The 144179-nt window shown below is 35.4% G+C and overlaps 1 pseudogene; it reads right to left on the reverse strand.

Annotated features, from left to right (window-relative positions):
• LOC143388398 (testis-expressed protein 9-like) overlaps window positions 1-6937 on the reverse strand; it is a 23131-nt pseudogene extending 16194 nt beyond the window's left edge.
• Window positions 6938-144179: the final 137242 nt, after the last annotated feature.

Below are 144179 nucleotides of genomic sequence, written 5' to 3' on the forward strand. Positions count from 1 at the left end.
TGGACAGAGCTTTCTGGAGAGAATTAAAAAAAAAGAGAGAGAGAGAGAGAAAATAATGTATAAAGTGCATCGAAATTTAAAACTGCTGTCTTTGGAAACATACTGTTAGGAAAATTCAAGTCAAGTCAGACTAGGACATTTTATTCACAATACATACACTTCTATCCAAGGGATTATATATAAAGAGGCATAAGGAACTCCTACAACCCAGAGTTTTTCAAAAAGGAAAAACGGTTTCAACAGATACATAACAAGAAAAATATGAATAACCAATAAGCATATGAAAAGATGTTAAACATTAACAGAAAGGAAATAAAAAACTGCAATGACAAAGTACTTCACCTTTAGTAGAGCTAAAATTATTAAGACTGAAAATATCAAGTGTTGATGAGGAGACAGAGGAACTGAATTCTCATACTGTTAGTGGGAATGCAAAATTCAATTATCACTTTGGAAAACTATTTGACAGTTTCTTTAAAAATTTAATATGTAATTTCTATAAGACTCAGAACATTTATCCAACATTCTGATGCTGGATATGAATTCACAAAATATGAATCTACACAAAATACTTGCATATGGAAATCCAATGGCTTTATTTTTAATAAACTGGAAAAAAATTTAATGCCCACATAAACTAGTGAACATATAAACAAAATATGGCATATCTTCAAATAAATACTACTCAGCAACACAAAGAAATGAACCACAAAACATGTTATAATACTGATGTATTTAAAAAACATTAAGAACAAAAATAGCCAGATACAAAAATTGCATATTTATGATTCCATCTATATGAAATTTTAGAACAGGGAAAACAAAACTGTAGTGAAAGAATGCAGATCTTTGGTTGCCTGGGCCCTGGTTAGAAATTGGAAGTTTCTATGGGGAAGCTTTACAAAGGACATTTGAAGGAGAGTGACAAATTTTCTCTATCTTGATTGTGATGGTTACAAGGATATGTTAATTCATCAAAATTCATTGACCAGGTGCACTGGCCCTTTCCTGGGAGGCTGAGGCAAAAGGATTACAAGTTTGGGGCCAGTCTCAACAACTTAGCAAGACTCTATTTCAAAATAAAAAATAAAATAAAAGAACTGGGGATGTAGCTCACTGGTAAAGTGCCCCCTAGGTTCAATTCCCAGTGCAAAGAATAAAATAACTTCATTGAACTATATTTTTAAAAGTCTTATTGTATTTAATTCATTCCCCAATAAAGTTAATTTTTTAAAAAGATCAATAACAGAAAAAGTCTAATGCTTTTTGTTTTTATAATTTAGAAAATAATCCATCTGTCACTATCAGCTGCTAAAATAACTTAATACACAATTTAAAAAATAGTTGATCTCATTTGTGGGGAGAATATAGACTTTGGAATCAAACAAAACAGTTTGAATTCTGTTTGCTTAACCACTCGGACTCAGTTCCCCTACTATGTAACATTAAAAAAAAATTGTTCCCCTTTTTCCTCAAAGGAAAGGGTATAAGCAATGCTGCCTTTAAGAATATTTATTTGATAGAGTCCAGGATATAATGGATGACAAAGAGAGAATGGAAATAAAATGACCTATTAAGAGGTTCAAAAATAGTGTAGTAATTGATTGAACCAAGTGGTGACAAGAAACTGAAAAAGATGCATGAAGACATTTAGAAGAAATAATGCATAGGATAGGATATGAGAGCAAAGAAAAAATATGTAACCAAAGTTTCAATATTATTTGAGACTAAAATACTGATAAGGCTAGTACTTGGGTGTGTGGTGACAAATGATAAATGGCAAATTAAAACACAGAATAGCTGGGCACAGTGTCACATGCTTGTAATCCCAGTAACAGGAGGCTAAGGCAGGAGGATCATAAGTTTGAGGCCAGCCTGGGCAACTTAGTGACCCTTTCTAAAAAGGGTTGGAGATGTAGCTCATTGTAAAGTGCCTCTGGGTTCCATTCCCAGTACTGAAAAATAAATAAAAAGATAGATTAAGAAATGGCTCAGGGTATGTCTTGGTGGTAGAGTACTTGCCTAGCACACATAAGGCCCTGGGTTCAATGTCCTATACTATCAAAAAAAACAAGTTGATCTCTCAGTCACAGCTTTTTTTTTTAAATTAATCATCTGTATTTCTTAAACTGACAGAAGTAAAATATGAACTTTACATTTTCTAATAACTACTTTGAGGAGGTTAAAAAGAAAAGGCAAAATTAATTTTAATAATGTATTTCACTTAACCACGTATATCTAAAGTATTATTTCAACATGTGACCAATATAAAAAAAAAAAGATTGACTACATTCTACTATCATGTGTAACTAATAATAAAAAAAGATTGAGATATTTTAAATTATTCATTCTTCTTTTATAATGTCTTTAAAATCTGATGTTTATTTTATACTATAGCACACCACAATTTAGACTAGCTATGAATATTAAATGGCTGTCTTTTTTAATATTTATTTTTTAGTTGTACTTGAACATAATACTTTTATTTTATGTATTTATTTTTATGTGGTGCTGAGGATTGAACCCAGGGCCTTGCACATGCTAGGCGAGCACTCTACCACTAAGCCACAACCCCAGCCCATAAATGGTTATCTTTTTGGACAGTACAGACTTAAACTATTAGATACTATAATCAATTTTCATTACTAAATATGTGGGTAAACTGTGGTACATCCATTCACCATTTACACTACTTAGCAATGAAAGGAATGGGCAACATGGATAAATTTCAAATGCTTTATGGTAAGTGAAAAAAATAAGACTCAAAGGATATAGTTTGTGTGATTCTACTTACATAATATATACTGGAAAAGGCCAAACTATCAGTGATTTTCCAGGGCTGGGATTAGGGGAAGGACTCAACTAAATTCACAAGGAATTTTGGGGGTAATGGAATTGGTCTATGTCATTGATTATGGTAATGATTAAACAACTGTGTGCATTTATCAAAACTCACAAAACTGTATACTAAAAAACAAATTTACTGTATATAAACTATGCCTAAATAAATCTGATACTAAAATTATTACCAAAGATAATGTCAATTATACCAAAATAAAATGCCTAAAAATAGCCTCTCATACAAATATACTAAAGAGAATCATAATAATGTAGTAATGAAGTAGGCATATTTTCTTACTAAAATCTCAGTACATGTTATATTATTATTTTTATCATCATTAAGTTTTACAAAATAATCCTATATATAGTATTGTTGAATTTTTATTAACACAATGGTAAATTAATAGAAAAAAAATAAGTAGGAGTTCATTTAAAATATATTCTTTCCTTAGATATGACACTATAAGTTTAAACAACCAAAATGTTAGATAAAATTTCATGCTTTAAAGAATACCTTAAGGAATGCAAAAGACAACCACAGGGGCTGGGGGCTTTAGCTCAGTGGTAAAGCGCTTGCCTCACATGTGTGAGGAACTGAATTTGATCCTCAGCACCACATGAAAATAAATAAAGATACTGTGTGTTCATCTACAACTGAATAAATATTTTAAAAAATACATAGAGAGTAGTAGCAACATTATTTAAAAAAAAGACAACCCACATACTTAGAGAAATATGTGCCTATTATATATCTGATAAGGGACATACTGCTCTATATAGACTTACAGCTATATATATCCTATTAAAGAACTGTTATTACCAATAATAAAAAACCCAGTTCTAAAAATGGGCAAACAATGTGAACAGCCATTTCTCCCAAAGAAGAGATACAAAGAGAAAATAAGCACATAAAAAGATGTTCAACATCATCATTTATTAGCGAAATGCAAAAACATAATAAGGTAACTACTTCACACCAGAAGAATAGTTACAATAAAAAACATACTGTAACAGGTTTTGGCGAGAATGTGAAGAAACTGCACCCCTCCTTCCACCTGTTCGTGGGATATAAAATTGTGTAGCCAGTTTAGGAAACTGAATAGTTCCTCAAAACATTAAACATAATGTCACTAGATAACTCAGCAATTTCACTACTAGGTATATAGCCAAAAGAAGTGAAAACATATCATCACATAAACCTTGTATGTGAATGTTCATAGCAGCATTATTCAAAATAATCCAAATGTCTAAATGATGAGCGAGTTACGGCTATATGATGGGAATATTACTGGCCAACAAAAAGGAATACTGATTAATGTTACAACATGGATCAACCTTAAAATCAAGTCAGTATTAAAAAGCACATATTATATAAGTCCAAGTATATGAAATTTCTAGAATAGACAAATCTATTGAGACAGATAATAAATTAGTGGTTGCCTAGGGCTCAAAGCATTTGGGGAAAGAGAGGTCAGGTATGGTAACCAAAGGGTACAAAAGTATTTTTTTTTAGGTTATGAAAATGGCCTAAATTGACTGTGGTTGGAGTTGTGTAATTCTATAAATATACTAAGCTACTGAATTATGTTCTTTACAGGGCTGGAGTTGTAGCCTTGCAAGTGTGAGGCACTGAGTTCAATCCTAGCATCACATAAAAACAAAGGCATTGAGTCAATCTCCAACTAAAAAAAATTAAATGGATGAAATATATAGTATTTAGGTTGTTTTTGGTAAATACTAAAAACTGAATAACCAAAAGTGGTGTTTATACAAATGTTACTTTAGTAGTTTTAATGTACCTTTGGCATTAAGTTAGGAAAAATAGCAAAATCATTACCCTTTCTATTAAAGTCAACTGTTGTTCTAATCCATCACATTTTTTATTTGCTTCTTCAAAAAGATTTTTATATTTTTCTATTTGGGAATGTTGCATATTAATTGTTCATTGCTGTCTCACACAATCTTCTTCAAGGTTTTTTACTTGAGACTTTAAATCCTGCAATTCATCTTCCTAGTTACAAAATTAGAGATAGGGTGATAAAATGCACATGAGTTCATATCCAAACAAAGCAGAAACCAAAAGAGAAACTTCAGAATATGATCTTTGATGAGATATTTATAGTCATTTAATGAAGAAAAAAGTATATTCCATTTTCATCTTATAAAATGCAAGTCAGATAGCTTATTTGTGTTTAACAGCTTACCTTGTAAGTCTGAAAAAGAATTCTTATTAGTACACTTTTAAAACTTCTTTTGCTTTGTGATAATTCAACATCTGGAATAAAGTTCTGTATTTATATATAATTTTTAATTCAAAATGTAACTGAATAATTGCTAAAAATAAAGCCATTAAAATATAATTGAAACTGCCCCCAAATGTCTTTGAATGTTAGAGCATTTCTTTTAAGAAGTTTTAAAATCTTACCTTTTTTATTGCATTCACATACAACATTATCCAATTCCTCCTGCATAACATGGAGTTTGCCTTTTAGAAATCTGATCTGTGCCTCTGTGGATTTAAATGATTGCACTTACTGTCTTTTGTTGAATTAATATATCAGCAGTTTTAAGACATACTGCTACTTTAAGAGGGAAAAAATGCCCAAAATAGCTCAAAACAGGTAGATCCCTGTTAAGGGATACTAAAGTCATTAAATACTCCGAAGGCAAAGATGAATGAGATAAATCCCTCTCAACAGAAAGGAATGACAGGGAACTATTCACATCTCATTAGAACTGAGTTTAGAAGGAGGAAGAAAAATCTCTCCAGAGGATCTAACCTGCTCCTAGACTCTCATAAGTTTGCAGACTGAATTTATACTCAGTAAGGTGGTCCACAATAAACAGAATTTACAGGGGTCTCAGGACAGTAATGTCTTAAAGTGACTGACATAAACAAACACAAATCCTCTCTAGCAAAAGTCAGCTTTAAATCTTTTAAAGTAGCCTGTGCTCCCAAATTACCTTTTAATCTTTTACTTCAATACATAACCCAGCCATTCTAAGCAATCATCTAGAGTAAGGGAAAATTCTTCCACTTAGGTCAAAGATACTAAAAAAGGAAGATACTGAGAGTGGCAGGATAATTCAGCAATAAGAAAAAAGTGGCATTTAAGATAAAGGTCATTTGTCCTAGTTCTCTGTTTATGGGAGCAGGAACATGTGGGCATGGGCGGCTGTCTGCCCATGGTCTGGGCATCACTTTCTCGAAAGCATCTTAAGAGAGACTGATGTCATGTATAACTAAAAAGAAATTAAAAAATAAATTTGTGGTTAAAAAAAAAAGAGACAGAGAGACTGAAGGGCAACTGACTTATGATTTCACTTACCTTCCCTACCACAATTACCCCTGAAAAGTTTGATTAGACCAATAAATTTAATAATTGGACCAATAAATTTAATAAATTTAATAAATAAATAAATTTAATAAATATCTCCACTATGACTGACCAGTTTGCAATTCAATATCATTACACATACAAACTTGTAATTTTCCAAAGAATCAAGACAATATTAGGATTATATAACAAAACTGCTAAATTTCAAATGACAGGAGGGCTAAGTGTGTGCCTGAAGTCAGGACTAATTGTGCTTATTATAGTTCAGCATTAACTGTTCATACATACTCATTTGTCTTATTTATTGTTTCAATAACATAGCTGGCTCCCCTTATGTTATTTAACAACTTTAGAGCCGCTCCAACACCTGGAGACTAAACAATATGCTACTGAATGAACAATGGGTTGCAGAAGACATAAAGGAGGAGATTAAAAAATTCTTAGAGGTAAATGAGAACATAGACATAACATATGGAAATCTCTGGGACACCATAAAGCAGTACGAAGAGGAAAGTTCATTGCACAGAGTTCATTCCTTAAAAAAGAAAAAGTCAACAAATAAATGACCTCACATTACATCTCAAAGCCTTAGAAAAAGAAGAAAACATCAACAACAAAAGCAGTAAAAGGCAAGAAATAATTAAAATTAGAGATGAAATTAAAACAAAAGAAACAATTGAAAAAATTGACAAAACAAAAAGTTGGTTCTTTGAAAAAATAAATAAAATTGACAGACCCTTACCTACGCTAATGAAGAGAGAAAACTCAAATTACCAGCATACGTGATGAAAAAGGTAATATCACAACAGACACTACAGAAAAACAGAGGATAATTAGAAACTATTTTGAAAACTTATACTCCAATAAAATAGAAGATATTGAAGGCATCAACAAATTTCTTAAGTCATAGGATGTGCCCGGATTGAACCAAGAAGATATATATAATTTAAACAGACCATTACTGGTATTATAATGCTTTTAGATGATCTAAACATAGTATTATTCTTACAGTGGTATTCAAAGGATTAATTAATAAAGAAAATTATATTAGAAAACTGATTATTGTACCTGATGATACATCGCTAATTCATTTATCCTCTGCATATATTGATTTAACAAGCAATAAATTAACTATAACAATAAATGAAAAGCAGGGAAACTTTCTTAATGTTTTAGTCATGAGCTATGCAACACTTTCAGTTGAAAAGTGCTCAATAAACCCAAAACAACACTATAGTCAGTTTTACTTTTCATAATAGAAAATATTGAACATATACAGAAGTAGAAATATAAGTTCATAAAATTATTACAAATGTCAACCCATCTTCAACATTTATGGACTCACACTCAATGTTATTTCATCTATAATTCCACTCATTCCTCCCATCACCACATCCCATTAGATTGTCCTGAAACAAATCCAAGGCATCACAATAAATAGTTTAAATGCACGAAATGTTCCCCCAAATCATGTTTTGTTTTTTTCATACTAGGGATTGAACCCAGGATGCTTCAACACTGGGCCACATCCCCAACCCTTGTTTATTTTTTTTATTTTGAAACAGGGTCCTAATTGTTTAGGGCCTTACTAAGTTGCTAAGGCTGGCTTTAAAACTTGCAATCCCCCTAAACTACTAGAATTACAGACATAGGCCACTGCACCTGGCCCAAATCATTTTTTTTCTAAGTAACTGTGATATGAAGAAAAAAAAATGACAAAAGAAAATCTACCTGTTCCAATGTCTTTACTCACACCTGAGAAAATGTCATCATCTTCAGGTAAGCCCTCTTCCTCCAGTTGCCCTTCAATTTTGCTAATGGTTTTCGAAAGAGAAAAGTCTGAGAAATCCTCTGGAATGGCAACATCATCAGCAATTTGTATATCCGAGTATTTCAATTTAACACTAAAATATAAAAAATATATATGTATGCATGTAGATAAAATGTGCATGTGTGTGTGTGTGTGGGATGTGTGGAGGTGTGTGTATATAAAGATAGAAATGCAGAAAGGAGATATGGTCTTGCCCAAATAACAGATCAAAATTATTACAAATGTCAAATTCATGATGCAATCTATGATTGAGACTTTCAAGGACTATATAGGACTTTTGATCTTTATCAAGCACACAAGCTAAGAGATGGCTTTAAAAAGATAGTTGGTCTAGACGTTGCCTCCAAACAAATGAACATAAAAACTAAGTACTGAATTTGGCCACCTATATCAAATTCAGCCTGTGGCTTTTAATTTTACATGCTGCTGGAGAAGTAGTATAAAAATTGACATTGCCTGGCTATAATTCTACCAGCAAAGAATAATACCTCTTGAGAAAAAATTATAGAATGAACAGTATTGGCTTGATCATCTCAACTTTTTTTCTCCCACCTACAGAATCACATTGTAACCAGAATCCAAGTTGATCAAAAAGCTGGATTTTTTTTTATTTCATGAAGTTGAAGAATAACTATGAAATAAATGGCCTTTACAAAGGCACTGAGTCAGGGGCAAGGCCTAACACACAAACACATCATCAAGTCCATGGTTCCAAAAGGCATTGGAATTCTGCCTAGAAAAATAATCCTTTCTTTAAAAAAAAAGTATATGTAAAATCTAAAAACAAGTTATCCTTTTCCAGTGATATAACATATGCTGGATATGTTCTTTTCTTCAGTATTTTTGTATCTCTCTTCTCATCCCTTTCACTTTAATTTTTCTCTCCTTTTAATAAAACTGAAAAAGTCATTTAAGCAATTAAAAGACAATAATCAAAGAGTTTGCCCGAGTTCTAATATGATTGTCAGTTTGGGTAACAGATATATAAATATCATAACTTGCTAAAAATTAGATTGGTTGTTACAATTTAACCTCTTCCTTTTCTACAAAGTTTCCTATCCTAGACAGCCTTTGGGGTGCCTTTTTATGCTCCTAAGGATCATCTTGCATTCATTTCACCAAAACCAACAGAAGGTAAATTATAACGTACTACAGTCTTAGAGAATGCCAAGTCATTCTTATCTAAACATACATAATAATGTATGGCATTCTGTTAAACACTCAAAAAATGTTTCTCTTCAGATCATATAAATATTTTCCCTTTTACAAAGTATTCATTAATTGCCACAAAACATTTGTGTAGAAAATGTTTTCAAATTACCAAATATGAATAAGATACATGTAGCTGTAACTTTATATATTTTGGGTATATTTTCTATAAAACTAATAAAGAATGTAATACTTTTAAAATTGCACTATACCTTAAATTTGTCTTAATTCCTTTATTTGCAGAGTGCAGTTTGTTTTGAACCTTGTTTACAGAATCAATATTTTTGGTCTTTGGCTAAATGAAAAGAATTGAAATTATTGATTAGTCTAATCATTTGCCAGGGAAAGCAATTTTTAACATATTGAATTGATATTTTGCTACAAAAACATGCTAGCTATTTTCATGAAATTAATTCAATTGTATTTTCAAGAATCCCACAATTATGTACCTGGAAAAGACCTCTATATTATCTGGATCAAAGATTCAGCAATAAAATGAGTCCCAAAGATTCAATGATATTTAGCATAGTTAGTGGAATATTATATTTGGATGCTTTGTCTCAAGAAACCTAGTTTTCACTAATGAATGATTCTTTACATAGGCCTTCATTGGCCTTCAAGTAAGTATGCAGTTCCCTTGGCCCCGATATTCATGGTAGGGAACTTGTAGATCCCATGATACCCAGTACCTGGAAGAGTGATCTCTACACTGCAGATATTTAAATAAATGAATAAACCATTAAAATCACCTTCTTTGTATACGAGTATCTTTCGCTTTCAGGTTTTCTATTAGATTATGCTTCAGAGAGAAAACTGAAAAGCCTCAGGTTACAAACTCATTCCACTTGGAATTTCCACTGTCCTCCAAATTGTTCAATGAAATTATGAGGCAAAATGATTTGTTTCATAAGCAACACTTCATGAATGCATCCCTTCTGAGTATCAAGATTTATACCCTACCTCCTCCAAGTTATACCCCATTTCTGTATGTTTAGGTATGTTAAGTATATTCTATTTCTATCAAGTTTTAGCCCTTATCTGTATGTTTAAAAATCTAAATTCTACGGAATGTAATTGCATTCACAGAAAGTTTGATTTCATACCTTACTTTCTGAATGCAGATGAACTATTTCTTCAGACGATAATAGACCTCTACACAAAAGCAAATATTACACATTAATAATAGATGATACTAATCTGAGACAATGAAATTCAACATAAATTATATTTGAATACACAATTTTTGCTATAATTCTAGTTATCTACATGTTAATTTATTTTTAACAAATTATATAAAATTATAAATTTCTATAATTGATTTTATTTATTATATCTTTAGAACTATGTTCTGCTTTAATTCTAGTTATACACATATTAATTTATTTTGAATGAGTATCATTAGAAAAAAAGTGCTTTTTTGCTCCATCATATAGGTGCTGGCACCAACTTCCTTAACAACAGCCCCAAAGTGAAAGAAATAAAACCAAGGATCAATAGGTGAGATGCCATTAAACTAAAAATGTTTTGTTCAGCCAAGGAAATGATTAATAGCATGAAGAGAGAACCTACAGAATGGGAGTAAATCTTGACTAGCTACCCCTCCAATTAATAGGGGATTAATTTCCAGAATTTACAAACAATTCAAAAAACTTAAACCTAAATAAATAAATAACCCAATCAATAAATGGGCAAGACAACCAAACAGAAATTTCTCAATAGAAGCAGCACAAAAGGCCAATAAATAAGTGAAAAAAAAATGTTCAACATCTCTAGCAATCAGGGAAATGCAAATTAAAACTATACTAAGATTTCTTCTCACTCCCATCATAAAGTCAAAGAGCAAGAATGTGAACAACAATGAATGCTGATGAGGTTGTTGGGGGGGAAATGAACACTTGCGCATTTTTGGTGGGACTGCAGACTAGTACAACCACTCCAAAAAGCAGTAGAGAGATTCCTCAAACAACAATAGGGATGGAACCAACATAAGGCCCTGCTATCCCACTCCTGGGTATTTTACCAAAAGATCTAAAATTGGCATACTACAGCAACACAGCCACATCAGTATTTATAGTAGCACAGTTCACAATGGCTAAATTATGGAGTCAACCCAGATGTCTATCGATAGATGAAGAGATAAGAAACTGTGGTGTATATATGTGATGAAGTTCTACCCAGCCATTAAAAAGAATGAAATTATTTGCTGGTTAAGGGATGGAAATGGAGAATATCATGCTAGATGAGATTAGTCAAACTCAGAAATTCAAAGTTGAATTTGAATTTGCAGAAGCTAGAGTAAAATAAAGGAAAGGGGAGGGAAGGATGAGATTACATAAATAACCAATCAAATACGAATTACCAGAAGAGTGAAAGAAGTCTAATAGAGGAAGGAGAAAGGGAGAGGAGAGGGAGATCAGCAAGGAAAAGTGGAGGATGGTGAATCAAAACTGATATGCATGTGTGAGTTTGTTGGGATGAACCCAACTACTACATATAACCATAAAGCTCTACTTTATTTAAAAAAGGAAGAAGGAGAAGGAGAATGAGAAGAAGAAGAAGGTGCTTTGGTTACATAATTCACCTTTGAGAAGATACATTATAATACCAATATTTGTATAGATAAAGGTAGCCCAAATTTTAAAGGATAGAAATTATAATCACAGAGGGATTATTCATTTTACAAAATGATACATACACACAGAGCTCCCCCTGACCCCCAAACCCAGTATTGGGTACTAAACCTAGAGGCACTCTGCCACTGAGCTATATCCCCAGATCTTCTGGGAGACAAGGTCTTGCTAAATTGCAGTGGCTGGACTTGAACTTGTGATCCTCCTGCCTCAGCCTCCCAAGTCACTGGGATTCAGGAGTGTGCCCTCACAGTGGGCACCACAGGATTTTTTGGTTTTTTTTTTTGTTGAGTACATTCTATGTTATTCTTCTAATGCATTTAAATATTGATCAGTGTCTTTTTACTTATTACACTGTGAGAGAGCAGGAATCACATCTCCCTTTTTTTTTAGAGGGGGTACCAGGGATTGAACTCCTAGGCACTTAAGTACTGAGCCACATCCCCAGCCCTATTTTATATTTTATTAGATTCAGGATCTCACTGAGTTGCTTAGAACCTTGCTTTTGCTGAGGCCGGCTTTGAACTCATGATCCTCCTGCCTCAGCCTCCCACGCCGCTGGGATTACAGCCATGTGCCACAATGCCCGGGCGAGATCTCCCTTTTCCACTACTCAATGACTAGTACTTGGCACAGTAACTCACTTATAAGTTCTTATATTGGCACTAAAATATATTTTGAATGAATTAATAGATTCAAAATGTAATTCATTTTTATGCACATTTTACTTTGGGTTTTAAACTATGTTTATGGTTTAAAACAAAGTGTTTATGGTGGACCACAAACTACAATCTACAGGCTGAAATAATCCATACCCATTCATTACATGTTGTCTATGCCATCTGCATTGTACAATAGCAAAATTGAATAGTTCAACAGAGACTGTATGACTCACAAATCCAGAAATATTTACTATTTAGCCTATTATAGAGAAAGTTCACCTACCCTTCAATTTTCTAGAGCATCCACACTAATACCTCTGAAAATATACAACAACAGTATCTATTATTGCTATGAAATAAATTCCATCATATTACCTTAGAACTCCTTGCCATAAAAAGACACAGAAAATTACTTTCCATCAGAGGCCACTACTGAGCTGGTCATGCATAGATTTTTTTTCAATATTAAACACAAAATATATTTAGATAATATTGACCTTTTAACTACTTACTAAAAATACCTTAGGGGAAAAAGTTTACAAAATGTCTTAAAATTACAGAGAATAAAGATTCCCACATATGACATAAAAATACTTTCAATTACACAAATTTTGACTGTCCTCTTTAATCACTCTAATTTGGAATTGCTTACAATTTCTTCAGTACTTTTTCTGCACCTTCCATTCCACCCTAACCCCTCCCGGCTGCCCCAAACACATACACATACCTATTGGCCAAATGATATTTAATATTAATAGTTTTATGTTTCCCTCAGGATTTAGTGATATTACTTTGTTTGTGTATTTCATGGAAAATGAACTACAATAGTATTCTGCTTACTTTTGTACATTTTTCCATAAAAGGTTTCTTCATAATGTGATTGAAATTATTTGTGTTGTAAATTTTACTTCCAGCAAACTGGTGGATATGTATATTTACTTTAGGAAAAATTAAATCCTGATTTCCTACCTTATTTTCTGCAAGAGTAATCCTAGGTATTGAAGAACTGTTATACATTGTTTGATTATAATTTTTAGGTGGGTTATTATTGTTTTGACATGAAAATGGATGGTCTCTTTATTTATCTCCCATTTTTCAATGATTCCCAACTAATCAAGTGCCATTTTTTACATGGTAAAAGTCATCTGTTCAAACAGTAGTATTAAGGAAAAAAATCCATCTGGTAAACAGGCATTTTCATCACTTTGCACTTAAGGAAAATCTTGGTAAAAGAAAAATCAACAGATTCATTTTCATGCTTATGCAGTCTTTCACTTCCTTCAACAGAAACTAGGAAGTCATCTGTTGTTACCATCATTTCAATCCTTTAGTGGATAAAGGCCAAATTTGTAACCCAAATTTTGGAATTTTAAAAACTTTAAATATGTTTTTTCATAAGATATCACAGATCATTACATATAAGAATAAATGATTTCAAATTACATATACATACATATATATAAAATATATTCATTGATTTACCAAAAAAAAAATTACAAAAGCAACACATAAGATATTAAATTCTTGGGAACCAGGTCAGTTCTGTTTTTTCACTACTGTACTACTGGTATCCAGATATGACACTAACAGTGTTCAAACATTTTTTTTCAGATGGAGATACAATTTACACATGATAAAATATATCCATCTTGGGTATACAGTTCAATAGACTTTAACCAACCTACATAGTTACATAACCATCACAGCCACAAAGATGGAGAATATTTCCATCATCCCAAAAAGGTCCCATGTGCCCCTTGGTAGTTAGTCTCATTAAGCCCCAGAAAATCACTAATCTGTTTTATATCCCTATAGTTTTGCCTTTTCCAGAATACCAAATATAGTCATGATCCCTTTTATAGTTTAGATGTGACATGTCTCCTAAAAGCTCATATGTAAGACAATGAAAGAATATTTAAGGTGAAATGATTGTTAAGACAAATTTTAACCTAATCAGTACATTAATCCCCTGATTGGGATTAACTGAGTGGTTACTGTAGGTAGATAGGGCATGGCTGGAGGAGGTAGGCATTGCAGGCATGCCTTTGGGGTATATATTTGAGATCTGGGGAGTGGAATATCTCTGCTTTCTGGTCATCATATGAGCCACTTTCCACCATAATGTTCTGCCTCATCTCCAATATGGAGGAATGGGACTAGGGACTAAGCCGTCTAGGGACTAAGCCCCAAATAAACTTTTCCTCCTCTAAAATTGTTCTTACCAGATCTTTTAGTCAGAGCAGTGGAAAAAGATGACTAAAGCAAACCCCTTCAGGATGTTTTGGTCAATAATGGACTGAAAACACAATGGCATTCCCACAGGATTATAATGAAGTTGAAAAATTCCTATTGCCTATTAAAGTCATACTCTGAGATTTTACAGTAATGAAATTACCTCTGCATTCCTGCCATTAAATAATGTATGACTATAAATGGAAACAGATTCTATATGTTTTTGAGTCTGGTATCTTTTCACTTAACAACCATATCATTGTATCAGTAGTTCATTTCTGTTTATAGTTAAGTAGCATTCTAGCACATGGATGTACCAAATTTGTTTATCCATTCACCACGTGATGGATATTTGTTTCATTTTGGGCAATTATGAATAAAGCTTCTCTTAAGATTTGCATGCAGGTTTTTTCTTGGATTTATGTATTCTGTTCTCTAGAGTAAATATTTAGAAGACAAGTGCTGGGTATTGTACCTAGGGCCTTCTACCACTGAGCTGTATCCTCAGCCCTTTAAAAAACAATTACATTTTCAGACAAGGGCTCCTTAAGTTGGCCAGGCTGCACTCAAACTTGCAATCCTCCTGCCTCAACCTCCAAACAGCTGAGATCATAGAAGTAGATCACAATGCTCTGCTTATCTTATACTTTTCCTGTTAAATTTAGTCATAAATATTTTATAGTTCTCTTAATTTCGTGGCACATAAAAAGTTCATATGAAATTCAAGAGAAAAATTTTGATATATATTATCTTTACTAATTTATTTTTTATCTCATCTTCATGTGCAATTTTAAAAGAAAAAGGTAGTATACAGTATGTGAGAACAGGTTTAGAAATATCAACTGTAGTTCCGTTCTCAGGGAAAGGATTTACTTTCTCTGTGTCACTGGACAAGCTGCTGAACGTCTCTAAAATGAATATTTTTAAATGAGAACAATAGTATCTATTTGCAAATAATACTTCAAGAGTTACATGACAGGGCTGGGGCTATAGCTCAGTTGACAAGGTGCTTGCTTTGCATGCACAAGGCCCTGGGTTCAATCCCCAGCACCACCAAAAGAAAAAAAGAAGAAGACTTACATGACAAAGTAGGTAAAGTGCTTGCCTTTTATCTGACTAGCTAAGCCCATAATTATTATTTTACGTATTATTCTTCAAATTATAAACTTTCAATATTTGCACGCAAAAAGATTTTATATAATAAAAGATTCACATAGATCCCTAAATTTGAAAATCAATCAATGGCATTTGAGAATTTGAGTCACTTACCTTGTATTAAAATCACCTTTCTCTTCATATGATTTATTTTGTGTTGAAAAAGACCTGGCTCGTACCTCTTGCTGATCTCTCTGGTTAAATGAGTAAAGATGTGTCACAGGTTATAATAAAAATTCCAACAAACTAGGATATATTCAAATGCCTCTCTGAACATTAATCATTTCAGAGCTATTCATGTTTTTTTAGGATACCAAAGTATGGAATTTAACATGCTATGGTATGAAAATAGAGTCCGTTATATTATGGCTTCACTTTTCATTTATTCTTCAGTAAAACAGTCAATCTAAACAGAAAACTACAAATGGCAAGGCCCCTATATGTGCAATTCTTGTTTCCCCTCAACTACATTAGAGTCTTCCATCTTAAGTAGCATGCAATGGAAATTAGAGATACAAGAAATGAAAAAAAAAATCCATTTAACAGGTAGAAAACTTGTCGCAAATCAGGTAATACTTTCATATTGAGATGACCATGAAAATGCTAAAAATGAAGTATCAGGAATAAAAGACTTTGGCAAATATATATCAAGAAACAAAAGTTGAGTAAACAATTTAGTATGGCAAAAGTTATATTTGGTAAGTTTCTGTGGTGGGGGTGTGTGAAAGTGTCCCTTTTTATTTCCCAAAATTTCTTCAGTATTTCTTCCCTGCTCCTTTTTGGGGAAAAAAAGTTCTTTTTAGAGAACTCTGAAAAGAAAGCAATCCTTCTGTACAAGTATGCCCCTGCTCTTCATATGCTGGCAAAACTAAAAAAGAAAAATATTTTTAGTGAAATATTTAATTACAAATGCAAATGGCAAATCTGTAACCATTATCTATTACTTCAAATGTTATAATACATTTGTTATTCCTAAACTAATAAATAATGGATTTGTATAGGGCATTAAAATATTGCTAGATTTCTTTCCCTTCCTCCATCAACTCCATTTTTGAAGCCAGGGAGAAGGGGATTAAAGGAAGAATAATACTTAAATTTGGGTAAGAAGTGGTAAGTCTGAAAGCAGCTACTTTGCTCCTCTAAGGAGGGCTACTCCATCCTATCAATTAAAAATAGGAATGCTGATGCTTAAGGAGGAAGGTTTAAAGTAGGAATATCCAATCTGGTACCAGAATGATGAATAATATGCTTAGATATAACCTCACAGCATTTTTCCTATATATAAATGCAATTCAAATCTAAATTCAATGGCAGAATTTAAGAAACAAATTCTCAACTGAATATTTGTAATAATGGTTACAACTTTACTCTAGAGATCACTTATTTCTATCCTTACTGAATTATTAGTGTTAATTCTACATAGCTACTCTCAAATACTAATTTTTTGGAACTAGAAAAGATTGTTAAATATTAGTGTTCTTGCTAAGGTCTGGAGCATCTAAATGGAAAACACTCTTACGACTTTTAGAAAATGTATGATTACCCAAATACATGTACACATACCTATTCTTGTGCAAATATATTCACATTCAGTTTGTGATCATTCATTGAGTTGAATATAATCCTTTGGCTACTTTTTTGAGCATATGCTATACATCATATTAAAAAGTTAAATGAGCACTTACCTGAAATTATTAATAAATATATATCTACTTACTATTACTTCCTCAGCTTGTCGAACCAGGTCAGCTGTTTTTGCCTCCAATTTTGCATTTAAACGCCTAAAAAGAGAAAATAAGTCAATAACTGGGTTATATTGAAATTCTAATGAAATTTTAAAAATTTAACTTCAGCAATTACACTTTAGAAAATGACCTAATCAACAAATGTTAGAACATATACATGACATGTATACCCTAAAATGATCACAGCAATTGGAACTTATCCCCAACCCTCTGTGATTCTCCCTCCTTTGTGGTAGAAACTTAAACACACTAAGTACTGGCCTTTCTGTAGCTCTTACTCCAGGTGAAATAATATATCTAATAAATTCAGGAAGAATAAAGTGGAAAAACTAACAGAGTTTAACTAGTCATCCTCTTGGGCATAGCCTATCTTTAAAGAATACTAATTACAAACTTGCTGCTTTAGAGATCCGCCCTGCTCCATCTGAGGATGGGTGTGGACCAGGTAGAGAAGGCTGGCTCTGGTCTGAAGTGCTGCTGTGATTGGGGAGATAAATCTCGGGGTTAGTGAGCAGACTAAACATGGCTTACAACTCAGCCACATACTGCAATATCAACTTCATCAGAAAAAAAGGAATTAATAAAGGACCTCCCCTTGCAACTCCTTTTTCCCATCAGTCTATTAGAAGTCTAGCAAAGAACAGAAAGACTATTTACTTGGTCCAATCAATACCACAAGAATGACAATATCATTGAAGAAAATTGTTTTTAAAGGAAAAAAAATGTCATAATCCTACTACCACCATCATCCAGTTTTAATATTCCTTTCCAATTTTCATCTATGGTATACATACAATTTTGTATGTATACCATACCACTGAGCCACAACCCTAGCCCAATAGTGTGGTATTTTAAGAAAGGTGTTTTAAGCCACAACCCTAGCCCAATACTGTGCTGTTTTCCCACGGCAAGACAGAGGGAATATGTTTATCTCTACATAAGTTTTAGCATTGAAATGGCTCACAATATTCCAATGAATTTCAGTTAGCATATGCTAAATTCTGCTCAATGAGTTCAAGTCCCTTTTTTACTATTACATATAAACACCATAATAAACACCTTGAAAACCACATGACCTTTTTCTCCTTTTGAAAAGGGCATAGTTCTAGACCTGTAGGCTCTTTTTAAACTATATGAGGGAGATATGTGGAGGAATTTTTCTTATTTATGTCAATCAGAAGTAACAACCACTTATAACCATAGCTCTCAGGAAATAGGAGGGGGTAGTACAATATTCTTTCTTAAAACAGTTTGATTTTTAAAATGGATACAATACCTTTATTTTATTTGTTTATTTTTATGAGGTGCTAGGATCAAACCCAGCACCTCACATGTACTACGCAAGTGCTCTACCACTGAGCCACAATCCTACCCCAATTGTGTGGTGTTTTAAGAAATACTTTTATATCTTGAGATTACATGGTCAAAAGAAAAAAATATCTAAGACATCAAGTTGCATTTAAGGTGCCATTATCTGATTTTTCCAATTTTCCTAATCAGAATCAGAAGGACTTAAATAGAAGCTTCAACCAATATAACTGATAAAGATGACTGAGACTACACTTCTATTCCAATCTATGAAAATGCCAGATAACATGTAATGAAGGAACTATTGCAAAGCTCAAACTCAGAAAGGGAATATGCCCACATACTAAGAATAAGGCAGCAATTCAAAGTGAGAGCAGTAAAAAGGAATAGAAGCCCAAAGAGCTGAGCATGAGTCATGAAGGGCTACACCTGTAAACACATGCTACAGAAACTCCACTCATAACCTTACGTGAGTAGAGATGAAGGTAGAGGCATGGAGGAAAAAGATTACCATGTGAATAAGTGGAACACACATAAATGGAGTCATCTTATACAGGTGGTTCAGGCACACTCTGTCAATATTGTAATACAGAAGAAAGCTGCCCTGGAATGAAAGAAAACTCTTAGCTAGCAAAAGTAAATTCAAGACCACACTATAGGGATATTTTCTCATCTAGAATACATGGAACAGAACTCGCTCAGAAAGCAAACCCTGCTAAAGATGACTTCAAAAAGAAAAAAAAATCACATAAACAAGCCTCCAAAGAGATGCAAAAATTAAAAGGAAAATCTTGTACCATAAGAACAAGAGATAATGAACAATCTAAAAAAGGACTTTAATTAGAATTTTAATTTAAGGGGTGGGGAAGAAAGAATAGAAATCATTGAGGAAGACCGAGAAAATATTACAAAAGAATACTGAATTTGGGAAAGAAATAAATAGAAATTAAAAGATAGAATGGACATTACACAATAACAAAAGGAATTAAAACTTAAACAGGTAATAAAGTATACTAAACAAAAATGGCGACGATTCTAAGTTTTTTTAAAACTATAATCATTTTAACATACCTCTAACAGAAACCAAGAAAGCTAGTACAAAATATGGTGATGATGAAAACTAAACTAAAATGAATAGTAAATAAAATTTCTAACTGTCCTTCCAAGAACACAAGGCACATTTACAAAAAGTGAACATGTATATGGCCACAAGTCTCAAAACAGTTTTAAAAATCAGTATCAAAAGCATTCTTTGACCATAGTGCCACTTATAATAAACTTCAGTTAAAAAAAAGTAAACAAACAACCGTACATAAATTAAAACAACACTCCTAAATAATTACTACAAAAATAATAAAATATTTAAAAATAACCACAAAAGAAATTATACAGGTGTGTGTGTGTGTATTCATATGTGTATAAGCATATATATAATTATATATGTATATGTGTGTATATATACAAAAAATAGGTTCTGGAATAGTTAAGCTGTAGTGAAACAAAATTTACAAAATCAAATATATTTATTAAAGAACAAAATAAATGAGCTCAACAAGTAAATTCACCACAATAAGAATAATTTATATTTCTATAAGGACAAATATAAAAACAGATGAGTAAGAAAATTATAGCTAGTTCTCTGAAAATACCAATAAAATACATAAATCTCTTGGCAAGATGGATAGAAAAGGAGAAGATAAAAAATAAACACTAAAAAAAGCTCCAAAAGTAGATGTATATATGGTCATAGATATAGTCAAGATTTACTAGTATACAATAAACTTGTGCCAATATATTTTAAAGCATATATGAACACTTTTCTAGAAAACTATCAAGTGAAATTTATTTTAGAAGCAACAGTACATCTAAATAGATGCATAATCATTGAGGAAACTAAATTCATAATCAAAAATATTTTTTTAATTGGGCTTCTCAAAATTAATAGCCAGAATAAGGAAGCTTTTTCTATTCTATACTACATTGCCCTAAACACAGAGGAGGTAAAAGACAATATATGAGAAATTATAAAAGGGACAAAACTATCTTAATTTGCATATGACCATCTTCATCAAAACTTCATAGGACTCTATAGAATGAAAAAGTTCAGCAGGGGAAGATCTCTGTCTACTCTAGATATAATACAACATGCAAAAATATAAGCCACTAGAAAAATGTCATTTTAAAAAAATCAAAACAACCAAAATTGTTAGGCACCCTGAAATTGTATGCTAGATTTGTATGTAGTAAAGTGATAAATTATTAAATGAACCTAAAAACTATGTAAATGGAGATGTATCATTTTCATAAAAGATTCAATACATAACAATGTTAATTCCCTGAAAATACATAAATCCTATGTAATTGGGATTTAGAAGGTGGAGGGCTTGTTCTATCAGCTATCATATAATCTTGTTTTGTTCTCTGGTTTTATAATAGAGGCATGAAGTTTGGAGAATCTACCAACTGGAGTGATTAGCATGTTCCTTGGTCTAGCCTTTCCAATAGAGATTGTTTCCTCCAACTATGTGACAGGAGCTTAAATGTAGCAGATTCTGGATTGAGGTCACCGGGAAAAGCTGTGTTTTGCTAATTGAATATATATACCAATATGCTTAATACCAAGACAACAGGTGTCAAAATACTGTTATAAACTTGCCTATAAGGATTGCCAAACATTTTACATTTATGCATGGCCCAGAAATGCTCTAGAAGTTTTAGGCAGAACCAGGGAGTTGCTCCCTTCACATGCCTCAGATTTGCATACCTTGAAGAATAGATAACAGAACAAGCAACTGGCCACTTTTACTATTAAACAACTCCTACTAAAACACAATATTTCCTATAGATTTCTGACTTTAATGAGGACTATATATCCTTAATGACACACCAGAGCCAGCTGTAAAAACATTCTCAAATAACTAAAACAAATTAACCTTATCAAAGTAGGTATTTAATACTATCTAGTGAATGGCAATGAAAATAACCATTTTGATTCCAGCACCAGCTGATAACTGTATATGGACAACATACTCAGCTGTTTAAGTACACTCTTGTTGAACTAAGACAACAAGGCACTTTTTAACAGGAAGAGAAGGATTGATCTTTCTACCTGCTGTACAAGTTGCCTTGTGTCTACTTCACCTAAAAACTATACACTCCAGTTTTGACTTTTTTTTATAGTTTTTTGGTTATACATGATTGGTAACTGTTTAAAACTCTGAAGACATGCCAGATTGTTTTTAATTTTTTAATTATTTTAAACTGAAAAGTTGTTAAAATATACTTTTTTTGTAAGGATATATATGATGGCAAATAAAATGGACATAAATTTCTGCTTCAGTGGAATTTTCAGTCCAGTGAAGTAGAAATTTTATAAAAGTAAACAAGTGAATTCACTGTAACATTAGAATTGGGAAGAAAATCAATAATACAATAAATAAAGAACAATAGGGTGGTCTGTATAGCATGGTTAGAAAGGTATTTTGGGCATTATAGGTGGAAGGCATGTAAGACTGCCTGTAAGGAAAAGAAAAAAATTGAGGAAATAAAGGCCAGTGAAACTGGAGAGTTTTAGGCCAAAAGAGACACTGACATACAGACAAGAGGTAGCTGGAGATAAAGAGAGGTAGAGGAAGGGACATCAAACAAAAGGATAGGAAGGACCAGATATGGCAAAGCTTTTGAGTGCAAAAGGAAACCGCCGAGGAGCTTACAGCAATGGAACGACATGATGAAAATAAAAGATTATACCCTACCTGGTGGGTGAAAACTGAGGCATGGTGAGAGGAATGGGACAGGACCAATGAGTAGCAATGACACTGAAAACAGATAAGGGAAATCCTCCACTCACTCCACCAAATGTAGGTAAGAACATAATTCTTGTTGCCCTGAGAAATATGCTTTCAATTTAGAAAATGAGCCTAAAAGAAATTTACACAACTGTTAACTCTAGGAACTCGAAGTCAAGCGAAACACCCTACACTAGAAACAACGTGGCAACTCCCGCTATCCTAACCACTTTCAACAACTCCCTCCCACCAACTAATGCCTTTACTGGGGCTCAATCTCCGCCCACTTCAGTAAGACACTGGTGGGTTACTCAGGTGGAGGACCAGAGAGGGGGCAGGTGAGCGAGTTGATGGGAAGGGAATGCTGGACGGGGTGGTCCCGAAAGTTCTCCCTTCAACAGTAAAAAATACTCGTCAGCAGCCTCATTTCAATCAAAGAAGAAAACTCCACCGCCGAATTTCTTACTTATATTCTTCCTCCCTGGCGAGGAGATCCTGTCGAGGTGTGGCAGGTTTCTGCCAACGGGGCGGCAGCGGAGTTTCCGGAACTACGGTCTCTGTAAAAGAGGCAGAGACTTTCAGACCCCAAGTTCACAGAGAATGGACGTCCTCATTCCCGCAGCCCATTCACCAGCCAGAGGTCTAGAAATAAACTGACCCGGAGACCAAGACTTCCACCCGCTATCTTTCAAGCGACCGCGACACCATTACCGAAGCGATGACACATCTTCCCGAGAGAGTTTACCAAAGCCCGGAGCCTCCCGCGAGCGCCCACCCCTCCCTACTCCACCGCTCTAAGGTTACCCGGGTGCCACGCTCGGGCCGTGGGCGGGGCCGGCGCTCTGCACCTAAGCGGTTACCTACCAGAGAGCCGGCTCTGCCCTGGGAACCCAGAAACAGACTCGGTGCTTTGATCGACAGCAAGCGAAAGTTCTCAATTTGTAGGGTGGAAGGTCCATTTCTGATACAGCCAGCAACTAAAGCCTGTTGTGTTTTACTGCCAGTCCCACTCCCCCTACCTTTGGTTAAAAGACACTTTTCAGTAGAATTCTGAAGTCCAGATTTCTAGCTTTTACTTACCGTGGTTAAGCGCTCAGGCTCTCAAATCAGTCAGCCCAGGTTTACATCCTGGTTCGGCCACTTACTAGTTGACTTACTAGTTGTATGGCCTTTGATAAATCACTCTGTATCTCAGGTACTCATTGATAAATGGGAGTAAGAACAGTGCTCACCTCATAGAGGTATAAAGAGCAAATTAACTCATTTAATGTAAGATTATGTATAGAGCAGTTTTTAATAATTCCAGTTAAAATTGAGAGTCCAGAAGCCCTTCACATTTACCGTCGACTGATTTGCAAGGACGCCAAGACCCTTCATTGTGAATACTAGTCAAAAAACGGAGGACAACTGGATATCCACATGCAAAAAAAAGAATGAAACTGGGCCTGTAACTCATATATGTACAAAAATTAACTCGAAATGGCTAACAGATCTAAACTTCAGAGCAAAATATAAAGTTATTCAAAGAAATCATAGGTATAAATAACCTTTATGAGCTTAAATTACTTATGGATTCATTGATATTATGTCAAAAGTAAAAACAATAAATGAAAATAGATTAACTGAACATCATCAAAATTAAGAACTTTTTGTTTCAAAAGATAGCATAGAGTAAAAACACAAACCACAGAAAGGAAGGAAATTTTGCAAATATATATCTGATAAGAGACGTGTCTAGAGCGGCCACCATCTTGGAGAGCTGACATCACCATCCTTGTTTTCGACTGATTGCAGCTCTTTCAGCTATAGAACAGGTAATTTCAGGCTGACAATTGTCTGCGTCTCGCAGACAAATTGCTCAGACTTAGTGCTAAATAACCCGCGGAAACTGCTTCTTGGAGCCTGCTCCTATCAGAACACGCACCGAGCCCGGAGTGGCGGAGTTCCGGCTCCCGGAGCTGCTCTGGCCCAGGGCTATAGAACCCGCGGAAACTGCTTCTTGGAGCCTGCTCCTGTCGGAGCATGCACCAAGTCCTGAGAGGCCGAATTCTGGCCCCCGGAACTGCTCTGGCCCAGGGATAAAGAACCCGCGGAAACTGTTTCTCGGTCCGGGTCCTGCTGAATACTGTGGAGGCCAGAGGGGCGGAGCAGAGCCACCGCCGGAGCCCGGAACAGGCCCAGCGACCCGCCGGCGTGGTGTTGCGTCGCCCCGGCTAGAGCGGGGGCCAAACAGAGCCGCCGCTCACGCCCGGAACAGTTCCAGCGACCTGCCGGCTTGGTAGTCAAGAAACCCCGGAGGCAGCGATGGCCCAAGAGCCGGCGGGAGCCGCGCGGCGCGGGACTCCCAGCTACCGCTCCCACCAGTGCTGACAACTGAGGTCTCTTGCACCAGATACGGGGGCGTGGCTACCAGAAGGTAAGCAAATTGGCTGGGGGTTCTCAGTCCCAAGCTCTACAAACTTAGGGCCTGAGGGAGGCAAACAAGGAGAGTGTGCCCAGGCACTAATGAAACAGCTGCTCCACGCGTGTGCAAGGTAGGCGGAACTGTGAACACCGACAAAACAGGCCCAGTGGACCGCCAGACACATCGCTCCGGTTGGGGGAGGGGCAGAGCCGCCGGGCGCCTGCAAGGTAGGCGGACCCACTACCCACCAGCAGAACAGGCACAGCAATCCACAGAGCGGCAGAGCCACCCCCCGAGCCTACAAAGTAGGCAGACCTGCGACCTACCTGCAGGTCAGGTCCAAAAACCTGCGGAGGGGCACAGCTGCCCCACGTGCCTGCTAGGTAGGCAGAACCCTGACCACCGACAGAACAGGCCTAGCGGTGGGCCAGACACATCGCCCCGCCCCGGTTGGGGGAGGGGCAGAGCCACTGGGTGCCTGCAAGTTAGGCAGACCTGCGAATCACCAGCAGATCAGGCCCAGCAACCGCGGAGCGGCAGAGCCACCCCCGGGCCTGCAAGGTAGGCACACTTGCCACCCACCAGCAGGTCAGTCCCAACAAACTGCGGAGGGGCACAGCTGCCCCATGAGCCTGCTAGGTAGGCAGAACCCTGACCACCGACAGAACAGGCCCAGAGGCTGGCCTGACACATCGCCCTGCACCGGTTGGGGGAGGGGCAGAGCCGCCGGGTGCCTGCAAGGTAGGCAGACCTGCGACTCACCAGCAGATCAGGCCCAGCAACTGCGGAGCAGCAAAGCCACCCCCGGGCCTGCAAGGTAGGTGTACTTGCCACCCACCGGCAGGTCAGGCCCAAAAAACTACGGAGGGGCACAGCTGCCCCACGAGCCTGCTAGGTAGGCAGAACCCTGACCACCAACAGAACAGGCTCAGAGGCCGGCCAGACATATTGCCCCACCCCGGTTGGGGGAGGGGCAGAGCCGCCGGGCGCCTGCAAGGTAGGCAGACCTGCGACTCACCAGCATATCAGGCCCAGCAACCCACGGAGCGGCAGAGCCATCCCCAGGCCTGCAAGTTAGGCGCACTTGCCACCCACCCACAGGTCAGGCCCAGCAACTCTCGGAGGGACACAGCTGCTCCACGCGCATGCAAGGTAGGCGGAACCGTGACCACCAACAAAAGAGGCCCAGTGGACCGCCAGACACATAGCTCCGGTTGGGGGAGGGGCAGAGCCGCCGGGTGCCTGCAAGGTAGGCGGACCCGCAACCCACCAGCAGAACAGGCACAGCAATCCACAGAGCGGCAGAGCCAACCCCGAGCCTACAAGGTAGGCAGACCTGCGACCCACCTGCAGGTCAGGCCCAAAAACCTGCGGAGGGACACAGCTGCCCCACGTGCCTGCTACGTAGGCTGAACCGTGACCACCAACAGAACAGGCCCAGCGGCCGGCCAGACACATTGCCCCGCCCTGGTTGGGGGAGGGGCAGAGCCGTCGGGCACCTGCAAGTTAGGCAGACCTGCGACTCACCAGCAGATCAGGCCCAGTGACCCACGGAGCGGCAGAGCCACCTCTGCGCCTGCAAGGTAGGCGCACTTGACACCCACCGGCAGGTCAGGCCCAGCAACTCTCGGAGGGACACAGCTGCTCCACGCGCGTGCAAGGTAGGCGGAACTGTGACCACCGACAAAACAGGCCCAGTGGCCCGCCAGATACATCACCCCGGTTGGGGGAGGGGCAGAGCCGCCACCAGCGCCTTTTAGGTAGACAGACCTGCAACCGACAGACAGAACAGGCCTAGTGGCCAGTGGAGGGGCAAAGCCGCTGCTCACGCCTGCAAGGTAGGCGGACCTGTGACCACCGAAAGAACAGGCCCATCGAAAGTACAGGCACAGCGGCCTCCCGGCGTGGTAGGCACATTGCCTCAATTGAAGGAGGGGCAGAACCAGTGCCAAAGCCAGCAAGGGAGACGTTGCAGCTATACAAGAGCAATATAATATATAGGGGGAAAAATCAATAACACAACAGTTTCACCAAGCAGAAAGAAACGCGATCAGTATAAAAAGACAAGGAAAGAAAGGACCACAAGCAATGCAGGTCAATTCAACTTTAGAAGAGGTAATATCTGCAGCAGATGGAATGTCAGATAAAGAATTCAGGATATACATGCTTCAGATGATCTGGAGTCTCAAGGAAGACATTAGACAGCAAAATCAGACAATGAAAGAGCACTTCGACCACTTCAACAATGAATTACATAAACAAATCCAAGAAGCAAAAGATCAATTATACAGGGAGATAGAGGTTATAAAAAACAAACAAACAGAAATCCTGGAAATGCAGGAAACAATAAACCAACTTAAACACTCAATTGAGAATACTACCAGCAGAGTAGAACACTTAGAAGATAGAACATCAGACAATGAAGACAAAGTATTTCAACTGGAGAAGAACATAGACAGCTCAGCAAAGCTGTTAAGAAACCATGAGCAGAACATTCAAGAAACATGGGATAACATAAGAGACCAAACATAAGAGTCATTGGGATACAGGAAGGTATTGAGGTCCAAACCAAAGGAATGAGCAATCTATTCAACGAAATAATACGAGAAAACTTCCCAGACTTGAAGAATGAGACAGAATCCCAAATCCTAGAAGCCTCCAGGACGCCGAATGTGCAAAATCATAAGAGATCCACACCTAGACACATTATAATGAAGATGCCCAACATACAGAATAAGGAGAGAATTTTAAAAGCTACAAGAGAAAGGAAGCAGATTACATTTAGGGGTAAACCAATCAGGATAACAGCTGATCTTTCAACACAGACTCTGAAAGCTAGAAGATCCTGGAATAACATATTTCATACACTGAAAGAAAATGGGTTCCAACCAAGAATTGTGTATCCCGTGAAATTAAGCTTCAGGATGGAAGATGAAATTAAAACCTTCCATGATAAACAAAAGTTAAAAGAATTTGCAGCTAGAAAACCATCTCTTCAAAACATCCTCGGCAAAATATTACAGGAAGAGGAAATGGAAAATATCAATGAAAACCAACAGCGGGAGGTAGTACAGTAAAGGGGGGGGGGATAATCAAACAGGAAAACAAACCATGTTTAGTAATATAAATAAACAAATATGGCTGGAAGAACAACCCATATCTCAATAATAACCCTAAATGTTAATGGCTTAAACTCACCAATTAAGAGACACAGGCTAGTAGAATGGATCACAAAACAAGACCCAACAATATGCTGCCTTCAGGAGACGCATTTGATAGGAAAAGACATACATAGACTGAAGGTGAAAGGTTGGGAAAAATCATATCACTCATATGGACTTCGGAAACAAGCAGGAGTGTCCATACTCATATCAAATAAAATAGATTTCAAGCCAAAGTTAATCAAAAGGGATGAAGAGAGACACTACATACTTCTCAAGGGAACCATACACCAACAAGGCATAAAAATCATAAATATATATGCCCCAAACAATGGTGCAGCTATGTTCATCAAACAAACTCTTCTTAAGTTCAAGAGTCTAATAGACCACCATACAATAATCATGGGAGACTTCAACACACCTCTCTCACCACTGGACAGATCTTCCAAACAAAAGTTGAATAAGGAAACTATAGAGCTCAATAACACAATTAATAACCTAGACTTAATTGACATATATAGAATATACCACCCAACATCAAGCAGTTACACTTTTTTCTCAGCAGCACATGGATCCTTCTCAAAAATAGATCATATATTATGTCACAGGGCAACTCTTAGACAATATAAAGGAGTTGAGATAATACCATGCATCTTATCTGATCATAATGGAATGAAATTGAAAATTAACGATAAAAGAAGTAAGGAAAAATCATGCATCACTTGGAGAATGAACAATAGATTACTGAATGATCAATGGGTTATAGAAGACATCAAGGAGGAAATTAAAAAATTCGTAGAGATAAATGAAAACACAGACACAACATATCAGAATCTTTGGGACACATTGAAAGCAGTTCTCAGAGGAAAATTTATTGCTTGGAGTTCATTCCTTAAAAAAAGAAAAAAACAACAAATAAATGATCTAATACTTCATCTCAAAATCCTAGAAAAAGAAGAGCAAAACAACAGCAAAAGAAGTAGAAGACAAGAAATAATTAAAATCAGAGCTGAAATTAATGAAATCGAAACGAAAGAAACAATAGAAAAAATTGACAAAACTAAAAGTTGGTTCTTTGAAAAAATAAATAGAATCAACAGACCCTTAGCCACGCTAACGAAGAGAAGAAGAGAGAGAACTCAAATTACCAGCATACGGGATGAAAAAGGCAATATCACAACAGACACTTCAGAAATACAGAAGATTATCAGAAATTATTTTGAATCCTTATACTCCAACAAAATAGAAGATAGTGAAGGCATCGATAAATTTCTTAAGTCATATGATTTGCCCAGATTGAGTCAGGAGGATATTGACAACCTAAACAGACCAATATCAATTGAGGAAATAGAAGATACCATCAAAAGACTACCAACTAAGAAAAGCTCAGGACCGGATGGCTATACAGCAGAGTTTTACAAAACCTTTAAAGAGGAACTAATACCAATACTTTTCAAGCTATTTCAGGAAATAGAAAAAGAGGGAGAGCTTCAAAATTCATTCTATGAGGCCAACATCACCCTGATTTCTAAACCAGACAGAGACACTTCAAAGAAAGAAAACTACAGACCAATATCTCTAATGAACCTAGATGCAAAAATCCTCAATAAACTTCTGGCGAACCGGATACAAAAACATATCAAAAAAATTGTGCACCAAGATAAGGTAGGATTTATCCCTGGGATGCAAGGTTGGTTAAATATACAGAAATCAATAAATGCTATTCACCACATCAATAGGCTTAAAAATAAGAACCATATGATCATCTCGATAGATGCGGAAAAAGCATTCGACAAAGTACAGCATCCCTTTATGTTCAAAACTCTAGAAAAACTAGGGATAACAGGAACATACCTCAATATTGTAAAAGCAATCTATGCTAAGCCTCAGGCTAGCATCATTCTGAATGGAGAAAAACTGAAGGCATTCCCTCTAAAATCTGGAACAAGACAGGGATGCCCTCTCTCACCACTTCTGTTCAACATAGATCTCGAATCACTGGCCAGAGCAATTAGACAGACGAAAGAAATTAAAGGCATAAAAATAGGAAAAGAAAAACTCAAATTATCACTATTTGCAGATGACATGATTCTATACCTAGCAGACCCAATAGGGTCTACAAAGAAACTATTAGAGCTAATAAATGAATTCAGCAAAGTGGCAGGATATAAAATCAACACGCATAAATCAAAGGCATTCCTGTATATCAGCGACAAATCCTCTGAAATGGAAATGAGGACAACCACCCCATTCAAAATATCCTCAAAAAAAATAAAATACTTGGGAATCAACCTAACAAAAGAGGTGAAAGACTTATACAATGAAAACTACAGAACCCTAAAGAAAGAAATAGAAGAAGATCTTAGAAGATGGAAAAATATACCCTGTTCATGGATAGGTAGAAGTAACATCATCAAAATGGGGATATTACCAAAAGTTCTCTATAGGTTTAATGCAATGCCAATCAAAATCCCAACGGCATTTCTTGTAGAAATAGAGAAAGCAATCATGAAATTCATATGGAAAAATAAAAGACCCAGAATAGCAAAACAATGCTAAGCAGGAAGTGTGAATCAGGCGGTATAGCTATACCAGACTTCAAACTATACTACAGAGCAATAGTAACAAAAACAGCATGGTACTGGTAACAAAACAGGTGGGTGGACCAATGGTACAGAATAGAGGACACAGAAACCAATCCACAAAACTACAACTATCTTATATTCGATAAAGGGGCTAAAAGCATGCAATGGAAGAAGGATAGCATCTTCAACAAATGGTGTTGGGAAAACTGGAAATCCATTTGCAACAAAATGAAACTGAATCCCTTTCTCTCGCCATGCACAAAAGTTAACTCAAAGTGGATCAAGGAACTTGATATCAAATCAGAGACATGGCATTTGATAGAAGAAAAAGTTGGCTATGATCTACATACTGTGGGGTCGGGCTCCAAATTCCTCAATAGGACACCCATAGCACAACAGGTAATAACTAGAATCAACAAATGGGACTTACTCAAACTAAAAAGTTTTTTCTCAGCAAAAGAAACAATAAGAGAGGTAAATAGGGAGCCTACGTCCTGGGAACAAATCTTTACTCCTCACACTTCAGACAGAGCCCTAATATCCAGAATATACAAAGAACTAAAAAAATTAGACAATGAGATAACGAATAACCCCATCAACAAATGGGCCAAGGACCTGAACAGAAATTTCTCAGAGGAGGACATACTATCAATCAACAAGTATATGAAAAAATGCTCACCATCTCTAGCAGTCAGAGAAATGCAAATCAAAACCACCCTAAGATACCATCTCACTCCAGTAAGATTGACATCCATTAGGAAGTCAAACAGCAACAAGTGCTGGAGAGGATGTGGGGAAAAGTGTACTCTTGTACATTGCTGATGGGACTGCAAATTGGTGCGTCCAATTTGGAAAGCAGTATGGAGATTTCTTGGAAAGCTCGGAATGGAACCACCATTTGATCCAGCTATTCCCCTACTCGGTCTATTCCCTAAAGACCGAAAAAGAGCACACTATAGGGACACTGCTACATCCATGTTCATAGCAGCACAATTCACAATAGCAAGACTGTGGAACCAAACTAGATGCCCTTCAATAGACGAATGGATAAAAAAAATGTGGCATTTATACACAATGGAGTATTACTCTGCATTAAGAAATGACAAAATCATAGAATTTGGAGGGAAATGGATGGCATTAGAGCAGATTATGCTAAGTGAAGCTAGCCAATCCCTTAAAAACAAATGCCAAATGTCTTCTTTGATATAAGGAGAGTAACTAAGAACAGAGAAGGGACGAAGAGCATGAGAAGAAGATTAACATTAAACAGGGATGAGAGGTGGGAGGGAAAGAGAGAGAGAAGGGAAATTGCATGTAAATGGAAGGAGACCCTCAGGGGTATACAAAATTACATACAAGAGGAAGTGAGGAAAAAGGAGGAAAAATATAAGGGGGAGAAATGAACTACAGTAGAGGGGGTAGAGAGAGAAGAGGGGAGGGGAGGGGGGAGGGGGGATAGTAGAGGATAGGAAAGGCAGCAGAATAGAACAGACACCAGAATGGCAATATGTGAATCAATGGTTCTGCAACTGATGTGATTCTGCAATCTGTATATGGGGTAAAATGGGAGCTCATATCCCACTTGAATCAAAGTGTGAAATATGATATATCAAGAATTATGTAATGTTTTGAACAATCTACAATAAAAATTAATTAAAAAAAGAGACTTGTCTAGAATATATAACAATCTGTTAAAATAATAAAACTAAAAAGATGAAACAAAAGTAAAACAAAAAATAAAGAAGACATACAAATAACTAAAAATCACATTAAAAGAGGCTTGCTATTATAAACCTCTAAAAGTACTAATAAAGAAAAAAGAAAATTCACAAATTACAACTTTTCTGTATTCTTCCATGTGATGGTCACTCAAGAGGACACATAGGAGAAATCACGAAAACAAAGTATTATATTCAAAGACCTAAAAGTGAGGCATGTCATGCCACACAGGGGTATATGGGGAAACCTCAGGTGGTGAAGAGGAAGAAAACATGATTGAGGGGAAGACCTAAATTATAGCCTTTATTGGAGTTTCCACAGGAAAGGCAAGGCAAGGAAGCATAAATAGATGCAGTTTGAATAATTTTAGAAAGCTTTGTGGTATAGTCATATTTGCCTAGACTTGGCCCTAGGATGGTTAAAGCAAAAGAATTAAGTCCTCCTAGATACAGGAGCCAGGTGTCTAGATTGCTTAGCTTTTTGGTCAGAGGCATGCTTCTGGCTAAGCCCTTTGTTGTCTTTAAGAATTGACTTCCCCTAGGGTGGGTATCTCTCCCCAGTTAGAGAAGATTTTTAAGATATCAAAAATTAAAATATACAGAAAATTTAAAAATATTACTATAATGCCAACATTATGAATGGGATAGGGTCAATCATCTCATGAACATTAAAAGGATAATAAAGGAATATTGTGATCAACTCTATAACCCAAATTCAGTAAATTTAAAAAAAATGCATCAATTTCTTGATACAAACTACCAAAACTCATACGGGAGAAATAATCTGAGTAGGCAAGTAAGTTAGTAAACTTTCAGAAAAGCAGTAGGCCTAGAGATGTTTACTTTAGTTTTACCAAATACTTAAGGAAGAAATTATAACAATTCTGCCAATCTCTTCCAGAAAACAGAAGCAGAAGCAACCTCTACCTCAGAAGGGAACTTTTAACCCATCTTATGAGTACCAAAAGCTGTTAAAGACATTGGAAGAGGAGAAAATAAAGAACTGACATCTTTCATAAACATAAATGCAAAAAATTTTCAACAAAATATTAGCAATTAGAATCCAACAATGTATTTTTTAAGAAAGAATTACAACATGACATAGTGGGACTTGATTTCAAGTATGGAAGGATGTTCAGTATTCTAGAATCAATAATTATAATTCAGCAATGTAAAACATCAAGAGGATAAAGAAGAAAAAAAATCATATGTTCATATAAATGGGTGCTGAAAAAGACTTTGACAGACTACTGGAACTACTGAGGTAGAAAATCTCAGCAAACTCGAAATAGAGGGGAATGTCCTCAACTCAATAAAGAACATTGTTATGGTTCTAATGCGAGGTGTTCCTCAAAAGCTCAAGTGTGAGACCATGCAATTCAGAGAAGAAATGATTGGGTTAAGAAACTCTTAACTCAACCAGTGAAATTAATCACCTGATGGAATTAATTGGATGGTAAGGAAAGGCAGGTGGGGTGTGACTGAAGGAGATGGAATATTGGGGGCATGGCTTTGGGTTATATGTTTGTATCTGGTGAGTGGAGTTGCTCTGCTTTCTGATCATCATGTGAGCTGTTTCGCTCTGCCACACTCATCTGTCATGATGTTCTGCTATACCTCGAGCCCAGAGGAATGAAGTCAGCTATCCACAGATTGAAACCTCTGAAACCATGAGCACCCAAATAAACCTTTCCTCCTCTACAGTTGTTCTGGTCAGTCCTTTTAGTCACAGCAGTGAAAAAGCTAACTAAAACAAACATCTAAAAAAAAAAAAACCCTACAGCTAATGTCAGACTTATTGGTAAGAAACTAATCACTTTCCTCTAAGATCAAGAATAACACAAGGATGTCTGCTCTCACCATTCTTATTTAAGATAATACCTGAAGTCCTAGATAATGTAAAATGTCAAGAAAAGGAAATAAAAAGTATACAGAATAAAAGGTAAAAAAATAAACTATTTTCCCCGGTAACATGAGTATCTATGAAAAAAAGAATCAAGCACAACAACAAAACTAACAAACAAACCCTGCTGGAACTAATAAGTAAAATTGATAAATGAAATTTGATACATACACATATGTATATACACACATATACACACACACAATGGACTATTATTTGCCTTAAAAAGGAATGAAGGCATGATACAAGCCACAATATAGAGTTATGCAAAGTGAAATAAGCCAGATACAAAAAGACAAATATTATATGTGTCCTTTTATATCAGGTACCTAGATCTGGCAAACTTATATATAGAGAAAATGGAATAAAGTTTATTGAAGATAGGGGATAACAAAATGGAAAGTACAGAACTTCGCTGAGGACAGTGAAAAAGTTCTGGAAATGGATAGTGATGGATCATTGCACAACACTGTGAATGTATCTAACGCCACCAAGTTTTACATTTTAAAATGGCTCTAATGCTAAAAAGTTTTTACCACAAAATATTCCAATAGAGGGGAATCATACAAAATAACACATTATTACTCCTCACTTATCAAGGTCATTCAAGACAAAGAAAGGTCATTCAAGTCTGAGAAACTCTAAAAACCCAGAGGAGCCCACAGAGCATAAAATTATATTCCTGAAAGAGTCCTAAAACAAAAAAAGAAATTAGATAAAAACAAAGAAAATCTGAATAAAATATATACTTTTGTTAATAATAATATATTAAAAGTGGTTCATTAATTGCAACAAATGTAACTATATTAAGGTAAGATGTTAATAACAGGGGAAACTGGGTTTAGGGTATATGGGCACTCACTAGCAAATTCTCAATTTTTCTGTAAATGAAAATACTTCTAAAAAGAAAGCCTACTTTAAAAATGAATTAAAAGTGTTTCTGCTGTAACAGAATTATAATCTAGATGATTTGGGGCACCTTCTTATTGTAAAATAACTATATTTTACATTTATCACATACACACACACACACACACACACACACACACACACACAAACACTGCTAAACTTGAAGGAAAACATCCATGTGTCGTACTGACTTCTCCTCCAGATCTCCACCCACCCTCCCCTGCAATAAATGAAACTAATCTTTGGAGTAGGAAACTAAGAATAAAAGAAATAATGTAAATAAATGTCCATAGAAAAACTGTGTTCATAAGCAAGGCTATGTCAACAGTAATATAAACAAGCTAAGCCAGGTACAGTGATGCACATCTGTAATCCCAGTGGCTCAGTAGAATGAGAGTTCAAAGCCAGCCTCAGCAAAAGCAAGGTGTTAAGCAACTCAGTGAGACCCTATCTCTAAATAAAATACAAAATAGTTATGGGGATGTGGCTCAGTGGTTGAGTGTCCCTGGGTTCAATCCCTGGTACCAAACAAAAGAAAAAAAAAAGCTGAATCTGAAACCTTGATCTAAGCTGTAAACTGCAATTTTCCAAAATTTAGGAAAGTAACAAATGCATAAATTCAAGCAGTATACTGTGTCACAAGGAGGATAACTTTAAAAGTCTATTCCTAGATCTAGGATAAATTCCAAAACACAAAAAGAAATATGTGATTTTTAAAGCATCTGGAGAGATAAGAAGACAGACACTATCTATTGGAATACAAAAAGAAGGAGGAGGAGGAGGAAGAAAGGGAGGAGGAGGAGAAATAGAAGAGGAAAAGAAGGAGGAGAAATTTAGACCAAAACCATATGGTTTAATAGTAATGGAATTCAGAAAGACAATAAAATAATGAGTGAAATCCCACAATAATAATAAGAATTTGGATCAAGTATTATAGGTGATTAACTATCCATTAATCAGAAATGATTGGCTGCCTTCTATCTAGTTTCATAGATGGAGATAAACTTTACCTTCTTGGTAGATAGGGTAGGAGCTATTCATAAAAGGGATAAGCCTGGGTAAGAGAAAGGAAGCAACCTACTTCAGGAAACAGGGAACAGAGGGTGAATATTGCTATGCATTTAACAAAAGGGTGATATCTAAAGTAATAACAATAAAAAACACCTAAGCCACATGATTTAAAAATAGGAGGTGATCTAAATAGATATTTCTCAGAATAAGACGTACAAATGGCCAACAGTTATATGAAAAAATACTCAACATTAGAGAAATGCAAATTCAAACCACAATGAGATATCACCTCGAATATGAATGGCTTTTATGAAAAAGACTGAAGATTACAAGTGCTGGTGAGGATGTGAAGAAAAGGGAACACTTGCACGCTATTGGTGGGAATGTAAATTAGTATAGCTTATGGAAAACAAGGTTCCTCAAAAAAAATAAAAATAGAGCTACCATATCTAGTAATCACACTGCTTGGTATATAACCAAAAGAAATGAAATCAGAATGTTGAGGAAACATCTGCACTCCCACACTATTTGCAGCACTATTTACAATAGACAAAAAATGGAAACAACCTAAGGCCCATAAACTGATGAACGAATAAAGGAAATGTGGTATATATACTATTCAGCTCTAAAAAATGAAATCCTGCCATTTGTGGCAACATGGATGAAACAGGTGATCACTGTGTTAAGTGAAATAAGCCAAGCCCAGAAAGACAAGTAGTGTATGATCGTACTCACATGTGGAATCCAAAAATGTTGATCTCATAGAAGTTGAGAGTAGAATAGTGGTTACCAGATGCTGGGGAAAGTAGAGGGAAGGATTAAGAAAGGTTAATCGATGAATGATAAGTTATAGTTAGGTGGAAATTCTGGTGTGCTGGTGGCATGGTAGGGTGACTGTGGAGAACAATGATAATACATTTCAAAAGCTAGAAAAAAGGATTTGGGAAGTTTTCACCACAAAGAAATGACAAATGTTGGAGGAGATGGACTTGTCAAAACTGATCTTAAAATTATGCAATATATACATGTAATGAACATTACGTGGTACCCCACTAATGTGTATGATTTTGTTTTATATGTCAGTTAAAATAAATTTAAAAGAAAAGAAAATTTAGATAATAAAAAGAATGTTCCATTATTCGCTGTTTTCCCTAGAATTTTCTTTCACATCTCTAACATCTAACACCCTTTCTGCATTTTTTTTTAGTTTTTGTTTGTTTGTAGTACTGGGGGTTGAGCCCAGGGATACTCTACCACTGAGCTATATTGCCAGCCCTTTTTATTTTGAAACAGAATCTCACTAAATTTGCATGGAGCATCTGAGACTCCTGCCTCAGCCTCCTCAATAGCTGGGACTACAGGTTCACACCACCATTTCCACCTACAATATCTTCCTTTATGCAGCCATAATCACATTACTTCTGCTGCTTGTCTAAATGTTAGTGTAAGATGACTTCCACCTTCAAATATATTAAAATTTGGAAAAAAATGTATCTTGGAATTTAAATATAGAAGAAACAAATAAGATTTAAATTCTAGTCAATGAACCTTTTACTGTTATGTAATAATCTATCTCCAATAAAGCTTTTTTGGTTGGCCTATTGTATCTGTTAGAAATATACTAACTTAGCATCTTTTTGATTATTGATTTTCCTGGTATATGCGTCATTTTACTTCTAAGATCATCCCTGCTTTGAAAATTCAAGGGCTCTAGAGAGCCAGTGCTGGTGTTCAGAGAGTCCACAATGCTGGTAGCAAATTAGCAGAACAGTCACAGTTTCTGAAACATAAGACTCCTTTTTAAATACACAAGAAATGCCACTAGCGGTCCCCAGAAATGCTGGAGGAATGCTGCAAAAGTGGCTTATGTCCTATGGAAGCAGGTGGAACAAAAGCCAGTGAAATCTAAATATTAATGGAAGAATCATTCTTTGACCTAAGGAGATAATTCAGGCTACATACACACAGTGTATACAGATGTTTTAACAATTCCACTAAAATTTTAGCCTCAGTTATCACAAATCTTATACTTCAATACAAGAACACATTAATTTTGTAATATAGACTCTCATTGACTTAGTATGACGTTATATTCTAATAAATCCATCTTAAGTTGAAAATATTGTTAAGCTGAAAATGTATTGAATATCCCTAACCTATCAAATATCATATTTAGCTTAGCCTACCTTAAATATACTCAGACCACTTATATTAGCCTGAAGTTGAAGAAAATCATCTAACACAAAGCCTATTTTATAACAGAGTGTTAAATACTTCATGTAGTATTTTGAAGTCTGTACTTAAAGTGAAAACTGGAATGGTTATATGGGTGCACTTTAGCATCATCATAAAGTTGAAAAGTTGTTAATTTGAACAGTCTAGTTGGGGACTCTCTGGATTTATAACACTAAAAATAAAAGGAAACAAATATGAGGTTATCCATCTAAAATACAATGGAAAAACTGGGCAACAGGTAGAGAGAAATAAGGCCTCTGGGTCTTGCAAGAAAAAGTTCCTTACTAGCCTCAAGTAGGATATTCAAGGTAAAGTCAAATAACTAGAGGCCATGTTATAGGGAGATGGTAGAAGGCAATCACTGTGCCAAATATGGTTAAGCATTTCTTTTGAATCAGTCCATATTCCAAAACTTCAGGCCTGATTAACTAAATTGCCTCAAGCTAATCTTTTTACATATGTCACTTTAAATTTTTATTGTATCAGCTCATTTAGTTGAATTTTTAAATTTTTGTTAAATTTTTATAATAAATAACTTTAAATCATATTTTAATCATAACTAAAAATTTCTTTTAGTATTTTCTTCCTTATAAAATAATATTATCTTAAATGTCTTCAAAGAAAATAACCAAAATCAAACAACATGTACATGAGTTTAATTATGCCAAGTTTATATTTTTAAAGTTTTATATTTCTCAGTTGAGGATGAACTAATAAATCAAATATACATCAAAACACATAAATTTGTTATAAAAAGATAAAAAGAAAAAGCAATGCCAATCCAATCAGGATAATAGGAGAAACTTAATATTGAATTAATATTAGTTTCTAACACTAACCCTCAGAAAACTTGGAAAGGAACCACCATTTGACTCAGTTATCTCCTCCTCAGCATATACCTGAAGGACTTAAAATCAGCAAACTATAGTGACTCAGCTACATGAATGTTTATAGCAGCTTAATTCACAATAGCTAAGCTATGTAACCAAACTAGGTGCCCTTCAATAGATGAATGGATAAAGAAAATGTGGTATATATACACAATAGAATATTACTCGGCCATAAATAAGAATGAAATTATGTCATTTGCAGGTAAATGGATGGAACTGGAAACTATCATGCTAAGTGAAATAAGCCAATCCCCTCAAACCAAAGGCTCAATGATCTCTCTGATATGTGGATGATGACTCAAAATAGGCACAAGGTGGGGAGACTCACTGGATTGGACAGAGTGGCATGGGGGAAGGGAGGAGGAGGTGGAAATTGAAGAGATAGTGGAATGAATCAGACAGAACTTTCCTTTGTTCATATATGAACATATATGAGCAATGTAACTCAACATCATTTACAGCCACAAAAATGGGAAGTTATACTCCATGTATGTATGATATGTTGAAATACATTCTACTGTCATGTATAACTAAAAACAAAAATGAAATTACCCAAAAAGAACTTATTTTTAAATTTTCTACTGTGACAACAAACATGCTTGTTTTTTTCCCAATAATCTGATACAGAGTGTCACATAGTGAGAATACTGAAACAAGAGAGATACTAAACAAGGATAGAAGTGCCATCAGCCACTGCATTGTCTTACATCAGTATAAACCTATTTAAATGGCAAAGCTTGAAATGGAAAAGCAGTAATTAATGTCTGGGTGTGACTTTATCTAACACTTTGTTACTTAACACTTCCACCTTCTCCTCTTTGGAATTCCTTTTAAACCTATGCACATATCAACTTCCTGGAAATGAAGTTCATTCCCCAAAGCATGAAAATTGCTGCTTTTTCAATCTTGTGCACTTTAGTATAGCTTTAAGCTCACCTATAGGGATGCCTTCAGATGAAGAGCTTCCTCAAGAACTTCTTATGTATTTTTTCCTACTTAAGCACTAAAAAAATGACAATGGTCTATTGCGGGAGCCATCAGCCAAGTAGGTATGACAATTTCCTTGCCAGCGTACCCCCATGTTTCTTTAGTGGAAGGACTCATGGAAATAGGACATTTTGCAGCGACATTGCATGTAAGGTGACCTTGCTCAAGGACCAGGGCGGATCCGTGTTTAGGGTGTTCCCTGTTTAGCATAATGCGAGATTAGGGCGTTCCCCGTTTAGAATAGGGCGTATCCTGCTGCCTGAGTTCCTCTTGAGTTCTTAGGGTCAGACAATATATTTGGAAGACAGAAGCCCATGAGGTGTGGATTAGGGCAGAGAATGTGGATTTCCCCAGAACGTGTTTGTAGACGGCGGTGTGAGTTCCAGAATTGCTGTTTGAATCTACAAGCTGTGTGGAGGCTTGTGATTTGTGCCCAGTCAGAGATTGCGGCATCTGGTGGCTCGTACGTGGAACACCCGAAGCTTGGGGGTAAGTGAAATTGCTCACCCCTGAGGGAAGGCGAGAGAATGGGTGACCATTTCAAAAAAAGATGTGTTCTTCTTTTGATTTATTTTGTTTTTCTTTCAAGCTGCCTATGCCTAGAAATTTCTCAGGCAAACTGGAAAAAATGGTTGACTAAAGGTTTGAAGTTTGTGGGCCCTGAGGAAGAGAAAATTGATACAACAATTTTTTATTCCGTTTATGTTTCATTCAGTTTAAGTTTTGTTTTGTGTTATCTTATTGGGTTGCGTTATCTTTATAGTAGATTAAAACAAACTGAAAAGATGTTAAGTAAATTGTTAGAGGTTCAGAACATGGAGAAAGACATTTTAGATCAAGCAAAAGAGAAGATCTCTCGAGCTAGTCAGACAGAGGAAGAAAATTTAAAGGAAAAGGGGTTGTTAGGAAAAAGGCCACAACAGGAGGCTGTTACTAACTCCGTTTTATCACAAGAGGGCGTAATTCAACCAACAGCCCCACTGATAGAGACAGCTGAGTGGCCCTCAAACCCCGTATTTGATAATTGGGATCCTGAGAGAGGACCTCAAAGATTAGCATGCCATGTACTTGAACAGGTAGGAGGGCAGCGAATTCACCATGCTTTAGATTTTAAAACAGTGAAGCAGTTAAAGGAGGGTGTAACAACCTATGGTCCCCAAGCTCCCTTCAGGGTAAGCATGGTGGAGTCCATTACTAACTTGGACATGACGCCTGCAGATTGGGCTAGCATGTGTAAATCTGTGTTAAATGGAGGACAATATTTGTTATGGAAGGTTGCCAATGAGGAATTTTGCACAGATACAGCTAGGCGAAATGCAGCAGCCGGTTACCCTCAAAGAAATCTAGAAATGTTGCTAGGGAAAGGACCTTATGAGGGTCAGTGGCAACAAATTGAATATTATCCTGCTATATATGCACAAATTGCTGCAGACGCAGTTAGGGCATGGAAGACTTTACAAGGACATGGAGATTTACAAGGTCAGCTATCTAAGGTAATACAGAGAGCTAATGAACCTTACGCTGACTTTGTAGATAGGCTAATTCAAATGGCTGCCAAAATTTTGGGGGATACGGAACAAGCAATGCCATTAATAAAACAACTGGCTTATGACCAAGCAAATCGTTGCTGCAGAGAGGTTATTAGACCATGGAGACATGAAGATTTAAACACATATATTAAATTATGTAGAGATATTAATGAACAAGGGCAAGTCTTGGCAGCTGCAGTACAACAGGCTTTAGATGCCAGGCCAAAAACATGCTATGATTGTGAACAAACAGGACATTTTAAAAGGAGTTGCCCCATAGGAGGAGGATTTAACAAAACTAGGTATCAAAGAAATAGAATACCGGGTATTTGCCCACGATGCCGTAGAGGGAGACATTGGGCTAATGAATGCCGTTCTCAAACTACCATAGAGGGTACTCCCTTATCAAAAAAAGGAAAAGGACCAAGTATTTACCCACGATATCGTGGAGAAAGGCATCAGGCTCCATTGCCAAAAAACGGACAAGGGGGCCCAATGCTCCGGGGCCCACAACCACAAATATACGGGGCAGTGGAGGAACCCAGCAACACCATCAGAGTAGTGCCCAGGACACATTGTCCATTAAATCCCTCATCAGACAAACCCGAGAGAGCGCAGGGTTGGACATCTGCGCCTCTGCCAGAGCAGTACTAACTCCAGAGATGGGAGTTCAAATCATTCCCACAGGAATAAAAGGACCTCTTCCCCAAGGGACAGTAGGCTTATTATTGGGACGTAGTTCATCTACATTAAAAGGACTTATGATTAGTCCTGGGGTTATTGATCCCGATTATGTAGGTGAAATAAAAATTATAGTTAGATCTCCAAGAGGTATATCAGTAATTTCACCTGGAGATAGAATAGCACAGTTGTTAATAATACCCAGCCTACATAATAAATTTCCTAGTCATAGTGTAAAAAGAGGTTCCAGGGGATTAGGTTCCACAGGTGTAGATTGGGCTATGCTGTCTTTAAATTTAGATTCTCGCCCAATGTTAAAACTAAATATTCAAGGACACGACTTTAATGGGCTACTGGACACAGGTGCTGACCTTAGCATCCTATCTAGTCGAAATGGCCAAAACATTGGCCATTACAACAAGCCACTCAAATGCTTCGAGGCCTAGGAGTGGCTACTAATCCCCATAGAAGTGCAATGGTATTAGATTGGAAGGATCCTGAAGAATGTGAGGGAACTATACAGACATATGTATTGGATCATCTTCCTATAAATTTATGGGGACGAGATGTCCTAGATCAATTAGGTTTGACATTAATAAATAACATCAATCCTAATGCACCCACTACTAGGGCTAGACAAGGTTTTAGGAAAGAAAAAAATTAGGAAAACAAGGACAAGATATAGCAGCACCAATTCAAATAGATCAAGGAACAAACAGACATGGGTTGGATTTTCAGAAAGGGCCACTGAGACAATAAAAATTACTTGGAAATCAGAAAGACCAGTGTGGGTTCCTCAGTGGCCCCTGACTAAAGAAAAGATACAAGTAGCCCATGATCTGGTCAAACAACAATTAGCAGAAGGACATATACAACCTTCCATATCTCCCCATAATACTCCCATGTTTGTCATTAAAAAGAAATCTGGTAAATGGAGATTATTGCAAGATTTAAGAGCCATTAATAATGACATGGTTATTATGAGACCTGCTCAATCAGGGATTCCTCAATTGTCTGCTTTGCCAAAAACCTGGCATGTTTTAGCCATAGATATTAAAGATTGTTTTTTTTCAATTCCAATTTATCCCGAGGATAGTCCACGTTTTGCATTTACTATCCCTGCATTAAATCATGGAGGTCCTGATCAGAGATATGAATGGAAAGTACTCCCTCAAGGGATGGCTAACAGTCTAACTATGTGTCAAATATATGTTAACAAAGCAATCCAGTCACTTAGAAATCAAAATCCTGAACTACAAATATTTCACTATATGGATGATGTATTATTGGCACATAAAGATAAAAACATATTGCTGGAATGTTATGCCACACTTACAAACTTATTAAAAAATTATAATCTAGAGATAGCAATAGATAAAGTACAATTAAATTTTCCAATTAATTATTTAGGAGTTCTATTATCCTCAACCATGGTCCATCCACCAAAAATCCAAATACGAGTAGATCAACTCAAATCACTTAATGACTTTCAAAAGTTATTGGGAGACATAAATTGGATAAGGCCTTATCTAGGCATACGAACAGGAGTGTTGGGACCTTTATTTGATATTCTAAAAGGTCCATCAGATCCAAACTCACCTCGCATGTTAACTCCTAAAGCAAGAAAGGCATTAAAAATTATTGAAACATATATGGAAAATATACATTTGGATAGAATTGATATAAGTTTGCCTTTATTATTCATTGTACTACCAACAAAAAATATTCCTACAGGAGTATTTTGGCAAGAAGGTCCGTTATTGTGGATACTTTTATCTTATTCTCCTAACACTATTCTTACTAGGTATCCTGAGGCTGTAGGACAATTAATACTCAAAGGAATAAAAGCAGCGAAGGAAGTGTTTGGAATTTCTCCCAATAAAATTATTACTCCATATACTATGGATCAAATTGATGAGTTAGCTAATGAGTTAAATACTTGGGCAATAATCATGTGTAAATCTAATGTTTCATTTGATAATCACTTACCATCTAATCCTTTGTTGTCTTTTTGGTCTAAGCATCTTGTAGTTTTTCCAAAAATGACAAGAAAAACCCCTATCATGAATGCTCCAAATATATTCACTGATGGGTCAAATAATGGTACAGCAGCAGTAGTTACCCCTGATCAAAATTTTACATTTTTAGTACCCAAACAATCAGCTCAAAAGGTAGAGCTTAATGCAGTTTCACAAGCCTTTTTGATGTTTAAAGATTCTGTATTTAATTTATTTTCTGATAGTATGTAGTTAATGCTATAGTATCTCTTGAAGATGCTGGTAGGATTTCCCCTTCTTCTACTGTTTTCTCTTTGTTTTCCACTATACAAAGTCTAATCTGGGACAGAAAAGATCCATTCTTTATGGGACATATTAGGGCACATACAGGATTGCCTGGAGCCCTTAGTTTGGGCAATGATTTAGCAGATAAAACTACACATGACATACATATTTTCTCTACGCTAGAAGAAGCTACGAATTTTCATTTAAAATTCCATGTTAATGCTAATACTTTACAAAAGCATTTTAAAATAACTAAGGAACAAGCCAGACATATAATAAAACAATGTCAAAATTATGTGACCTTTTTACCAAAAGTTAATCTTGGAGTCAATCCTAGAGGACTGATACCTAACCATATTTGGCAGATGGACGTCACACACTTGCCAGAATTTGGAAAATTAAAATATTTACATGTTACAGTTGATACCTCTTCCGAATTTTTGATGGGCTCCCTTCATGCCGGAGAAAAAACTAAAGATGTTATAGCTCATTGCTTACAAAATTTTGCCACTGTGGGAGTTCCTAAACAGTTAAAAAACGATAACAGTCCTGGCTATACCTCTACCTCTTTTAAACAATTTTGCTCATCATTTGGTATTACTCATATAACAGGAATCCCATACAATCCACAGGGAGAAGGCATAGTTGAAAGAGCTCATCAAACTATTAAAACGTATTTATTAAAGCAAAAAGAGGGAATTGGAAAGGGGTATATATCCCCCAAAGATAAACTTAAAATAACGCTTTTTACTCTAAACTTTTTAAATTTGGATTCATCAGGACTTAGTGCTGCGGAAAGGCATATGTATCCCAAAAGTGTACATAAGCCTAAAGTACTTTGGAAAGATATTCTAACAGGATAATGGAAAGTTCCTGATCCAGTGATTGTCTGGAGTCGGGGCTCTGTTTGTGTTTTTCCATAGGGAGAACAGCAATCGATTTGGATTCCAGAAAGACTAACTAAAACGATTTCTACAGATCGAAAAGAAGATGATTTGACTCAAATCCATAACAGCTGATATCCAGAACTCCAGCTTGGCCATTCTTACATCTGTGACAGTGATTAACCAGGATGCTTTTTTCAATATCTATTTTATTATTGCATTTTTCCCACATCATAAGGTTCTATTTTATTTATTTATTTATTTTTTGAGCTCATACAAACCTAGGTTAATGTTTTTCTGATCAGTTTTATTTTTTGACTGGAGTTTTTAAACATTGCAATGGAGATTTCACCTAGGTAAAGCTACAAGGCCTTTATTATTGTCTTATTTGTTGTACTTTTGTGTTTTGTGTTGTATGTCTGTGTATGCGTATGTCCATATTTCATATATGAGGAGCGCTCATGAAAAATGGATCCAAATTATTATTTTTTTTATTCACATGATTTAAATGGCTTAATTTAAATTAGGTAAACAGCTGTTAAGGATTGTTTTTAAAGGTGGTTAACAGATCTGTTTCTTTACTAATTTAAATCAGGTAAACAGCTGTTAAGGATTGTTTTTAAAGGGGGTTAACTGATCTGTTTGTTTACTTTCACCTTTCCTTTTCAATATATTTAATAATTCTTTTCAGGATAATGTCTCTTTAACATCATTGCCAGAATTCCTATCTTCATCCCAATGAATATAACTCAACAAGTATGCTCAATCAAGGAGTCAACTTACTTTGGGAGGAAACGGACTTTGGGAGGAGATGGACATATTGATAGATTCCTCCTCTTTGAACTGCTTGCAGAACTTGCCTGGACAATGTAACTATCGTTTAGTGCAGCAAATTGTGGTAATGCTGGCATATCTTTGCTGATGGTGTCACCAGTGATGAAATTTTTATTTCCTTGCCAGCGCACCACATGTTAATTGTGGTAATGCTGGCATATCTTTGCTGATGGTGTCACCAGTGATGCAATTTTTCCAAAGGAACTGTCATTTGGCTTGGTGTTGTGGCATTTCTGTATCCTCCTCCCTTCTGCTAGTGATGGTCTAAATTTGGGGGCCAATGGCTATATGCTGGACCGGTAGTCAGTGACGGGTATAATCCAATTGCAGTGGTATCAACCTAAGACAGGAGGCTGACGCCTAAAGGTCAGTTTTCCGATGACGGGTAAGAACCATATGTTGAACTGGACAACCTACCAGGCACGGTCCTTAAGCCACATTACTTGTTGTTTAATTAATCAGAAGGGGAGAGATGCTGGGAGCCATCAGCCAAGTAGGTATGACAATTTCCTTGCCAGCGTACCCCCATGTTTCTTTAGTGGAAGGACTCATGGAAATAGGACATTGTGCAGCGACATTGCATGTAAGGTGACCTTGCTCAAGGACCAGGGCAGATCCGTATTTAGGGTGTTCCCGGTTTAGCATAATGCGAGATTAGGGCATTCCCCATTTAGAATAGGGCATATCCTGCTGCCTGAGTTCCTCTTGAGTTCTTAGGGTCAGACAATATATTTGGGAGACAGAAGTCCATGAGGTGTGGATTAGGGCAGAAAACGTGGATTTCCCCAGAACATGTTTGTAGACGGCCGGTGTGAGTTCAGGAAAAAAGAATTGCTGTTTGAATCTACAAGCTGTGTGGAGGCTCGTGATTTGTGCCCAGCCAGAGACTGCGGCAGTCTATAAAATACCTTCTTATCAAAGGTGCATTCTAGGACATAGAGGAACAAGAAGCAAGAATTTTGGTACTTTATACTTGGTACTTTAGTTGGAATAACATTTGAATTAAAGGAATACATGATGTCAAATACTACACAGTGCACTTTTCTCTTTCACACAAAGTATTATTAATCTAATATTGGTGCCTCATTTGAAAATCACTTTATAAAACCAGAATTTTTTAGAGCTCAATATTTCAATAACTATTAAGTCTATTTAAGACATTTATTGAAACTAAGGATAATAACCTCAGGTAAGGTCTAATTTCTTTACATAGTCAAAGACCTACAGATCAGTCAAGTGTGAGCCTGTGTTGGTTTTAATCCTCTGCTTGTGACATAGTTTTTGGCTTTTTGTTTGTTTTGTACAGGGGATGGAACCCAGAGGCACTTTACCACTGAACCACATTCTCAGTCCTTTTTATTTTTTATTAAGATCTCACTAAGTTGCTAAGGGTCTCACTAAGTTGCTAAGGTGGGCCTTGAGCATATAAACCTATCTCAGCCTTCTGAGTCTTTAGGATTATAGGAATGTGCTACTGTAGCCAGCTGTGACATAATTTTTTATATTTACAGGGAATTATACACCTCAATTTTTTGAGGGCAAACTGAGAAGCTTTTTGCCTATACTCTGATATTTCCTTGTTATGGTTTACAATGAGAATGTCCTCCAAAAGCTCACATGTTGAAGGCTTGGTCCACATGCAGCAAGTTTCATACGTGGGGCTTTGGAAAGTAAAGTCTGAGTTCATCAGTGGATTAATTCCTCAATAGTTGAATGGACTACTGGGAGATGGTGAAAACTCAGGTGGGGCGTGTTTGAAGGAAGCAAGACACTGGAGGTGTGCTCTTGGGGTCTGTATCCTGTCCCTGTCCCTTCCCCACACCTCTTTTTGCTTCCTGGCTCTCATAAGTTGAGCAGCTTTCCTCTGACACACCCTTATGTCATGATGTTCTGCTTCTCTGCATGTCCAAAGCAATGGAACCAGCCAACCGTGAACGGAAACTGTGAGCCAAAATAAATCTTTCCTCCTCCAAGTTGTTTTTCTCAGGTATTTCTCACAGTGACACAAGGCTGACTAACACATTCTTTCAGAGTGCAAATCTGGCACAGGGACTTATGAAAATCCTGGTAAGGAACACTTAACTCTCAACCCAAAGAAGGAGAAAGGGAAGTTTCCTAGAGGAGATAATGTCTTAACTGATTCTTGACAAATGAGCAGATGTTCTTCAAATAAAAAAGAGAGGAACAGGTTTCAGTTTTTGAGTTAATTTACCGCCCCAATCATTTTGCAGATAACTTAAAATTCTAACCACATACATTCACACACACACACACACACACACACACACACACACACACACACACAAGTGAGCACTAAAGAGTGATTAAAAGCAAGCAATTTATGAAAGAAAATGATACCTGAGTAAAGGGAATAGCATGGGGTGTTTCCCATTTTTATAACTTTTAGTGTGAGATCAATCTGCAATTGGCAAAACATGGGGTCCCTAAAACTCTGTTATAAGACTCTTTGACTTTCTGAAACAAGAGAGCAGATATTGGCATGACTGGACAAGAGAATGGGAAAGCCACAAATTTTGTTTAAAGTTTACCCAGATCTCCAGTAAACTACCAAATTACACATGCATGGTCAGATTTCAAGCAGCTCAACCAATCATGGATATCAGAAGTGAGAAGTTTTCCAAGAGATAAAGTTTGCAGATTGAGTCTGACCAACTTAATTACATCATAAAATAACTCACTGAAAAAAAAACACAAGACAGACCTTAAACTACACTAAGAACTATAGTAGCAAAAACAGCATGGTATTAGCACCAAAATAGACCTGTAGACCAATGGTACAGAATAGAGGTCACAGAGACTCACCCACATAACTACAATTATCTTATATTAGACAAAGTCACCAAAAATATACATTGGAGAAAATATAGCCTCTTCAATAAATGGTGCTGGGAAAACTGGAAATCCACATGTAGCAAAATGAAATTAAACCTCTATCTCTCACCATGCACAAAACTAATTCAAAGTGGATAAAGGACCTAGGAATTAAACCAGAGACTTTGTGCCTAATGGAAGAAAAGTAGGCACAAATGTCCATCATGTCAGATTAGACCCCATCTTCCTTAATAAGATTCCTATAGAGCAAGAATTAAAACCAAGAATCAATAAATGGGATGGATTCAAACTAAAAAGCTTCTTCTCAGCAAAAGAAACAATCAGTGGTGAATAGAGAGCCTACAGCTTGGGAGCAGATCTTTAACACAAACACATCAGATAGAGCACTAATCTCTAGAATACATAAGGCACTCAAAAACCTTAACACTGAAAAAACAAATAACCCAATCAATAAATGGGCCAACTGAACAGACACTTCGCAGAAGAGAATATACAAATAATAAACAAACATATGAAAAAAATGTTCAACTTCTCCAGCAATTAGAGTAATGCCAATCAAAACTTGAGTATAGCATCTCACTCCAGTATAGCAGCTATCAAGAATGTAAACAACAATAAGTGTTGGTGAGGTTGTGGGGGGAAAGGCACATTCATACATTGCTGATGGGACTGCAAATTGGTGCAGCCAATCTGGAAAGCAGTATGGAGATTTCTTGGAAAATTTGGAATGGAACCACCATTTGATCCAGCTAATCCACTCCTCAGTTTTTATCTAAAGGACAGCATACTACAGGGACACAGCCATATCAATGCTTATAGCAGCACAATTCATAATAGGTAAATTGTGGAATCAACCCAGATACCCTCCAGTAGATGAATGGATAGGGAGACTTTGGAACATTACTCAGCATTAAAAGAAAATAAAATCATGACATTTGCAGGTAAATGGATGGAGTTGGAGAATATAATGCTAAGTGATGTTAGCCAATACCAAAAAACCAAAGGCCAAATATTTTCTTTGATATGAGGATGCTGATTCATAAGGGTGATGTGGGTGGAAGCATGGGAGAAATGGAGGAACTTTAGATAGGGCAAAGGGGAGAAAGGGAAAGGAAAGGGGAAAGAGGGTAGAAAAGATGGGGAAAGAGCTAGACATCATTACCCTAAATACATGTATGAAGACATGAATGGTGTGAAAATACTTTGTGTACAATCAGTGACTTAAAAAATTGTGCTCTATGTGTAATATAAAATGAACTGCATTCTGCCATCATGTATAACAAACTAGAATAAATAATTTCATTAAAAAAAGAACACAAGACAACTCAGAGTCTATACATTAGTATTTAGGTAATCCAAGATATAATACAAATTTACTTAACAGAAGAATAAATGTGAAAATGTGGTACATTGTCAAAACAAAAATTCATAAACAGAGACTGACCTTGAGATTACTCTGATGCTGGAATTAGAAAACAAAGAATTTAAAGTATGTATCTGCTCTTTTAACCACTCACTCCTTTTCCCAACTCTCAATTTCTATACATCCAGTGGGAGGAAATTTATAAGCTTTCCTAGGAATATCTGCATTTACAATATTACCACTAATGTTTGGGGAAAAGTAAAATGATTCAAATAGAGAGATAGATCAGTAAACAGAAAAACAAATAAGATTTATCTATCTAGGTAAACATTTTATGTAGATAGAGATATGGGGGATGGGGTCTAGGAGTTATTTTGAACAGGGACAAACAGTACTACTAATGAAAAAAAGATTTAGCCTTTCTAAAATTCTGTTTTTGAGGTTCCAAGTATATTCTTAATTTTAAAGACAAGAAGAAAGCAAAGTTTTTTTTTAATTAGTCTTTATATACACTATATAATGTATATTTTCCTAGTGATTTTTTTCTAATGACCTGTTTAGCTAAATATCCAATGATGATCATGTTCTACCCAACGTGGTAATGTTAGGGCACATATATACAATTCTTCCATTTAAAGTGGATTATTTAGTGGTTTTAGTATATTCACAGAGTTTTCATAGCCATAACCACAATTTTAGAGCATTTTCATTATCCTAGAAAGCCCACATCCATTAGTACTCATTTCCGTTTTCATTCAACTTTCCAGCTCCATAGCAACCACTAACCTATGTTTTGTTTCTTAGCTGTCTTATTACCTGCCCTCTTATTTTGTTAGGTTTGAGTTATTCTTTTTCTAGTTTCTTGGAAGCTTTAAAAATTGATATTTAGCTTTCTGATATGAAGATTCAAGCCTATCCATCTTCTCTGAGTTGTACTTTAACAACTTCAGACAATCTTAAGGAACATACTCAGTATCAAGCATTTCAGATATCTTCTAATTTCTGCAACAATTCCATCTCTATTCAATGATATGTATATATATTTGGAGGGAAATAGTGATGCTGGGGATTGACCCCAGGGCTCTATGCATACTAGGTAAGCATTCTACCACCAAGCTACACTTCCAGCCCTAATCCAGAATTATTCAACATTATTTTTATAAATCTCTCTGAATTTTTTTCCTCTTTATCATAGAGTTTTCTTTACACAGTTTTCTATATCCTGCTATGTTGCCATTCTATGTTTTCTTGCTTCAATATCCTTTTGGAAAAGCAAGTTGGAACATTATATGGCATCTGGATCCTTGCAAGGTAAATTGTTACACTTGGAAGAAGATTAAAATCATTTTTCTAAGGACTATGGCTAATTTTCTCTTCTTTCTCATCTGTCTGAATGTTTGGAGTTAAGTAACTTGGGAGTTTACTCTATTGGAATGTATGTATCCTGCTAAATATTGAAAAACAACAGCTGAGGAATTCCATTTTCTCTCTAGGAGCTGCCATTCTGGGTACAACTGCAGGGAATTTCTGGAATAGTCTCCTTAAAAAACCACATTTGTTGGACTGTAGAGCACTGTCTAGTATGTGTGAAGCACTGGGTTTGCTCTTTAGCACCACATACAAATAAAATAAAGGCATTCTCTCCAACAACAAAAAAAGAATATTTTATAAAAACCACATTTGTCCTTATGGATTGTATTTCAGTCCCAACGTAACCTTTTGCTTATTTTCTTTCTTTATTTTTTTTAAAGTACTTTACAGTCTGTTTGGGAATTGATTACACTGTGCCTGTATTTAGGTGTGTTTATTTCTGCCACTCCCCAACACCAACCTTTCTGCTTCACAACAAAACCTTCCCTTTCTTTCTTTTTAACTAAATACTAAAGTCTATGAACCATAATATTTGCCTTTACTTCTTTTCTTGACCACAGATGGGTGGATAGAAGTTTGTCATTGCAAGTAAAACAAATGGCCAGTGAGAAGACAAGTATTCTAAAGTGTTTACTTCTTAAAATCAGTTATCTGGATATAGCATTTTCTAAAATGAGCAGAGGCAACTATGCGTAGCTCATTTATTTATTTTCTATGTAAACTTATCACTTTACCTCTCAGATGTTTAGTTTCCTAATCTGAAAAGTGGGGAAAATAACACTTCCTCTCTTACAAAGATATCGTGAAAGGTAAGAGTAATGAATATGAAGTTTGAGGAGAGTGCCTGGAATATACAGGTTATTATTATGGGATCACAAGAGAAGTAACAAATGAAGACCAAGTTAAGTGAAGAGAATTGGGTGATATTTTAGTCCCAAGTTGAAGTTCTTGTTTGAACTTTAAAAACTCTATAATCTAGGCTTCATCAAAGTAATTAGCAAAAAGCTGAAACTGTGTCAATGTAGTAGAAATATCTCACATTTCAAAAACAAACACAGTTGATGAGAAAATTTGAGACACAGCCACATGATGTGATAAACTGGGAAATCAATATGAGATCATTACTCAAAAAAAGAACCATCTTTTCCACTGCTATCTCTGAAATCATCAGCAGTTTTGCTTATCACCAGCTCTCATGTGCACCTGGAATTAACATTAAAGATCTCTTATTAAAGTGAAATTTTTGTATTTGTGGTTACCTTTTTATGTAATTTATACTAATTTTTCTCTTTTGTGTGTCCTTATTCATTTATGACTTTTTATAAACTCAACCTTTTAAATTTATTTTTAAATAATAGTTGCTTATATTATTTTTCTGTTTAAATTATCAGGAGGCAATGGGACTATTGCATGCTCTTTCCTCTTCCTTGTATTTCTTCTCTTTCTTTCTTTAGCATTTTTCCTGGAGTACAAGCCCTCAGTAAAGCACTTGCACCTAAATCCATGTTTCCTATTCTAATTTAAAAAACCTCAGCAATGACACATTGGTATCAGGTACAAGCGAGAAATCAGACTCTCAGAATGTTATATAGGAGTTGAATCACTTACTTGCCAGCTGTCAACGAGTATCCCATGGATGATGATAGGTAGAGGAATGATAGTTTCTGATAACTTCTAGTATGATCAAGCAGTAAAATTGTTAAGACTATTTATGTTTTGTAAATCACATCAACATTGACTGGAAGGGGATGCACTGACTTTGCAATATCCTGGCATTTTGGAAGTATAGTAATAATTGTAAGCATTATGGAATTATGTTGCTATGGTGGAATTACATCAATGATTTGAAGACAAAAAAATAGTCCAAGTGTTATGATTTGGATATGAGTTGTCTCCCAAAAGCTTATATGTAAGCAAGAATAAGCAGAGGTGAAATGTTTAGATCATGAAAGCTGTAACCTAATCAGAGGATTAATCTACTAATAGGGATTAACTAAGTAGTAACTGTAGGGAGGTAGGTTGTGGTTGGAGCAGGTGGGTCATTGGGGCTCTGCCTTTGGGGTATATATTTTGTCCTTGATGAGTGGAGCTCTTTCTCTGATTCCTGGCTGTTTGTCCTTAGCTGCTTTTCTCCACCACACCCTTTCACTATGATGTTCTGTCTCATCTTAGATCTAGAGCTGTGGAGTTGGCTGACTATGGACTGAACCTCTGAAACTGTGGGCCAAAATAACCTTTTTCTCCTCTATGCTATTCTTGTCAGGTCTGCTGGTGACAGCAATGCAAAAGCTCACTAAAACACTAGCGTAATTATTCATCAACTCAAAGCAAAGTATAAATTCTAAAGATCCTCATTGGTAGCATTTAAAGAAAATTTCATCTCAGGATTTATTCTTTTTAAAATTTTTTAGTTGTACTTGAACACAGTACCTTTATTTCACTTATTTATTTTTATGTGGTGCTGAGGATCGAACCCAGGGTTGTGCACATGCGAGGCAAGTGCTCTACCATGAGCCCCAGGACCAACCCCAGAACCTACTCTTAAGAGTAGGAATTTTAAATTTTAAATTTTAAAACTGGGTTCTCCAAGTTCTAAATGCTAAAGTCAGGGTCCTGAGAAGGGAGGAGTAAGACACTGAAGTTTGGGTGAGGATTCTGAATAGATCCACTTCAGAACTTTGAATTTCAGGTATGACTGAACCCTCTGGGTTAGAAATGTCCAACTCATTCTTGTTAGAATGAGGCTACATTGCTGGTTAGCCAGCTCCTTGCTACCCCCCAGCATAAAAACCAGCTTCATGCCCTGCCCATAGGAGAGCCACAACTGAGGCAGTGGGCCACCTCATATCTATTTGCCCCCTGTGTGGAAACCAGCCTGATACTCTATACTGCCGACATACAAACTCCTGCCACTGAGACACCAAGGAACTTACAGACATCACTGATAGTGGTTATTTCTGAAGAAACCTCACAGAGACAATGCAGTTAACCACTGGAAAGTCTTAACAATTTTGCTGCTCAGCATACTAGGAACAATCAATACTCTACTTACTATCACCAATGGGATACTCATTGACAGCAGGCCACTGGGTGATTCAAGTCCTGGATATCATTCTTAGAGTCATCTGATTTCTATCTCATACCTGATACTAATGTGTCATTGCTAGGGTTTTCTAAGATCAGAATATGAAAAAGGGATTTATGTGCAGGTGGTTTACTGAGGGATTGTAATTCAAGGAAAAAAAAAACTAAAAATAGATTGCCAAGAACCAGAATCAAAACCAATGCATCTTACCAAAGTGACACCCTATATTTCCAGGTGAACAGCACCTTTCCACGGCACTTTGGCCTGCTCAGAGGGATCAGCCTCTGAAGAACTTAAAGTCTGAAATAATTAGTGAAGAAAAGACAGAGTAAGAATTATAGTTTTAAAGGATGGAGCAACTGATAGGTTCAGCCCACACAGGAGCTGGAGATGGACAATTAGAAAATGGCTCCTGTGTTTTATTTAAGGGGGTGCATCAAAAGCAGGGATAAGGTTTCAGGGGTGGAGTCTTGCTTTATGATGTCAGTCATATCCCATAAGCCTTTTTGGGATATGTAGGCTTGACAGTTTGACAGGCATTTTGGCAGATTACATTCATCTCTGAGAGGCTGTGTGGCTGCAGCTGTGTGGTCATCTTATCTCCTGTGCTATGTGGGACCAGGCAGAGCAGAATAGGAATTTACATGTATTTGGGCAATCTTAACCTGGGGGATCGCCACAAGAAGGCCCCAATACCAGACTTTCCCACTTACTGGCTAATGCTGAAAAGGTTCTCACTTGTAGTTCATGAATGGCTTTCGACAATCCTAAGACTCACCTGCAAGTAAAAGTCTTTCCCTATGAAAGCTACTCTTTCCCCTATGAAAGTTGGAAAAGGGGACTGTTCCACCGGATGCACAAATATATACAGAGGAAACAAGAAACATAGAAAGCATGATACCAACAAAGAAACTCAATAATTCTCTAGTAACTAGCCTCCCAAAAATGGAAATTTATGAACAGCCTGGAAAGGAATTTGAAAAAAATGATCTTAATGAAATTCAGTAAGATAAAAGAAAAGGGGCTATAGCTCAGTGGTAGAGCACCCAGAGGCACTGGGTTCAATCCTCAGCACCACACACAAATAAATAAATAAATAAATAAAGACATTGTGTCCATCTGCAACTAAAAAAAATTTTTAAAAAAGATAAAAGAAAATACAAATAATTCAGTGAAATCAAGAAAACAATTCATTATGTAAATGAGACATTCAAGTTAGATATCATAATAAAAAACCAGACAGAAATCTTAAAAACAAAGAATCCAGTGAGTGAAATTTTAAAAATAAAATTGAGACCTTCAAGAGCAGACTAAGTAAAACAGAAGAAAGAATTTCTGAATTGAAAAGAAGGCTTAAAAAATCCCAAAGAAAAAAGAGGAAAAGAATGGAAAAGACCCCCTCCCCAAAAAAAAAGTCTACATATCCCAAAAAGGCTTATGGGATATGATTAAGCAAAACAAATATTCACATTATGGGAGCTCCAGAGGGGACATGGAGAAAGGCATTTAAAGCTTGTTTAAGAAAATAATAACTGAAAATTTATCAAGTCTTAAAGATGCGGACATGCAAATTCATGACACTCAAAGAGCTCAGTAGATTCAACTCAAGGACTTGGATGTAGCTCAATGGTACAGCACTTGCTTAGCAAGCTCAAGGTCCTTGGTTTGATCCCTGTCACTGAGAAAACAAAAAATTGACAGGACAAAATATATTCAACTCAAAACGGTCCTCTCTTATGCACAAAACTGACAAAAGTCAAAGACAAAAAGAGAATATGGAAGTAACTTACAGAGGAATACCAATTAAACTATCAGCAGATTTCTGAGCTGGAAAGATTGAGATGATATATTGAAAATGTTGAAAGAATAAATCAACTGCCAGTCAAGAATACTATACCCAGAAAACTAATCCTTCATCCATAATAAAGAAATAAAGCTTTTCCCAGATAAGCAAAAGCTGAGAGAACTCATCACCGCTAGACTTGCCTTACAAGAAATGCTTAAGGGAGTACATCAATCATAAATGAAAAAATAATATTCACTTTCATAAAAACAAATGAAAGTATAAAGCTCACAGAAGGAACTAATCAACTTCAGAGTACTCTATTTCTATAATGAACATATTAAAATCTCTCAAATCCCTAGCATAAAGATTAAAAGTCATTGGTGAACAATAATCATAGCAATATTAAGGAGCATAAAATATAAAAATACATAAATTAGGACAACAAAATTATAAGTTGTGAGGAGGGGTGTGAAAATCTAGAGTACATGTGTGCAACCAAAGTTAAGGTATCAGACTTTCAAAGGTCTATTATAATAGTGGCACATGGTGGTGCATACCTGTAGTCCCAGCAGCTCAGGAGGCTGAGGCAAGAGAATCACAAGTTCAAAGTCAGTCTCAGCAAAAAGCGAGGCACTAAGTAACTTAGTGAGACCCTTTCTCTAAATAAAATACCAAATGGGGCTGGGGATGTGTCTCAGTGGCTGAGTGCCCCTGAGTTCAATCCCCAGTACCACTGCCTAAAAAATAAATCTATTATAAGATTTTTATGTAAGTCTTAGAGTAGGCACAAAGAAAAAAGTTACAGCAGAAACACAAATAAGAAAAATGAATCAAATCAAAGCTTAGCACTACAGAAAATCACCAAACCATAAAAGTAAACAAGAAGGAAGGAACAAAGAACTCCAAAACAATGCAAAAATAATAAATAAAATGGCAGGGACAACCCCTTACCTAATTGTTAGGGTATCTGGTGGAAATAACCACAAGAGACACATCTCTGAGTCAAGTAAAGGTTTATTGACAAAGAATATCTGCCAGGCTGCCCTTTTGCAAGGCACAGCAGCCTGCTGGGAAAAATTTCTTAAATATAGTCATGTACAATGGAGGGTTAAAAAATAACCCATCTGGTTCTGTGACTGTTACTTGGCATCTTTGTTGTGGTTTTGGTAGTTAGGGACTCTTTGGGGGCTGGGCCTAATAGGAAGGTCATGCCTGGGTGGGCAGGTGTTTGTTTTCAAAATGGAGTTACTTTGGCCTAAGGACCTAACACTATTACTGAACATAAATTATTAAAAACTCGAATAAAAAAATATAGAATGGATTACAAAATTAAGACCTAGTGAAATTCTGCCCACACGAGAATTATTTCACATGTAAGGACACAAATAGGCTGAGAAAAATGGGATGGAAAAAGATATCCTAGGCAAATGGAAACTAAAAGAGAACAGGGGTAGGGAAGGGCTATGGAAAATAATATTCCTATAATACATTCCCCATGGAAAAAAACCGGAAAGATGGTACAGCTCTGGAGGGAAATTAGCCAAGCATTGACCTCTCCCAGTAAATCCTTTCCCCAAAACAAAAGGCCCTGAAGGAAGGGGGCAGATGCTGGATGCTAGGCTGAAAACTTTGACCTTCCCCCATTGCAAATTAGTCCTAAATGGAGGCACAGAAAAATATTAAACCTCTGGGAAACAATGAATCCTAGAGAAAGAAAAGCAATGGGTGAGATTTGGATATTCATCCCTCAGAATCTGGGATCGTGTCTCTTCATATAACAAAGAGTTTCAACCTTTTTACAACTGCCTTCTTGAGTTAAAGTTTTAACCTGCACAACTAGCCCCTGGCTATCCAAATGGCACGTCCACAGTTTCCAATGATTAAAGCACTCTGATTGTACCTCTCTGTAATTGACAGCCATTTTCACATCTAGAAAATAAGCCCCTACAGTGCTGAGTCCACAAATGAACAAATGGCTTCACTGAATCTGTTGAGGTCTGCATCCATCATGGATGCAGTACTATGGTTTGGATCTGAATTGTCCTCCAAGGTTCATATTAACGATTTAGTCTCCAGCTTGGTGCTATTACAGATAGTGAAAACATTAAGAGGTGGGGCCTAGAAGAGGCCTTCAGGTCATTGAGAATATACCTTTGAAGGGAATTATGGTGCCCATTCCTTTCTCTCTCTCTTTCACTTCCTGACTATGAAATAAATAATTTTGCTCTTTTGTGCACTCCCACCATGATGGGATGCCTCAACCAAAGCAATGAGTCTAAACAATTAGGGACCAAAACTTCCAAAACTGAGCAAAGCTAAGCCCTTTCTCCTTGTAAGTTGATTGCCTCAGATATTTGTTACGATGTTGGAAAGCTGAGTAACACAACCAGCCAAAACAATTTTAACAATGTTACTACAGTAATTAAGATGGTAAGTACCAACAAACATGTACATACATAGATCAATGGGAAAGAAAAGAGATTTCAGAAGTAGATCCACCCTTTTGGTAAAACTGAAAAATAATTAAATGGAGAAAATACAGACTTTAAAAAATATTTCTGGAGCAAATATATATATATATATATATATATATATATATATATATATATATATATATATATATATTCCAAAACCTCTTCCACATAGCTTGGTACAATTGGGAGATGTTAGAAACACCTAGTGAGTGGAGCCTAGTGGGCAATTTTAGGTTATATATATATATATATATATATATATATATATATATATATAAGTTTTAACCTGCACAACTAACATATGATATGTATATAATATTTTATAAATACATATTTATATATAAATAACATAATATTTTATATATACATATTTGTATTTGTGTTATATAACATATCCATATGTATGTTATATGTGCAGAGATGCATATTACATATATTATATAGAAATAAATATATATATGACCTAAAATCCCCCACTAGGCTCCACTCTCAAAGTTTCTAACACCTCTCAATTGTAAGGAGCTATGTGGAGGAGACTTTGGAATTGATTTGTGGGAGGAATTTTGGGAAGTTTGGAGAAGGGGCCTAAAGAAAGCCTAGAATGCTGGAAGAAAAGCTTAATGGGCAATTCTAGTGAGGGCTCAGAAAATCAGACAAGAAATGTGGGTAGTAAAGGCTATGCTCATGAGGTTTCAAATAGAAATAAAGAATCTTGGAAACTGGACTAAAGGCTACTATTTTTTATACCCTAGTAAAGATTTTAACTGTATTACATCCATGCCCTGAGACATTGTGGGACAATGAGTGTAAAGATGATGGACTAATGTATCTGGTGGAGGAAATTTCAAGGCAACACAGCATCCCGGGGTACTGCATGAGTATTACTGGATGTTTTTAGCTAAATTTATAGTAAGAATAGGAGCAAAGACCAGAGAGAAAATTTTTGAAAAATTTACAGCTTGATGAGAAAAAGAATGTGTTTAAAGTTGCCAAACAGAGTGGTGATAATCATTGTTCAAAAGAGGCTAATTGCTTTGCACCAGGACAATAGGAAAGATACCCTGAAGTTATCTCAGGAATCAAGATCCTACTCATTGCAGGCTCAAAAAGGTATAAAAATGCATATTTGTTTCAAAGAGTTTCCAGGACAAAGTCTTTTGAGAAGAAAGCCCCAGTTTACTAAGGAATGCCTAGGGACATTTTTGCTGGCAAGGGTCGCAGAGGCCAAGGCAGCTATGTTTCAAGCAGGCCCTGGTACAACTCATACTGGTGGCAGGACTTTTGTCATCTAGGTGATGAAGACATGCAGTTTGCAAAAGATATAGGCTTTTCCCTCCAAGCAGGCAAGAGGTCCCTGGCAAGATGCTGGCCACCCTGTGATATACACCAACTATACAACTGCACATTGGAGTCCATGATGTCTCTGGACTGGTGGTACTCAGATAAAGATAAAAATCAATGTTTGCAAATATGAAAAAAATAGATCCTAAATTGAGGTACGGCATTAAATAAAATACTTGATGTTGAATCTCTAAAATCTAAATAGCTATATTTTTTTAAGATATAATATTTTGAAATCACACTTATATCTGTATTAGTTGATGCTAATATTTCTAAACTGTAATGTAAGTATGAATCATTGGCATTTGAGTATATAGTACTTTTCCCATATCTTTTTAACATTTTTATTAAAAGCATAACAATTGAGTGACAACTGAACCAAGTATAAATTCATTGTTCAATGAGACTGAAAAAAACATTTTTCACAAAAATGGCAAAAATCTGGAACCAATCTAAATGTCTAATCAGGAAATTAATTAAATAAATTATGATATATTAGAAACATTTTACATTTGGATGTAAAAACATCCAAAGAACAGTTAAGAATTCATTCTGCATCCTTCAATAAAGATACTTGTCTATAAGTTTTTGTTTTGAATCTGTGATTACATCAGAAAAACAACTTTCAGATAACTAAAGGGCTGATAAGTGAAAGAAAAATAATATGTATTCATCATGGCACCAAAGAAACTTCAGAAAAAGAATATATTGGGTGGAAGTTACAAGAAAAAGGATTTCTACTCAAATAAGAATTCGCTAGTAGTTAACACTGCCCAGAAATGAAGTAAAGTATTTTTGTGAAAAAAGCACTTCATACAGCAACAAGTGACAATGTCAACACAGAGACTGGATGACCCCTTGGTAGGTAGGACTGTCCTCAGAGATTTTTAATATTCCATTCATCCTGATACTTGACTTTCTCTTGTTAAGGGAACCTGGCTGCCAGGGAACAATTTATACTTTCTTATTATACTTGGAGTGTTGGATTATTGGAGACCTTGTGTTCATGGCTAGACACTCAGACAGGAGTAAGAGAATCACCTTAGTATTTTGTGCAAATGGTAAATGTAAATTCACAAAACATAGAGGTAGAGATTTACAACTCAGGATAAATCAATACATTTCAGTCTAAAAATGTTGACTTAAATGTTCAGGCCATTAGCAGGCTCTAGTAAGACCATGAAATAGATATTATCTTATATATTCAATTCTGGCATCTTAAACCTCTCAAATGTAAGCCAGTGACCATCAAGAAGTGATCAAGAACTGAGTATAAAGCTCAGTGGGACATTGCCTGTCTAGAATACACAAGGCCCTTGGTTCAATCCCCAGAACCTTAAACTCAAAGGAGAAGGAGAGAAAAATTTATTATATATTCTTAAAACAAAAGGAAACAACAATTTTTCTTTCAGCTAAATTCTGAGAGAGTGCAGAAAGAGGAAAAAAGAGCCAATGTATAATACTTTTGCATCCCTAATTTTTCTGAGTAATCTCCTAGTGTGGTTAAAGAAAATTTTAAAATGTGCTATCATTAAATTGGGGAAATGGGTAAGTAGGGAGAAAGAAATGCGGGTGTTTTGCTGTACTTGTGGAACCCCGAATCTTTTGTCCTATCTCCCTGATAAGTCATTTCAGACTCTAAATCACATATCTCAGGTGTTTTGGTTTGAAAATATGGTTCTGTTGTGCACAATGAGATTTCTGGGTCACAAGACTCAGGACTTAATCTCTCTTTCAACACTAATTAGCTGATGCACTAACCTTGAGAAGGTAGTTTAATCTTTCCAAGCCTTCATTTTTCCATATGTAATATGAAGAAACAGATTATATGATTCTAAATTCCCTTACCATATTAGCATTTGTATTTCTATAAAGATGATACTCATTGATACATAGGAGAGAAAATATACTCATCTAGCAAAGAAATAAGGGCCTTAAAAAGCCAGCTGTCTTCCATGATGCTTTCCACACTGACTTAAGTCAATTTGATTATTCCTGATTATCAGATTCTAATGGAAGTTTCCAATGGCTAGAGAAGGTGATGACTATCAATCTCTGCTTGTGTAGTCTATGATGTAGATTTTATAATGAAATCAAGTTTTAGACCAAATTCTGCCACACAAATGCACTGTGTTTTTGTTTTTTTTAGTAAGAAGGAACATATGACTATCATGTAATCTTCCTAAAGCCTCACCTTTCTCTCCTTTTAAGCACCGGAATCTATGTGAACAGGAGGACATGGGTTCATATTTTCCAATAGGAACAGGAGTCAGCAGAGCTGAATCCTCTCTGTGCAGATAACTGTGGCCGTTGGGGTATGAATGTCTCCCTGGGTGCATTGTGAAGCCTTTGGCTCAAAGCCCAGTTTTAATGGCATTTCTTAGAGCTTCCCTGGAAAATTGGTGTTTGTTTTTGAAATACAAAAAGGTCAACCAGGACACAGTGCTGGAGGGAGATCTGCCACATGGAGTGAGTCAGGGTCTGAAGGCAAAACAAACTGGGCTGCTACCCCATATATCTTTTCCACTTGAGTGTAGCAACTTGTTTCTGAGCATCACACCAAATCCTCTCCCCACAACAACATGCTTTTATATTTTCGGGTGTCCTGGCTGCACCTTGTCAGTCACGTGTCATTTGGAAGCCAATGACAGAACCACAGGGGCCCGCAACAGATGTTGGATCACAAACCTGCAATCCATTGCTCCAGGCCCAGTTCCCTGCTGGCTCCTACTCACTGGCCTCTCTGTTCTTCACCATGGTCATGAATTCCACTCAGTCAAAAATGGCACTCGCTGGTTCAGTCATGATGAGCAACAGGAGATCTGAAGGTTCTCCAGGGATTTCTGGTCATGGGATTCTCAAAAACTTCATGGTATTGGCCTAGTGATATTTCAAGAATGAAGAAGTTGACACTGTGGGTTTTGATTCATTCAGGAGCTATAAAGTGTTGGGGAATATCCTTTCAGTAAAAGCTCTTGAGATGGCATGCAGGCAAGGTTCCCAAGGAGTGGTGAAAGGTCACAAGAATCCAGGCCCATTGGGGTCTAAAATATGAGGTTCCTGTGAGTTTTGGCTCTCAACTATAGCTGAGAAGGCTTTAACAGCAAAATCATGTGAAATCCTGGCTGAGATTCCCAGTGCTGTGGAGAAAGCCACCCTCGGCCTAGATCTCAGTTTCCAAAGGCTCCTCTAATGCCTGGCCTTCTAAAATCCCAACACAATTCATGGCAATAGTTCTCTGAGATCAGTTCCAGAACTCAGCCTCTAATGGCATCACACCAGAGTTCAAGCTGAGGTGGACCCAGTCATTTTTTCCAACCACCACACAAAAGATCACTATTCTAACAAAAACACGCCCACATGGCCCTCATCTTCTTCCATACAGACACTCATCATAACATTCTGGCTGGGGGTTTCTATAGAGTGAGCAGCCTTTGAAGGTGTGCAAAGAAAGCTCTCATGCCCATCATATGCCAAATGTCATGGTGGTCTGGACACCCTCCCTGAGAAATAGGATAGATAAAATGGGCCTGTAGTTAATACTGCTCTGCTTGTCAAATTAGAGGCCTCCTGCCTGCCAGTAGTAGATTCTTTATGTGTACTGGACTCATGAAAAAACCCAAACACCTGTGTGCTAGTTACTGGAGGGCTTGCAACAACTCATTTGACCCAGAGGATCCCTGTTCTGACTTCATAGGGGTCAGGTGCCTGACCACAGGAAGGCAAGACACTTCATCCAATAGTACACTTCTTTTTCATCCTTTTAGATTGGGATGGACACATGGGATTTTTCTTGAGTTTCCTGGGGTGCTGAGAATGTAATTCACAGCCACACACAGGGCCAAGAGTCTGATTCAGACACAGCTTTTACAAAGCACTTTACTTCAAAGGCACAGATTAGGCCTCTTCATTTCCATTTGAAACTGTTTTCTTGAGGAGTCCCAAAGGAGTGCCCTAAGGCAAAAACCTCCCTGACATTCAGGGGAACAGAACAATAGGGAAGAAAGAAGCCTGGAGAAAAACTTTTTTCTTTAATTGACCACTGTGCCACTGACAGCTCCTGATCATGCAACTTGGGTTACTATCTATCCAAGCAGGGATTCTCCAGAGAGATCCTTAGAAGCCGTGCTAATTATTGAGTTTTCTGAGATGCTTGGCATGCCCTTCAGCAATCCAGTCCACGGCCATGTCACAGAGCTTGAATGTGGTACACATCTTGGACACAAAACCTCGAACCCCTTCAGAGAGTGGGCAAAATTCATGAAAAATACAGGAACTTAGGATCTTGGTAGGTGTTGCCCATCTGCAAGGCAAGCAGCAGTCCATTCATAAATTGGCCATGAGGAGTCATGCAAAGATTTCCACTAAACAGAACACATTCACGGCTGCATTCTTCTCTCTACTCTCTTTAACCACAAACCCAGTGGCATGCACTGACATAAAAAGGCTCAATAGTTGACAGTTCATTTCAAACCAACAACAACAACAACAAAGAAAAAAAAAGTTTTTCATTCATGTTCTCAGAACATGAGACAAAAGGACAAATTGAAACACACACCCACTCAGACACACAAACCACCCCTGTATTTGGTCTGCATCTATCCACTCTGTCCTCTGACTGGTGGGTGAAAATATGTTCCTCAGCAGTGGCCTGTCCTGTCTCAGCTCTGGTCTCCTTGGCCATCTCTGTGTAGTTGTCAGGAGCCAGCAATGAGCCAACACTTCTTTCTCAGGAAAGGCCCCTGTTGAGACCATTCAAGGCATTTGGCTATCCACACATCACTAGGTACCAACAAAGAATGACTCTGGCCTTGGTACAGACAATCAAGTGAGCCCACTGGGAGTGGAACTGCCTCTGGATGCCTCGCCTCCTGGATCCCAAGTTCAGAGAGTTCCATCACCAAGGAAGTGAGGTGAGGTCACTTCCTTCACGGAAGTGAATGAGGTCACTGCCTTGGCAACCACTTTGTCCTTACAGTTGTTTCCAAGGGTCCCATGAGATGGAGGCTGCCCCACCTTCCTGTGACATTTTCACAAGACATAAAGGTCTGTATACCCTAGGAGCCCGGGATCAGCAATCCACAGAGACCTGATTGTGTCCATCTTCCCTGCATTGAGAAGAGAGAGGCTGATTCAGCCTCATCCCTTCCTCCTGACTGGGTTGTTGGCCATGGAAGATGACTTTAGACCTCACAGGTCCTACCTAGCTGCCTACATTTGCTCCAGGGATCATTTCTGCATCTACCTTTGAGCTTCTCATCAGCTGTAGGATTCCCTACATACCTGTATGGCAAGATCAACTCAGGACCTGCTGTTATGTGAAAATAGATTGAGGGAACAGAGTATGGTTAAGGGACATATCATGTTTGATTTTGGTTAGGAATCATTCTGCTGGATGAATTCGGGTATTGGGCAGCTGGGATATTGATACGAATGTAAGGTGAAATATAAGTATGAAAATAGAAAACTAGGTAAGATCTGAAGCACACAAGTTTGTTGGGCCCTTGATTTGGATACATAGTTTTGAATTATGTTCTGCAGAAATGAATCCTCTAAATTCATAGACAATGGCCTAAGATCTTGTACCTGGGACTACTGAATGTAAAAGAGAATTTGCAGTGAAATAGAGAGAGTAGGCAGGATTCCAGTGTAGGGTAAGGAAGAAGAGTGAGTTTAGGATTTGGAACAAAGGCCCTTTTTGCAATCCAATGAATTTCTATTAAAGTGTAAATGGGAATGTCAGCACATGAACTTTGTGTCATAATGTATAAGAAAAGCTTCTTCCTTACCCCAAACCAGACATCATTGGAATAACCTTGTGTGTATCAGCATATACAAGTTTAGAGGAGGACTTCTGCATCTTTTCTTTTTTACTTCCCCTGTACAACATGGCTTATTTTTCATAAGCAAATTTCCATGCTTGTTAAACCTCTCACACATCTCAGAATTTACTAGGAGGGATCCATGACAATCTAGAAACCAACGCATCAAATATGGTTCTTAAAGACTTTTTGGGAACACCCAAATTTATCGTAGTAATTTCTACATTGAAAAACTATTGTTACCTTTAAACAAAACTATTCATTGCAATAAATTTGAAATAGTTCTTTAATATCACAGAACAGAAAATTGGTGGCATTATTCACTGAATGCCAATATTTTCAAATAACACCCTAGTGGTATTTAACAAAATGGATAGATAATTAAAGTAAAGTGTGAAATGAGTCCCAGAAACAACTAATTATAGTAAAATTTATTATTAGCTTATTTCAAAAACTAGTGCACCCTTTTGCTTTTTTTCCCCAAAAGTTAATTTGTTTTACCTTTTGGTATGATATTTTACTTCATTTATATAACATGATAAATAGTATGTTTTTTTCATATGCACTCTCTGATGCATCTTGAATATATTTGCATACCCCAACACCTTAGTGGATTTCTATATACATTATTCACTAGAGAAACAGTAGTTACTTCTGAAATCGATATTGTCCTTTTCAAATGAGGTCTTGCAGGTTTTGTTTTTTTTAAAATATCTGAAATAATTAGGATGAACTTAGTTCTAATTAGCATATAGTAAATTTCTGATAAATATTTGTGAAAAGGATGAAGAAATAATACAAGAATATATATAATCTGTACAATATGATATGTGGTATTTCATGTTTTCAGCTACAACTTATTGAATATTATAACAATCTTACTATGTGGGTAAGATGTGGGTATGATGAACCAATAGTAAATAAAAATTGCATGCTGCATTGTTAGTAATTCACCAAACAATTTTTTTCGAAAACATACACTCTGATGTATGGTTTTTATCCACTATTATATTATGAATGAATGAAGTTAAGTAAATGAATAATTGGAACTACATACTTGCTTAGGGTACCTATAATTCATTGTTAAAAAACCTTTAGCTATATAAAATTTTAATACTGTATCTCACATTGTGATTTCATGGAATTTTGATAAAATGTGCATTAATAATGCTGAAGTCTTTTATTGAATCTTATATCAGTTTATGAAATAAACATGCTATATGTGACTTCCTCAATTCTAAGTGTCTTATGTTTTAAGAAACTGTATGGACAATTCATATTAAAGTTAACATACTAATATCAATAGCAGAAGCACCACAGGAAAAAAGAAAACAAAACATTGGGAGATCCCACCATTATAGAAGTAATTTTCTCAGCATCTTTTCAATGTACCATTATTGATACCAAAATTAATGAGCAACCTTTTCTCGTGCTGAGTGTGCATGATGCTATTATATAAAATGAAAACAATTGCAAATGTTTCAGATATGCATTTTACAACAGTATCTCACTGTGTTTGACCACAGCAAATACCTTCTCAGTGTTCAAATGCGTAAAAATTTTTTAAAAAATTCAAGTAAAATTTATGTTAAACAATAACAACTATTTTTTCATAAGGAAACTGTCAATTTTTAGAGAGAGAAAGAGAGAGAGAGAGAGAGAATTTTTAAATATTTATTTTTTAGTTTTTGGTGGACACAACATCTTTGTTTGTATGTGGTGCTGAGTATCGAACCCAGGCCACAATCATGCCAGGTGAGTGAACAACCGCTTGAGCCATATCCCCAGAATTCTGTCAATGCTTTTTTGAAAAAACATGACAATAAACTGTGCCCTATGACATAAAGGAAAGCAATATTTCTTCATTTTATTCTTTGAATATGCCAAGCATTCTTTGGCAAAATGCCACATATATATTTTTTTAATTTCACAGTTGTGAAGTACATGTGATTTTCTCTAAATTGCTACTTATTTAATATAAATTTGTTGAGAAATTATTTCTGCATGTGTTGATTAGTGAAATATAGTAAGGAATGGAAGTCATTTAAAACTCTATGAATTGCAATCTCAGAATGGTAGGAGGAAGCTGTATATAATCATAGAAACATATTGAGTAATATTAATTTATTCCACATATTTATTTCCCTTAGTATCCACTTTTCACATAAACTAGTGCTTTTAAATTGAGCTATTAAATATCTAGGAAAAGCCATCAGAACAATCAGAATAAGAAATTTTAAAGAGAATTAATCAAATCTAAACATCTGGTTGAAACAACTAGCCAATTGTTGAATCTTAGCTTTTGACTTTACTAAATTTCCTCCTATTTTTTTGATGATGACTAAGAGAAAGGTACTACTATTAAGAGCATGAACAGAACAATTTATGGCAATTTGTTTTTCTGAAACATATAAAATTGACTTGCTAACTCAGAATACAATCTATTGAGTATATTTTTATGGTAAAAAATGTATAACTACACAACATGAAGATTGTCCTTTTGAAAAAAAAAAGAATGTGATGGTGAAAACCAATTTGGGAAGGTAGTATTGAATATTTTATAACAAAGAAAAAGCAGGGATATTTAAAATAGTTTTGATTATTAGACTCGTGTAAAAAAAAAATAAAAGGTAGTGTCCAGTCTTGATGTGGTGGTACACACCTGTAATCTCAAAAATCATAGTGTCTGAGGCAGAAGCATCAAAACTTCAAGGCCAGCCTTGGTAACTGAGACCAGGTCTCAAAATAAAATAATAAAGAATTGTGAATATATATAAGTAATAAATCACCCCTGCGTTCAATCCCCAGGACTATATAAAACAGTAGTTTCCAAAATTTTCACCCAAATCAGTAGCCTCCACTCTATCTGCAACTATGTAAAGTTCTAAAAGGCAACTAAATTTAGCAATACCTACTACTAGTTGTCTGATAGTGATCATAATTTTGAAATATATACATAGAAGACCCTTCACAAAGTATTAAGGATTCCCATTATTTTCTCCAATTGCAATGAGAGAGGGAGGAAAAACAATTTAGCTTATCGGGCCATTTCTTTCTCTTAAGGTCAAAGAGTCAAATATTAAAAGGCTTTAGTGTTTAATTGGTTATCATTTATGTAATCATAATGATATGTGTTCTGTGATTTCCTGCTTAATCTACATTGGACACTTTATTTTTTCTGAGTATCAGCATCTGTACATACCACTACACCCCACTCTATTATTTAATAGTTACAAGTCCCTGTGTTCATGCTTCATCAGTTAGTTATTCTCTTTTAAAAATAATTATGTTTTGCATTCTTTGTCTACATAAAATTTATAAAGTTTAAAAACCAGTAGGAATTTTCACAGATTTGACTTTAAAATTGTTTTCATCGCAAAACACACACCAGAAGTAAGAATGATTTCTTTGTCTAATTTATTAGCCTTTTTGACATCCAATATCAGGACATGAATGCTGCTCATTGGGGGATGTTCTTCCCATCAAGAACAATCAATACTACTTTCTTCTATCCCATCAAATGTTAAAAAATTGCACATTTTACTGTATTTCATATGCAGAATTTGACTTTCCATTATTTGTGTTTATTGGGATTTTACTTTCTTTTTCCTCAATTTGTTTTTTCTGTATTTTCTAATATTCATTTTTGTGTGTGTGTGGTGAGGAAAATAGATCACTAGAATCTTCTAACTTTTGCTACATTCAGTCACTTGACTACTCACTAGCTAATATTTCTATTAAACCATCATTTTGAAGGTAGGACTGAGGTATGCTAACAAAAGTCTACTTTTCAAAGTCTACTGAAGAATCAGCATAACTTTCTTCAGCTCTGTAGTTACAGCCACTGTTTCGTCCACAAATTCAGCTCGCTTTGTTTTATATTTCTTCTATATTGAGTAACTCTCTTTGAAATGAGGCACAGAAAATAGCTTTTTAGAATTTTATCATTTATGAAAATCTATTTTTATTTATCATTAAAGGAAAGTCTGCTTCAGTTTAGAATACCAGATTGAATACTAGTTTTCCTTTAAATCATGAGGTTATTCTGTATTTATCATCTATAATCCATCATTAGTGATAAATACTTGGGTTGTATTCTTGCTTTCTTGAAGCTGACCATGGTTTTTCTTTTCAGGATATTCTCTTTTTTTTTTTTTTTTTAAGAGTAGCTACTTGAGAAATTCTGGAGATATATTTAGCATGTTTAAATTTTATTTTCCTGAATATAGCATTCAATCAAAGTGGAATATTTCCAGACCTGATTTTCTTTCCAGTATATACTTATAGGAAACTGGGTAAAATATGGAAAATACTATGTTTATTTTTCAGACACCAAAAAGTGGCATAGCAGGGGAGTAAAACCATAGCAATAAGTGCAGACTGGTGAAGTGAACTATAACTATATTTTTTAAAATTGTTCTTAATAAGTGCAGTTTGATAAAATGCTGTTAAAACTTTTGGGTAAAGGGGAAGTAAAAATAATCAAAGTATACCAGTGTAAGGAAAAACTTGAAGTCTGGCACCTGAAAGCAGTTTGTGTGGGAAACTTTATGTTATGATACAAAAGAATCCCCCACTTTCCCTTCACCCTCTCACCCCCTTAACCTCATTAGAAACCACAAAGTTACTTAGAATAAAAGGTTTCAAGTTCAAGAGTCACACTCTCTTCAAATACAAAAAGAAGTTAAAATTCAACTAAACACAGAATCTTATGGAGATCTGAAACATCCTTAAAAAGTTAGGTTAAAGATGATTCTGTGTTGTTTTTTTTTCTTTGTGTGTGTGTGTGTGTGTGTGTGTGTGTGTGTGTGTGTGTGTTTTGTTTTGTTCTGAGGGTGTGGCTATTCCTTGGTCACCTGAACTCAGCAAAGATACTGTTATTTTGATGAAGTATCAGTGGCTGAACCACATTAAATACAGAAAAATGTTAAAAAAAATTTAAAAAGCCTAATTATGAAAAAATATGTTGCTGCTTTCTCCCTGCACATTTTTTCAAAGTATTTCTTAAAGTTTTTGATTTTTTTTTAGTCTTGAAAAACAGTGAAAAATTTTGTAGAATTTACAACCAACTGCATAAGGGTCTGGGAAGCTGAGAGGCTGGAGGAGGGCTGGGAGGAGCAGACAGAAAGGGGTCTTTCTCTTAGTTACTGGAGGCCAACTATAACTAAAAAATATACAAAAATCCATAAGTGTTTGTAAACCAGGAAATGATACAGATTATCAAGTTAGTATCAGTTATAAAAAAATCATATAATCAAGAAAATAGACAAATCATGAACAGGATTAGAAAAAATAGGTGTAAATTGTATTTTTAGAAAGTTATTGGTGATACATAAAAAATAAAGATGAATTTTATATTTTGATTTTAAATGGAAAGTCATATAGTACTTCAAAAACCTTACTTAAGTTACAAAGATATAATCAATTGATAGTTCCTACTTATTTTACTGTATATCTTCCTTGGCATTTCCCCTGAGGTCACACTTGTAGAGTGTGACCAATAACTAAGTAAATAACTAACCAAGAAGATAGTCACTGAAGTTACAATCTTTTTCAGAAAACCCCAATCAATTTCAGAGCAAAAAAATGGTACAACACCTATTCATTTCCTTCTTTGGAAAAAGGTCCCTTTTGCGAATCAGATAGAAGAGGAAATTGGTGAAACTTTATAAAAATATTGCTAGAAATAAATATGAGTTTTCTTCATTTAGAAGTAAACTGAAATAAAATAAGACCATTGTACAGTATCTTTCAGGGTTAGCCTTAAAAAATGAAAAAAAAAAAACTCATTCTAAAGAGCAGAATACTTGGCAGCACACTTCATCCTTAATTTTATGTGGATAAAGAAGTTACCTCAGGTAATAAGGTACATTAACTAATAGGAAGAAATCAAGACTTGATCAAGGGTCTAGAAGAAACTTTTTATGACAATAAAATTTGGGGGGTACAGTAATAAGGAGAGAGACAATGCAGTGTAAATCATGGGATTTCACGCTATCACATACGAAAGCACATACATCATGGACATTGAACAAGACAGCCAAGTTGACAACTTGACTTGGCTAGTTATTTTTATCCAGCCTCAGATGCTGCACAGGATGAATGAGGACTGAGTACCATAATGGTTTCCATAACTGCATTTTATCTATCAAATACCTCTTCCAAACATCCAGTCAGCTAGGAGGAGAGGTCTATCTCTAGGTTCTTGTTACAGCATAATTCTTTTCATCATTCTCTCATAATAAATTAACAAGTGGACCTCTTAACTGAGAAATAATTTTAACCAGAAAAACTCAAACTTTTTTTACATTTTGCTTTTAGAGACAATAAATGCTAAGCAAACACCACTAATAAAGTGTCAAGAGATTATGCCTAAAATTCAATCAGATCACACTTAACAAAAATAAAGATATTACTATTGGTCTATGACCATGGTATCAACTCTATTATCATCTACAAAAGGAACAAAATGCTACTGGCATGGTAGAATACTGGAATATTGAGTTCTAATTAGGGCTCCCCAGGAGGTAGATTAAGACCATGACTTAAATTTCATTATATCAGTTTGTGCTACCAAGAGATAGACTACATACATCCAGGAGCCAAAAAGTCAAAGTTGAAGAGTCCTCACTCATGATCATTTCCATTAACCAACTTGGCAATTATATTTTCTTACACCATTCTTCTGCATCCTCCAGTTTTAGAAATTCTAATTATTTAAGAGGACACTTTTCCAACAGGATGTCTAACAAGATTCCAAATAAAATTTAAACTTCACATGAGAACTCTAAATTCTATGTACTAAGAAAACAGAAAGGAAGAGAAGAAATTACAATCCTAGCTAGGTCACTTCATTCTCCTTAACAGAAGGACATTTATTCCATGTTGCAATGAAGACAAAAATCAGATAATGCAATCTGAAAACAGAGGATCCTATTTTCTACTTTTTAGTACTCACTTGCCCTACAGGAATGGTTAAAAAAAGAGTAGTAGTTGTTTCTTGAGAAAATTATGCTGAGGAGGCTCAAATAATTTGGGGAAGAGTATAAGTTTTACTCAATCAGCTAAGTTATAGAGATCAAAAGAAATATTTTTAGGGGATTTAAAATGAAAAACAGAAGAGACATAAGATGAGCATTAGTATGACATTCAATTAACACAGCTGTCAAAACTGTAATTAATTGCACTGTTTTCCCTTCTTATAAGTTTTCTTCAGGAATAGAGTCTCACCAGTACCATGAACTAAGTACAGAACTTAGACTGAAAAGTGAATTTTTGTGGTGTCACTATAGGGAACTGTGCTTTATGGCACCATTAGGACTGAAGGACTCATTTGCCAGACAATTGCTGAAAGTGGTCTTTTAAAAATACTTTCATCAGGAGAAGAGAGTTTTGTGGCTATGACCATTCAAGGCTTCCTACACTCAAGACTGTTTGGAACTCATGTAAATCACACTCCATGTCTCAATGTAGGAACAAATATGAGAGTGCAAGACAGCTCCAAAATTTCACTTTGAGTAAGCAGAAGCCTCCTTTGAGATCAGACTGCAACCCCAGATTCTGTGCACCCAATCGTGCTTCCTTCCCTTTATTTCCATTGTGCTGATCTGAAGCATACTCACTCATGGACTTCCAAGATGCCTAGTCATGGTCTTAGTCTACCTCCCTGGGAGCCCTAATTAGAACTCAAGTGCATCCTTAATCTGCTTCCAGACTTTTTTGTTTTCCAGAAGTTCTTTGAAGTCTTTTGTCACTGGAGATCACCTCCTCTTTTCATTGTGGATGTTTATCTCATTATATGTTTCTCTTTGACTGTTACTTTAATTGATTGTGGGTAAAATAGACTTGTATATTTGAAGATCTGGATCATTAAGTAAAATACTTAGCTTAGTTTATGGGCTTATAATACACAATCAAAAATGTTCAATACATTTTAATATAAATTTAGATCCATGATTAAAATTGAGGAAATAAAATAGGCTTTATAAGGATGTAATTCAGCACTACAAAATTATCATTGTTTTTCACAAAGGATAAGAATTTTGGAAGATAACATGGCACCAAGAAAAAGAATCACTATTTTTTATATATGGTTGTGCTTGAAAGAGAATAATAATGTCACCATAAATTGATGATATAATCTAAAACAAAAAGCTTTATGAACAATTTCTGTTTATTTTTGACAAAATATATTTGAAGCAAAAATTCCCAAAATACTATAAAGATACAGTGAATAGCATTTCTACACAAATCATGTAATTTTTGTTATATTATGTAAATTTTCTAGACATAGATGTAGAAGCAAAATACACTAATATTCTTTCTCAAGGCACATTTATAAATCTGCAAATATAATTAAACTTATTTATTATACACAGATCAGTACATCAAAAATGACAAAATACCTGGAAATAATTCCTTTGGCATATTCGTATTTCCTAGACAATAAGGTCAGCTTTAATATAATATATCTTCTACCTTTTCAGTGACACATAATTTTTAAATTTTAAGTAAACTTCTTCTTTAGGCTCAAAATTCACCATATAACTATGGTACTAATACTATGAGTGATGGATGTTAGAAGAAAAATTCTTAGTACTTTTTAGAGATTTGTTTGAAATGAAACACTAGATCAACACATGATCCTTCAAAAAAATTATAATAATGCAAGCACAGCAATAAATTTGAAATAAAGAAGGTATAGACATTATTAGCTACAGGACTTTGAAACCTCATGCTTTGGACCTAAAAGGCAATTATTTTAGTTTGTAATTATAGCACTTTCATAGCTGTGTGAGGAGTCTTAGATCCATGTTTTTGTTTTGTGATCTCATATGCTTCATTTATTGAGATGTATTAATGTAATATATGCTTACATGAGTAATTTGAAATTATATGCCTCTTTCTATTTATAGAATTCTTTAAGAAATTCTTGGTAATCACACAGTTTCTACATTAGAATGCAATTACCCTGCAAGCTAGAAAATGAACATTGGCTTAAAGAACTCTTCATCCCAGAGTTTAGCCTTAAAATTTCACATAGTTGATGGTCAATAAATTTATATGGTTCATAAAGTTAAGATGTGTTGAATCTTAAAGTAAAGATATAGGAAACCAGAGAGTGCTTCTTCACAGATGCCAAGCTGTCATTACTGGGAAACCCAAGGAGTCTTACAGGGCAGTCTGTCTCTCTGATTGATGTAGTTATGTAAAATTCAAGTCCTGCTTTTCTTCCCCACAACTTTGGCTTTCCTGTGTCATCTTGTTCTTTGCTTTTCAGTGATCAGAGAAGGAGATAGGTTCACAATTATTTGTTCATGCTAAAGAAGCAAACAACAAGCAAAAAAAAAAACCAAAACAAAACAAACAAACAAAAAAACACAACTAAAAAAAACTGAGTTTGTGAAAACTTCAGAAATTTAAGTACAGTGAGCAGGGTAGGATGGGATTCCACTGACCTAAATGTTCCTTTAAGAAAAATTAGATTCGGACATTTTCATTGTAACAGAAATTCGAAAGGACATATATGTATGTATATAGGCACACAATACATAAAGAACTAATAAACACAAATATTTCACCTCTAAACTTGGAAATTATATTCCTGTGTATTTTTAATCCAGGAATGGGAAATTACTAGCATGTTCATTTGATTTTTCAAAAATTTTCAGTGTGCTTCCAAACCCTTTTATCATGATCCTCTCACTTGTCATTTCTTAACTGAGAGAGTACAGGGTCAGGAAATTTTTAACTTTTTGAGTTAAATTGGATCCAAAGACTTTATGAGAAATATAAGTAGTTTATGGCATTGTGATATTGCTCTCAATAAAATGAAGTTTTGAACATAGAATCTCATTTCCTTCTAAAAATTTTAAAACTTATAATTAGTCAAATTATAAAATTCACATAATTAGTAGTTCTATTTTTTATTAATATTACAGTAACAAGTTTATAAATAAAAAATGCTAGATTACAAATTGAGATATGGTACAGTGGTGGAGCACTTGCCTAGTATGTGTGAAGTCCTGGGTTTGATCCTCAGCACCACATGAAAATAAATAAAATAAAGGTTTATAAAATATCAAGTTAAAACTCATGTCTTCTTTTATAATATGTATACAAATAAGTAATGTTTAAAATCTCTAGATGACATTCAATATGTAAGTTGTATCAGTAGAACTCATTAAACTTAAAACAAATGGGAAACTAAAATTAATCTTCATTCCCTATTTTAAAAATGACTTATTTTAGGAGGATATAAATTAAAGAAGCAAACATTGTTAGAAGAAAATATCCTCAATGTACCAAATGGAACACAGTTTTCTAAGCTGAGTAGAACTGTTGGAGCTGAAGTCTCTCTTCTGGAGCTACAAGAAACCTCACCAGTATGCTAAAATTCCCTCCTTCCAAAGCCTTTCCATGAACCAACTGCACACTACTTCTGAATCTAAGAATGCAGAGGCACTTATCCAGATGGATGAGGCCAGGGAGGATGTGGTGCAGGTAACAGCCTAAAGAGTTGCACATTTTAAGGAAAGACATCTTTAAGTTCTGTCTCTGCAGGCCTATAATTTGAATATCTATAAAAATGATGAAAATCCCCCTGGAAAACACAGAACTGTGGCTTTCCCTGTGTAACATGTCAGCTTTCTCTTAATTTTACTCTCTTTTTTGTTGGATAACAGCAATCCTTGGAGAGCTGGTCTCCAAACTTTTTTCTGGACTTATTTGGAATGACATTTCAATTGGAATCATATCCCAGTCAAAGTTGCTATTATTCTGATCATAATATCAAATTAGTCCAGTCCCATTAAACAATTTACAATGCCTCAACTTTGGCTTGAGGGATTATTGGCACCTCCAATGTTTCCACTATGGCTCTGAGGGTCCTACCTCTATCATGTGTGATAGGCTCCTCTTCCCTAGCTTGTTCCCAAATGAAGCACCTGGTTTTCTGGGTACTTTTGTTTCTGTATGCCACCATTTTCAAAGTGGCAGTTTTGTGATTCAGGCTCTGGTAAAAAATTAAAATTAATCTCAAATTTTAAAGGAAGAAGAAGAAGAAGAAGAAGAAGAAGAAGAAGAAGAAGAAGAAGAAGAAGAAGAAGAAGAAGAAGAAGAACAACAACAACAACAACAACAACAACAACAACAAGAACTGAAGGCCACAGGCTGAGGAGATCACAGGAAGATTGAACATGGAGCTGAGTCAGAGCACATGCTGGAAGGCCACCCTAAGGAACCTGTGATGAGCCCTCATACTCACTAATGGTGGTAGAGGGGAGGTCTGCCCTTTCTCTTAGAGAAACCATGTAATATTAGCTTGGGCTTGTGTGTACTATATATAAAGTTATATAAAGTGTAAAAAGTAAAATGGAGACTTGTGATGAAGAATCAAAAGAAAGTACAATCATTTTAAGCAGGTCACTGATATTCCAGGTGTTGAAATCAGAAAATACTGCTTCATCACAACCATTGTCAATATGTGAAGGGTTAATAAAAGTGTCATAAAAAATAAAAAGGGTATTTCAGAGAGATTTGGACACTTGAACTAAATGGTAATACAATAAAACTATAACCTGTACAGGTAATATTCTACATGGTTGATTTTGGGATAGTTTGAAAGATGCATAAAAAATATAAGAAATACCAAAGCATGAGACCTCCAAAGCCATGTGCAAGAGAAATATAAATTAGGAGAAGAGCATAACTAGTTGAACAAGCATTTGTGTGATAAGGCAAGGCTCATTTGTGGAGGAGGAAGCCCTGGGCTTTATGTGCCCTGGAAAAGTTTATCCTCTATACCAGCCCCCATCCTGGCCCAGCCACACCTCTGCCTTTGCTGAAGTTGGTTGTGCCCTATTTCCTTGCATCGCGCCAATTGATCCAATTGATCATCAAGGTACCACTTGGAATTGTCTCCTATATGTTCACTTATTCTCTGGGAGTATTGTTGGGTGAGTTGTGTCAGAGGGGTTGGCTTGTGCCTCCCCCAGCCTTGTGGAGTCTCCTTTTGTTTTGAGCCACAGAGAGCTCTTTGGAGAGCTACAGAAGTACAGACATACACCCTGATTTTCCTGTGGACTTGACACACAACATTGAGCAGGTGAGTTCAATCTCTTTGTTTAAACTTCCCTGATTTTTAATAGAAAAGTGATTCCATTCCTAATTGTGAGCATTAGATTCAATTACCCTGATACCCAGACTTTAGCTCCAATCAGTGAAACAATAATCTCTGGAGAGTACTCTTAAGCATTGGATTTATTAATCTTTCAGGGAGGTTCCTAGATGTTATGACTAGTATTAAATAAATGTTAATGGACCAGGGTCTTGAGTACATATCATACATTTGTATTGTGGCTTTTATATATTTTTAGAGGCTTGAATAGAGTTTTTCCTTTGGTACTTGGGATTGAACTCAGGGGCTCATAACCACTGAGTCACATCCCCAGTCTTCTTTTGTATTTTATTTACAGACAGTGTCTCACTGAGTTGCTTAGCACCTCAGTTTTGCTGAGGTTGGCTTTTAACTCATAATCCTTCTGCCTCAGCCTCCTAATCTGCTGAGATTGCAGACATGTGCCACCTCACTCAGCTTGAATAGATCTTTAACATCTCCCAACTTCTATTTATTTATCTTTAAGATGGGGCTGATGCCACTTGCTTCCCAAGACTGTGGTGAGAATTAAATGAAGTCATAGATAGTTGGCACTTGGTGCCTAGTGAATGCTACATAAGCCAGGGGGATGACAGGCCCTTGTATTTTTGCTTTGTGGGCACCCAGCTTTTTGTCTGTTGGCAAAGCCTTGAATAACTTAGCAAAACCCTGTTTCAATAAATATACATAAAAGAACTGGTGAAGGGAATGTTGATTTTATTAGTATATTCATTTGTGACATATACATGTATGAGCATAACATCATTGATCAGTCTCATTTCTCAGTGGCTGAATCATCTCTCTTATCTTCTCTTCCATCTGTCTAAACTCAACTCTTCTCTCTCCAATTTTTTTGAGATCCACTTCTTTTTTCACTCCATTTTTCCTTTTACCTTTCACATATGAGAGAAAACACTTGACAATTGACTTTTTGAGTCTAATTTATTTCATTTAATTTGATGATCTCTAGGTTCATTCATTTCCCACAAATGGTATAATTCCATTCTTGTTTATGGCTGAGTAGAATGAGTAAATTTGTGAAAAGATGTGTAGGTGCTATTTTCTGGGTATGTCACCTGCCAGCACACAGAACCTTCAGTGTCCAAGCTCAGCCTGACATTGCTTGAGTCTGGGAATGAAGATGCAGGACGAAATGGTCTCATGTGAACCATTTGAGGTCTTTCAATCTGTGGCTCTGACTGCTTGTACATGCACCAAACAGCCTGGTAACTTCCAGAGTGTCCTTTAATGTCTACATTGATGACTAACCTGTCTTGTGGGTCTGTTTTCAGTACGGTTTTATTCTCAAGAGGAGGGAGTCAATGTGAAGGTAAAACCTCCTGATTCTGCAGGTGTCAGATATAGAATTTGGCTCCTTCCCAGAATTCTTTCCCTTTTGTCCATTCATGAAACTGCCTTTATCAGCTTTACATTAGTCCTTTATTCATGTGGCACTGTTGTATTCATCCTGGCCCTGAGCTCTGATTGGGGGCAGGGAAACTAGAGTCAGAGCAGACCTGGGCCCACTGAACTTAATTATTTTATTTTTTTTACTTTTCAGGGATTCATGTTCCCATGTAGTGAAGTGAGATTGACAGCTAGTAATGGTAACATTTAATGACATCAGGAGCCATTGATAACCATGTACTGGACTATTGTTTTTGAGATTTTTACCCCTGCCCCCTTCACTGGCAATAAGAACTCCATGAGAAGAAGCCATGTTTACATCCATGTTGCAGGACAGGGATGCTCAGCTGTGTCGAGTTAACTTGTTTAAGGTAATACAGCTAGCAAATGGCAGCTTCATTGTAGCTGTGGGAACAGAGGGGAAAAATGCACAAATGATCATGGTAAAGTGTTGGCACATAACGATCAGGTCATAGATCAGTAAAAGGAGGTACAGGTACAATGGAAGGCCTGGCTCTAACCAGGGTACAGGCAGGGCTGAGGAGGTGAGAGCAGAGTCCAGAGTACAGATTAGAAGCAGGCTTCACTCTTACCTTAAAGAGGTAGCTCAGAGAGTAACACCACAGGAGGTCTGGGACTGCCTTTTAGGGATGGGGCTAAGTGGGTAGTTCCCAAATTTGACATGTAGAAATGCAGAATATAAGGATTGTGCTTGATGGTAAGCCCCAAGCTCCTTGCTGTTGTATATGCATGTACATAGGCGCATACATGAGGGATGCCCAGAGAAATGTCCTCACCAAACATTGAATTGCCTTGTTCCTTGATCTTACATACTGTGAAAAATGAGTGTCTGTGGCTTATAAACCACCCAGTCTACCATAAATTATTGTAGCATCTTGATGAGAGTAAGGAAGTGCACCATCTGTGTTCTCACAGGATAAATTGAGAAGTTTCTTTGCAGCTCTCTTTTAATAAATGACAATAATCCCATTCCATGGCTCTACCCACATGACTTAATTGCCTTGCAAGACCACACCTTTGTCTGCCTAGGCTCATGATAAACTACCACAACATTCAAATACATACTCACACAGGGTCTAGGACTGGCCATTTTCCCCCAAGTGTGTATAGCCAAGCTTCTGAAATCTGGACCTGGAAATAATTGTCAAGTCCTCTCTGTGTTCTTGGCATTAAACATTCAAAGAATTCTTCAGTGTATGTTAATAATTGTATCTGTGTATTCACCAGACTGCTCACCCTAGATAAGAAGTGGCTCCTGCACTTGGAGACTCCAGTCTAATGGAGAAAGTATAAAACCCATGTTGTCCCTTGCTGTGCAGACACTAAACATTACATATGAATCCTGGGATCCTTTAATGCCAATTACTGATCAGTAAATGTTGCAGCACAACAAGCATTGCTACTTTAGGTAAAAATTTTGATCACACTGGAGAAAAAGATCCTGGAAATTATGCAAGCTTAAGAAATTAATTAGTCACAGAATAGTGTGGTTCATGTTTGAGTTGTCAGACTCTTATTTGTCTTTTGGCCCTTGATTTTTGTCCTTTGATTTTATTCTATGTTTTGAACGTGGTTGTTGTTTATGTGGCTCAAATATAAACCCAGTTAAAATACATTGATGACTCACCTACATTCCATCTCCACTAATCTTTTCCCATTGCCCCTCATAAACATATGTTTTAATTGTTTCTAGTATATATTCTTACTGTTTCTTGTTCTGGTAAGAAGCAATAACAATAATAAGTTATTATGTAAATTTCTTTCTTACCCAAAAGGGAGTGCTCCTGTATATCTTGTCTGCCCCTTATTTTTTACTCAATGAAACAAGCTGGAAAACACTCCACATATGCAAAAATCTTAAATTCCCATGGTGTAGGTTGACCAAAGTTGGAACTAAACAAATGATGGACATTCGGGCTATTTCTGAACTTTATTTATTATCAATATTTCTTTATTGAAAAGCTCTGGGAATCTATTTTATATTCTTGAAAATGTACATTCAATGTTCAGTCCTGTAAGAAATATTGCTTTATCAATGGCTACTTTTTATAATTTCAAATAATAAAGCCCAATTTGCTGGAAGATTGGAACATTTTTTCTTTCTCCCTTCAGGTATACATGTTCATGCTTTCTGTAGATGTCCCAGTAGACAGAGGCCACATTTTGGATATTCTGTGCACGATTACAGTGTGCTGGTAATGTCTTCTTTTTCTGAGGGAACCATTTCTTATTTCTGTTATTTTTTTTCCTTTTTACATATGATTGATACCATGTCATGGTTACAGAAGAAAATACCAGTGTCCTACCCTTAATAAATCCATGGCTTGGTGAGAGTCCAATGCTGAAACCAATAATTTCTTCCCAGTACAATGATCACCAAGGACACAATGCATTTTGGTTGTTTGTGTCTTCCAACAAATTGATCTATGTAATATAAGTCCTTATACCTATGGGCTGAGAGTTTTAAATATTGTTTATTTATTTTAATATTCAGGTATTAACAGTGATAACATTATTTATTTTTTAGTTAGAGGTTTATCTATTTATTGAATTTTAGAAAGAACTGAGGATATGCGCCCTATAAAAGAGAATTCCTGGAACACCTCAAATATTTTAAATAAATGCCTTAGAAAGTAATACATTGGTATAATTATTCAGCATACAGTAATAAATATAAGATCACATTAGGTCACATTGACGATGGCAGTAGAAGAAAATGAGAAGCAAGCATTCCAGAACATGCAGAATTCCCACAAGGAACAAGGAACCACAGGCTCTGATGTGAGAATTTATGGTTTAACTTTGCCAAGCAGGAGCTTCTGGGGCTGAGGGTGATGTCATAGAGAACACACAGCAGGCAGATGGTAAAAATGGAGAAGTTCCCCCAAAACTGTGAAAGTAGATTATTAATTTATATTTGATGTAATCTCCAAAATACTGAGACAAAAACATCTGTAACTATAAACCCCATAATTTTCAGAATCCCTAGATATATTAGGGCCAAGAAACCAATGGTAAAGTTCTAGGGTTAGATCTTGTGCGAGAAAAGGAATGTGAAGTTGCAGAAGAAAATTATGGTGTTAGCTGAGATCTCAAGACGAACTTCAGAGGAAAATGTTTCTTATACAAAAAATATAGTTTGTTGATCATTTTTTCATATACCATATTAATAGTATATATATTAGGAGAAAATGAAGCAGAAGCCTTTATTTCAAATATTGTCATCTTTATCAATCTCAGCCTATCCTATTACCAGAGATGTGATATTTGTGGAAATAGCAAACAAAAAGAATTTATTTTTAGAAATAGTTACATAATATTTTCTTAACATCTTATAAGTGTTTTAGATTATTTTCTTTTTTGAGTCATGCTCAGTCTCTGGGCCTGTGATATGCTTTTTAAACCCTGTAATCTCCAAGCATTTGCCCTCTATAAGAATCTGGTTTGATAGATCTTGCTTCAGAAGAGTTCCTTTAACATGTAAGATGCTAAATCAGTTGTGTTTCTCCTAGGAAGTATTTTTGAGGTACTGTCTTCAAAATGAGGAAGAAAATATTTCTCCAGACTGACATTCTTTATATAAGGAGCAAACCAAACTTTGTTAAGCTTTAAAGAAATTTCATACTGTTCTGTATTCAGGTAGTTCTGTGTGTGTTGCTGAGTTGCCTTTTGATGTCCAGAAACCTGTGTTTTCTCATCTCTACAATGGGAAAAATTTTTGAGGACAAAGATTAGCAATGTTCCTCATGCAGCCTACTAATACATGACTGGGCTGTGATTCAGACCTAACAAAGCACCTGTAAGACACCATGAAGATTCCAATTTTTTAAACATTATCTGCCATTCACATATATCACATATACTTTCTTTCAAAAGATTGTAATAACCTTTTAAATGTAGGCCCCTGTGTCATACACATGAACAAATATAAAATGTTGAGTCCTCCATGTCTAAATTCCATTTTTTTCCCTGTGGTGATTCAAAATGATACAACAAATTTCATGTTTCTCCTTGCCTTCTTTTTACTCTATGTTCCCAATTAGAGTTCTCTACTTAGAGGCATAAAGAGATATCTATTATATATAATATATATACATATATACTATGTGTGTTTACATGCATAATAAATATATACTATGGATAGTATATGTATATATATATACTATGTTTATTATATGTTTTCTATATACTATAGTATACACATGCTATTATATAAACAAAATATATTTATATTATATAATATACCTACAAACTACATATACATATATTATTCATATACACACAGTGTATATATGTATGTATATATATAATATATATATATATATATATATATATATATATATATATATATATAATCACTGTTTTGAATATTTATCATTAATCAAGGCCTAAAATAATAGAAAAATTTGTATGTGTGGTAGAGGTATTTGGGCTTTCAAATTAGAGACCGTTTTTAAAATTTATTATTTATTTATTTTTTGGTACCAGGGAATAAACCTAGCGGTGCTTTACTACTCAGTTACATTCCCAGCATTCTTTAATATTTAGAGACAAGGTCTCAACAAAGTTGTTTAGGGCCTCATTATTTTTCTGAGAGTCATTTTGAAGTTGTGTTTCTCTTTGCTCAGCCTCTGGAGCCACTGAGGTTTTACACATGTGTCACCATATGTGGTGATACTTGCTTAATAATTAAAGTGTCTTTAATCATGGAAGAAAAACAAATATCATAGAGTAGTAGTCATTAGGTCTAAAGTCAATTATGAAATAAGGAGTTTTCCTTTAATGCTTTTAAATAATAGACTCAATGTTGTGGTTATATGTGAAGACATGGGCACCACTTTCTGGAACATCTTCTTTTGCTTCTGTCTGATATCTTAAGTGAAAGGGTCAATTGCCAGCATTTGGTGGGAAATAGTCTACTTTTGAAAACTCTCCAGTTAGACCTTCCTGCTCTTATCCATGGCATTATCTCTCATATTTTTTGGACTTGAGAAGAAGTATTGGAAAAAATTACATCCCCCACCTAGAATAAAAGAGAAGCAGTCAGGACTTTTATTTTTTTGAGGTCAGAAAAATTATAGTTCTGAAGTCCGGAATGTGGTTTTATGAGCTGTGATATTCTGGAGGCTTGACATATTGGTTTTGAGGGCACAGTTTCAACAATGCATATACTTTTAAAATAATATTTTATTTGTCACATAATTGTAATATTTACATATTAAAATATTTATGCCATTAAAATCAATTTTTTACTATTTATTTATTTTGTGAATAGTAAAAAAAAAATGACTACATTTGTGTCTGATGTATTCTTATCATTGTGCTTACTGCCTTAAAGAATTGCATCCCAGTTAAATTTTCAATGTTTCTTCAGAAGAAGAGAAAGCAAGAAAGTTAAATAAAATTTTTCATTATTGTTATTTTATTATTTCCATCCAAAATAATATACAGATCTGTAAAATCACAGATTAAAAAAACCTTATGTGAGAGGTTAATTCCAAATGTTCTTTTGGGTAGGTTGGGTCTCACTACTACCAGGAAACCTTAACTTAAGCCAGTTGCAGCCTGAGGATCTGTATTTCAGTTCCCAGCAATTGAAAAAAAAAAAAAAAAACTGCAACCAAGAATCTGTCTTTCTAACCTCATTCTTTTCAGCATTTGATGACATGTCACTAAAACAGAAAACTCAGTAGGATTAGCCTGAGAGAGTGAAAATATAAGTGCTGTCCTCTTAGGTGTGCTATATCAAATATAGCACATGGCTTTGGCCATCTGGTGTGGCTTTTTTCCTCTAGAGATTGCCAGCATTTTTTTACCTTTCTAAGATTCCTCTTTATGTTCAGTGGATCTAATTTTTTCCCTTGTTCATGTGCTGGAATATTTACTGACAGAACATTGGGCCCCTCAAAAACTAGTAAGTGGTGGTGTGCTCTGGTACCCTGACACTGGTGGGCAAGGCTTCATGAAATTGGCTGTACTCTCGTAGGAATTGGCAACTGTGGACTGGTAACCCTGGGGTAGTCTCTAGAATCTGCAGGCCATGGTCTTTATCTAGGTTAGGTTATCTCTGAGTCTTTAGTGGCCAGTAATTTGGGGCATGTGTCAGTGATGGGGACTTTGGGAGTCCTGTCCTATTTCTGCAGAGTATCTTCCATCCTTACCTGAACTTCTTTCTGAAAGTGCAGCATTTTAGCCCCTTTCAAGATTGTGTCCTGGAGTGAGCAGAGTCACTAGAATCAAAACTCCATGTGTTCTATCCTTGCATGAGTGTGGTAGTGATCTGTAGGAGTCTCAGTTATTCCTTCCTTTCAATCTTGCTAGTCTTTCTTTTTTGTGAGTATAGTGGTACTGTAGATTAAATCCAGAGATCCTATATCACTTAGCTACATCCCTGGTACTTTTAATTTTATTTTTAGACAGATGCTGAGACTGGCATTGATCTTGTGACTTAGTCTCCAGAGTTGCTGTGATTAAAGGTGTGTGTCATTCTGCATGGTTAACCCTGAATATTCTAAATCTGTCAGTAAATTCATAAATTCCATCTTCCTGTCCAGATTCCTAATGACAATATCTCCGCCCAACAGTACTCACTTTTTTTTTCATACTACAGTTCTAATGGGCACAGTATTTTTGAATTTTTATGAAGAAATTGGATGGACCTGTTTATAGGATTTGTTTTCTGTCTGGGTTCAGTGCCACATAACTGTACTCCCAGAGACTCAGGTGGAAAAGGCAGGAAGATTGCAATTTTACAGCCAACTTCAAGAATTTAGGTAGACTGCGGGCAAGTTAGGTAGACATCTCACAATTTTAAAACAAGGGCTGGGGATATAGCTCAGATTTAACATGCCCCTTTGTTAAATCTTCAGAACCACAGAAAAATAAAAAGCAAAACATTTGTTTTTTTTTTGTTGTTGTTGTTTTTGAGCATTTCACATGAGTAGAGAAGAATCACTAGATTTTCATAAAAATTTGTATATGTGTGTTCTTTCTTTGTCTTTTCCAGGACAGACACCTTGTCAAAATGTCTTTGGGCTGAGAATCCTTCTTGTGGAGTTTATGTCATGGGGATATCATGCCCTCTCTGATTTTTTTTCTGGTCCTGTGTTTCAAAACAGCTAGATATTAATATCTCACACCTGACACATGTAAGATCTCTAAGGCACAAGTTCAAGGTCAGACTCAGTAATTGGGTCCTATTCTGTTAGAGAGAGGTGTAAGTTTCAAAACAGCCTGAGTGCATTGTGGCTAGAAAGAATCTTTTGAACCTCCTGGTGTATCCTTAATCTAAAAATGCACTTAAGTTTCTCCCCACCCCATGTTTTGGCTTCTGTGAATGCTGCTACAATGAAGATTACAATGCAGCCATTATTTGACATGTTGATTCCAGTTCCAGTTGTATTTTCCAGAAAATACAACCAGAATTATTTTTACTGTGTTAGCTTTTAAAGAGCTCTCATGATTTTTTTAAAAATGTGAGTTATTAAATTTATATTCTAGTTCAGTGTGAAAGTGTTTATTTTTTCTTCCATAACCATATAATTGGAATATTAGTTATCATTCAACTTTTTGATAGTAACCACTCTTGGTTTTCTTTGACATTTATTTTTTAGTTGCAATTGTACACAATACCTTGATTTTATTTTATATTTTGTGATGCTGAGCATTTAAACCAGTGCCTCATGCCTTCTAGAAAAGGACTAGAACTATGAGTCATAACCCTAAGCCCTGAGAGTAGCCATTCTAAGAGCTGTACACATCTTCAGAAGGCCTTAAATTTTGCTGGTGAACTAAATTTCTGATTCAAGTTTTTAAGAATCTATTCTAGAAATAATCATGAACCTTTGATTTTTACCCCTTTTTCTTCACTCCTGTTGTGGATTTTAGACTAAGGAAATACTCACACATTAATGTGAAGCCACTTATTTGTGATCTTGAAAGACTTGCATATGAGAGCTGCTGCTTTTTTCTTTTATGAGCAGAGTTCTGAAGAAATTTAGAAATTTTTTCTTTTGTCTCTTCTTTAATTAGAAGTAAAGCATTTTGAAATTTTGGTAGGGTGTTATTAGTATTATTATAAATTAATTTAGGGGTAATGGTCATCTTTATAATGATGAGTTTTGTCATCTACACACATGGTGTTTAAATGAGAGTTTTATGTGATACTATGCATTTTTTATATTTTCAAATTTCACATATTTTCTATTTAAATATGTTTCCTATGAAATATAACATTCATATGACATTAAAAAAACTTATATAGTGTTATTTTTTGAAACACAATATCTTTATTTTATTTATTTATTTTGATGTAGTTCTGAGGATCAAATCCAGTACCACACATGTACAAGGCAAGCACTCTGCCTCTGAGCCACAACTCAAGCCATACTTCGTGTTTTATAGTCCCCCCCCTTTCTGGATTTAATGTGATAAAAAATTGTTTCTTCTTTTAGAAACCATTATTTTCCACAGTTTATTATTTATCTTTTTCTAAATGTACTTCCTCTTTAATCAAGATGTTAACTTTAAACTTTTTGGAAAAATACTGCTGTATACATATCTATAAATGTGCTATAATTTTAGTCTGTTGCTTGTGGAAGTGTATCAGGTATCTTCAATAGAAAAACAGTCTGCACATGTGGATAGCAAAAACTAAAACACCATCTTTCTTACATGATAATTAATTCATTCCACATCTTGTCAATAGTTTTAAATGTGGTGTATATTGTGATGTTATTTTACATTATCTAATTTTGAGTTTTTTAGAATTATTGAACACTTAGATATCTCATATAAATTATATGTTCAAGTTTCTTGCATGCTTTTTCTTTGCAATCTTTTTTCCTCAACACATAGGTTTTTTAATTATATGTGAGGAAATTAGTTTCTTTCACTCTGTCATTTCACCTTGCACTCCTTAATGGTATTTGATGAGGAGAATTTTATTTTAATATTATAAAACTATAAATTTAAAAATATTTTATGTAATTTTGCAAAGAAATAACTTTCTAATTTGTGTTGTTGTTTTTTTTTTCCTCTTTGTGATATGAATATTGAAACCAGGGTGTCCTATTTCTGAGCTATATCCTCAAGCTTTTTTAACCTTTTATAAATTTTATTTTGTGAAAATATTTTGTTCAGTTGCTGTGATTATCCTTGTAATTATGATCCTTCTGTCTTTGGCTCCAGAATACTGGATATTCAGGTTTGTCCCACCACATGAACCTTATCTCTCTTTCTTACAATAACTTTTGAATTCTTTATGTTTTCTTTCATATTTTAGTATTATTTATTCATAATTTATATGCTCAATATTTACTACATAAAAATGGATTCTTATATTGTGTAAATGAAGGGAACAATAGCATTTTTGGGAGAGGGCAGAAGTTAAATTCAGAGGTCCTTAGCCACTAAGCCACATTACCAGCTTTCTTTTTTATTTTTTGTATTTTACTTTGAGAGAGGGTCTCACTGAATAACCTAGGGCCTCATTGTTTATGAGGATGTCTTAGAACTATTTTTAATGCATTATATTTTATTTTATGTTGTAGTAACATTTACTTAAAATTTTTATATAGAGCATTATATGAAAATGAGGTGCTATGTTTTGAGTGAAGGGTAGAATTGCATTTTTATTGCAACACCGATGTTCCTCTATTCTAACATTTTTTTTTGGAAATAATGCCATTTTCTCCCTCCATTGCAATCTATGAGTTTTATAGTCTATGAATTTATTTTGAGGGTTACACTAATTGTCACAAATTACAGAATCAGTTGTTAATGTCATTGTGATGTTTTGATCAGTTGTAGTATTCATGTACAACAATGCATGTAGCAAATAGCCTGGGCATGTAGTAGTCTGTGCCATCTAAATTCTTGTCATTAAATTCAGTTGTTTGTAAAATGGCAGAAATGTCTTTATATAAACTTTCCAGAATATAATCTCAACAAGTGAAACATCAGTGTATATATACTTATATTTGCCATTAGATAGTGTATAATTGACATGATTTTTACTAATAAAATTTTTCAGTGCTCTTTTAATTTCATTTGTTTTTTAAAAACACCAACATTGACATTTGTGATTTTTTATTTAGTATTTTTTAATATTTGCTAAATTTGCTCCTTTGCTTAGAATTTTCTCTACTCATATTTTTATAAATACACTCTTATTCCAAACTATTAAGATAAATTATTTGCTAATAAATTCTTGCTCATTTTATTGCTTACTAATTTAAGTCTTACTAATTTGGGAGAGGGCAGAAGTTAAATTCATGTGTCCTTAGCCGCTAAGCCACATTACCAGCTTTCTTTTTATTTTTGTATTTTTTTTATAGAGAGGGTCTCACTGAATAACCTAGGGCTTCATTTTTTTTGAGGATGGCTTAGAACTACTTTTTTAAATACTTTATATTTTATTTTTTGTTGTAGTACTACTACATCTTTGGATGCAGCTTTGGATGCAAACCACTCTTTTGCAGCATTGTGGAGGTTTAAGTAGCACATATTAACCTTTACACTTCTTAGGAATATGCTTTCTTGGGTATACCCAAGAAACCAGCACCACAATAAAAATATATCATGTTTATTACTACATAGTGTTTTCTAGAACAATTTTAATCCCTTTTGACATTCTCTACAATCATTTACAAAAGAAATTTGATTTTATTGAGCTCATTCAGAAAAGGACATTGATATTATATAGATTCTTGAATTACCACAAATAATGAATACTATGTACTATTGCCTACATCAAGAAATAGAACACTAATTATGCCCTGACAACCTCTTTATGTCCTATTCCTCTTACTACCCTTCGTAATTTCCAACTGTAATGACTACATTATGTTTTCATCTAATACTATTAAAACATTTTAAAGAAATTGACTCCCTCTTTACTCATTAATAGGAAAGCCGCCCCTTATAATTCTCCTCTTCCACTTCTATATTTTTCTCTCTTTAGCTTGACTTTCTTTCAATTTTCTTTCTATTCTTCAGATCATTTTTACTAAATAAACCATTGCCATCTGGTCTCCTCTATGTGATGTTTGGGCCATGTTTGGACTGGTGTGAAAACTGAGCCTCAGTGTACTGATCAAACCTCTTGCACTGTAGGGTGTGGTGGTAGATGGAGAAAATTTTTCAGTTTGTAAATGTGGCAGATTTAGGGGCAAGTTAGAACATTCTCATAGAATATATATATTTTTTCTCTTCTCTTCTGTCTACAGGTAGAATTAAGTGTTCATTGCGTAAGCCTTAATAGATAGCATCACACCATGTTGCAACGTTGCTCTACCTTTTACCTTAGCACAGCAAATTTGAAGATTTTTGTCACTTAACATCTCTGTGACCATTAGTCTCTTTTTGTGTATGTTTATTTTTTACAGTTTGGTAAATATACAATATTCTCTTGGCTTGAATTTTAACTTCTTTAAACAGTATAGCTTTATACTCACCTATTTATTCATTTATGTATTTATTTTTCATTTTAATATTTTCTCTTCTTTGGAATATTTTTTGAAACTTCTCTTCTGTGTTGTACTCTGTTGTGATGTCTTTTTTCCCCCAAAGAAATGAATGGTACTTCATATATTATCAACTATAAGCACTTTATTAGAAGAGTTAACTAAGTATATCTCCCACTGTAGATCTTACCTTTGGACTTTGGAGACACACTGACTTATAAAAACAAAAGTAGGTTTTTTTTTGACAGGGGATTGAAATCAGAGGCACTCAACTACCAAGCCACATCTTCAGCCCTATTTTGTATTTTATTTAGAGGCAGGCTGTCATTGAGTTGCTTAGTGCCTCACCATTGTTGAGGCTCATCTTGAACTCATCATCCTCATGTCTCAGCCTCTCAAATTTTTGTGATTACAGACATGTGCTACCATCACTGGCACCAAATTAGGATTCATGGAGGCAATCTCCTAAAAATTTACCAGGTTGAATTTAGACAGAATGAAATAACTAAATGAAATACCTGAAGTATATAAGAACCCCCAGAGATGTTATGAAAAGACACTTCATATTGGGATTAGCAGGGACATCCACACAGGTTGAAAATGATCTTAGTTGGGGTGATCTAGTCAATATTCACCTAGGAAAGTTTCTCAAAGTCAAGTTAAATACATAGCCAATACATGCTATCTTAACAGGGCTGTATCCTCTGCTGTGCTTTTGAGTTTGACTATGTCCAATGAGCATATTTAGGTTTGATGATCTCTGAATTTTTAAATATTTCACAGGTAGTGTTCTAAGCAGCTCTCTCTTTATTCCATATTTTTGTGAATCTGTTTCCTGAACTGCTTCAGTTTGAAGGCCCATGATGCCATACCTTTCTTCCTTTTATTGTCCTTATAGCTTCATTTTCTTAAATTCTGGCAATTACTGTAAGCAAAGACAAGCTCACAGGTATCTGCCATCTTCTGTGCTAGGGACATAGACTGTGTGAGTTTTGACTGTAGCTGTTTGTGTACCATCATGTACTATTGTGTTATTTTTTAGGGTTACATCAGAACAAAAACAAGAAAATATCTTATGACCATAAGCAGAGCAATGCCCACAATCACTGGAATCTAGAGTAGTTTTTTTTTCCTACATAGTTTTGAAGGAGTGTGGCTCTGCAGACAAAGTGAGAGTATTCTGTTGTCAAGATACTTAAACATTCTTCACTTTCAAAGAATAAACTCCTATTATTTTAAGCATTTACATTTATGTTTATGTTTCAAGTGGCAAAGTAAGATTTTTTTCCTGAAATTTAAATGAACTATGTGACTAAATGCTAATATGAAAAATAGATGTTAAAACTAAATAGTAGTTGTCAAAGCTGTGCAAATATTTTGCAAAATATAATTGAAGATTACTATTTTTTGTCAGAAACATCAATGATTTGGTCATAAAAATTCTTTAATCTAAAGGACTAAGCTTCTATGGAATGGAAACTATGTATTATGCTAGTAAGAACATTTCCAACTTTGCTTTAGACTACCTCTTATGATTTGTACCTGAAGAAATATTTTCAAGCAAAATATGACATGTTTTTTTTTATTTGCATTAAACAACCCTTTTCTATATAAGGGGAGGTATGATGCTTAAATTAATGTCTTTGCAATTATTATTTTTAAGTTTTTAAGATTGATGGGTTACTTTCTTCATTCTATCTCCTTCTAGATTGAGATAAGAAAGATTTGCTGGCTATGTATCTATCATCTACTCTATCTTGAATGTGTGTTTGTGGAAATTTGTTGTCTTGCTTTCTGACTCATAGTGATTACAGTTGGCTGAAGATTTCAGCAATATTTTTGCCTTTGTAAAAATAAGAGGCATTGTAACTTGCTTCTGTCTCTTACTGCCTCAATTGTTTAATTTTTTCCAAATGAGGTATTAGATAGAAGTGTTTTCAAGTGGATATTTTAAAAGTAAAAATTTATCACGAACTTTTAGTATCTATAAGTGAGCTCTGAAAAGTAACAAGATTAAAGATCAATCAGTTGTTAATGTATATAAGAATATAAATATTTATATTTTAAATTAAAAACCATTTTCATAATAATCATATCAAAAACAAGATACTTAGGATAATTTTTAGAAAGTTCTTAAAAGGTAAAAATGAAAAAATAGAACACATGGCTTTCTTTTACCAGATCTAGTCACATCCCTAAGTCCTCTTTTTTTCCTAAGGGCTTTATCTTTAAAGAAAGAGGGCAGAAATTATGTTTTATCACTGTGGTACTGCAGATTGGGCCTAAGTATGTTATACCAGTGAGCTATATTACCAGGCTTTTTAATTTTATTTTTAGACAATGTCTTTCTAAGTTATTGAGACTCAACTAAAAGCTGTGATCCTCTAGACTCAGCCTCCCATGTAACTGAAATTAGACTTGTGTTCCACAAACCATGGCAAGGATTGCATCCTTTACTTTCAAATAATTAGAGTTGGATCAGGATGAAATTTAGGTTTGCAAATATGTAGTAATTTTGCCATTTTTATGTGAGAAGACGGAGACCACAGAGAGAGGATATGGCTCTTCACATCTTAGGAAGTGGAACACCAACTATTAATTCACCTGGCAATTATTCAGCATTTAAAAGTTCCCCAGATATAAAAAAAAATGTTTGAGAGAGATATGTGTACAAGTGCTGTGAGGAAGAGCAAATAATTATTTCAAAGTGTAAGGAAGAGGATTCTAAGAAAATCTGAGTTGAGCTAACAGGGTATAAAGAACAGAGTCTCTGAGGTTTAATTGTAGAATCATAGAAGATACATATAATGCAAAAAATGCAGTTAATGCATTTAAAAAAAAGATTATTTGGGGATGGGGCTGTAGCACAGTGGTACAGCATTTGCCTTGCATCTGTGAGGCACTGGGTTAGATCCTCAGCACCACATAAAAATAAATATAGATATTTAAAAATGATTATTTATAGGACTTGGTCAAATTTCCTAACTCTCACACACCATCTGCATACCCACCATGCTACTTCCACCTCACCTGCATTCTAGCATTCAAGCCCACAAAAAATTTTGCTCAAAATAAACCTTGCTTGAAGAGAAGTGTGCTTGGCAATATTTCTCGTGAATCACCATGGGCAGAACTCCTTGCCTAGACTGTGGTAATAATCAGGTAGAATGACAAAGTTTAAAACCATCTCTCTCTCTCTCACTCTCTCTCTCTCTCTCTCTGTCTCTCTCTCCTTTCTATCTTTGTAATAACTGAAGATTTCAATTATAGATATATTGATGGATAACATAAATTTGGGAGTATTGAGCAAAATAATTGTAACACCAAAAGTATACAAGTGCAGAAAGAGTATGAATCATACATTGTCTATCACACTGATGTTTTATTTCATTGGTTGCCCTAGAGCAGGTTTTCTGTGTAATGTAATATAATCTACTGAACACTATAAAGTTAGTTTTGTGTGTGACAGTTACAAAGAGAATTAACATATTGATATCTTGTTTACAGATAAATTTAAAGTAAAGGAAATCTTATTTATTTATTTATTTGTTTGTTTGTTTATTTATTTATTTATTTATATGTTTTGGATTGCTTCTTTTTAGTTTAATAAAAATAGGCCAAAAAGCAGTTCCCTGTATTTTTGGGGGGGTTTCTGTTGTTTCCTACTTTTGTGATATAAGTTTAAGTTTTATAACTGTTCTTAGTGATACATATGAAAAGAAAAATCAGTTTTACCTGAACAAGTTAATATATCTATCAGAAAGTATATTATATATTCAAAATGCAGTATTACTCAGACATAAATATAAATAAATTGGATGATGTGTTTTAAGTGAATAAGGAGACAGAAATCTATTACATCTCTTATTCAAGATAACTAAAATAAACTTTTGTTATAATAGAATATTGATTACTATATCTAGGGTGTGTAGAAAGGTAACAAAGATGGAATAAGAATATATTGATATTATTAATATCTGTGAATGTATGCATGAAAACATTACATTTAATCACATTAATATGTATGTTTTTATGTTAAAAAATCCATCATCTCACAAAATTAATTTATTCTGTATTAGGAATACCTAAAATTCTACTGTCATTGGGATTTTCAGAATGTGATGCATTACTGTTAACTATCATCCTGAAATACACAACATTTTATTTGTGTGCACTCATTTTTTTTTTGTTGGTTGGGACAGGGTTCTAAACACTGAGTATGCAATGCATTTCTTATTTCTTTCTGTGTCTTGATAATTTCATTTCGCATGAAATTCTCCAGCTTCATCCATATTAATTTAAATGGTGAAAAAAATAGGGAGTTTGAATTCAGGGTTGCATTTTTATTGAGATATATCCTCAGTAATTTTTACTATTTATTTTTAAGACAGCCTCTTATTACATTACAACCACCTACAGCATCCTTCTTTGAAAATCAAGGTTTAGTGGCCAGCCTCAGTATCTTAGTGACATTCTCAGCAGCATAAAAGATTCTGACTCAAGAAAATTCTTACAAACAAGAAGTTATACCTGTCTGTTTCTATCTGTGTGTGTGTGTGTGTGTGTGTGTATATATATATATATGTATATATATATATATATATATATATATATACACACATATATATAGTATGGATATATGAACATATGAACATAGATAAATATGCATGTGTAAATGTATTTGCTATGAATTATTTATACATTATATGTATATCATATATATACATATTTTATATTTAGGGTTTTATTTTTTAATTCTACAAGAAAAGAATATCTTTTTATTTTTATTTATTCATTGATTTTTTTATGTGGTATTGAAGATAAAATACAGTGTCTCACATGTGCAGGTTAGCATTCTACCACTGAGATACAGCCTCAACTTCAGGTACTTTTTATTTTATTTTATTTTATAGACATTTAAGTTTTTATATGAAATGGCTTTTATGGGTAGTGTTTCAGTTTATTGGGAGTGCAGATATTCTCAAAGTTGGATTTTATTTTTATTTTTTGGTTTTTGTAATGTTTACTTTGAGTGGTCAACCTGAGCAGATTTAGGTATTCCTAGAAAATTAATATAAAATATCTCTGGGTGTTCCTGAGTTGTTTCAAAAATTGGGTCAGAACCCAGTGGGGAAGAGGTGTCATGAATGTACATAAAACCAACCAGTCCATTGTATTTGAATAAATAGAGAAGGAAGACTGTCATTGGCTTGTGCTTCTATCTTTATAGATTAATTTTTGTTTTGTTTTGTTTTGTTTTTCTCCCTCTTGTTGTGTGACCTCTGGGCATCTGACATCGGATTTTTCAGTCTTTGAATGTGGACTTGCACCATTGCCTCTACATGAGCCTTTTAATTCTTCTGTCTTGGACAATAGCTGCTTCACTGAATTTGATTTAAGAAGTTTCCAATTTCTTGGCCTGTGATCTTATAAGTTTTCCTTTTTTTCCCATCTTATAGTCAGCAGCTTTGAGGACTACTCATCTCATTATCATGTTAGTTGATCTATTAAGTCTCCTTGTCCATGAACATATACATATATGTGTTCTATTAATTCTGATCTTTTTAGGACCTGGATAATACAGTATATGGTAGAAAAATATCTGAGTCATATGGTTTTTCTAGTTTTAATTGTTTGAAACTCCCACATTATTATTCATGTTGTCAGTATTAGTTTATATTTTTAGCAAGAGTGTCCAAGTGTTTCATGAAATAATATTATTTATAATAACATCAAAATAATAAAAGATTACCTGCCTATTGTAGGAAATCATAGTCCCAGATAGTTGAGTGGTTAATTGGGGAGGACCTCTTGAGACCATGAGTTCAAGATCACTCTGTGCAACACAGAAAGAGGTCAATCTAAAAAATAATAAAAATTTTAAACAGTAAATTTCATGAAAAAAAGTAAAAAAGTTACAAGATGAAAATTATGACTTTTTTATATATTTTTAAGTTAAAGATCTGAACAAATGTGAAAAAAATCTTATGTTTATGGATTGGGAAGTCAAATATTCTTAACATGCAAAACATGGTGATATTGGCCTAAAATGCCACTGCTCTCACTTTCAGCATCTCAGATTGTTTCTTTATGAAAATTGACAGTCTGATTCTAAAATTCATACATGAAATCACAGAGGCTTTCAAATAACCAAAACAATTTTGAATGGGAAAAAATCTAGGAGGACCATGCTTTTTCTATATTTGAAACTTGCTAAAAATCATCAGTAATCAATATAGTATGGTATCGACAGAAAAATATATATGTGGAATTAAGGAATAGAGCTGAGAGTCTACAAATTTGCCTATTCACAAATTATTTTAAATGAATAGCTTTGAAACAGGTGTTGCTAAAATGATAGATATATAAATACAAATAATTAATTTGGAAATCCATTTATCCCATCTACAGAAACTCAAAATGGTCCAAACACATAAATGTAGAAAATAATATTAGAAAACTAAAAGGAAATATAAATATAAATATATATTTTAGAGGATATGAGGAAAGAACTAATCAGTGATTCCTGATCTCACCATAACACTTAAAGGAATCAGTGAAAGAAGAGCTGATCTGAGAGGTGAGTGCCAAAACCAAAAGGAGATGTCAGTAGTATAGAAATGTGGTAAGACATGGGTGAATAGAAAGTTAATTAGGAAGAACCCTATGTATGCCATGTGGTTGGTGGTTTGGGCTCTACAGGCAGACAAATATGGCTGTGAATTTCTACTCCTTCCATTTAAGAGCATTGTGCTCTTGAACAAGACACATGACTTATTTGTGCCTCAGTTTTCTGGTTTGTACAGTGGAGATGATAATAATATGTGCTATATAGAATAAAAATTAAATGGATATATATATATATATATATATATATATATATATATATATATATATATATATATCTCACATTTTTTAATCCATTTCTCTACTGAAGGGCATCTAGCTTGGTCCCACAGTTTAGCTATTGTGAATTGTGCTGATATAAATATTGATGTGGCTGTGTCCCTATAATATGTTGTTTTTCCAAGTTCTTTGGTTATAAACAAAAAAAGAGCTGGGTCAAGTGGTGGTTCCATTCGCAATTTTCAAAGGAATCTGCACCAACTTGCAGTCCTGCCATCAATGTATGAGTGTAACTTTTTCCCTACATCCTCACCAAAATTATTGTTGTTTGTCTTCATAATAGCTACCATTCTGGATACAGTGAGATGATATCTTTGAGTAGTTTTGGTTTGCAATTCTCTAATTGTTAGAGATAATGAACATTTTTTCATATATTTGTGGATTGATTTTATATCCTATTCTGAGAACTGTCTGTTCAGGTCCTTGGCCCATTTATTTATTTTTTATTAATTTTTATTATTGGTTGTTCAAAACATTACATAGTTCTTGACATATCATATTTCATATATTTGATTCAAGTGAGTTATGAACTCCCATTTTTACCTCGTATACAGATTGCAGAATCACATCGGTTACACATCCACTTTACATATTGCCATACTAATGTCTGTTGTATTCTGTTGCCTTTCCTATCCTGTATTGTCCCCACTCCCCTCTTCTCCCCTTCCATCTTCTCTCTCTACCGCATCTACTGTAATTCATTTCTCCCATTCTTTTTCCCCTTTACCCTCACTTCCCCTTATATGTAATTTTGTATAACAATGAGGGTCTCCTTCCATTTCCATGCAATTTCCCTTCTCTCTTCCTTTCCCTCCCATCTCTCATCCCTGTTTAATGTTAATCTTCTTCTCATGCTCTTCCTCTCTGCTCTGAACTTAGTTGTTATCCTTATATCAAAAAAGTTATTTGACATTTGTTTTTTAGGGACTGGCTACTTTCACTAAGCATAATCTGCTCTAATGCCATCCATTTCCCTGCAAATTCCATGATTTTGTCATTTTTTAGTGCTGAGTAGTAATCCGTTGTGTATAAATGCCACATTTTTTTATCCATTCATCTATTGAAGAGCATCTAGGTTGGATCCACAATCCAGCTATTGTTAATTTTGCTGCTATGAACATCAATGTAGCAGTATTCCTATGGTATGCTCTTTTAAGGTCTTTAGGGAATAGTCCAAGAAGGGGAATAGTTGGGTCAAATGGTGGTTCTATTCCAAGCTTTCCAAGGAATCTCCATACTGCTTTTCAAATTGGCCGAACTAATTTGCAGTCCCACTAGCAATGTACAAATGTACCCTTTTCCCCACATCCTCACCAGCACTTGTTGTTGTTTGACTTCATAATGGCTGTCAATCTTACTGAATTGAGATGGTATCTTAGGGTGTTTTTTATTTGCATTTCTCTGACTGCTAGAGATGGTGAGCATTTTTTCATGTACTTGTTTATTGATTGTATGTCCTTCTTTGAGATGTGTCTGTTCAGGTCTTTGGCACATTTGTTGATTTTTTTATTTGTTTTTTTATTGTTTAATTTTTTGAGTTCTTAGTATACTCTGTATATTTGGGCTCTATCTGAAGTGTGAAGAGTAAAAATTTGTTCCCAGGATGTTGGCTCCCTATTTACCTCTCTTATTGTTTCTGTTGCTAAGAAAAAACTTTTTAGTTTGAGTAAGTCCCATTTGTTGATTCTTGTTATTAACTCTTGTTCTGTGGGTGTCCTATTAAGGAATTTGGAGCCCGGCCCTGCAATATGTAGATTGGAGCCAACTTTTTCTTTTATCAGACGTAGAGTCTCTGATTTGATATCAAGCTCTTTGATCCATTTTGAGTTAACTTTTGTGCATGATGAGAGAATGTTATCCAGTTTCATTTTGTTGCATATGGATTTCCAGTTTTCCCAGAACCATTTGTTGAAGATGCTATCCTTCCTCCATTGCATGCTTTTAGCACATTTATCAAATATAAGATAGTTGTAATTTTGTGAATTAGTCTCTGTGTCCTCTATTCTGTACCATTGGTCCACCCACCTGTTTTGGTACCAGTACCATGCTGTTTTTGTTACTATTGCTCTGTAGTATATTTTGAAGTCTGGTATCCCTATACTGCCTGATTCACACTTCCTGCTTAGAATTGTTTTTGCTATTCTGGGTCTTTTATTTTTCTATATGAATTTCATGATTGCTTTATCTATTTCTACATGAAATGCCTTTGGGATTTTGATTGGCATCACATAAAACCTATAAAGAACTTTTGGTAATATTGCTTGGTCCATTCATTGATTTGGTTATTTGGTTTTGTTTTTGGTGCTTAGCTTTTTAAGTTTTTTATATACCTGAGAGACTAATGCTTTATCTGATGCATGAGAGGTAAAAATTTGCTTCCAAGATATAGACTCTTTATATACCTTACAGATTGTTTATTTTGCTACAAAGAGACATTTTAGTTTGATTTTTTCCATTTGTTGATTCTTGATTTTAATTCTTGTGCCACAGGAGTCTTATTAAGGAATTTGGAGCCTAATCCCACATGATGAAGATTAGGGTGTACTTTTTTCCTACTAGATGCAGAGTCTTGGTTTAATTTCTATATCCTTGATATACATTGAGTTGAGTTTTGTGCATGATGAGAGATAGGGGTTTAATTTTATTTTGTCACATATAGATTTCCAGTTTTCCCATCACCATTTGATGAAGAGGCTATCTTTTCTCCAGTGTATGTTTTTTGTCATCTTTGTATAATATAATATCATTGTAGTTTTGTGGGTTTGTCTCTGTGTCCTCTATTCAGTACCATTGGTCTACTGCTCTGTTTTGGTGAAAATACCAGGGTGTTTTTGTTATTATTGCTCTGTTGTACAGTTTAAGGTCTTATATAGTGATGCCACCTGCTTCACTCTTCCTGCTAAAGATCGATTTAGCAATTCCGGGTCTCTATTTTTCCAGATAAGTTTTATAATTGCTTTTTCTATTTCTTTGAGGAATGCCATTGGGATTTTTATTGGAATTACATTAAATTTGTATGGTTCTTTTTGTAGTGCGGTCATTTTGATAATATTAATTCTGCCTATCCAAGAGCAGTGCAGATCTTTCCATCTTCTAAGGTCTTCTTTATTTTTTTCTTCTTTAGGGTATGTAGTTTTCATTGTATAGCTATTTTATCTCTTTCATTATGTTGATTCCATGTATTTTATTTTATTTTTTGAGGCTACTGTGAATAGAGTAGTTTTCCTTATTTTCCTCTCAGAAGATTTGTCACTGATATACAGAAATGCGTTTGACTTATGGGTGTTGATTTTATATCCTAATACTTTGCTAAATGCATTTTCTAGTTCTAGAATTTGTTCTGGTGGAGCTTCCTGGTTATTTTATGTATAGAATTATATCATCAGCAAATAGTGCTAATTTATGTTCGTCTTTTCACATATGTATCTCTTTAATTTTTTTAGTCTGTCTAATTGCTCTGTCCAGTGTTTCAAGAACTATGTTAAATAGAAGTGGTGAAAGAGGGCATCCCTGTCTTCTCCCATTTTTTAGAGGGAATGCCTTCAATTTTTCTCCATTTAGAATGATGTTGACCTAGGGATTAGCATAGATAGCATTTATGATGTTTAAATATGTTCCTGTTTTTCCTAGTTTTTCTAGTGTCTGAAACATAAAGGGGTGCTCTATTTTGTCAAATGCTTTTTTTACATCTATTGAGATAATCATATGGATTCTTATCTTTATGTCTATCGATGTGATGAATTACATTCATTGATTTCCATATGTTGAACCAACCTTGCATCCTACTTGATCATGGTGCACAAACTTTTTGGTATGTTTGTATTTGATTTGCTAGAATTTAATTGAGAATTTTCGCATCTATGTTTATTAGAAATATTAGTGTAAAGTTTTATTTTTTCTTTTTGGTGTGTCTTTGCCTGGTTTTGGAATAAAGGTAATATTTGCCTCATAGAATGAGTTTGGAAGTGCTTCCTTTTTTATTTCCTGGAATAAATTGAATAGTATTGATAGTAGTTCTCCTTTTCAGGTCTTGGTAAACTTGGCTGTGTATTTCTCTGGTTCTGTGCTTTTCTTGGTGGTAGGCTTCTGATAGCATCTTCTATTTCATTGTGTGTATCATCCTGATTCAATCTGGGTAAGTTGTATGAGTTAAGAATTTTGTCAATGTCTTCAATATCTTCTATTTTTTTGAATTATAAGTTTTCAAAATAAATTTTAATTATTTTATGTACTTCTGTAATGTCTGTTTTGACATTATCTTTTATAAAATATGTTGGTAATTTGGGTTTTTTTCTCTCCTCTTCTTCAGTGTAGCTAAGGATCTGTCAACTTTATTTAATTTTTTCAAAGTACCAACTTTTTGTTTTGTAAATTTTTAATTTTTTTATTTCATTGATTTCAGCTCTAATTTTAATTATTTCTTGCCTTCTATTGCTTTTGCTCTGGATTTGTTCTTTTTCTAGAGCTTTGAGATAAAAAGTGGGGAAATTTATTTGATGACTTTTTGTTCTTTTAAAAAATGAACTCCATGCAATGAACTTTCTTCTTATTACTGCTTTCATAGTGTTCCAGATATTTTGATATGTTGTGTCTATTTTCTCATTTACCTCTAAGAAGTTTTTTAATCTCCTCTTGATGTCTTCTGCAACCAATTGTTCATTAAGTAGCATATTATTTAGTCTCCAGGTTTGGGATTAATTTTCATTTTTTATTTAGTCATTGATTACCAATTTTATTCCATTATGATCTGATTAAGTTCATGGTAGTATCTCTGCTTTTTTTTAATTTGGTAAGAGTTGCTTTGTGGCATACTATATGGTTTATTTAGAGAAGGATCCATGTGCTGCTGAGAAGAAAGCATATTCCCTGGAAGCAGGTTGAAATATTCTTTATATGTCAGTAAAGTCCATGTTATTGATATTATTATTTTGAGTTCTATAGTTTTTTAATTCTACTTTTTTGGAAGATCTCTTCAGTGGTGAGAAAGGTGTGGTAAAATCATTCAATTCTTTAGAGCAGATCAGTAAAAGAACAATAAATATTTTTGTCTAAGGTGACAATAAATATTTAAATATTTAGTTGGGGGAAAAGCAACAAAATTAGATAGGGAGAAATAAACTATCTCTGTTTACAGATAATACGATCCCATTTAAAAAGATGCCAAATAATGTAGGTTAAAAATATCACTGCCACAGACAATATAATGAATTCAGCAAAATTACTGGTTACAAGATAAATACTGAAAAGATCATCTCATTTATATAACAGTAATGAACAATTTAATGTAAAAATTTAAAGAAATTATTTATATTTGCATAAAAATAAATTCATAGAAAAAATAACCAAAATAAAAAAAAAGCTTGTACATAAAAGTATAAAACTTTCCTCAAATAAAATCATGCAAAATATATAAGAAGATATTCCATGTTCACAGATGATGCAGTTAGTTTGACAAAAGGGAAATGGTGAACAAAATAATCTACAGCTCTAAAATAATCTTTGTCAAAATCCCAACTACATTTTTTTATTTCGCAGAAATAGGACAGCTGGTTATCAAATTCAAACTAAACAGAAAAGGGACACAAATAGCAAAAATAAAATATTTTTAAAAGAAATATAACTCAGACTTCGTAATTTTAAAACTTACTATAGAAATTTATAGAAATTACAAAAATGTGGTACTGGCATAAAAACACACATTGATGAAAGGAAAAAGTAGATAATCAAGAATTAAACCGATGTGTCTGTTGCCTATGAATATTTTATAAGAATACACAATGTTTAGAGGACAGTCATATCACTGATGGCGCTTAGACAAATGGATATACAGATGCGAAATGAAAATGTTGTTGGAGGGCTGTGAATGTGGCTTAGTGGTAGTGCACTTTCCTTGCATGTGTGAAGCACTGTGTTCAATTCTCAGCACTATATATATATATATAATTGTTAAAAAGGTTATTGGAGTCACATCACACTGCAATCAAATCTTAAATGTTAACTTTGAGTTGTGCAGAGGGAAATAAGGTGAAGAAAAGTGGATATGGAATTGGAAAAGATGGTGGAATGAGACTGGCATTATTATTCTATACATATGAATGATTACACTACTTGTGTGACCCTACACTATTGACAGACAGAAGAAATTTTTTTACACTGTGTAAAAATGCATCCAACTGTCCTGTATAACTACTTATAATAAATAAGAAAAAACTGAATGTTTTAACCATACATAAATATGAGTCCTGTTTAAAAGACATTCAAATTTTTTACACCATATGCCCTTGGACAAGATAGAATTTCCACTAAGTATAGAACTTTGTTTCCAGCTCTAGGATAAGATATGTCATTCCATGCACCATTGAAGATAGATCCACATAAAATTCAAGTCTTACTTGAGAGAATGAGGTGTGGGATATATAAATATATATTAAAATCCAGGGGAATTTTTCCATTAGTCCATGTATTCCTTCCTCTCTTCTCTTTCTTTTTTCTTTCTGACAACCCTCACTAACTTCTGCCTTCACTTTCTTCTTTTCTTGGCAGTTCACTCTATACATTTTCTTTTTTCCCTACACTTGGGACACCCAGACCAAGACATACAATGATCCCAGGACAGGGCAACATAAGTGGGCCATAGGTGGGTATGAGACCATCTTCCCAGTCTCCTAAAAGTGGCTCCTAGCCACTCTTGGTCACTTACATCTGTTATTGCCTCCAGTTCTGCACCTGTCCAGGGGAGCTGGCCTTTCTTGCACAGATGCTGACATGCAAAGAGCATCCCCTCTATGATAGGACAAACATTTTAAGTGAAATCACACATTCAAATTTTGTTTGTATAGGCCAGTTCCCTCTGTGCTGAGCCTGATGGAATCAGGGGGAGGAAAGGCAGTGACTGTTTATGTTGCAAAGGCTCATAATGGTATTACCCTGGCCCTACTATTTATAATAGTTATACTTTTTCTTGAGTTTTGAGGTGTTTATGTATCTTGTAAAGTCCACCAAACAAAAAAGAGCAATGCTGACTGGATTCCTTGTGGAACAGTCAAAGGGTGGAGATGTGGGGACAAGTGCATGGAGTACTGCATACATGGCATACATTAAGGGCGACTGAGTGTGTTTGTCTGATTTGCCCACCCTGCTCAGGTTCACAAGTGCAGACGGCTGGTTGGGCACAGGTATTTTTTTCATCCTTCATCCAGTATGTGAGAAAAGAGAGGTCCAGAGTTTTATGTCCTGCTCCAAGTGACACCAGGCAGGTCTTGCCTCTAAAAACCTCACTCAGAACAGATGACCTGATGAGCCATTTGGTCCTAACTGTGCCCTAACCATGGATTGACAGCACAACGGATCTCTGTATGAGAGGTATTTATGCATCAGTATCATTGATTCTTAGCATGGCAAAGGGTGGCATAACACAAGTTTGTGCATAGTGGATGTGGGTATAGTTTGTCACAAAGACAAATCAATGATAAGGGTCTGGACTTAATATAGATCCATTAATCCAGCCAGTTGCTGCCCCTTTGATGGGCTCAGCAGCCAGCGATATTGGCGTAATATCCATCATGCCATACTGATTTCCTGCATAATAGTTGGTAACTGTTTGTCCCGTTTAGCAGGTACTGAAGTAGCTCATGTAATTTTGGGGCATTTCATATAGGGAGCTGTGCCCACACCGGTGCATAGATGTTGCTCTTCCCCAGAGGAATTCCTCTTATCAAGGAGATAAGGTATGCAGTGACATATTGATTCCATGGGATTCTGTCATTATCTGAGGGGGCTTTGCGAAAAGCATCATTGGGCATGTTGGCAGCAAGGGTTTCTTGCATTTGTCATGGAGGGATCAATAAGGTTGGAATTATTAGAGAAGCTTAGGTATGGATCCTTTAATTGGCCACTACTAAAAGTGGTGGCCTAGTGACCAAAGCCCAATTTACCTGACAGGAGGCTTCACTGTAAGCAGTTGAGTACTGAACACATTAAGACCATCATTATAGGCCTGGGGATGAGGTTGCCACCAGGCAAAGGTGCCAATCTGATGTCTTGGTTAACAAGACCTTTAAGATTAGCCCAAGTTACTTTACGTGAGGTCCGTTTGCCTTGTTGAGTCTTGCTTGTGGGTTTTCTCCTCCAGAGTTAGGTCCTTCATCTTTTTTGATGGTGGTTCTGGGGTTTCAGGGCTTGACTTTCTGGCAGACACCCAGATGGGGTGAGGTGTCTCTTAATATATGCAAACCTTCGACCAATGGTTAGGAGGTGCCCCAGACCATCCCATGCATTTGTTATGGGATCCTTCCATGAGACCATAGGTAGATGGGAGGGCCCCCTGAGGGGAGGCCTATCTTTATAGACTGCTGTTTATACAGAAAATTTTGACATTGAGAGAAAATTTAAAGCAAATAAGGTTTTGTTCAAGGCATTGTGAGGGGACTTGTTATAATTTCCCCCCTCTGTTTTGTAGCATGATCTTTAATTCCTTGTGTGTTCTTTCTATGATGCCTTGAGCCTGAGGGTTATAGGGTATCCCAGTTAAGTGCTGTATATGCCAATCATTACAAATGGTTTGAAATGTCTTGCTAGTATAGGCTGGCCCATTGTCAGTTTAATAGACATGGGAACCTCCATAACTCCAAAATATTTAAGTGGATGGGAGATGACCCTTTTTTGTGGTTTCTCCTGTGAAGGCTGTGGCCATTATACAGCCTGAATAGATATCAATAATTACATGAATATATGTTAAATTTTCAAAAGTTGCATAATGAGTGACATCCATTTGCCATAAACCATTACATGTTAATCCTCAGGTATTCACTCTAGCAGATTGTAAAAGACCAATGGGGAAAAAAGGTGTACATTTTTGCAGTCTCTGACAAGCTGTTGGTAAATCTGCTTTTATGCAACTGCCATGGCCAAGGCCAGCAAGAGGCCTGAGCTGCTTGTGTCCCTATAACCTGGGTGCCCAAAATCCAGTCATAAAGTGTGCCATTTTGCACTGGCACTCCTGCTGCTGTATGTTATTTATTGAGTCCATCCCAGATCAATTCCTTGGCTAGGGCTTCCCTAGCTCCTTCAAGGGACACCTTCCCTTCTACCACCCTGTTTTCTCTGTCAGTAAACTGTGGCAAGTCCTCAGTGGCTTTATGCCTTAAGCCCTGTATAGAAACTGCCTCCCCCAGCTTGTAACTTTCTCTGGGCTCTCAGAACACAGAGCTGCACCTGATAAAAATAATTTTGTGGGCCTGTAGCCTATACCACAGGGGAACTGTAGATTCCCTCTTCCTGCAAGCATTCAGCAAGAATGAAGAGTGTCTTCCACTTAAAAAATGTTGCAGGCTCAAGAGCTGCTCTGACTAGGTCTTTCCAAACTTGAGGGCAATTAAGTCCAAGACTGAGTGATTCCAACATTTGTTTTAAATGGCCCATGGGGCCCATCCTCTTTTACTGCCTTCTTGAACTCCTTTAGGGTAACCTATGCATGTGGTTACCAAGTGGCAGGGTGCCATATTGATGGGGAAGGCTTGTACTCCCTTACCCCACTTCTCATCTCTTACATAAATCTTCAAAAGGATCTCTGGCCTCCTGGAATGGGTTTCTGGGTGATCATGGCTTGGGCCTGTCTGATGGGCTGGTCATCTCTAAGCTGTCATAGTCCTTTGCTGGCTGTGACATTACCTCATAAGGAGGCAGGTGCCATTGACTCAGGAAAGGATACAATCTTTGCCTGTCAGTAGAAAGTGCACTTACATCATTTGTGGTCACCTCTTCCTGTGCCATGAAGGCTAGCAGTACTGTTTCCTTCCTCTCTCCCTTTTGCACCAGTTGTGATTGCTTTCTTTGAAATAGATTCTCATCCCCACTTTCCTATGCCTGCTGTGTTTGCTTGCTTAGTGGTAGATTGTCGCCTCTGCTTTTTTTCCCCTTGCCTGTCTTTCACAGCCTCATCTTCCCTCAGGGCCATTATTATATGGCAAAGGTCTATTGCAGGGCCCCCTTAACTTTGCTAAATGGCTGTCACAGTAGGAAAAAAATGTGGTGGGAAATTATACCCCTGTCTTACTTCAGCTTGGCACACATTTGCCATTATCTTGTCACAAATCCTAGGATAAAAAACATTAGCAGCACTTATCCATGGATTGGTATCAATCACAACTCTTATTCAGGGTAGAACCTCTGGTATCTAAGAGAGTGGGTAGCACTTGCAGCTGCGAGACTTTAGTGGTTCTCCCTTTCCCCTTCCTCACTGCTCTGTGAGGAGTCACACCCTGCCTTATTGGATTACCTCAGGTCTCTGTTCAAGTGCCAGTTCCATGGGTTCTTTCTCGTCCAGCAAGGAGGTCCACAAAACAGGGTAGAGGAGAGTGTGACTGTGGAGTTGCTAATCAAGACCTCTGGAGACCAAGCAGGAAGCAGATGTGATTTTAATGTGCAGTTACCATGTATATATACTCAGGCAGTAGCTAAGCAGATTACAGGCAGCCACCAACACAATTTCTGGCCAACTGGCCTCGCAAAGACCAATAAAGAAGCAGGCTGTGGGGCAAGTGCAGGGATTGCAATATGCAGCCTCAGCTTAGGGCTGTGCCTATGGGGTAAGCAGTTTGCCATTCATCGGCCTAGCACAGGGGAATGGTAGGCCACTCAGATGCCCTTAACATATGCCATGTATTCAGTACTCCATGCGCTTGTCCCCACAACCTGTATCATTGGTTAGTGGATCATTATGTTCCTAGAATTAAAATAGACAGACTGGATGTCTACTTCTTCTAATTGGTACTTTCTCTATATAGTGGAAGAATTCTAGGTCAGCTGAACTAACATCCAATGTAATAAAAAATGTAAAGTTATTGTTAATAAATTTGCAAATCCTGAGCCTCTTGAATAAAGGGGAGTCTGAATTCTTTGAGGAAGGTCTATGATTCCCTGTCAAAAATGTGTACTCTTAACCTTTCTCCCAGAATTCCCTGAAGAGACATACAGCCTTTTCAAGGGTAAATGCTCATATAGGGGAAGGAAATACTATTTTTTCTAGGATTAGTAGAAGGTTCATTACTGAGATTAAATCAAGAAAATTTAAAATGTCACTGTGCTCTTCCAGAGTATTGGCTTATTGAAATCAGATTATTCATAAAGTTTTTGCTTAGTGTCATCTCAAAATAGGTCCAGTAGTTTCCTGAATTGATTCTATGGTCATTTCCTCAAATATTAAATGTATAAATGAAATAGAATTACTTAGAAACTGGCATAAATATCATATTTGTTTCCTGACCAATGCAGAGCTAGCCATTATGTTGGAAAAACTCAGTGGAAGCAACTTGAACTGTTTCTACCTAGGAAATCATAAACCAAAAGTAATATTACCTTCCTGGAAGGATTTCAGAAATTAGTGCCACTATGAAGAATTTGTAGGATATATAGAGGTGGTAAGTCTTACTATATTTCCATTCAATTTAGGTCTTTGAATTTTGCAGAAAGAAGATGAATCTTAGAGAACAGCAGTAGTTTTTAATAATCAAACATAAGTGTTATTTCCAATTTAATCAGTTGTACCAGATGCATTGCTTGAACAAACTAATACATCTTCTGATGTCTGCCATGCAGCTATTAATAAGGCAAATACTTTTGTACCCATACCTGCAAATGGAAATTACCAGAAATATTTTGAATTCCATTGGCAAGATCACCAACACGTGTTCACTTTCATATACAATTTAGAGCTTAAAAATGTACACCCAAAGGTCCTATATTTTTGAGCTTAAAAATATATACACCCAAAGGTCCATATGTTATAATCTTAGTCCCCAGACCCTAAATAGTGTATGGAGGATATGAAAGGTTTAAGGTGTAGGGCCTAATGGAAGGAAGTTAGGTCATTAAGGGTGTGCACTTGGAGTTTGGGACCCCAGCCCTTCCTACTTTTTCTTTCTTGATTCCTCACTCTGAGGAAAATGGCCTTCTCTACCCCATGGTTCCACCAAAATGTACTGTGCCACCAGAAGTCCAAAATAATGGGGTCAACTGATCATTAACTGAAAATTCCCAAACTGTGAAACAAAATAAACCTTTGTCTTTATAGCCTTTTTTTCCTAAAGTATTTGTTGAGGTAATGGAAAAATGACTAAAATACTGTCCTACCTCAGGGTTATATCATTTCTCAACAAATAAATAAATAAATGAATAAATAATACAAACAAACAAAATTAATTAATTAAAATAAATACACCTTTGTTTGCTATAATGGAGTTCAACTTCTCATTGAAATACCTGAAGAAAATATTTTATCCACTTCTATATTTCTGTGGTACATATTTTTTCATTAATGATCAGACTTATTATAGGTTGTTTTAGAGGTATTTGCTTTACTTCTGCCTTCTAGTCTGACCAATTAAAGGCAAACATTATGAAGAATTGTAAATGTTATAGCCACTATAGAAAGAGTTATGCATACATTATTTAGCTTAATATAACAATTGTGTCATGAATAAAACATCACTAGGCACCATTATTAATATTTTAAAGTTGAGGAATCCAGGCACAGGCATATTAAATTATCTTTCTCCATAGCAAACAGTAAATAAAGAAATCAGAATTCAGATATATTTTACTTGATTCTAAGTTCTTTCTCAATGCCACCATACTGTAATGGGACTGATATTGTCTTAAAAATACCTATTAACTGCAGTTTTCATACACAGTAAAAGCTGAGTGAATGTTAATTTCTTGATCTTCAGAATGGAAAATAAATTTCCAGCTTAAATTGGAATCTTGTGTCTCACGAGAGTTCCTCCTAGCTTTACTGAAAAATAACTATAAAGACAGAGAAACATTCAGAAACTCACAGCTTTCTAAACTTGAAAGAAAACCATTATATTGCTATTGTGTCTTTTATTGTATGAACTATGGAGATTGAGAATGGTGACTTCTCTCCTTAGAAAATACTAATAGGTTATGATTAAAGATGAGGTAATTTGATTAAATTACCCAACATACACTTGCCTGTATGTTGGAAGCTAGAGAAAATAGAAATAATACAATTATGTAAATAATTATATAGCACTTACATGCCAGACATCATTCTCAGAATTTGCACAAGTCTATTCCCATTGCTACATTAAACTACCTGAAATTGGGAAATGTTTAAAGAACAGAAATTTGTTTCTCACCGTTCTGGAGGCTGAAAGTCTAAGGCCAAGTCACCAAGAGATTCACTGTCTCATGTGCATTTTCTTCCTGCCTCTTTGCTGGGCAGGAGGGATGACCACCAAGTCATCACAAGCCAGAAGGACAAGAGGGCATAGCTACTTCCTTCTAGTCCTTTTATAAGGTAATTAATATCACTTATGAGGATATTTTAAAGGCTTAATCCCATTCTAAGACCTCACCACTTTTTTTTTATATTGGGGCACTCAATCACTAAGTCATATCCCATACCCTATTTTGTATCTTATTTAGAGACAGGGTCTCACAGTGAAGACACTTTGAAAGTACTTTACAAATTGTATTGCTTCTCATGAATTTACATGTATTTGATGATACTTCAAATTTCACAACTGTAGTAGTGATAAAACTATTGCACAAGAAATACAAAACAAATTGTTCCTCCTCTTTGTTTATGCCTGAAATATGCCTAAAATAATTCATATGATACCACTTAACCCCATACTAGCCAAATTCCAAATACAAGAGTAATCTTTACATATTTGAACTTAAGAAATGTAACTGTAAAAGCAATTATAGCACAAAAGTATTTCTTAAAGACAGTAATTTCCCAAGAATAAGTGACCATTAAACATTTGTTGAATATAGAATGATTTTACTTTTTGTTTCCTATTAATAACTAAGGGACAGCAAAGATTCACGATGGTGTCTTCATTCCAAATCGCCTGAAAAAAAAACATATATACAAAATAAAGTGAAATCCAAATTAAGTGTTTGGATGTTGTCTTTCTGAAGTTTCTTGGGAAACCGTGAGAGTATTTGGAAAGATCTGTTTCCAACTTTGGGAAGTCTGACATTGCATAACTACAGTTTAAATGCCTTTCTAAATACAATGCACTTTTTTTTGAGGAGGGGGAATAGTTAGAAGCCCTTTTTCTTAAATGCTAGCAGAATTGATGAAGTCTTTCTCTGAGTTATTGTACAAGGCACCACCTATTAGTTTTATTGGTCTTACCCTCAATGTGGCTCCAGCCCTTCAAGTGTGTCTTTGGAGCTCTTTTTGTTTGTTTATTTAGAACTTTTTTCCATTTTGTTTTAACACGGAATTCTTAGATATAATGAATGCCAAGAAGAAGAAAAACATGGATTTACCCTCAAGGCTAAACTTTCCCCAGAACCTCTCCCACTTCTTTTCTAAACATCACCAGTTGCATTCACCTTTATTTGAAAAGAAATTTCTTACCCCCTACACAGCCATTGGCAGTGACTGCCTCTGGCTACCTCAGCTTTTGAGACTCACATTCATTCCTTCAAAAAATAATGATGAGAGTTCTAATGCTGGGAATGCTGGAGGGATTCAAGATACCAATTCAAGTGTTGCCTGTTATTATTTTTCATGACCTCTGATCCAGAGAATTTATACACACTGGTGACTGAGTGAAAGTAGCTACCCTCTCCCAAGGATGAACTGATGGCTCTCAGCTGGCTTGATTCTCAGAACTGGAGTTATAGAAAGAGGCATCAATATGCTGTGGACAAAACACTCCAAAATTGCCTTATTCCTTCCTGCCCAGTCTTTCTAGTCTACTTTCTTCAGTATTAATTAGCAAATGAACCAATCCAAAACCACTTAAAGGTTGGCTATTTACACACTCATCCTCATTTTTGAAGAAAAGAGGTTGATTAAATTACTTTAAAAAGAAGGGAGGTGGTGGTGCCAACATACTTAGTTCATTAATTTATATTTAAAAAGAAAAAAGAAAATAATTGTTATTCCTCCTTCCCCCCACATTCCCCACACCCTCCATGCTTTCTACTTTTTCCCAACTTTGTATGGGATTAGTAAAAGGGAAAGAATGTTCATGGAGAAGTTATTACTATAATGTGCTGATTGTTACATTAATTCTTCCCTCCTCCTTCCCAGCTCTATTGCTTGGCAGGAATTTTGGAATTTACTCAGGAACTGCTTAGTGAGATTGTCAGTGGGTGGGGTTAGTTTAATCTCCTCTCACAAGCCTCTAAGCACTGGGAGAGGTTGTCTTGGAGGAGGAGCAGTGGTAAAATGGGGAGGGCAGGGATGAGAAAAAGAAAGGTTGCTGATGACCAATGGCAAAGTTTATTTTGTCTTAGAATTAGATTTGAATAGTGAGGAGAAGTGAGGGAAGAAAAGCGCAAGGTGCCAGGCATGGTGGTGAATAAGATTGTTAAATTGGGATGGGTTGGGATGATCTCTTCATGATTTTTTTTGTGTCTGGAATGCCTCCAACTCCCGAGATCAATGTACCAATGAGAGGGATAAAAGATGGGGTGGTTAGGTTCATGATTACAATCTACAATTAAAGGACATTAAGCAAAGGTGAATAAAACAAGGGAAATTCTGCATATGAAGGGAGTGTGGGGGTAGAGATTTGACACACTTGTTAGGGTGTACTTTTTCTGTCATTAGGACAGGCTATGTTGTGACCCAGGAAGATTTTAATAGAGAATTCTTTCCCTTTAATCAATGTTATTTGAGAGTCTACATAAATTAAAATGCATGAGTTTTATGATACAAAGCTTGTAAAATGTTTTATGAACTCTTCTGTGCAAAAGAAATACAGAGTAGTTATCACTGTCATTGATTTCTCTGGACATGTCTGAGACAAATTCAATTTATATATTGAGAAGTGAAATATTAATTTTTATTTAATTAAAAACATTAGTGTATACCACTTTCTGTCCCAAAGAACATAAATTTTTTTTTAAAAATATATTTTTTGTTCTGCATGGACACCATACCTTTATTTTGTTTATTTATTTTTATGTGGTGCTGAGGGTAGAACCCATGGTCTCACATGGGCAAGGCAAGCACTCTGCCACTGAGAGAACACCCCAGGACAAGTGAAATTTTGTTGGTGAAGACAGTATGCTTCTCTTCATATTTTTATAGACAATGGGAAGAACTTTAAAAAATTCTCCTACAGTTTTGAACATAAATAACATTAAGTACAGACATGCATTGCTTAATGACAAGGATATATATTCAGACATGTGTTAAGTGATTTTCTTGTGTGAACATCGCAGTATGTATTTATGCATTTATACAAATCTAGGAGTATAGATCAATCACCAGATGTGGTGTCTTTCTTTTTTCTTTTTGAAAGTTAAATTTTTTTTACTATTTAAAGGTCATTTTATCAAAATCAAGCAATCAAATAAGAAAAGTAAACTAATTTAGTGAATGTGAGATATAATGAACATAAGATCCTCTTGTCAGTGTAACACATCAAACTGTTTTACAGTAAAATTTTTCTTTATTAGCAGAAGTACACTATAAAACAGCAAAGATATAGTAAATACATAAACAAGTAGCATTATTATTATGATTATAAATCATGTTGTTATTATTATAAATCATTATGTACTATTCATAATTGTATGTACTATGTTTTCATATGACTGTGCAATAGGTTTTATTTAAATCAGTATCACCACAAACGTGGGTAATGTATTGTTTAATGATATTAAGTGTATGGTGTTAGTAGGAAACAGAAATTCTTGGCTTTATTTCAAATTTATGGAAACATTTTTATGTGTGGTTTGTTGTTGACCCAAACATAATTTTAAGGTGCATAACTATTAAAGATGAGTACAAATTTTATTTTGGCTCAAAAATAAAATAAAACCCAAGATACTCTCCTAAAATTATCTAAATTTGAAAAGTATAAAAAAATGAGAGGTTGGCTGGGCATGGTGGCACACATCTATAATCCCAGAAACTTGAGAAACTGAGTCAGGAGAATTGCAAGTTTGAGGCCAGCAGCAGCAAGAGAGAGAGCCTATCTCAAAATAAAAAATGCTGAGGATGTGACTCAGTGGTAAAGTGCCCTGAGTTCAATCCCCTCTAACCACCACTCCAAATTGAGATGTTGATTAAAGAACAATATTCATTTTTTATATTTTTCTACCAGTTACATTTTAATATTTACATTTTGTTTTTTTCATCCAGTTGATGAAGATTTAGATTTAAATTCATAAACTCACAGGTATATTGCACTCTTTTCCTACATATTTCTGGTAAGAATTTCTAGTTAATAGAACACACTTTTTTTTTTTTAGACCAAAGTATCGTATAGGTATTTGGATTTTATTTTTGTTTTAAGTACAGTACTTGTCTGGACTTAAAGGCTTGGGTTAGTTGAAGCAAAATGCCTTATCATAATAAATGTTGCTTAACAGTTACTAAATTTTTACCAATTAGTAATTTTTTTTCGAAATAAAATGCCAGATTCTTTATATAAACAGGCAAGTTTATTTGTTATTAAAGGACCCAAAACACATCAAAATGGTATAAGGATTTTATTAAACCGAAAATATCTGAACAAACAGAAGCCACAGGAAGAAACTTTATCTCAATTTCCCTTTCCTGACATCCAAAGCCACCCAAACTTACAGCTTCCATAAATCCCCGACTGAGGGAGTTTCCTGTTCAACTTTTAGACTGATCTCTATTACTAGATGTGAATAATCAGCTGCTATAGTTCATCCATTTGAGGAGTTCCTGGCCAGGAAGAAGGCTGCCAATCAGCACTGGTATGAAAAATTGTGTAAATGAGCCCAGCAGCCCTTCCAGACTTTCCTCCTGAAGCCCTTAACACCCTTTCCTTTGTTAAGTGGGTAGACAAGCACTTGCACCTGGCTGTTTGGGAAGCCACTCCTCACAGAGTACTGCACCTGTGTGAATTAAACTTTTATCCTGTATGACTGCTAATTTTTGTACCTTGACAGAGTCACCAGGTAAAACATAATTCTGAGTGTTTCTGTGGAGGTGTCTGAGATGAGCTTAACATTTTAGTTAATTGATTGAGTAGAGCAGATTGCTCTCCATAATGTGAGTAGGCCTCTTGCAATCAGTTGGAGGCCTGAATGGAAAGAACTAATCCTGCCTGAAATATTAATTTTTCTGCTTGGCTGCCTTTACGCTGAAACAACAGTATCTTCAGGCCTTCGGACTAGAGCTACATTATTGGCTTTCCTGGTTCTCAGGTCTTCAGACTGAGCTCTCTTTTGACTGCCCTGAGTTTCTAGCTGGTCTATTGACAATCTTGAGACTCATCAGTATTCATGATTGTGTGAGCTAACTCATTATAATAACTCTCTTTACCCATAAAAGTGCACACTGATTCTCTGGAGAACTCTGATAAATCCTGCTAATCTATCTATTTATTGTCAATTAAATTGTGGACCCTGACCACCCAGAAGTGATTTAGCATGGAAATATTTTCCCTCCAAATGTTTTGAGAACAAGGAAAGTTCTCAAAGTATGGTCAGGACTTCCTGCTTATTCCGGAGGCTGCAGATGAAATCTAGGGAACTCTGATCAAACTGAAAAAGGTAAGCTTTCCCACAGGTCATTCTGCTGGGTCTCTGCTCAGAATCTGGTGGAGCAAGGTAAAAACAATCTTTACTTGCCCTTTACAAAAGAGGAATTTCCAAAATTTAGATTTACAATTTTTTTATTGTTGTTTAGAACAAGTTCTTTGACTGTTCTGACTTGGTTTGATTAGTACTTCAGAGGCTTCCAAAGGATAGCCACTGTATCCATTTGTCTCTCTCTTGTGCTATTGTTCTGTCTTATACTAAGTGTACTTTGTTATAAAAAATGAGAATCAAAGGGTAAAACACAGTCAAAGGTACTATATATGTATGTTGTTTTAGTTGGCCTCACAGACACATTATCTAGAGGGAAAATACAGACCTATCCCATCAGTAGCCCCCAAACCTCTTTCTTGATATGAAATTGAAGAACTGGTTTAATTATAGATTTCCTTTTACAACAGGGTGTTCTTATCCTCACCTTTTCACCCCACACTACTTCAGTCTTTTCAGTGAAGAAATAAAGGACATTGGATTCAGGAGGAAGTCAAATCTATTAATTTGTGCAAAAAGTATGAATCATAAACTCTTTCATGATCCCTCACTACTCCATGGTCTTTGCCATGGCCCTTACTTCAATCCAGCTCTCATTCCTCTTCAGTGATGGAGATCCCCAGTCTATTCCACATGATTGCCTTACATCTATAGAAGTGTGCTCAGAGCTGAAAAAATTATTCTCTCAGACACTTCCTTAGACTTAACCCTCTTCTTCAATATCCCTTGAAAATGAAATTTTTAGGGAAACACAATGTGCTGGCTGATTCATGGATCAACTTGTTTGGACCAAGAAACACCAAGATTGCTGCTAAAACATTATTTCTTAGTGTCGGTGAGACTGTATCTAAAAGAAATAGCATTTTAATTGGTAGTCTGACAGAAGAAGATCATCTTTGCTGATAGGGGTGAACATCATCCAATTTGTTGAGGGTCCGAATAGTATAAAAGGGTGGAAGAATGAATTTGCCCACTGTTTAAATTAATACATTCATATTCCCTGCTCACAGACACTGGAACTCTGCGTTTTCAGGCCTATGGACTTGAATTGGGATTGACACAACTGCATCCCCCACCCCCAACACACATTCATACACCATTTTCAAGCCTTTGGACTGGGACTTAGACTTAGATCCTTATCTCTCCTGGTTCTTGGGCCTTTAGACAGACTGAATTATACTGTTGGTTTCTTGGTTCTCCAGCTTGCAGATGGCAGATGATGGTGTCTCCGGCCTCTGTAAACTTGAAAGCCAATTCCTATAATAAACACCTCTCTCTCTCTCTCTCTCTCTCTCTCTCTCTCTCTCTCTCTCTCTCTCTCACACACACACACACACACACACGCACACACACACACACACACACACACACACACACTTATACAGACATGGACTAAGTAACATATCCATCAGCAGTGAACCATATATAAGGCAAGAGTCCCATAGGATTACAATGGAACTGAAAAATTCCTATTGCCTGCTGACATTGCAGCCATTGTAACATCATTGAGCAGACACACATGATGTATTACTTGTGTAAACAGACCTTCTGCCTTCCAATTGTATAAAGGTATAGCACACGACAATTATATACAATATAAAATATGTGTTAATGATAACAACGAGGTCACTGGCTTATGTATTCATTTTTCTATATTTTTATTGTTATTTTAGAGTGTACTTCCTCTATTTAAAGAAAATAGTTAACTGCATCTATCCTCAGGCAGGTCCTTTAGAAGGTATTCCAGAAGACATTGCTATTATAAGAGGTGATAGCTTCATGCATGTAATCATCTCTGAAAACCTCCCATTGGTAGAAGAGATAGAGGTAGAAAGCAGTAATAGTGATGATCCTAACGCTGTGTCTGCCTAGGCTAATTCATATCTCAGTTTAAAAACAAAAAAAAAAAAATTAAAGCTAATTGAATATGACAAAAGAATATTTTTGTAAAGACATGCATTGTTTTGTTTCATTACAAAAGTCAAAATTTGTAAGTTTAAAAAAGTAAAATATTTTGATAAACTAAGTTTAATTTATTTAGCATTAAAGAAAATTATTTAATACATATACTGTAACTTCAATGTACATGGTTAACAAAGTCTACAGTAGTGTGATGGTTTGGATGTGAGGTGTCCCTCTAAAAGCTCTTGTGTGAGACAAATCAAGGTTCAGAGGAAAAATGATTGGGTCATGAGAATACTAATCTAATCAGTGAATAATTTCCCATGATGGGATTAACTGAGCTGGGAAAACTGGGTGGGAACTGAAGGCATGTAGGTTGTGGCTGGACGAGTGGGTCACTGGGGGTCATATACTTTGTATCTGGTGAGTAGAATCTCTCTGCCTGCTGATCATCATATGAATTGTTTACCTCCTCCACACTCTTCTACCATGATTTTCTGCCTTATCTTGGGCCTAGAGGGATAGAGCCAGCTGTCTATGGACTGAGACTTCTGAAACCATGAACCCCTAAACAAACTTTTCCTCTTCTAAAATTGTTCTTGTCAGGTCTTTTAGTCACAGCAGAAAAAAAAAAAGAAAAAAAAAGCTATCTAAAACAAGTAGTCAATGGTAACAGCCTAGGCCTTCACATTTACTCATGAACATAGTGCTCACTGAGTCACCAAAAGCAAATTCCAATCCTATAAGATATATTCATTGTGTCTTAATAAATGTAGCCATTTTTATCATTTGTACCCTGCTTTTACTGTATCTTCTCTGCATAGACACAAAAATAACATTATGTTGCTGGGAGCCATCAGCCAAGTAGGTATGACAATCTCCTTGCCAGCTTACTTCCATGCTGTCTAGTGGAAGGACTTCTGAAAGGTGACCTTGCTCAAGGACCAGGGCGGTTTAGCATAATAGGAGATTAGGGTGTTCCCCCTTTAGAATAGGGCAGTTTAGCATAATAGGAGATTAGGGTGTTCCCCCTTTAGAATAGGGCGTATCCTGCTGCTGAGTTCCTCTTGAGTTCTTAGGGTCAGACAGTATATTTTGGGAGACAGAAGCCCATGCGGAGTGGATTTGGGCAGAGTAGTGGATTTGGGCAGAGTAGTGGATTTGGGCAGAGAGTGGATTTGGGAGAGAGTGGATTTGGGCAGAGAACTTGGATTCCCCCAGAATGTGTTTGTAGACGGCCGGTGTGAGTTCGGGAATAAAGAATTGCTGTTTGAATCTACAAGCAGTGTGGAGACTCGTGATTTGTACCCAGCCAGAGACTGCGGCATTATGTTTCAATTGTCTATAGCATTAGGTATTCAGCCTAGCATGCTGTACCAGTGTATAGCCTAGGAGCAACGGTCTATACCATATACCCTAGCTATATAATAAGTTATTCCATGTATTTATTTGTACACATGCTCTGATATTTGCACAATAATAAAAATGCCTAATTACACTTTCCTCAGAATGGATCTCCATCATTAAATGACATATGACTATATATCTGTAGATAACATATATTCATACATTTAGCCACACATGTATCCTATTGGTTCTGTTTCTTCCATATACTCTAATGTATATAATAACTGGTTACACAATAGTTTTTGCACAAGAAACACCTGAGGCATACTCTTTGCCTTCTCTAAGATCAGCTCATTGTCAAAATGCTAGTTTTACTAGCTCTTATACTTTGTCAAAGGAGAAAATTGCCATATTTACTGATTCCAGACATAGTTTTGAAGTTTTGCATGTTATTGGGACAATTAAAAGTCTTAGATTCTTGGCCTTTGCCAGCACTCCTATTGCTAATGGACATAGATATGCTGACCTATGATAGACTGTTCATCTTCCTACTGAACTTGCTATTGTTCAGCACACACCAATACAACTAATAATCTCTAAGAAACAATGGAGCTTAAAAAGCTACTGAAAGTATCCTGCATTTGTCCTTGATATTACTATCAGGCAAGTGTTGAACAACCTGAAAAAGACAAATGGCTATCAAAGGCTGCCAAACAATGATTAGATGTGTTTATTATACATTGGAACAAATGCACATGCTGTAACCCCCTATCCTTTGACTTTTATCTCCCATCTAATAGGACATATGTAAAAAAGAGAGGAGGTCAGGAAACTTAATGACAATTGGTTCTGTCCTAAAATCCCAAACATTCTGACCAAGCCACTTCCCAATGCATTGTTTGTTAATCTCAACAAGCTTCTGGAAGTTATCATCATATTTCATGGAATTATTTAAGACACATTCTGCTCTTGGCAGTAGTCCAAGTATACTCTAAAAATTTATCTCCAGCCTTTGCATACTCTCACTCTTTGGTTATTGTCTGTCTGTTTGGTGGACTAACTGAAACTATCAAACCAGATATGCTGATTCTAAAATAGTGGTGAAAAAAATAAAAACTGAGGTTTTCCCTTATTTTGGCATTCCTTTATAGATCAAATCAGATCAAGCCAGTTTACTGTAGAAATAATTTTGATGGAAAATACTAGGGTAGTCATTGAAATTTGATATCTCCTATCATTCTCAAACCTCAGAAGCAGAGAAGCATTACCTCTCTCCTCTTTCTCCTTTTATAAAAATCCAGTCCAATGCTGGGTGTGGTGGAACATCCCAGCAGCTCTTGAAGGTGAGGCAGGAAGAACCCAAGTTCAAAGTCAGCCTCAGCAACTTAGTGAGGCTGAAACAACTTAGCAAGATCTTGTCTCAAAATAAAGAAAGAACTAGGAATGTGGTTCAATCCCTGGTACACTCACACACATGCAAATCTAGACTACCCAAATAGGAGACATGGATTCACCCTCTTTGAATTAGCTTTTGGTTGCCCTATAGCCAGGCATCTCTAAGCCTCTCATTCCAGGATTAAGCAAGCATTATTGGATATTCAATGAAGAGTTGTTATGATGTCTATATATATATATATATATATATATATATATATATATATATATATACTTGGAATGTATCATCAACAGGTATAAAAAGTGTGGCTTCTACCCACTGACAAATCCTGCCATCTTTTTCAATGAGGAGATAGAGTACATATCAAAGTTTCTATTTATTTATTTTAAATAAATGTTATAGTGTATATTTAAGGTATACAACAGAGGGCTATGGAACACATAGAAATGGTACAATAATTACTATAGTGAAGCAAATTACTGTGTTCATCATCTCATAGTTACCTTTGTGTGTGTGTGTGTGTGTGTGTGTGTGTGTGTGTGTGTATGGCAAACTCTACTCATTTAGCAGAAATCCCTAATGCAATTCAATTTTTCCAACTATGGTTTTTCATGTCGTACACTAGTCTCCAGACTCGTGCATCCTAAATCTTTGTAATTTCTATCCCTTGACCTATATTCATTGTTCCATTTCCTCTGAATCCTAACCCAGGTAACTGTTCTCTAAACTCTGTATGTTTTACTTCTATTTTGGATCCCACAATCAGAGAGATTATGAAATATTTTTTCTTTTTTTTCTGGCTTATTTCATTTAGCATAATGTTTTCCTGGTCCATTCATGTTGTGACAAATGACAGAGTCTCCTTTTTAAGGCTCAGTAATATTCCATATTAAACATACACACACCACAGTTTCTGTATCATTTGTCCACTGATAAACACTTAGATTGTGTGCATATCTTGGATATTGTGAATAACGCTGAAATGAACATGGGAGTACAGATATCGCATCAAGGTGCTAAATACATTTCCTGTGGGTGTATACCTAAAAGGACAATTGCTGATGCACATGATAGTTCAATTTTTAAATTCTTTAGGAATATCCTACTTTTTTTCCACAATAGCTGCATTAATCTACATTATCACCCACAGTGCGAAAAGGTTTTTTTTCTCCACATAGCTAATATTTGTTCTTTCCTGATATTTTGGTACTAGCTATCCTACTGGCTGTGAGGTTATATCTGACAGTACTTTTGATTTGCATTTTTCTCATGAGTAATGTTAAGCACCTTTTCATTAACATCTGACTATGTTAGTGTCTTTTTAGATAAATGTATATATTAAAATCCTTTCCCATAAGTTTTTTTTTTCTGTTATTGAATTGTATGATTTCCTTCTAAAATTTAGACATTGGCCCCTTTTTAGATATATGGTTGTAAAGAAATTTTTCCCAAATGGTAGATTACTATTTTATTTTATTGACCCTTTCCTTTGCTATGCAGAAGCATTTTAGCAGTACTGAGTATTGAACACAGGGGTGCTCTCCCACTGAGCTGTATCTCCAGTACTTTAAAAAAAAAATTTAGATCTAGGTACTAAGAGTTGAACCCAGGGGCACTTTATTGCAGTTCTTTATTTTTTATTTTGGGGCATTGACCCACCAAATTTCCTAGGCTGGGCTTGAATTTGTGATCCTGCTACTTTGGCCTCCCAAGTGGAGGAACACAGATGTGCTCCACCATCTCAGCATGGTCTACATTTCATTGAGGTAAAATTACTGGAAGGAAATTTATTCCTTTGAATTGAAAACATAAATGGCATTGAACTGTTCTTAAGTAAAAAATACCAAAGAAATACTATAATCATTCTCTATAATATGACTGCAAAGTAGGTTTCTTTCAGTTCTCTAATAATATCACAGGGAAAGAGAATGACATTTAGATGGATATTTGCTCAATCACAGGAAAATATTCCTGGGCTTAAGGCTCTACCAAGGGAACATGGAATAGAGCTTACCTATTCTTATCTTTCCAGGTGACCAGAAATATAGATGAGTACATTTAAGATCTGGAGTATCCTGATCGGGTAATATTTCCTCTGTGGAGGCTAAGCTGAAGGTTTCCTCTACCTTCTATTTCTCAATTTGATTTTGCTATTGTAGCCTGATGGAGGTGCAAGGAATACGGAAATGTATAGATGCTAATACAGCTGATGATAAATGTCATAAGTCACCCGACCTCATCCTTGTGGGTCACAGTTTCTAGCCTGACCTTGGTCATGTTCAACCTTGATCTCTTTATTTGTTATGACAATGAAGTATATAAAAAGTTATTACTCAAGTGGTCAGGGCAATGTAGACTCAGATACCTGGTGCCACTTTCCTCACCAGATATCCTGCCTTAAATGCCAAAGTGTGAGGTCCTTTGTACACAAACATCACAGTATAGATGTACCAGGTAAGTCATCCTAGAAAACTCACTTTTGAACTGAAACATCAAGTTTCATTAAATAATGTGGATAGTTTTTCCAAATTGAGGACTTATGATTTAGAAAGAACAATTATAAGAATTTACAAAGCAATTATCTAGATATTTAATGTCTCTATGTGGTTCTTGGAAGCTTCCAGTTGTACTCTGAAATCATCCCATCTCAGATACACTGACTACCCAACAAGGAGAAGGTTGTGCAGTCTGCAGTGAACACTTCTGATTGTTTTTAAATCAGAAAGGACAAGAAGCATCTGATTTACACCATTTCAAAGATGGTAATATTCTATATCACATTAAGGAGACATAGCCATTTAATTGCATTGACCCATTCCCAGAACTAGAAGACTGCTTCAGTGGGGGTGGGGAAATGTGTTTAGATTTGTTTCGTCTTGCTTGTTCATTCTTTTAATCTATATTATTATTTTCCTTTTCAGATATCATACAATATAAATATGAACTTGTCTTTTCTTTCCATAGCAATTGGTTCAGCTCTTTGTGAAACTTCTTGTGAAGTTTCAAGTAGGGGAAATGAAGTAACCACCAACTCACCAGAATGGCATAAAAATGACTTTAAATTGAAAACATTTGAACAAACAACAGTCATTGAAAGAAACCTTTCCAAGCTTATCTTCATGGAGTTAACCAGAGCCTTCTGAATGCACAGCTGCCGAAAATCTCCCTCTTTGACTCTTAGCACTGGAAGGTGAGAGTTCACTTGCCATAAATCCTTCCCTGGTGAGCTCCCAGCCAGGAAGGAGACTGCCCATCAGCGTCTGGGTGAAAAATGGAAGGCTCCCAATGGAACCTGCCATATGTTACCACTGAAACCCCAAACTCATTGTCTTTAGTTAAGTTTGTATATAAACATTTATCCTGGCTGCCCTTGGAGCCACTTTTTTTATAGAGTGTTCTCATATGCTCTAAACTTTTCTGTTAATCTGTCTGTTTGGGACTGTGATCTAACTTTAATTGTAGGTAATTTTTCTGATTTTGCCACTTCCTCATGCATTAGATATTGATTTATAAAACTTAGAAAATATGAGAATATGCATACTGTCTAATTTTGTTCTCATATTTAAGATTCTTGCAGGCTTACTTAAAAGTGAACAGATTTTGAGAGGGAGAGATTAAAAATTGGAAAATAAAATCCCCAAAGTTAAATAATTTTAATAATTCTTAACTCAAATATACAGCATTGGGGAAAACTGATAACTCAAAATTTTATAGGATGGTGACAGATATTTCCAGGGATATTTTATATTTTTATATATGTATTATTTTAGTTGTTTAGATCTTTTATTTTATTTATTTATGTGCAATGCTGAGGTGCAAACCCAGGGCCTCACACATGCCAGGGAAGTGCTCTACTGCTGAGCCACAACTCCAGCCCCTATTTTAAATTTTTTAATAATGAAATACACCATGGTAAAGGTGACTTTTTTAGTCTTCCATGTGTTTCAAGTTGGTTGACTTGTTCAAGTTAATACTGAGATACTGTATTAGCTTTTCATTGCTGTGAAGAAAAGGTGCCTGACATGAATAACTTAGAGGAGGAAAGAATCATTTTGACTTATAGTTTCAGAGATTTCAGTCCATGGTCAGCTGGCTCCATTGCTCTGGGCCTGAGATGAGGCAGATCATCATAAGAAAGGCCATGGTGGAGGACAGCTGGTCAACTCATGGCAGCAGAAGGAGGGGGAAGAGAGAAAAAGAGAGGAAAGAGAGAAAGGGAAAGAGATAGGGAGAGGGACAGAGAGAGACAGATAAATAGGTAGATAGAGACAGATAAAGGGTAGGATGGGGAGGGAGAGAGAGAGAGAGAGAGAGAGAGAGAGAGAGAGAGAAACAGGGACAAGATAAAGTCCCCAAGAGTAAATCCTCAAGGATGCACTCATTTTTACTAGGTCCCACTTCCTACACTGTCCACTACCTCCCAATAGTCCATTCAAATCATTAGTCTCTCACTTAACCCACAGATGACGGCAGAGACCTCATGATATATTCACATCCCAAGGATTCCCACTTTGGATACTGCTGCATTTGGGACCACATCTTCAAACACATGAGTCTTTGTTGGACCCAACATATCTAAATCACAACGTGCACTTTCCTGTCTGTGATGGAAGATTTTAACAAAAATATCTTGCAGTTCTAACATTTTAATTAATGTAATAGTATTTCAAGATATATTTCTTACACAAAGCTATTCTGAATTGCTAAGAAACATTTTTTTATATACTTCCAATAATACCAATCACAACAAAATAATTTAGGTTTAAGGTAAGTTACAGAATTAAAGAAAAGATTGAGGTGAAGGTGAAGCTAAGCTTTTTAAAGATATGCTATTTCCTAATTATACAGAAGCCATTTTCCCCTTTGGCTTGATTCTAAATTGAAAAAAAAAAATGTGAATGTAAAACGAGAAGAGTATGTGTTTCAAAAGCCAAGAAAACATAGTTAAAACTACATAAAGCACAGGTCAGGTTTTCATATTGATCAGATTAAAGTAGATTAATGTTTGTTCTAAATTCTACTATACTTAATTAAATTCAGTTACTCCTTTTGTTAAAAACAGATCTTCATTCTTTTAAACAGTAAGTATCTATAAAGTGCTATTCAACATGCAAAAGAAACATCTAAGCGTGGCCCTTCCTACTAAATTTGGTGCTCTACTCACAAAGGAGTTGCATGATTCTTTCAATTAGCTTTAATAAATATAATTCTTATCATTCTAATTTATGGTGGGCTATAAAATTAACAAAAATGTTTTAAAAAACCCCAATTTGTTTAACGTGTATTCTATCTTCTAAAATAAATGAACCCAAAATAGAAACATTTTTTGGACAATTAAGTATTAGATATCAAATATTAATGAAATATCATTCTATTTACTTATTAATTATCAAGATTTAAATACATTAAACATATCCTCTCAAACCTGGCTGGCAAAAGAGGTAGATAATGTAATACTTACATAGCCAACTTAATGTTCATTATAAACAAGTAAGAAGTAAAGAGGCAGGAATCCCCATTGAACTCATATAACAAGTTAATGACTCAAAAGCCAATTCCATGATAATAATCTTTCCTTTGATATCACTGTCATATGTCTTCATTTGATAAAATAAACCTGAAGTACATTAAGGCACAGAAACAACTTGAGTGAATGTAAAAAATAAAATGTTATTAACAAAGGAAACAAAGTCAATTTATAACATTCACTAGGAACCACATGCAACTCTTAAATATTTGCATTACTTTTTTTATCAAATCTAATGTTCCTAATTACAGCCTAATTGTACTTGAATATTATATTAACATTATAGAGAAATCACAGTACTTTATCCACAAGTGTTCAGTAGCTGACTTTTAGTTAATAGTTTAATGAAATTTCATAATCAGTACTAAAATAAAATGATACAAAGTATATTTTTTATTGGCAATGGGTCAAATATATTATGACATACAAAAGTAGTACATTATATTATTTTTAAAAGCTTTTATCATTTGAGGCAAAAATTGAATAGCAAATCAGATAAGTCATGTTTTCATATATTTTAAAAAAGACAAGACACTCAAGAAATTGGTCAGTTTTCTTTAAACAGAATTGAGATCAATGAAGATACGTATTATCTGAAGGTAATACTAATATCTTTTCTTTTTCTTACATTTTCAGAATTTTTGGCTGAATTCATTTCCTCTATTGTTTTCTGTGCTACTATCACTGTCACTGGTTTGCTTTTGCCTCTTTTGGGTATTCATCTAATAAAGGTCAGAGTCACTTGGTTGTTGGATAGTCCATTCATAGGAGCTAGGTCCAGCATCTAGATCTGGAACATGACTCAGTGAGGAAGACCCAGACGTGCTACTGGGAAGTTCGGCTGTCATCTCATAGTAAGGAAGATGCAGCACTGGATTATGTGCATGCCGCTGCTGTGGGGAAAAAAAAGTCAACTTATATACCAAAACAAATCCAAAATGCTAAGTTAAATGCACATTAAAAAGTCTAATGCATGTTAAAAGTAATATGAATTATGCAAATAGTCATGAGTAAATCAAATTGTATTTTGGTATAAGAAAGGCAGTGACTTCATAGTAGGAGTGTGGGAGCTTCCTTAAATCCTTAACATAAACATTTAAAGGTTTATTAGTTTACTACAATATAGATTATCAAAGAAATATAATGCAAACCACATATGTAATTTTAACTCTTCTAGGAGCCATAATATAAGAATAAAATGAAACAGATAAAAATTTTTACAAATGTATTAATCTCAATATATGATAGAGACATGATAACTAAAATTTCTAACTACTCACAGCAGATTAGAAATAAACTGTGATACCTTGAACTTGTCTTTCAACTCACTTCCATCTCTACCGGGGGGGGGGGAGAAAGAGAGAGAGAGAGAGAGAGAGAGAGAGAGAGAGAGAGAGAAGAATAGAATGGAATATGTTGGGAAAAATACTTTCATAGTTTCAGGTAATGAGTGGTTGTTCATTAATATTAACTATATGAGCACCAAATACTATGAATGTTTTTCATGTTCTTCATAAATTTGTGTCATATATATGCTAAACTAAATGGGTATCAAAAATACTGGAATAGGATGGATCCATAACCCTTTATGACTGGTATTCATATAAAAAAGGAATATTTGGAGATGAAAACAGAAGAACAACATGTGAAAATAAAGGCAGAAATGTGGGTAAAGCTTCTGTCCTTCAAGGAATACCAAGCAATGCTATCAAAACAACAGAAAAATAGGGGAGAGGCATGGGATAGATTCTTCTTCATAGCTTAGAAGAAACCAGTGCTTCTAATATTTTGATCCTGGATGTCTAGCCTCTGAAATTTTAAGACAATTAATTTCTGTTGTTTAAGCACTCTATAGTACGTTGTTACAGTGGCTCTAGCAAATTAAAAATTAGTTCAATAAAGAGCAAGGCATAAGAGGCAATAAGAAGTCAAAAAACCCATTTACAAGGAAGACTACTGAAGACTAGATTACATTTGCACATCACAACCAGGACATGGTAACTCATTCTCATACTTCCTTTATGAAATACCAAATACTAGAAAAAAAGTACTACCAATGAAATGTAGTGTCATGGGATATACATATGACTTTTTTGACAATATAGTCTAGACTCTGAGATGATTTACAAACCATGTATCAAACATAAGATAGTTATACTGCAATCTTCTATTGCCTATGTAGTCTTTTAAACTCCAAATCCTACAAATATTTTGTTCTTTTCCCAAACCCAAAGAAAATGAAGTAGTTTTTTGCTCTTGGTATTAAAGAAGAGGGGAAGCTATTACATCACATATATGGCTCAATCCATAAGTCTATAATGATTTCCCTATCTTAGTAGTAATTTTTCTTTTGTTGAATACAGATTGTATGTTGAAATCAATACAATCCAAGTGGTATATTAAAGGTTCTCTGGAATTTTAAGAATACTTAATATGTCAATTTTTAATAAAGCAAACACAACCACGACATGTTAATAGTCAAGCTATAGGTTCAAAAAATTTGAGATGGATGGTGAGTCTATCACCATTAAACAGTGTAAACTTTGGAACATCATTTCATCTCTTTAAAGTGTATTCTCTTCATTTGTAATGTGGTATTTTTTCGTGATTATAAAATAAAATAATATTTGAAGAGCACACAGTACACACTAAACACTAGTTTATCAATTTTAACAAGTTTAAGTATTTTCTCCACTCTAAGAATCATATTCTTCTTTTATATTTTGGTGAAGATACACTTAGAATTTTGTGGTACTCATATTCGTCTTGAGTCATTCATCTGACAATTGCTTCTCGGTATGTACAGTCAACCAATCACTTCACTTCTATTAACTACCTAAAATTCAAGATTAATCATTGCTGTTGACTGCTGACCCCTCCTCACAGTCACCCTTTCTCCATGAAAACATCACAGGATGATATACAGGTATATCTATCTTTGCTGAATGTTGAGATACCTAAATACCATAAGAAAGGAAATGAATTATTTTCACTATACTATATTTGAATTAACTGTTATATAAACAAAAGACATCAAAAGCGTTACATCTTTCAGTGGGGGAATTTCACAGATGTCTCCAGTTCCTATTTTGATGTTCCTGTCCTCACACTTACCTTTTAAAAATAACCCCACAGATAATATCAAATTTCTACCCTGTAAATGTCTAATTTTTTTAAAAAAGAAAGGCTACTATGTACCCATTGATTTGAATTCCCTCCTGAGTATGTTCTCCTTACTCTAAGAACACACTCTACGGTGTTACCAAGATAGTTCATGGTGGCCTTTGGCATTCCTAGACTCAAGGATTGTCCAGTTTTATGGGGTTGCTTAGATACCCTAAGTTGGTGGGTCCCCCTGAACAGGAGCTGAGCACGCCCCCTTAGCCTTGAGTAATGGAGGTGTGGAACTGGCATCCCATGAAGTGAGAAGCAAGTGGGCCTTACCTTTCCTGGACAAGGAAGTGAAGCTCTGGGATTGGGTGTCACTCAATGGGACTGGGCTACACACCACCCTGTTTGTTGTAACACAATGCCTTGCCTTATTTGGGTGGAATATTCTATAAAATGTCTTCCCCTAATAAATACTGGCATTCGGGTGTGCTTACTCTTTTGCCTCTTGTTTCCCTTGGTCTCTTTGTCCTCCAGCTTGGGAGCTGACACCTGAAGTCTCAGAGCTGTCCCTGACCCCTGGAAAAAGGTATTTCTGTGTTTGTGTGGTCTTTTACTTGCCAGCCCAGCCAGCTGGCAACACTAAGACTTGGAGTAAATTTTAGAGCAGCCACAAACAGACCAAGTTAGTTCTTTTGGAAAGTATAAACTGCACATAGGCACATAGTTTTGTTCTTCTTTATGTCCAACTTGTATTTTATTCAATGTCTTCAACATATGTACACTTACACCTGAACACACCCATTTCTCAGACACATTTCAGGATAGCACCTAAATATGTTTTGTGGAATATATTTTCCTAATAGCCTCCCAAATAGGTAAGACCATCTAACTTACAGTGAAGTTATTATTTAGTTATAATTGTGTAGGTAGTTTTCTCATCGCATACCCATTCTCAAAGTGCATACCCATGCTAGAATTAAAAAAGATAAGCCTTTCTATGGATCAAATCCTACCTAGTGTTACTACTTTAGTTGTGCAAATACCAAGCTAAAGATTTTTAAATGTCACATTTAAGAGAATAAGTTCTTAAACATGACTTTTTCTTCCCCACACCTTCTGGTGGTGGTGGAGGAGAGGAGCACCTGGGAGAGAAAGGTTCTTTGTTTTGGAGTGGGTGAAACAGGATCTTCAGCTAATTACTATAATTGTTATCATTTCTTGTTAAATGAGTGTACTTTCCATTTGCCTTTATGGAAGAAACATTTACTGTAATTTCTTATGCAGTGATTTTTCTCCAGATGAATACTTTATCCTTAGGGGTTTTTTTCTCGTTATTTTAGATATTTAGTGTACATAGTATATAAAACCACCTGGACTTCTCTATATTTCAATAAATGAATTGAATTCAAGAGATACATATTTTAATTACTTATCTTGGTAATCAAAGAAGAAAAAGAAATCTCATGATCCTCATGCATCTAGATAGCAAATGAGGAAGAGTGAAAGAAGGGAGAAAATTAAATGTGATGATTTGAGAGGAAACAATGAGTTATTCACTCTTCATCAAGTTGAGATCTAGTGTCAATTTTAAAGTAAATTGATATCAGCAGAGATAATTTGTTCACCAAAAGGCAGACGAGAGAAAAATCAAATGGATTAGGTTGGATGGATGCCATCTTCTTAGACATTTCAAGTGAGATTATACAGACATTTGCATTCCAGGTATACTACTAAAAATATTTTGGAATCAGAACAAGAGCTCAAAAATTACTCAGCTTCTACAGACTTTGGCAACTAATTGTTTCTTCTTTTAAAAAGAAAAGTTTTCTCTTACAACAACAAAAATGTCTTTTATTTCAATTTGAAAAACAGTCATCCTTTAAATTAAATCATTGTCTATCAGGGGAAAGTTAGCTGAAAAACATGTTTTTCTAACTAAATGGAAGCCTGCATTATGCAAGCAATAAACATTCTTGCTTGAAAGGAATTCTTGCTCCTTCTTCTAAAACTGCCATGGGAATAAAATAGAAAAGGGGGAAAAACAGGAGAAAAAAGCCCCACACAGCCCTGTAGTTGTGTCTAGTTTAGGAGCCAAATGGGATTTTGAAGCCTACCATTTTTCTATTCACTTCCAAATTTAGCACCCACAAATTTCCCATTTGGATAATCATGTTTCCCAAACTTGAGTGCAAGCCATTTTTTGAGGAATGCTAGTGTCAGTTGCTCCTTGTTAACAACCATTGCTAATCTAACAAACATAGGCATATCACAAATAGGACACTGATTTCTTTTTTTTTAATTAATTTTTATTGTTGGTTGTTCAAAACATTACATAGTTCTTGATATATCACATTTCACACTTTCACCCAAGTGGGTTATGAACTCCCATTTTTACCCCATATACAGATTGCAAAATCACATCTGTTGCACATCCTTTGATTTACATATTGCCATACTAGTGTCTGTTGTATTCTGCTGCCTTTCCTATCCTCTACTATCCCCCCTCCCCCCTCCCCTCCTCTTTTCTCTCTCTACCCCCTCTACTGTAATTCATTCTCCCCCTTATATTTTTGTCCCCTTTCCCCTCACTTCCTCTTGTATGTAAATTTGTATACCCCTAAGGGTCTCCTTCCATTTCCATGCAATTACCCTTCTCTCTCCCTTTCCCTCCCACCTCTCATCCCTGTTTAATGTTAATCTTCTTCTCATGCTCTTCATCCCTACCCTGTTCTTAGTTACTCTCCTTATATCAAAGAAGACATTTGGCATTTGTTTTTAAGGGATTGGCTAGCTTCACTTAGCATAATCTGCTCTAATGCCATCCATTTCCCTGCAAATTCTATGATTTTGTCATTTTTTAATGCAGAGTAATACTCCATTTTGTATAAATGCCACATTTTTTTATCCATTCGTCTATTGAAGGACATCTAGGTTGGTTCCACAGTCTTGCTATTGTGAATTGTGCTGCTATGAACATGGATGTAGCAGTGTCCCTATAGTGTGCTCTTTTTAGGTCTTTAGGGAATAGACTGAGTAGGGGAATAGCTGGATCAAATGGTGGTTCCATTCCGAGCTTTCCAAGAAATCTCCATACTGCTTTCCAAATTGGCGGCACCAATTTGCAGTCCCACCAGCAATGTACAAGTGAACCCTTTTCCCCACATCCTCGCCAGCACTTGTTGTTGTTTGACTTCCTAATGGCTGCCAATCTTACTGGAGGGAAATGGTATCTTAGGGTGGTTTTATTTGCATTTCTCTGACTGCTAGAGATGGTGAGCATTTTTTCATGTACTTGTTGATTGATTGTATGTCCTCATCTGAGAAATGTCTGTTCAGGTCCTTGGCCCATTTGTTGATTGGGTTATTTGATATCTTATTGTCTAATTTTTTTAGTTCTTTGTATATTCTGGATATTAGGGCTCTGTTTGAAGTGTGAGGAGTAAAGATTTGTTCCCAGGATGTAGGCTCCCTATTTAACTCTCTTATTGTTTCTTTTGCTGAGAAAAAGCTTTTAAGTTTGAGTAAGTCCCATTTGTTGATTCTAGTTATTAACTCTTGGGCTATGGGTGTCCTATTGAGGAATTTGGAGCCCGACCCCACAGTATGTAGATCATAGCCAACTTTTTCTTCTATCAGACGCCATGTCTCTGATTTGATATCAAGTTCCTTGATCCACTTTGAGTTAACTTTTGTGCATGGCGAGAGAAAGGGATTCAGTTTCATTTTGTTGCATATGGATTTCCAGTTTTCCCAGCACCATTTGTTGAAGATGCTATCCTTCCTCCATTGCATGCTTTTAGCCCCTTTATCAAATATAAGATAGTTGTAATTTTGTGGATTGGTTTCTGTGTCCTCTATTCTGTACCATTGGTCCACCCGCCTGTTTTGGTACCAGTACCATGCTGTTTTTGTTACTATTGCTCTGTAGTATAGTTTGAAGTCTGGTATAGCTATACCGCCTGATTCACACTTCCTGCTTAGCATTGTTTTTGCTATTCTGGGTCTTTTATTTTTCCATATGAATTTCATGTTTGCTTTCTCTATTTCTACAATTTTGATTGGCATTGCATTAAACCTATAGAGAACTTTTGGTAATATCGCCATTTTGATGATGTTAGTTCTACCTATCCATGAACAGGGTATATTTTTCCATCTTCTAAGATCTTCTTCTATTTCTCTCTTTAGGGTTAGTTTTCATTGTATAAGTCTTTCACCTCTTTTGTTAGGTTGATTCCCAAGTATTTTATTTTTTTTGAGGATATTGTGAATGGAGTGGTTGTCCTCATTTCCATTTCAGAGGATTTGTCGCTGATATACAGGAATGCCTTTGATTTATGCGTGTTGATTTTATATCCTGCTTAGACTTTGTTTAAATTGCTTAATATTAGTTTACATGGCTGCCCTTCAACCAAAGGCCTTTTTTACTCCATTAAGAAGCTTTGTCTCAATCTGCCATGTACAAATACCTTTTTCTTCTTTCTTCCTTTCTCAAGCTTTTAAAGTAAGTCTAGTTTCCTCAAAATCTTTTTAAATGGCATTTCACAACTTTTTACTTTACCACATAGAGATTATCTCATCTAGAAACATTTCTTATTCTTTTAACCTTTTATATTAAAATATATTTCCACATCTTGACTCTATTTATCTATTTTCTAGCCATTAATCCTTTTTATAAATTCACATTCTGAAACAACTCTTATAAAATTTCTGATTTAGATAAATTACTCCACTTTAATAAGATGAAACACTTTCATGTTTTTTTTTTTATGGTACTATAATACTATAATTGAAACCCAACGGAAACTTCTTATACTCTTTGTATATAAATTACACATGATAGAATCTAACACTTAGTAACCTTGTTTCAGCAAAGACACAGACCAAAGCAATAATAAACCTTTTTTCCATTTACCAATTTATGAAAACACACATAATGTTTAAATATATTACCTTATGGAACTTAATAAGTAAAGAGTACTTGATTTCATATTTAGTGGTTGATATTTTAACACTTTAGCTTTGTAAATTAATCAGATGTCTGTAAAAAACAAGATCTTAGACAATTGTAGTAAAAAGAACTAGCCATGTCTTTCTTGTTGAAGAAAAATCCTTCTACAGGATACCATGATGGTCCCATTGATATACTTAACAACTTTTTGTTAAAAAGCCATGGGCTTCATTTTTGTATTGTATCAACCTATGTTCTAACTGTTCTTGGTCTTACTGGGGTGCCTCCTTTCTCTAACAATTTCTCTTCCTCAGAGGCGAACAACTTCAAACCTTGAGTCAACCATTTTCCCCAGTTTGCCTGAGAAAGTTCTAAGAACAGGCAACTTGAAATAAAAACAAAACAAATCAAAACAAGAACACATTGTTTTTTGAAATGGTCACTCATTCTCTCGCCTTCCCTCAGGGGCAAGCAATTTCACTTACCCCCAAGCTTCAGGCATTCCGTGTACGAGCCACCAAGTGCTGCAGTCTGGCTGGGCCCAAAATCACAAGCCACTCACAGCTTGTAGATTCAAACAGCAATTCTTTATTCCCGAATTCACACCGGCCCTTTACAAACACGTTCTGGGGAAATCCACGTTCTCTGACCAAATCCACACCACCACTGGGCTTCTGTCTCCAAAAAATACTGTCTGAATCCCATGAGAACTCAAGAGGAATTCAGGCAGCAGGATACACCCTATTCCCAGCAGGAATAACCTTCCTAAACCGGGAACACCCTAAACCCGGATCCGCCCTGGTCCTTGACCAAGGTCACCGCAAAATGTCCTATTTCCATGAGTCCTTCCACTAAGCAACATGGGGTATGCTGGCAAGGAAATTGTCATACCTACTTGGCTAATGGCTCCCAGCAGGTTAGTACCTTTGTTTTACCATTAAATACAAATATTGTTTGAATTTGTTCATGAATAGACTTTGTTTTGTATTTCAGTCTTTTCATTTCTGAAGGTTTTGAAATGATTTTAACAGATGAGTTATTTGCAAAAACACTCCAGTTTCTTAGGGTGAAATGTGCTATTTATGTACATTCAAAAACAATGAATTGATGCTCAGTGAATTTCGTCTATTATTACCTCTATGTTCAAAGAAGTATTGTAATTTTAATTTTGGTGTTTTTTTTTTACTTCTAAAATGCATTTCTACACTTTCATTTGGTAAACCTTGGGTAATTTAGCCAAGTTTTAAGTGTATATTTTGAGATATGTTATTTCCCAAATTGTGCCTTTAATGAAAAGGGTATGTTTTGCCTCTATAAGACAAAAAATGCCACTTTCACTGTAATATCCTGTGGTGCCTAGTGTTACTGATTTGTCCTTTCAGGAATAAAATTGGTTATTTTGGCTAGATATGCACTGAGCCATGAGTGTAGCTCTTATTAAAAAGTTAATCAGACATGGACAACTTATATTATATTAATTGAATACCATGGAAAAATCAGATTAAATCCATTATGAGGTTCTCCTAATCCACAAGTTGTGTAATGATATAAATTTCATGGCTAATATCTGTATGTTTGTCAATATCATATGAAGTAGAAAATAGATGTTCTTTTAATAATTAGGTGTTGTATAAGCAGTTGCATATTATATACTTTCAGTGGAGTGTTAGAAATTAATTACTAGTACAAATATTTTAATTATGTGGAACAATGATCTGGTCTACTACAATGTCTAATGTTTCCAAAATAGACATTGGTGATTGGTATACAAACAGATATTTTCAGTAGTAATCATACAGAATCACTATCTTAATTGTCTTTATGTTCCATAATATTTAGAGAATGATAAAAGATAATCCAGTTTTTATTTTTTTTAAATTCAAATGAAGCTAAAATGGAAAACAAACCAAACAAAGTGACAATAATGAAGCTTTCACTCAAATAAAAAATAGTTACTATAGTAACTTAAAATTGCAGAATTACAATGAAAGTGGAATGAAAAGATAATTTCAAATGCTATATTAATCTTCTGAAGTATGGGAAAGAAGAGTTGCTGTTTGATATTTGAAAGAGACTAGGTTGCTGTTTAACCTTCTAAGATGACTGATTTTGTCTTGTCTCTTAATAATAAAAAAATAAATGTGGAAGCCTCTGACTGCAGGAATTAACTATAAGAGAAGAGAACTATTGGTATTGGTTTTGCTTGCATAATTTCCCTAAGACTGATGACTATCACTTTATTTAAGGAAGTCATAATTATTTGTGGGAATGGAGGGCACACTGAATGAAGCAGTATATTTATAAATGGTCTCAAGGATATAATTTTTATGTTTATTTCTACTTTATCCATCACTACAACAGAGGTACAGACACATGGAGACATAATATGAGATTTTACTAAAGAGGGAAGGAGGGGAAAAATCCAGAATTTTGGATGAGTAAGAAACTACTCATTCAGTGGGTCTTATATATACCTAAAACCAATGGGATCATATTGTGTTTAGGTCTCTTTAAAATTTCATGCTAATGGCTCAGTAATTGTAGATGGTGTTAGCACATTTTTCTTGGGTCTGAAAATAGAGATATAAGTTTATAGTCAGAAAAGAGGTGATGCAAAAGCTAGGACCCACTCTGATGACGAAGGAAAATTTACAGCAGGTCTTTGAAGTCTTCTCTGTATTCCCATAAACAGGGGTAAGTCACTCTTTTTTCTTTTTTGGTACCAGAGATTTAACCCAGGGACACTGATCCCACTCCCAGTCCTTTTTATTTTTTTTATTTTGAGACAGGGTCTCACTAAGTTGCTTAGGGGCTTGCTAAGTTGCACAGGCTGGTTTGAATTCAACAATCCTCCTGCCTTAGCCTCCCAAGCCACTGGGATTACAGGCATGCACCACCATGCCTGGCCACTCTTCTTTTGTTCAATCTTCCTTTGCTTCCTGCCTCTTTTCCTTTTTTTTTTTCTTTCCACTAATGGGTATTGAGCAAATTCTATGTGTCAGGTACTATAATGGCCACAGGGGACACAGTAGTGAACAATATAATATAGTCTTGCCTTTATGGAGTTTATAGTCTATGGAGAAGACAGACAATAAACAATTACACTGATAATTAATTACAATTGAGATTGAGGCTAGTTGGAAAGTAAAGGGTACACTGAGAGTATATCACATGAAGAAAACCTGAGTGGTTAGGAAAGAGTTTTCTGCAGATGCAATATTTTCATAGATTATTATAAGTAAATAAGACTTAGCTAGTCAATGAATGTAAGAAAGAATATTTTTGGAAGAAGAAATAACATTTGCAGAGGCTCTGAAGTTAAAACTTAGAGCATTTGAGGTAAAAAGGAGGCTAATGAGCTGAGAGGGTAGAGACCAATATGAGATTAGAAAGGTAAGCAAGGGTGTTGATCCCATTCTACTGCAATTGTTTGTATAAATGATTACAGAGACATTTTTCCCTTTTCATTTTTGTATCCTAGATGTCAAGTATAGTGCCAGATATATAGTAAGTGCCCTATAAATGCTTGTTGAATTAATGAAGTAAAGGAAAAATAGCTCTCTCACAATTGGAAGGCCACATCATTACAAAGCTCAGCTTGCATGTGACTATTATTTCTCTTATCATGTCTTATCACAAAAAAACACATTTATTTAAAGAATAGGTGACTTTTTCATAAGCAAAGAGACTGAAAGGGACTGGTTGGTGACAGTGAATTCCTAAATTGTACTAAGAGGAAACCAATTTTCAAGGCAAATATTCTTTTTTTATAGTTAAAATCTATACCATAGTAAAAACCTCAAAGTCAAATTGTCTATATGAACTTTGGAAACAGAAGCTAATAAAACTTAATTAATCCTGCTTCTGAAAGCCACATAGGGTAAAGAGAAAAAAAAGATGTGCAGCTGTTAAGAAATTAAGACCATAAGATACATGGGTTTTTAAATTTCTCTAAACTTTGTTCCAGTTTTATTTTAAATATGATAATATATGATTAGGTATACCAATAAAGAATGAAAAAAGTACATTGACATAATTATCCCAGAGTTATGAAATAATAACCAATACATTATTATCTAACAAATATCATCTGGGCTGTAATGCAGCTGAACTCCCCAGTATAAGGAAAGCACTTTTAAAATTGTAGGCTTGCAAAGGTGTATATACAGAGGAATCTCAGACCCTCCTCTGAATTCCTGTTATCATCTATTACACTTACTTGACACAGGTGTATTGTCATAGTTTGACCATTTTGTGTATGCATCTTATCTCCTCCATTAGACCATAAGTCCTTTAAGAAAATAGCATTAGGCTTCACATCTCCAACAATTCTATGTATAGATGGTGTTAATTTAGAGTTTTACTGGAAGGTGCATAATATACAGATTTTATTCTAAGTAATTTTATTGCTTATAATGCCTGACAATAATGAAAGTGTACTTTAGTAATATTGCTCTATGAGCTCAAGAATAATTTAAAATTAAAGTTACTAAAAATGAAATATTAGTGACAAATTTAGTTAGTTTTGCACATAACTTTTTGGTGTTTAATTCTAATAAAAATGTGGTTTTGATAATCAATCTCATAATAGAAAGGCTAAACATAATACACATGCCTTTTCATATAAGTAGTCTTAGATTTTGTTATTGTTGTTACCAAGGTTTTCATTTATAATCTTTGAAATACTTCCATAGTTAAATTACATTGGAGAAGAAAAGCCATGGAAACATTTTATTTTAATCTGTTTACTGAATTGTAGAGTTGCTTTTTTTTGACCTGGATTTTCAGAGAAATCATATTTAGGGCTTGCTCTGGGATATTCAACCTCACTAACACAAGGTTGTCTTCTTTTTCTCTATAAGGCACATTCTACTTTGTTTAATTCCTGATGGATTAATTCAACCACTTATTTGAGACACTGTAAAAGAAATAAGCACTATAAAATGACACAAAAAAGACTTTGTTAGAATCACAATGTCTGGTTTGTGGGCTTTATGAAGACATTTAGATGCTAGAGTTAAACTATGTGCTCCATTAACGATTAGACATAACACCCTTCCTAGCATTTTCTTTTGTCTTTCTCCATGCCAATATAGTGTCATAAGTATAAATGCTTTCTGAACCTCAAAAAATTATAGAGGTAACCTTCTGCTGTCATTGTATGTCAAATTACTAGATCATAGGATTAACAAAAGAAAAACCTAGAAGCTGCTGACCAATTTTTGGCATCCCTCCAGCCTTCTAAATCTTACACCGATCTTTAGTTCCTCTAAATTTATATGACCAAGCAGATGTTATATATAAGCAAGATGTTTATTGAGCCTTGGAGGTTACTAATAGCTTTGCAATTACCTCTCGCATGGGAGGGGGAAATAGACGGTATCTTTGGTTCTTTACAATTCTAGTATTTTAATAATTCTGACAGTTAAGAGAAATAGTTGAGCTACTTTGAATAGTTACTTTTGTCAAATGGCAGGATTTCACTAAGTATATTCACTAAGTATATTCCACGTACATCACACATGACAGCAAGTTTCTTCAAAGAGCCCTCTCCTAGGTATTTCTGGAAGGTTTCAAGGGCTCCCTCATGTGTATTCCTGAACAAATCACTAAACTCACCAGCCTTCTACCAGATTACCTGTTGTTTTCCTTTGCTCTTATTTGTCTCCATGTTACCCTCTGTATATAAGGGAACCCTTGCAAAAATGCCTACACCTCCCCCCCCCCCAAGAACTTAGGAGTTCAGGACTTAAACATGAGTCAAGTTGGAGGCTACATTCAAGATACCAAAACAAATAACAGCCACCACATTTTACCCAATATCACTTCACAATTTATTTTTTTATTTTTTTAAATATCTTTTTTTAATTAAGTGGACACAATATATTTTATTTTCATGTTGTGCTGAGGATCGAACCCAGTGCTTCATGCATGCTAGGCAAGCACCCTACCTTTGAGCCACAACACCTGCCATATCATTTCACAATTTAGAGGACTTCTGGATCCCTCTTCTCTCAGGAGGAATGATTCTAATAGGCTCCTCATACACATGGACTTTGATTGAGTTTATTTGAATACTGTGCTGGACATGTCTATTATTGTCTGGATCATGTAGCATCTCAAGTTGGGACTCCAATAATTTTATTTTTCAAATTATAAGCAACATCTTTAAGATGCTTTGATGTAAGATCTGGCAGGTGTTAAGAGCCACTGAAAAAAGAGAATTGTTTTCTGCAATTAAGTCACCTGGTATTTTCTGTCCTTGGTGATTCAATTCCATCCCTTAATTTATATATCCTGATTCTCCCATCCACATGTTTCCCCGCTGCTTGAACTCACTCTATCCATGGCAACTTTCTATGCAAACTTTTTATTATTGCCCTCTGTGATTCTGGCTCAAGGAAGAGATATGGCGCCAGAATGCTTTTTTCTCAATCTATTCAGCTCATATCTTACGAGGTACAACCAGTGAAGTCCTTATCCCAACATATTGTGATTGTTTAATGCTGTCAACTCTGTCCCAATTTCTAATAATTTTGGTAGTGGGGATTGCCAGGTGATTTTTTCATAAGCAGTTTTCCCAGGCCTGTTTCTCCCCATTAGGAAAAGTAGGCACAAGCAAACTGACAATTGTCAGAGAAATGGCCCCTGAATATTGCAATGAAAAGTCTGTTTGGCTTGAGAGACATTAATGAAGTAGGAAGTTTTTGTGAACTTCATTATTTAAATATTTTTCTAAGAAAATGGATTTTTTTTATTTTACAGTTTTATTGAGATACAATTCACATATCATACATTTGTTTTACTCTTTCAAAGTATACATGTTAATGTTTTTCAATATATTTATCACCATAGTCAATCTTGGAACATTTTTATCACCTCACAAAATCAAAACAAAACAAAACAAAAAACAACAGCAAGAAAACACCCTGTACTTTTTAAGCTATTGTCTTCATGCTCAAGACCTCACCAGTTCTAAGCAACCACTAAATTACTATCTCTACAAGTTCAGCTATTCTAGGAATTTCATATAAATAAAATCATATAACACATGGTCTTTTGTACCTGGCTTCTATAATTGCTTAGCATAATATTTTGAGGGCTCATTCCTGTGGTAGCATGCATCATTTTGTTCCTTTCTATGACAAAATAACAAAGTAGTATCACATTGTATGGTCATACCAATATATATATATATATATATATATATATATATATATATATATATATATATATATATATATATATATACATCCATTCCTGCGTTGATGCACTTATGACATTTTGTTGTGGTTGTTGTTGTTGTTGTTTTATACCAGAGATTAAACCCAGGGGTGCTTAGCCACTGTACTACACTGCCAGCCCTTTTTAATATTTTATTTAGAGATAGGGTCTTGCTGAGTTGTTTAGGGCCTCACTAAGTTGCTGAGGCTGGCTTTGAACACACAATCCTTCTGCCTCAGCCTCCCAAACTGCTGGGATTACAGGAGTGTGCCATCATGCCTGGTACTTCTGCTTTTTAGCTAGTGTGAATAGTGATGCAATAAGGATGCGTGTACATGTTCTTATTTAACTACCTGTTCCCAATCTTATGAATATATTCCTAAGTGTAAAATTGCAGGGTTATATGGTAATTCTATGTTTAACTTTTTAAGGAACTTCCAGTTTTCTACCTCACCAATCCATTTTTATTTCCACCAGCAATGTCTGAGGATTCTAGTTTCTCCACATCCTTACCAATACTTGCTCTTTTTCTTTTTTTCAATTATAGCTATCTTTAGTATTTGTCAACTGGTATTTCATTGTGTTTTAAATTTTTATTCCCAATGTCTAATAATGTAGAGAATCTTTTCATGTACTTTTTGGCAATTTACATATCTTCTTTTGAGAAACATTTAAGTTTTTTGTTCATTTTTAAATGTTTGTGATATGGAGTTTTAACAATTCTTTATATTCTAGATACTAGACCCTTATCAGATACATGATTTGAAAATATATTCTTCTCTTCTTCAGATCATTTCAACACATTGTTTTTAATGTCCTTCAACGTAGAAAAGTTTTTTTTTTTATGTTGATGAAGTCTAACATCAGTGTTTTTTTTTTTCTTGGTTATGCTTTGAATGTTATATCTAACACTCCTTTGCCAAACACAAGGTCAAGGTTTACTTTTATGTTTTCTTCTGAGTCTCTGGTGTTGTCTCTTATATTTAGATTGCTGATCCATTCTCAATTAATTCTGAATCAATTTTGGTTATGGTTTGGGGTAGGTATCTGACTTCATTCTTTGCATGTGGATATCTAGTAGTCACAGAACAATTTGTTAAATATACTGTTTCCCCATTGAATGAGCTTGGCCCCTTGTTGAAAATCACTTGACTTTATACATATGGTTTATTTCTGGAATCTTAGTAATATTCCTGTGCTCTATTTGTCTATCCTTATGCTAGTATCACAATGTCTTAATTATTATTGTTTTGTAGTAAGCTTTGAAATTGGAAATTGTGTCATTAAACTTTTGTTCTATTTAAGTTTGTTTTGATTATTCCCTTATATTTACATATTAACTTTAGAACCAGTTGTGAAT

Source organism: Callospermophilus lateralis, unplaced genomic scaffold (genome assembly GCF_048772815.1).
Source record: "Callospermophilus lateralis isolate mCalLat2 unplaced genomic scaffold, mCalLat2.hap1 Scaffold_329, whole genome shotgun sequence".
In the NCBI taxonomy this organism is placed as follows: Eukaryota; Metazoa; Chordata; class Mammalia; order Rodentia; family Sciuridae; genus Callospermophilus; species Callospermophilus lateralis.